Below are 144,179 nucleotides of genomic sequence, written 5' to 3'. Positions count from 1 at the left end.
TCCTGACTTTCATTGATGTCTCTTTCATTGATGTTGACAGACACCAATAGCAGACTCAAATGCAAAGGCTAAAATCAATACTAGACATTGAGAGCTCTCTTATGACTGCACAAATGATGTGACGGAACACATCTAACAAACCAGAAACACCTGTCAAGCCAAGTGTCCCATCACTGTTGGGTACCCTGAAATATGCATAAAAAGTGTTGTAATGTTTGAGTGGTGAAACCAATATGTACACAAATACCATGAAATAAAAGCTGATAATTTTAACCTAATAGTAATTGTTTGATTTCAAATCCAAAATTTGGAGTGTCGAGCCAAAAGAAGAAACAATGCTTCATTGTCCCATTACTTACGTAGGGCACTGTACATTCCTCTGAAAATCTACTTGAATATTCTAGACCTAGTCCAAAATGAAGTGTTCTATGTGCCTTCATTTAGAAAAATATATAAGAATAATTAAGCTGTCTATTTAGCTAGCTAGCCATCATCTCATGTAAACCTACAGCATCATCATTTTGGTATATGAGTATGAAGGGTACAGTTGTGCCACTTGCATGCAAATATTGGCCTTGTACCAAATGCCTGAAATGCTGTGCACCCCACTTTATCCACTATGTGAGAAACAGTAATGTGTGGTCAAAATGGCTTCTGTCAGGTTAACATAACATTGTTATGTGTCGCCCCCCCTTGCAGAGCTATCTCTCTGTACTATGAGCTCAAAGACAATGACTTGGCCTTCATCAAACAGTGCAAGGATGGAAATGGTTTCCTCATAAACCTGATTGACTCTCCTGGTCACGTCGATTTCTCCTCCGAGGTGACTGCTGCTCTGCGGGTCACTGACGGAGCTCTTGTAGTAGTAGACTGTGTCTCAGGTACGAGAGCACCAGGCCTCAAAGGTCCAAAGCTCACTGTGTGCAGCAGTTACTGTCCTGCTTTCAATGCTTGGCTTACACATACACAAGTACTACAATAATATACATTGTAGGAGAAATACTGTACAACACTGTACAATACAAGCACCACCAATTTGTTCTGTGTATGCATCAGTACTAAAAATACTGTGCATCTACAGTTTTATACACTGCTTAAGTACTACACTGTGCAAGAACAATAAATAATTTCTGCTTTATATACTAAGGCAGTATTTGAGTAAAAGCTATAATATTTAATTAAATTTTCAGCCAAATGGCAGCCTTGCCACTCAGCTACAAAGCTGAGGGAAGAGACTGCTCTCAAATTCATAGATGGAGCTATGGATGCAAAGACTGACAATTCTATTCGTGTGTCAGCTAGCCTTACAGCCTCACAGCTGCCTAAACGTGATTGCCTTCTCCTCAGCACCTTTGGTTTAGAGCACACTTATGTTGAACTTTGAACTCAGTTGCAGTGTACTCCAGAAATCACTTCACTTCCACTAGGGGTCATGCAAATGAAAACTTCCTTAAACCATTTAAGGAGTAGGTTTAAGGAGAGAGAGAGCTATTTTATTTAGCATTATAAACCACTTTGAGTACACATGTATTGGTGTGATTTTAATAGCGAAATGCTAGAAATGCTAGAAATGTAACAATAATGTAGCTCACAGATATCCGAGATTACAAAATAATGCAATCCATGTTTTTTTATCTAATGCGCCATCTGTATTTGTTTATCTAATGCGCCCTGTATTTGTTTATCTAATCTGCTATCTGTATTTCGACCTGCTGGCGGCAGCTGACATGTTGTCATGCACATGGAGGCAATCACAACAGTTATGAAGAAGAGCGCGGTTACTATTGGTTAAGAAAAAACTTTGAATCACCTAAATGCATGATTGATTTGACATAGCAATTTACTCACTCAAAATGTTACTTTTTTTTCTTTTCTTTTAATCTTTTATTTTTTATTGTTTATTTTATTATAATACATGCGTAAAGTTTACAATTTTTTTAAAATAAATTGTTTTATTGTTCATGTTCATGAAAAATAATTACAAAACAGATATAATACACAATACACAAAACAAACAGCAACCTAGATGTTTTAATATATATATAATTATCTTATTACTGACTTATTATTGACTTCAATGAGAGATTAACACAAATCATCATGTAATTACATTGTAACAACTTGTAAGTATATTTTGTAACACACATATACAGTGCCTATAGAGAGTCTACACCACCTTTCAAAATGTTCACCTTTTGTTGCCCCAGAATACAAATTAAATTAAATTCAGATTTTTTCCCCCACTGATCTACACAGTAGGTATCAATTACACACTCTGTTGATCAGGTTGTCACTACAAACTGAGCAAATAGAGAGGAACAAAACTACTCAGGGATGCGACCCTGAGGCCGTATCATCCCAGTCATAAATGATTGACATTTTTTTTAGAATGTTTCTTTCACAGTTTCTTTAACTTGTCCTGTAGGCTCAAAGTCAGAGTCAAAGTCAAAGTGGCTTTAATGTCAATTCTTCACACGTCAAGACATACAAAGGAATCGAGAGGACGTTTCTCACTCTCCCACGGTGAGACAGATAAAGTGCCACAGGCACAACAGATAAGACGGCTTGCGTCGGCTGTGAAGATCGGTGGGAAAAAGTCCTAATTTATTGTATTTTGATTTCAAATAGATGAGATGAACATTTTGAAAGGGGTGTAGACTTTCCATAGGGACTGTACATATGACTAATACAATTCTAAAAGGTGACTTCTTAACTGAGTACGTCATAACTGCATGAACATACTAACCTACATTTGTACACAGTAGGCCTTATATACAAATTAATACCACAATAGATTTAGCAGGATTTAGCTGTATTGTTTCACACATAATGACACATAGACTTATCCAGTTCAATAGAAATGGAAACAAAATCTCTCGACAAGAGATTATCTTCGGAATTAAGTCATAAACTATCAATGATAATATAGTGGTGAACACCATGATAACATGCCACACCCATATTAAAGGGATCTCTCCGTCTTCACCAGGTGTGTGTGTCCAGACGGAGACGGTCCTGAGGCAGGCCATCGCAGAGCGGATCAAACCAGTTCTGATGATGAATAAGATGGACCGGGCTCTTCTGGAGCTGCAGCTAAAGCCCGATGAGCTGTTCCAGACGTTCCAGCGCATTGTGGAGAATGTCAATGTTATCATCTCCACCTATGGAGAGGGGGAACACGGACCGATGGGCAACATCATGGTCAGTGGAACCTTTGTTTGGAATGATTTTTTGGGGTTTTCTCAATAACAATGCAACAACAAGGGTATCGGGCAAAAAATTGGACCCCATCCACTTCCATTATATAGGAAAATGTGTCTGCTGCAATAATCTGGATATGGATTTAAAAAGTGTATTGGTATATTAACTAGAGTGAAGGTATGTGGTTCATCACAGAAATGTCATTTTAGGATGAGCTATACCTTGAAAGCATGTCTCTTGCCTCTTGCTCTTTTCTGTGGGGTGCAGCTGGACCCAGTGGTGGGGACGGTTGGGTTTGGCTCAGGTCTCCACGGCTGGGCCTTCACTCTGAAGCAGTTCTCTGAGATGTACGTGGCCAAATTTGCAGCCAAGGGGGACAAGAAGTCAGACCTGTCCCCTGTACAACACACCAAGAAGGTGGAGGACATGATGAAGAAACTGTGGGGAGACAAGTTAGTATTTAAAAAGAAAGCTAATCATTTTGTATGTGTTGGGGTATGTGTAACATGTAATACTAATAATAATAATTTATTACATTTATAAAGTGCTTTTCATTATACAAGAATAATCTCAAAGTGCAGAAAATAAAATATAAAATAGACAAATTATTTATATTAAACAAAAAATACATAAGCAAAATAAATGTATATAACCATATCATAAAAGCAACAATCAATGTCTAGGAGGAAGGGTAGGCCCGATGATAAAGATGCCATGTACAGTATGATCCATCTGCCTTGGATTGGATTTACATACATATGGAAATCAAGTGGTCCATGGGTCTCATGTCATTGTTGGTTTTGTGTGTGGAAATAAGGATCTCAATCAAGCCAGTGAGGCTATACATATGACTTCCTTTTTGTTGCTCCTGGTATATGAGCTCCCAACCAAGTAGGTCATAAGAAACTTCAGTGTGTAAAAATACCACATAAAGCACTTGGCACTCTAGGTGGTGAGTGTTCCAGAACTCTGTGGCAGTTAGTGAGTTAGCCAGTCAGTGCTCAACCCCAACACCATATTTTGAAATGTGATTTTAGACACCTAAACTACATTGTTCAATTTCTCCCACTTATTCTCCTTCTCTTCTTGCTACCAATTTACTATGGGCATTTAGAGCTTTTTAAAGCTAAAATCTTATCCAAAAATCCAAGCTATAAACTTGTTAGCAATAAATTAATGAACTGATGTTGTGTGTGTTACTCAGGTACTTTGATCCTGCTGCTGGAAAATTCAGCAAGTCAGCGACCAATGCAGAGGGCACCAAGCTCCCACGAACATTCTGCCAACTTGTTTTGGATCCTATTTTCAAGGTTTGTTTAAGGAAATCAATGGATTAATCATATTAAAATTAGTGGAAATAAAGAAAAAAATGTGTTGCTGCCAGCGAACTAGACACATCTGGGGTAAGTGGACTTTCAAATTAGTTTTTTTTGCCAAAGGTTTTTGATGCCATCATGAACTTCAAGACAGAGGAGACCCAGAAGTTGATCCAGAAACTGGATGTGAAGCTTGATGCTGATGACAAAGAAAAGGAAGGGAAACAACTCCTGAAGGTAGTCCATATAGATGTTGAGGTTACAGGTGTGGGAGTTCCTAAAATGAAAATTATTTGCCATATGATGTTTTCTTTGCCATGTGTCCCAAACTTCACCCCTTGATTCAGTTCAATATGACTTTATTAATCCACAAGCGGTAATTAGAATGGCATAGTCAAAGCAGGCAACAATAATCCACACACGTCCAATAATCCACATGCATCCAACAATACTACAGTCGGACGTCTTGACCGTGTAGCTACATGAATTTCATGAACAATGTTGCCACTGTTGTTGTTGTCCCCTAGGCAGTGATGCGCCGCTGGCTGCCAGCAGGGGATGCTCTTCTCCAGATGATCACGATCAACCTGCCTTCACCCGTGACAGCCCAAAAGTACCGCTGTGAGCTGCTTTATGAGGGGCCTGGGGACGACGAGGTTGCTCTTGGTGAGTCAGGAAGAAACACCTTGAAAAAAGGCCAAATGTCACAAAGTTCTGTGTTCTCACCTTTCTTATTCAAGCATGTCCTCAGCCATCTTGCTCTTAATCCTATACAGGCATCAAAAACTGCGACCCCAAAGCTCCACTGATGATGTACATCTCCAAAATGGTACCCACCACTGACAAGGGTCGATTCTATGCTTTTGGCCGTGTCTTCTCTGGCATCGTGGCCACAGGGGGGAAAGTGCGCATCATGGGCCCAAACTACACACCTGGGAAGAAGGAGGACCTGTACATCAAACCCATCCAGAGGTTTGTGGAGTGCAGATACTAAACATGTGATGCATATGTAATATTTGGCACAATTTATCTGCTGTCTTATCTTAAAAAATATCTGAAACAAGTCAAAAGACAGTTCAAATGATGGGAAATGTTATGTAAATAATGTCTGAATGTCTCCATGGTAAGGTTACAAAATAGGAATGTATTTTTTCACCAGTGTCTAATCCAAAACGCTTTTTAATCATTATTTGTTGCCGTAGAACCATCCTGATGATGGGGCGTTACGTGGAGCCCATCGAGGATGTGCCCTGTGGGAACATAGTGGGTTTGGTCGGTGTTGACCAGTACCTGGTGAAGACCGGGACCATCACCACATTTGAGCACGCTCACAACCTGAGGGTGATGAAGTTCAGCGTCAGTCCCGTGGTGAGAGTGGCCGTGGAGGCTAAAAACCCAGCTGACCTACCTAAGCTGGTGGAGGGCCTCAAACGCCTGGCCAAGTCTGACCCCATGGTTCAGGTATGAGTCTGTCCTCATGGTTCAGGTGTGTCTGACCCCATAGTTCAGGTATGAGGGTGACCCCATGGTTCAGGTATGAGTGTGACCCATGGTTCAGGTATGAGTCTGACCCCATGGTTCAGGTATGAGGGTGACGCCATGGTTCAGGTATGAGACTGACCCATGGTTCAGGTGTGAGGGCAGTAGACACAAAAGGGAACTGTCAGGGGTTTGAGATTTACTGGCTAACTTCAAATAAGGATAAACAATTCAGAATTGGTCAAACTGAATATGCTAATGGTAGGTGTCAATGCATTTATGAGGACAAATACCCTGTGTAAGTAATGGGACAGTGAAGCATGTTTTCTTCTTTTGGCTCTACACTCCAAAGGTTTGGATTTGAAATAGATTCTTAGCTTTTATTTGATGGTATTTGTGTACATAAAATCACATCTTTTTTATGCATAGTCCCCCTATTTCATGGTACCCAAAAGTGATGTGAAAATTGCCTTGACAGGTGTTCTGACACATCATTTGTGCAGGCATAAGAGAGCTCTCAATGTCTAGTATTGATTCTAGCCTTTACGTTTGCTTTTGGAGTTTGCGTTTGCTTTTTCAGAAAATGTATCAGAAACATAGCCAAAACTTAAAACCTACCAAAATCAACAGTTTGGAACGTCATTAAAAGGAAAGAAAGTGCTGGTAAGCTCAGAAATTGCAAATGGCCTGGTAGGCCAAGGAAGACTTCTACAGTAGATGACCGAAGAATGCTCACATGATTCCGAAAACTCCCAAAACAACTGTCCCACAGATCAGGAACACTAATCCATAGAAGACTTCATCAGCAGAACTACAGAGGCTACACTGCAAGGTGCAAACCTCTACTTAGCCACAAAACCAGGATGGCCAGGTTACGGTTAGCTAAAAAGTATCTAAAAGAGCCTTCAAAGTTTTGGAATAAGGTCTTGTGATGAGACAAATATTAACATTACCACAGTGATGGCAAGTGTGGAGAAAATATCCCAATATCCACAGGATACCATCTCATCTGTGAAATATGGTGGAGGAGGTGTTATGGCTTGGGCATGTATGGCTGTAACTAGCTCACTTGTCTTCATTGATGATGTAACTGCTGACGGCAGCAGCAGAATGAATTCTGAAGTGTACAGAAACATGTTGTCAGCCCAAATACAAGAAAATGCCTCCAAACTCATTGGACGGTGCTTCATCATACAGCAGGAAAATGACCCAAAACATACTGCCATAGCAACTCAGGAGTTTTTCAGGGCCAAAAAGTGGAAAGTTGTTGACTGGCCATGTCAATATCCAGATTTAAATCCTATTGAACATCTGTTTCATTTGTTGAAGAGGAGACAACTGAAGATGCAGTATAGGCCTGGCAGAGCATCACTAGAGATACCCAGCGTCTGGTGGGGTCAATGGCTCGCAGAAGTCAGGCAGTTATTGCATGCAAAGTATTGTTGACCAAACATGAGTGGTTAATTTGGACATTTGACAAATCTTTCCCATCCCATTTGTGTACCCTGAAATAGGGGGACTATACATAAAAAGTATAGTAATTTCTGAATGGTGAAACCAATATGTATCAATATATACCATCAAATAAAAGCTCAGAATCTCTACTTTAACCTCATATTAATTGTTTGATGTCTCCCAGTGAATATACCCTGTACAGGGTACCGGTCCAGCCCTCCTTCTAACAGGTTAAATCCTCTGCCTAAAGGGTCTTACCCTACTAGGTTTCTAAAAGATAATCTTAGGCTGGTGTCGAATAGATTCACCCTGCTGTTAACCGTCTACTTCTCACAGTTTCCCCTGCTACTGCTTAATACTAAGCACTGTAAGTGACCTACAAATCAGAACTCAGCATATGAAAGCCCCAATGGTTAACGACGGCTCAATTCTTATATGAGTGCCAGTTGGTGTGGTTGCAGGAATTGAATTTATAGATGAGGACAATTCATCTAAAGGGGATATTTCAATAAAGTGGTAGAATAACCATTCAGATCCTATGATGTAATATACACAGTGTAATCTAACTTTTTATGTTTAGCAAGGAGGATAACACATCATCTCAAGTGGCAAGTAATATGCTATGTATAAATCTAATAAAACTTTTTTTATTCAAGCATTAAGCATTACAGCATGACAATACAATATATCAATAAAATGTTTTAAGGAAAAAATAATAAAAATACAAAAGAAGATGAAAAGTAGTTACAGCAAATCTATATACCGAGTAGTTCTCCCTTTCCCCCAATATGTTGGCTCACTCCGGTCTATCACCGAACCCTCAGCCGAGGGACTCCGATGACTCCCAATCTCCAAGTAAAAAGAAGGACAAGATATCAAAAAAGTGAAATCAAAAAAACCTCAGCCGAGGGAATACAATGGCCCACCTCCCACTGCCAGTGAAGTGGTCACTCAACCTCTAGCAATCCTTTCCACTGAATATAGGCAGCTAAAAAGAGAGAGCCTACTCCTGATACTAACAGAAATTCAGACTGGGGGCTTTCCGAATCTAAACTCTCTCCGGAGAGGATTTTGGTCGTGGATACCCTGATTGGGTTAGACCTGGTCTCTTTAGGGATCCGAACTGCCATCTGGACTCAACCCAACTTCTCTCAACTTTGACTTAATTCCCCTTTCTTTCTTTCTTTCTTTCTTTCTTTCTTTCTTTCTTTCTTTCTTTCTTTCCCTTTCCAATTTATTACATTTCAACTTTATTCTTTACACATAGTTAGACAGATCAGTTTCATCATTTAAATCATTAAAGAGGTAAAACCTCCTTTCAACATAAGTCAAACCCAAGTTATCTGATCAGTTTTATTTGAATAGTATTTCTTGCCATTAGACATTCAGTACATTAGCAGTACATATCACTAGTAGTATATAATATGTTTTGCTGGTTATACTTTTAGCATATTAGTAGTACATAACTACTAATACACAGTAGTAAATAGTGTGTTTCTTTGCTGGTTATATTAGTAGTACATACTCTCAGCATTAAAATCCAGCTGCAGGTAATTCATGTCACAAAGGAGCCCGACGACATATTCCTCCGTAGCCTCCGTAGCCACAGCCTCTGTAGGTGCCCCCCCATCCGCCACCCCCGACCACACCCGCCCCTCCACAGGGAGCGGAGCAGGAGCGGGAACCATCACAGGGAGATCCCTAGGAGAAACATTGACAACAGGGAGATCCCCAGGAAAAACATTGACAACACCATCTTCCTCTCCCCCTCTGGCTCGACAACCTCTTTTTTAAGCCCATCCTGCATCATCCCCCGAGCTGAGCTCTCTACTTCACTGGACACTTCTATCTCAAGGACACTAGATGGAGCCAGCCCCCCAAACTTGGGCACTCCACCCGGAATCCACCGGTACCCACGTGACACCGCCATCCCCTCTCGTCCATAAGGGATCCTGCCATGATTTAAGCGTCGCACCCCTCTTCTGAATTTCTGAGTGGCATACTCAGGTGGGAATGCAGGTTGGGGGAGGTTTAGACTTTCGACATTGATGTCAAATCCAAACTTTTGGAGTATAGAGCCAAAAGATTGCTTTACTGTCCCATTACTTACGCAGGGCACTGTAGGTGCTATTTTCAGGTTTCAGTGGAGTGTTTATTGTTTTATTACTAAAAATAAACAAGCTACACTTTAAAGATCCAGTATGTAACATATTTCTAAAAGCTTCCTAATAGTTGTTATGACTATGTTTAATTTCTAGTGATCAGGGAATGAGATCCCTTGAAAGAAATACTTCATTTATGAATGCTGTCCTACCCGACAGTCACATGTTTTCAGTATACACATGTTGTTACTGCCAGGGGTGTTATATTACTTGTATTAGTTATATTACTAATTATGGAAGATGTTGTTTGGAACTTCTAACTGAATTTCGCTGTGGTGGCATACGCCTTGCTCCTATAAAAAAGAAGCAGTATGTATTGTAGGAGTAAAAAAGATCTGTGAATAATCTAAGATCTACATTTTCTCTTTGTGGAAGACAAACATGGTTGTTTTATGTCGCTGTGGTTGGTTGATGTAGCTGTGTAGCTCTCTCTGACATGGCCTTCCTTGTGTCTGGCAGTGCATTATTGAGGAGTCAGGAGAGCACATTGTTGCTGGCGCAGGAGAGCTGCATCTGGAGATCTGCCTGAAGGATCTAGAGGAGGATCATGCCTGTATTCCCTTAAAGGTGAGACCATAATAATTAATTGACCATACAGTGCCGTCGGAAAGTATTCAGACCCCTTCACTTTTTGAACATTTTGTTGTGTTATAGACTCAATTTAAAATGGATTAAATTAAAATAATTTGCAATCCACACTGTAGCAATGTCCGTTTGTACACAGAGGCAGACGCAGTATGGAGGTAAGGGATTTTCTCCCGTTTATTTTAACAGAGGGGTTTGCTGGCTCGGCTCGGCTTTCCAGCCTCGTTCAATGTCTTTTGGCCCTTTGGTCCTGTGCTCGGCTCGGCTCGGCTCTCCTCCGCTCTCGCCGTCAGCTTCTCCAGCCTCGCTCCCTTACTGAAATGGCAGAAGCACACCCATCTTAAACATTCGCCGGCGAGACTTAATTCGCAGCAGGTGTGCAACAAAAGTCTCGCCGACACAACCCCGGCCACGGTCCTGTAGCTCCCTCTACAGGCCGAACGCTGCATGTCCCCCCACACACACACAATACCCCAGAATGACAAAGCGAAAACACGTTTATAGAAATTTCAGTAAATTTATTAAAATTTAAATACAGAAATACCTCATGTACATAATTATTCAAACCCTTTGCTATGACACTCTTAAAATGAGCTAAAATGCAAAAATGTCATCAACAAATCACTCTGTAACAACGTCCTTGGACACAGAGGCGGACTTGATATGGATGGTGAGGGAAAACCCTGTTTATTTTATCAGTGTACGTTCGGACCTGGTTGACTTTCCAGTCACCTGCTTTCCAGCCATCCTCCCTTCCAAAGCAGAGGCACACACATCTTAAACCATTTCGTTAACGAGGCTTCATTCGCAACAGGTGCGCAACGAAGCCTCGCTTCTGTAAACCCCGGCCATGGTCCTGTAGCTCCCTCTACAGGCCGAACGCTGCATGTCCCCCCACACACTCAATAAGTTCAATTGAGTCCATCTTAATGCAAGGATAATAATTTGTATAATTTTGGAATTAATATCCTTTTTGGAATTAATATCTTTTTTTTTAATCTGTTTTTATAGGGTCTTTGATTTGCATAGGAATCAATTACACACTGTGTGGATCAGGTTGTCATTACAAACTGAGCAAATGGAGAGGAATAAAACTGCTCAGGAATGCGACCCTGAGGCCTGGGAAGACTTACAAAAATCTACAAAGTTGAATGGTGGAGAGGAAAAAGCACAGTCGATGGGACAACAGTCTCTACCCACACTGTATCCTCTCGTCGCAACCTGCATACCCTCTCAATCACCGCTCTCTTATCCGCCCAACCCTCTGTTGAATCTTTCTTCCTTCTATCCACTGATGCAGCCTCCTCCACCCTCCTGTCCACTCTTTCCTCATCCTTCATCCTGCAAGCTTGTAGAATAGGGCTCCAGACAGCTGAGAGGAAATGGAGAAAAACTGGCCTCCCTGATGACCTAGAACCTTATCTCTCTCTCCTCCTCAACTACACCTCATCCGCATCAGCTGCTAAAGCGTCTTACTACCATTCCCAAATTCAAACCTCTGCCTCTGACCCAAGGAAACTGTTCTCCACATTTTCCTCACTCCTCAACCCACCACCTCCCCCTCCTCCCTATCTGCGGATGACTTTGTCACCTACTTTGAAAAGAAGGTTGATGACAGCTCTTTCACTCTCACCAACACTGCTACCTCTCCTCCCAAACCCGTTAAACTGCGCTACACTTGGTCTCTGGTTTATCAGATTTTTCCCCCCTCTCAAGACAGCCAGAATCAAGCCTCTTCTCAAGAAACCAACTCTTGACCTGTCTGCTGTCCATAACTACAGACCGGTATCCCTTCTCTCCTTCTTATCTAAACCCCTTGAACGTGCTGTCTCTAACCAACTGTCTCACTACCTCCTTCAGAACAACCTCCCTGATCCTCATCAATCCGGCTTTAAGGCTGGGCACTCTACTGAGACTGCTCTCCTTGCTGTCACGGAGGCCCTCTACTCTGCTTGAGTTTCCTCCCTCTCCTCTGTTCTCATTCGTCTGGACCTGTCCGCTGCATTCGACACAGTAAATCACCCGATCCTTCTCTCCACCCTCTCAGAATTGGGCATCTCTGGCTCTGCACTCTCCTGGTTTGCTTCCTACCTGGCCGATCGCTCTTACCAGGTGACGTGGAGAAGATCCTCTCCACGAGCCCTCACCATTGGGGTCCCCCAGGGCTCTGTCCTAGGGCCCTTACTGTTCTCCCTCTATACCAAATCTCTTGGCTCGGTAATTTCCTCACATGGTTTCTCCTACCACAGCTACGCAGATGACACGCTACTCTTTCTCTCTTTCCCCCCTTCTGACTCACAGGTGGCAACACGTGTCTCTGCGTGTCTTGCAGACATTTCTGCTTGGATGTCAGCCCACCACCTCAAGCTCATCCTTAACAAGACTGAGCTGTTCTTCCTCCCAGGGAAAGCCTGCCCTCTCCAAGACTGGCACCGCCGCCTCTACGTCGATGCAGTGGATTACATGGATTACTGTCCTGGCGCCCCGCTGTTGGAACGAGCTTCCCACTGCTATCATGACTGCAGAGTCACTACCAATCTTCCGCCGTAGATTGAAGACCCATCTCTTCAGGCTACATCTTAACGGTCCCTCCTCAAGACCTCTTCACCCCCACTACAAGTTTCTCTCCTGTTAAAAAAAAAAAAAAAAGTCATTTTTCCTTCTTCTAGCATTGTGACTGCCTATGGCCCCTGGTCCGAGCATTGATTACTCTATCTTATGATGACTGATGGATAGATGATTCACTTACTTACAAATGTATTTGTTGTAAGTCACTTTGGATAAAGGCGTCATAATGTCATGCTAAATGTCATAAATGTAAATGTAGATGTAACTGGTGCAAATCCAGCACATCCAATGCAGTTTCCGCACCATCTCTCGTGTGAAGAATAGTGGTAGCTGCATCAAGTTATGGGTATGTTTGTCACTGGCAGGGACTGGGTAGTTTGTCAGGATCAAGAGAAAATTATGACATTTGCTGAGTTGTAGTGACATCCTAATCTACACAGTGTGTAATTGATTCCTATGCAAATCAGAGAAGATATTCATTCCAAAATTACATGAAGTATTATCCTTGCATTAAGATGAACTCAATTCAACTTATTGAGTGATTTGTTGATGACATTTTTGCATTTTAGCAAATTTTAAGACTATCATAGCAAAGGGTCTGAATACTTATGTACATGAGGTATTTCTGTATTTAAATTTTATAAATTTAATTTCTAAAAACCTGTTTTCGCTTTGTCATTCTGGGGTATTGTGTGTGGATTGATGGCAAATTATTTTAATTTAATCCATTTTAAATTGAGTCTATAACACAACAAAATGTGGAAAAAGTGAAGGGGTCTGAATACTTTCCGAAGGCACTGTAAGTAAGTTGCATAGAATGGGCAAACTCAGATGAAAGATAGACCCCCACACTGTCTAATGGAAAAGAGAATGCCCAGAAAAGTATTCAGTTACAAAAATGCACACATTTCTGTTGCCTGCCATTTTCCCGTCCACAAAACACCCATCTCCTGTCACTGTGTCCCCACACAGAAATCAGACCCAGTGGTGTCGTACCGTGAGACAGTGAGCGAGGACTCGGACCAGGTCTGCCTGTCCAAGTCCCCCAACAAGCACAACCGGCTGTTCATGAAGGCACGTCCGTTCCCAGATGGACTGGCCGAGGACATCGACAAAGGAGATGTGAGTTCCAGACAGGAGCTCAAGCAGAGGGCCCGCTACCTGGCAGAGAAGTATGAGTGGGAAGTTACAGAGGCCCGTAAAATCTGGTGCTTCGGGCCCGACGGGACCGGACCCAACATCCTGGTGGACATCACCAAAGGGGTTCAGTACCTGAACGAGATCAAGGACAGCATGGTGGCAGGGTTTCAGTGGGCTACCAAGGAGGTGAGTCAAAAGCTGCTTTTTTCATCATTGGCGCTATTTCCGGGTGAGCCAGCCAATGCATGCTAGATAGAGCCAAATACATATGAATCCAAGATACTCAACAAGCGATTCATTACCAAAGCCCACAAAGCAGACTATGCAGACCAATGTCAATGGGAGAGTGGTAAATTATTCCATACTGTTTATTTACAAGCCTGTTCATTGGTGCTATCACACACTGGCTCACCAGGAGATTGCACCATAGAGATATAAAACAAATATTGTATCTTATATTGCTTCTGTACTATGCTAGGGGGACAAAAAGATTTCTGAAACTGTCAATAATAGCCTATAGCCTATTAAAGCAAGCAATTACACACACACACACCATCAAGTTGTCTTTTGTGTTGTAGTCGTAGATCATGGGCTACTCCACGCATGTTAACCTCTCCACATGGGGGATATTCTTATTAAACATGAATACATCTTCATGTAGACATGTAGAGGCGTCATGCCTATAGGGGGCACAAAGGAGTGCCCCCTCAGATTTTTCTTGTTTTAATATTTTTCTAATGTTAAATTCATTACTGAACTTAATATTTAAGCCCACATTTTATCATAATTATTTATAAAAAGATCTGTCTGTGGTATTTTGGGGAGGGGGCACACTCTGTAATTCTAGCCACCTAGCAATGTTATAAAGTTGGCGCGAGCTAGCTATTTTTGCCATAAATCTAGGAAAAAGCAGTTTCAGGAGAAAAATGCACTCACTTTGTTAATTATAATCAATATGTATATTCAATTATTTAACACCAAGAGGGTGAGTGTATAAATGTAACTCAATGGGATTACAATTTCACAGAACACCTATCCACCATTCAAAAGTTTTAAAACGTAAAAATGTGTTTGTGTTTTTGTTGTCTTCATTTGCTAGGGTTCCCTGTCCGAGGAGAACATGAGGGGGGTGCGTTTCGACATCCATGATGTGACGCTGCACGCTGACGCCATCCACAGAGGGGGTGGTCAGATCATCCCCACAGCCCGCCGTGTGCTTAATGCCTGCATGCTCACCGCCCAGCCCAGACTCATGGAGCCCGTCTACCTGGTGGAGATCCAGGTGGGTTAGAACCACTAGAGGGCCCACTCCCCTACATATTAACTGTGATTATATGGGGAGCGCCATCTAGTCTACTTTCTTCATCTTCTGTGATTTGAGTGGATGTAAATCAAATGTTGGTGATTCACTGCCACCTGCTGTGCTGGAGTGTTGAATCAACTCAGCTCCAGTGTCTCAGGTTGGCGACACATGCCGGTGTGTCTTGCAGACATTTCTGCTTCAATGTCAGCCCACTACCTCAAGCTCAACCTTGACACAACTGAGCTGCTCTTCCTCCCTGGGAAAACCTGCCCTCTCCAAGACTTCTCCATCACAGTCAAGAACTCCACTGTGACCTCCTCCCAGACAGGCAAGAATCTTGGGGTAATCCTTGACAACCACTTGTCCTGTGCAGTGAACATCACAGCAGCGCACTCCTGTAGATTCTTCCTGTACAACATCTGAAGGATACGTCTATTCCTCACGAGAGAAGTAGCACAACTCTTGGTCAAGGCACTTGTCATCTCCTGCCTTGACTACTGCAACGCACTCCTTTCTTTACCTCTGTTAGCCACCTGGTATTCCTTGTGTGCAGTTGCTTTGGTTGAGCCAAGGTTTTTTGTTTTTTTCTTCTGTCGACTATTTCTTCACATGTATCCTTCCAGATAGACTTGATGTTCATCCAGCTCTCATCTATGAATGGTCATGGATTTCCTGCATTAAGCTCCTGCAGTGCCTAGAACCTGTTTTGTAGTGTCATGTTGTATAGTTCAGCTGTCCCTATGTCTTGAAGCTGCTGTATGTTGAACTTCACTCTGCCTCCTCTTGGATTAGCGATTCAGTTTGAGTTGTACTTCAGCAGTAGATGGTGGTCTGATCCAGCACTACAGCTTTAAAGGCCTGAAAATTCAAGCCTGACCCAACCCGGTAACTTTAGTTACAATCAACAACTGAAATGTATTACTGCAACTGCCTTTTTTGAAGACCTTATATACAGTGCCCACCATAAGTATTGGAAAGAGGAAGCATTTTGTCTTCTTTTAGCTCTATACTCAAACAGTTTGGATTTGAAATCAAATTACTCAAAGTAGAGATTCTCAGCTTTATTTCAATGTTGTTTTTTTCAGATTGGGTTCACCATTTAGAAAGTACAAACATTTTTAAACATACTACCACTATTTCAAAAGTATTGGAAAAAATAATATAATGTCTAAATAAAGTACTCATACTTTTTGCCTTATGTTTCCTCTTCAGCAAATGAAATGCATGGATTTAAATCTGGAGATTGACTTGGCCACTCAAGAACTTTCCACTTTTTGGCCCTGAAAAACCCCCTAGTTGCTATGGCAGTATTTTTTGGCTCAGAAAGAAAAAATGCTTCACTGTCCCATTACATTCACAGGGCTCTGTATCTTGTATCTCCTCATCTCTTCTGCAACAGTTGCGGTCTTGCCTCCAGCATACATGCTCCTGACCATGTACCTACTGTATGCTGATGGAACTCCCGGGGCTGAGAAATTTGAAATGCGAAAATCTCCTCACAGGTTTCCTTGTGTCTCGTCTTTCTCCAAATCTTGTCTTCTGTTCCCAGGCTTAGGGATTGTTTTTGATTCATCAATGTTACTGGTGATGGGTCTGTGTAGTTTTACCAGGGCCCTGCTTCCACCTCATGCTGGGTACAAGTTACAAGTGTTGGCGGACAGATACACTCACCGACCACTTTATTAGGTACACCTGTTCAACTGCTCGTTAACACAAATATCTAATCAGCCAATCACATGGCAGCAACTCAATGCATTTAGGCAGGTAGACATGTTCAAGACAACCTGCTGTTCAAGGTTCAAACCGAGCAACAGAATGGGGGAAGAAAGGTGATTTAAGTGAATTTAAGTTAACTTTGAATGTGGCATGGGTGCGAGACGGGCTGGTCTGAGTATTTCAGAAACTACTGATCTACTGGGATTTTCACGCACAACCATCTCTAGGGTTTACAGAGAATGGTCCGAAAAAGTGAAAATATCCAGTGAGCGGCAGTTCTCTGGGCAAAAACGCCTTGTTGATGCCAGAGGTCAGAGGAGAATGGCCAGACTGGTTTGAGATGATAGAAAGGCAACAGTAACTCAAATAACCACTCGTTACAACCAAGGTATGCACGTCGAACCTTGAAGCAGATGGGCTACAGCAGCAGAAGACCACACCGGGTGCCACTCCTGTCAGCTAAGAACAGGAAACTGAGGCTACAATTCGCACGGGCTCACCAAACATGGACAATAGAGATTGGAAAAACGTTGCCTGGTCTGATGAGTCTCGATTTCTGCTGTGATATTCAGATGGTAGAGTCAGAATTTGGTGTAAACAACATGAAAGCATGGATCCATCCTGCCTTGTATCAACGGTTCAGGCTGGTGGTGGTGTAATGGTGTGGGGAATATTTTCTTGGCACACTTTGGGCCCCTTAGTACCAATTGAGCATTGTTTAAACGCCACAGCCTACCTGAGTATTGTTGCTGACCATGTCCATCCCTTTATGACAACAGTGTACCCATCTTCTGATGGCTACTTCCAGCAGGATAACGCACCATGTCACAAAGCTCACATCATCTCATACTGGTTTCTTGAACATGACAATGAGTTCACTGTACTCCAATGGCCTCCACAGTCACCAGATCTCAATCCAATAGAGCACCTTTGGGATGTGGTGAATCGGGAGATTCGCATCATGGATGTGCAGCTGACAAATCTGCAGCAACTGCTTGATGCCATCATGTCAATATGGACCAAAATCTCTGAGGAATGTTTCCAGCACCTAGTTGAATCTATGCCACAAAGAATTAAGGCAGTTCTGAAGGCAAAAGGGGGTCCAACCCGGTACTAGCAAGGTGTACCTAATGAAGTTAGACTTCAATCTAACCTTCAATTCAAGGTTTAAGAGCATGCCGACACTATAGTCTACAAGGGTGCTATGTTGTTTTGCCCAGGAAATCAAAAGCACACATGCTTTATTTATAGACTACAATATACTATTATATGCCAATATTGGGCAACAGGCTTTTGTTATTAAGGCTATGTGATATTTTCATTCGTAATGGCTATACAATGTGTAACAGCATTGTTTTGCACGCAATAAATCTAGGTTCATTAGGACTTTGAAATCATAATTCTTGTAATGCACTCATCAACTTGAAAATATGCAGTGATTTTAAATATTATTAGAAGTTTCTGATAGTTAACCACAAACTCTTTTAAAAACCGTCCTCTTGAGAAAGGCCTTCAATTTTAGCTGTGTTCCTTGTTGTCCTTGTCCTTTGCATCAGCTGTGTTGTTGTTTTTAATTATTTTTAATCCACTCACTGCAGTACTTTGAGATTGTTTTTTTTAATGAAAATCACATAATAAATGAATCTAGGAAAACACAGAACATCTGTTATTAACGGAGGTGTGTGACAGTGCACAACCAAGTTTTATTTCCCAAACTTACTCCTATACTCCTTCAAAGATTAATTGTTTTATAGATTTAGAAACTTTTATTAAAGGTCCAGCATGTATTGTTTTGCATGTTGCTGTCGTCCAATGCACCAATGCCACTTTTTCTTCTTAAACGGCCTGGTTACACCGGGGGCTAACTTGGCATAACACGACAAAATCCACAGCTGTCCCATTTTAATGAATAGATTGATAATCATTCCTGTCCTTGGTAGAACTAACTGTGTTATGCCAAGTTAAAACATCCAAAATGCCAAATAGCCCAGGCTAATTTTGTAGGCTACACCTTTATTATGTACACTACAGCGATGAAGCTTGTGTTAGTTCAGACAGGGCATTTTAAGTCGAACGGCGCAGCTGTCCTTTAGGTAGCAGCTTACGCAAAAACATCCATCACATGTTCAAGGGATAAGGCTTAAAAGCAGCCGAGTTGTAACACTCCACCATAGTTAAACAGTGTAACATGATCACCGGCTATGAAAGTAATATTTGTTGGTCGTGCCACCCACCACCCCTAGCATCCACCCGCTCGGTCGTTCTTTAGCCTACTTACAGGGGGTTTGATAAGTCTTGGGCTCTCTGCCATATTGGTATTTGTATGTTATGGTCAAATAAACTCCAGGCAGGGACCTATACATAGCGGTGCCATCCAATTACGCCAAGTTTAAATGTATTCTCATTTATTCTCATCAAATACATGGTTAAACCTACGTCAGTGTCCTGACTGAACTTCATTCAAATACAATGTCCAACTTGCATCAAAGTGAGCATTTCTTGATACTGTATACGGCTTGGCATTAAACATTAAGTTTTGATCCTTTCGCAAGCAAACTAGATCTATTTGGACAGCTGTCTAGACATGGTATTGAAAACTCGGGTTAACCGTTAACTCATCTCAAGCCCTTATATTCATTGCCAGTGGCATAAATTGTTACCAGACAAGTTAATACTCTATTAACGAAACTTGTAGCCCGAGGAAGTTACAGCAACTTAGCTGCCAACATGCTAGTGACGTTGCAAAAAGCTGTGATTTGCCAACAGGTCTTGTACCCTTAACCTAACTGACTATTGTAATTCTTGATTTCTTTGGCTTGGAGTCATGTTTAGAAGCATTTACAGTGTATGCATTATTAAGTTTTCTCAGCTGTGGGTTTCTGTATACTCGTTTCATGTCATGGGACATTACTGGCTCATCTGGCTGGCTAACTACTGAACAATCTATGCTAGTTTTCGTGTACATTTCCAAAATGAATAAATGCCTCACATTAAACCACACAACTTTCAAAGTCATGTTACTAAGAAATTTGCTGCTAGAAAAAAAATCGGACAATTACTGACATTTATTGTTTCAGTTGCGAGTAGTCATGCTGGTTTGAAGGTGAAATTCGCAGCAAAACGTGTTTCTGACCACGTCGATAGTTTGCTCCTCCCTGCTCTCCCGAATGCCTCAGAATCACCCCGGGTAGTGAAAACACAACGCACCCAAAAACCCACCAGTGCCTGGCACAAAAATAGTCTGGAGCTGGACCCAGTCTCTAATGGAAAAGCTACCCCTACTGTAGTTGACGACATGGCATCCCTCATGCTGTCAGATGCCATGAATGGGAAAGACAGGATGTGCCTACTCTGTGCATGTCTATGGTCTATTTGTATCATATGGGCCTAGTTCCATTTCAGACTCTAAGCTTGGGTTGAAATGGAACAGATGGGTCACAAAAACAGCAGACTGCAAACTTTACCATTTGAACAAATGTTGGTAGGTTAATAGAGGTACAGTAGGTGTTTATGTGTTGAATGTGGAGGGAATGGTTGTGCAACATGACACAGCCTCTTGCGTGCACATGGTAAAGGCCTATATTTTCTTTTTATAAATGTAGTGTCCAGAGCAAGTCGTTGGAGGAATCTATGGAGTACTGAACAGGAAGAGAGGCCACGTATTTGAGGAGTCCCAAATTGCTGGAACACCTATCTTTGTAGTGAAGGCATACCTCCCTGTCAATGAATCATTTGGTAAGTTCACACACATCATCCACAGCTGTATAATTTAGTAAAATGCTCTTGGTTAGTATGCATTTTTTCCACCACAAAATCAAATTCCATAAATGCTGTCTGCTGAATAAATACAAAAAACACTCATTTTGGGTGAATAATTGTACCCAGAGGAAGCAAAATATCATGCACAGCATAGACAATGAAAATAAGAGTGAACCAACATATTAAAAACTGTTGAAATCATCACAAAACTATAGATTACCACATATAAATATTTTAATTGTTTTGCCTATCAGGTTTCACAGCGGACCTGCGGTCCAACACTGGCGGCCAGGCCTTCCCTCAGTGTATATTTGACCACTGGCAGATCCTGCCAGGAGACCCTTTTGATGAAAACAGTCGACCGTACCAGGTGGTCGCGGAGACCCGCAAACGTAAAGGCCTCAAGGAGGGCATCCCAGCCCTTGACAACTTCCTGGACAAACTGTGATTGTTTTTGGGACTGTCTCTGAGTGCAATTGGTCATTGTAGCACCTATTGTTGAAATGTAAAAAAAAAAAAAAACACAAACAGAAAATACAACAATGCACAGTTTAAAATGAAAACGTACATGGGGATAAGTTTACAATTACAATAAAAGGGATAGCGCTTTACTGAGGTCCTCAAAGACTACTAAATCCTGACAGCAAATAAAAATGAGCACCTTATTGTGTGTGTATTTGTTTGTATACATGATGGCAAAAAGAGAATGTAAAACATTTTCCCCACAAAATGCCATAAAGGTAAATTGGGTTACATTTACAAAACATCACCCCAGATATCTAGTCCCATAATCCAAGTTCGCAAAGCATTTTGGTTGCATTTTAAAACACTGGTTCAAAGGACAGGGGACTTAGAATTTTTTCAAGTGTGGGTTTCCCTCTTTCCCTCCCCAAAACATTCATTGTCATTACACGCCATCAGCTATCAGTATATAAAATGTTCCAAGAGAATATACAGCTTCTATGCCCCTTGGTTTGCAACCACTCTCCCACAAGCACTGAGTTTCATTCCAGTTTTCAGCTCCCCCACACCAGTGAACTGGCTTGCTATGCTAGGCCGATTGGCTGGAAAACTGGCCTGATTGGCTAGATGAGCTGTTTGAGAGAATGATTGCAGAGCAGTCATAGAAGCTGGATCTTCTCTCAGAGGTTATTTAAGGTTATTTTTTGGAGTGTGGTGGACTCTTATTGGATAGAGATAGTGGAGAAAGTAGTGGAGGAGGGCATGGGCCGGGCATGGGCCAACATGGGCATGTGTGCACTGGACCACCCCCCCAGGCCACTTCTCTCAGAACATTTGACAGTGTGTAATGACAATTTCACCAAACTATAATGAAAAATGATTTGTGGAAAGTTGCCTACTACTCAGATTTTAGTCTGTAATATTATATTTCAGGCCCTATTACCACCAGACAAAGCTGCTTAACACCTGAGATGCACTAAACAAGAAGGTTTTTGAAAAGTTGAATGTTGAATGATCCGCTTCCAAAGCTGTACCCATCTCTGCACAATATTAGGTTGTGAAATGGTTTGTTAAAATGCCCTGCTCATTTGTGAGCCATCAAACAAATAGGCTGTACAACTGCTACTGTTAAGAGGAATATGACATTTTAGATTTACACTTTCTTATTTGCAGAAAAGGCTGGAATATTGGTTTTATACATCCCAATGCTGACATGAGCCCATGTTAATAGTTGGAACTTTTGCACCCTCTGGTGGGTGAACTGTCTGGATTCAGTGACAAAACCCCATAAAACGCCTCACAATGAAAAGAGGGATGCTCTATGGTGGCGAAAAGAATTACAGATGTTAGGCCTACATACACCCAAGGTAAAACTAAATAGAAAACTAAAACAATTAATTTGAGGAACATGGTATTTGGGCAAAAGTAGGTCCCCTAATTTTTGATAACTTGTACAACTAAAAATATTATGTTTGAGTGCAAGTCTAATTGTTTGCAATGGACCAAAGAGCTTGAGGACCACTGGTTAGGTTTGAAACTTCAAACCGTGTTCAACATATGGTAGGTATTCAAATCTCTGTATTATTGCTGACTCCATTAGAAAAAAGGGAACACAATTATACAAATGTAATTATAGAACAATAGTGAGCTGCCTCCCCCTTGAAATGGCTGCTTGCTAGTACCAATCAACAGTCTATTGTCCCGCCTCCTGCTCAATGCCTCTATATTTCAGTTCATCCAATAAGAAAGGCAATGTGAACATTGGTAAGAGTCATTGTCATTACATTAAAAAAAAAAGACAATCCCTTCACAAGTCCTCATAAGGTGTATGTGGTCAACATGGAGTCTGTGGGTCCGTCCCAGTAAGGTAAACTAGCGTCCTCTTCTAAAGCAACATGTCCAGACCCAAGCCTCTTCTCTTCCTTTTCACCCGCTCCAACTCTCCGCCCTACACGTCCAGAAAAGGGAAAGGAGGCCGCTTTGGACAACTGAGACTTGGTTGTCGTATATCGCTGGCCTCTTATGGAGGGAGACTCCTGGGGGACTAGAAACTCAGTCCAATGAGATGATGTCTGATATGCTACTTGTTCCTCCTCCTCCCCCACCGGTGATGACACCGGTCTCGTGGGCAGATGTGGCTGCGTGGGTGCTGGGCTCGTACTGACTGGAGGAGGAGACCAGGGCAGTGCTGGTGGTGGCACTCTGGAGGCTGCTGGAGAGGTTGTCCAGGAACATGGGCGTTCGGTAATGCTGATGGGACAAAAGGAGGGAACATTCTGGTATACAAGTGTTGATGCACAGCTTCCAACTGCCTTTTCAGCTCATGAAATGACACATTCCTCCCAAATCACTTTTTATGAGTGTTTAGTTACCTCTTTAACAAGCAGTCCAAAAGAAACCACTCTCTAATTGTGTGATTTTAATTTCTTCTTCTAAGAATTGTAATGTTGATGTTTATCCTCTGCTGTGTGCATCAATTAATTTGACATTCAAAAAATATTTACCTGGGGGTCTCCTTGAATTAAGGAAAACAAATCGAGACCTAAAGAGAGAAATGATATCCAGCATTTAGACTTCCTCGACGTACATCACACTATTACCAATACCAACATCAGAAACATACAATTGATTGAGGTGAAAAATAGAGAAGTGAAACCAGAGCTAGGTGACTAACTTTGCATATCTGTGGGGATAGTGGACAGGGTGGAGTGGTGGAAGGGCACTGTGTAGTCGGCCAGTGAGGAGGTCAGGTAGGGGGCGTCCAAGGCCTGGACGTTTGGCACTCGCACTGTCGACGGCTGATAGGTCAAAACTCTGAGAGGAGGAGAAAGAACAAACCCAAGACGTGAGCATCATTTGTCTAGCAAAATTATACAATGGGCCTTACCTTGACCAGAAAAGAACTGGGTTAGTACGGCTTAGTAGACTCCCCTATCCTTTCCGATCAATGGTCAACTCAAAAATGTAAACAATGTGACATACCTAATCAGTCCCAAAATTGACCCCTACCATTGGGTGTTTTTACCCCATTGAATTTCTGAAAAGACTGGGCAGTAATAATAAGTAGTAATATATAATGATAGTATTAAAAGAATGGTAATGGTGCCATATTAGGCAGAGGTGAGGCATATTAGGTGAGGTTTGTGCCATTTTTCTTTCAGGATATGACATGACGGCTGTGATTGGTGGAAGACTTAGTTGAAGTTGTATAACACTTTACTCACCCCTTCCCGTGCATGTCCTCACTCTTAGACATGTAGAGGCAGCGCTTCTTGAGCGGCGGGTCCACCTCCTCGTCCTCCTCCTCGTCCTCTGAGGAGCTCTCCAGGGTCAGGTCGATCACATCTGCTTTTTTAGTGACGTTGGGCTCACTGTGGGGGACCACTGCACACTGACGCACTTTGCAACACAAATCAGTTAGACTGTGACAATATTCAAAATACGACATTGGCGGTATATATAATTGACTTGTCCTTTTAAATGAGGACGAGAACAACTATAAGTATCCAGTAAGCTTTACTTCAATTGACTTACTCTCTATTTTTGGGATACACTGTGAGGACACTTTGACGGCTTCCTTCTTTGGTCTCATTGGACACCAGGTCCCATCCTCTTGGAACTTGATCTCATCCACGTCGGAGCAGTCATTCAAGATCTCCATAAACAAGCTAATAGGTGGGGATAAAGTACATCTCTTAAACTATATTCAACCAAATACCACAATGTGAAACAGGGGATATGCACATGGGCTTGTTGCATTGGCATGGTGTTAAAGGGATAGTTCACCAAAATATTAGCATGTTTAATAAAAAAAGTAAAAAACAATGAAAGTCAATACAGCCTAAATAAGCATCAGCATAAATACAAAATTCAAAAAAGGGTTGATGATATTATTTAAAAACAACTGTGATCCCATTGTTCAAACTATCAAAATAGACCTGTTAGGTAGGTGGATCCTCTAGAAGATGCTGCTATTTGTCTTGTTTATCTATATCTATCTAATTTGGTGAAAGCACATCTGCACATCTGGTAAGAGCACAGGCAGAAGAGGGTCATCATGAGCCACTCAGGTGGAGCTACAGCAAAAGGTTTAAGGGGGTGGAGATTAGCTGCCATCTTCCATCCACACTTTTCAGAAAGAACATCGGGTGAAAGGGATACAACTTGCAAAGTGACTACTTATGTTCTTGTCATCTTTTCATTCCTGAATAACACAATGACATTATTTAAAAGGGGTATCCTCTCACCCGTCAATGATTAGACTCTCGTAGGCAGCCTTCTTATCGCAGACGGGGCAAATCCATGTGGGTTTCTTTTCATTCATCTGCAAGTAGAGTGCTGCATCGAAGCACTGCAGGTGGGAGCAGGTGACCGCCCGGCATGGCACAGTCAGACGCATTTTACCCAGCTAGAGAAAGGGAGTAGGAGAGGGTGAGAAAAAGAGGGGCAGTGAGAGGCATGGAGAAAGAGAGAGAGAGGCACAGACAGAGAGAAAGAAAGCATCAGCGTATCAGTCTGGATAAAGAATGGTTACCCGACATGTGCAATTCATATATTTTTTAAAACTTAAAAATCTGAACGGAAGCTGGTAGATCAACTACACTTCACAATACATATGTTATATACATCTCACCAACCAGTAAAAGTATTATAAGTGGATCCAATGGTTTTGGAGCACTTACCGGGCACATCAGTGAGACTCGCAGACTGGTTGTGGCAATTTCACTGTCTGGGTCTGCTGTGAGCTTCTCTTTTACTGCAAGGGGGCAGAGGAAGGTACATACATAACAGCCCATTGCAGCAAGAAAAGTCGCCCAAAATAACACAAATATTTTAAACGGACAGGAATGCACTTATCAAAAATGAGTTTGCATTTTCACGCTGAATATAATGTCATCATAAACAGTAATCATGGGAGAAATTTTAGGAGACAAATCCTGCAAAAGGATATTGTGAGTACAAAAGTTGTTTTTTCCACAGATCTTGCAAATCGAAAATGTTACAAAAAAGTGCCTGATAAAAACAACTTGGCACAGTAATGATTTAACACACATTTCATCAGGAAAAGGAAAAAACAAAAACAGAAATGTTTAGCTGCTTGACACATTCAATGCGTTCAATAATCACTGCAAACTAATAAATACTATATATATATATATATATATATATATATATATATATATATATATATATATATAAGAAAGAAAGTATATTATATATATAAAAATTGTGATGACAGTTAATGCATCTTCTTACTCAGGGCTCTGGAGTGGTCAGGGTTCCGTATGCCTTTCATCCTGAGCCTCTGCAGCAGCAGTGGAGACGTCAGCTGTCTGACCAGGTACACAGACATGGAGTACGTCTGCAAGAACACAACCACACACACTTCAGACATTCATCGCATCCAAGAAAGGAATTGACAATCCCTCATTGTTATGGATTCCATTAAGAGGGCTAACTGTTGGATTTGAACATACAAATCACAACTGACATGAAAAAGCCCCATATTTTCTCTCCCATATTGACACAATACAGGCTCCATATCGATGGAATCAAATTATGTGTGTATACAGGCACCTACACTTTGGACAGTTCTCCTGAATTTGGAAAGGTAGCTCTATACTCCAGCAAATTGGATTTGAGATAAAATGATGATTGTGGCGAAAGTTGAGAGTGTTACCTTTTTGAGGGGTATTTTAACACATACAGATTTTACTATTTAAAAATGTTTTAATAAAAAAATAAAAGCACTGTATGCATGTTATCCCCATTTTCTTACGACAGATACAGAAGGTCAGAGTTAGGTACCACCACAGCAGTAGGGAGTCAACTTGACTTTTTCACATTAATTTGAGGTACTTCACCTTGGCAAAACAACCACCATAGTTGAGCATTCTAATGGATGAGCAATGTATTGTTAAACAGTAGCATAATCTGCATCTCCACTTGCCCCATTTGTGAGTTAATACTAAATCACAATCACAAAGTGGGAGAGCAGCAGTATTTTACAGTAGGCTAATACAGCTTTTCATTTTTTGTTGTTTTCTTTGAAAGCAGTCCAAGTATTTGAGAGTTAGTTTGGGATTAACAGGACAGTCAGAGTGGGCCAATCAGACGTGCATGCTACTATGCCCATGGGCGTGCCACTTACCCACAAGGGTTACCAAATAGTTGGATCTGATACGTTGGACTTAATGCTATTCTGCCTTTAGGCCTAGCCATTATTACAATGACATTGTTGTGTTTATTTGATTCATTACCAGCCCAAGGACAGTATTAGAGATTTGTAGATGCCTGTCGAGTCGTGCTCGCCTTGAGGCTAAGTTATAGCTAAGCTCTTTCGGATCTGACTAGCATTTTCATTTATTCATTTAGTTTCCTTCATTCGCTCATTCGTTGGTGAAGATACTAATCAAGATAGGCCTATTAAATGGGTTAAATTAAATAAAAATGTTCTCCTGTCCAGTCCATCCTGTGTCGCCTAGGCTACTGCATGTAGGCTTACAAAATTGCTTATATTACAATATTATAACCTATTATTTGAAAGTAGCCCTAGGACAGTATTATATGAAAGCAATTCCCATATCCCAATATTCCAAGCCCTATTCGGACAGGATGAGTTTCACACGGGGAGGCAGGGTAACAATCATTACCAGACCACCTTTGTAATTTTACGGTCCTGTGCGAACCGACAATGTCAGTAATTTTTATGGACTGTGTGCGACTGCTGTTCTAATAATTCCAGCCACTTTCTCCCTGTTTTTGGCCTGTAGAAATATGACCATAACTTAATTTGAAATAGGCTACATGGTGTGAGATCTCTCCGCTCCACTGATCAGAGACGGGGGAGAGGGTAGGCTAACAACAGTATCATGGCCTTGGTGTGTGGCCTGCAATTATGATGATGCTGGGTGACAATCACTGGTAGTTGTGTGGCTGGTATAGGCCTACTGTGATGAGTGAAAATAAGTGGTCATATTGACATGTTATTCATATTATTTTGTAGGCTATAATATTTGTATAAAACTCACAAATGCTAATCTGTAAACAAATTATATTAGCACTGTTTTAGGCTATGTATCCAATAAGTCATTTGTAGTTGTCTGTCAGTATTTTTACTGTTCTCTTTTGTCCCTGTCTGGCATATCATGCATCATAGTTGGCTGCAAATGAATAACTTTCATATAGGTGTCATATCATTGCTGTAATTTTGGACAGTTCTTTGTGTGTGACATTCATAATCTGTAGGCTACACATTTTGCTACAGCTGTAGCGTAACACAACAACATACATAACAAAGCCTAGTGAGGCTATATTAAGTTCACGGCCTAATAGACCCCCCCCCCCAGCTTCATTAGACAAGATACAATGATGAAGATCTATGCTGCAACGAGTGATGAAATCCGGATGAAGAGAAATGGCCTCAGTACGATTAGGAATGTTAGCGCCAAAGATTATGCCACAGGTTTCGCTGACACACTGCCACTGAGTGTATCGGGGCATGCTCTTACAGAACAAGTCACTGTACAAATGAAATAATATAATATTTCAAAGGTTTTAAGAACTTAACTGAAGACACTCTCCGTGATGGAACAAATCAAAACATTTAGCAGGCTCAATGCTGGAGGGTTAGGGGGGGGACAGGTCAGTAATTTATACAAAGAGACCTCTTTCTCATTTCTGAGGGAGTGTTTCATGGGTCTTTAATGGGCAGCGAATTACAATATAGGGCCTGAATGAGGGAAGGTAAGCAAATTTGTAATCTGTGGGCCGATGGCATCTTCTGCTGTCCTATATATAGGCTACTTTTCTATCCAGTCTCAATGACACTAAAACCCAACATCCTCCTGTCCATGAAAATTCCTACATGTTTTTGTCCTGTAATCCATAGGTTGTATTATCAAAGTCAACTTGTTCTTATTCATGTCAAATTATGCTAAAACATCAACAGCAAAGGCACTGAGGTAACCCACCATTGCAATGGTAGTATGAACCTTTTTAACATTGGCTTACTGTAGCGCTTCCGTTCCACATTGATCTGTCTGATGACTCGCAAACAATTACGGGATGGATAAAAAGCAGTCAGGCTTTACACTGTCAAAATGTTACCATGGTTACAATGGGACAAACAAACTGTTCAGCCTAGTCATAACTATTAAACAAAACAATAAATCCATAAATTGGCAGACAGAGAAATCTTTAAAAATCTAAATTGGTTTCATGACTTCAAAGACAAGTACAAAGTGGGGTCATGCTAGAATAACTATATACCTGACGTAAGACAATGTGCTGTACCCCCATTTATATAAGTCTTATATAAATATTTGTATATATAAGTATTTGAATATATAAGTATTTGGACAAATTAAATGTAAGTATACTTAAGTAGTCTAAAGTTTAGTATATGGTCCCATATGCATTGCATGCAATAACTCCATCAGTGCCTACCTTCCCAATTTCAGGTGCCCATGTGACCGAGATCTGATTGGGTACCGCAGAGGATAGTCGGACCAATGAGGTGATGTTTAGGGGTCTTCCTGGTCTCTTCTGTTCAACTCCGTTTTTAGGTGGTGGTGCATAACCCTGACAAAATTCAACATGTTACAGTGTGCCTTGACTCATGTACAGTCTTGCCTTGTTAGGAGTCGTGTCCACCAAAGTTGTGTTTCTTGGGCCAAAGTGACATTAATGCGAAGCGCTCCTTAACAAAATTCAATATGAGGGCCGCTTGGAGCTCTCTGGCAAGAACAGCACAAACGCTTCCTTCCCATTGAAATCAACTGAGAAAAGGCACTGGCTGATTGAAAAACGCATCTGGTGGACATCGCCCCTGAGTCATATACACATTTATAATAATCTGAAGCTGACTTGAGCTATAGCAAGACAGAAATAAACCAATGCATACTGGCAGAGGGAACAGCTTCCCATTGACTTTAATGCAGAGACTGTTTGGGTAGTTGTCTTCTTGCGGGCAACTCGTCTCTGACAGGCAAAACCTAAAAGGACAGAAAAACATCTATGAAATAGCAAATCAAAATATTTCATCAAACCTTTTATGACTTAGTCAGTTTTTATATAGACTATATTAGGCATTGGGCAAAACTGGTAAAGGAAAACAGTATCTTTTAAGTTGAAGAGGGTTTCCAAAACCGTTGGTTGGGATTCAAACAAACATGGATTGGGGGTGTGCTGCAGTAATTGCCCAGTTGCTTTTTTTCATATGATCAAATAAAATACAGAATGGATTTAGGTACCTTTCTGTACTACCTCTAAACAATGTAAACATTGCCACAGTGGATTCCGTTTGAAGTCCATACATTCTCACCTCAGTTGAATTTGAACCATGTAGTCTCTTCTGCCACCTGGTAAGAAGTCCCTTTAAAAAACAAGGCAACTTCCAGTTTACAACCCAAAGAACTATGGAATGTGACAACAGTAACTGGTGGCCTGAGGTAGTGGCCCATACCTGGAGATACAGACTTCTCTGACTTGTTGGGGTGTCAAGGCAAAGATGAAGTACTTCTCTTGGTGGTATCTCTGAACTGTACTCGCCCCTAAAAGGAAAAAAACAAAAACATTCAATGAACAATGGGCATTTCTCTCTGTGGTGGACAAAAAAAAAAAGCATTTCTTGAGGCCTAAATTCAGTTTTTGATAGGCTGAAAGAGAATACCTAATCAAAGAAATAGGACTGAACTACTTAAAAGTATTGATCCCACTTGAAACTACTTACTACTTTTGCAGCTTTGTTAATCATTCTTTTTTTGTGTGTTAATCATTATTTACAAAGCCTACATAGATGCCACATTTGGGAAAGCATAGACATGTTTTGACACCCTTTATAAAGTATAATTTGCTTACAAATGATTCATGACCTATGTGGTCCAATATGAGACTTTACAATTAAACAATAAGGCAGGAGAGGTTGGGATGTATTTTGAGAAGAACAGGGAAATAAGAGAGAGAGAGAGACTCCAACCTAGGCTGGAGGGCTTGATCAGGACGTCCAGCACATCGTAGAAAGGCAGTGACTTCATCTGCACGTCCGGATGGACGGGGGGAATTAGTGGGGTGGGCTGCTGCAAGTTCATCCTGTACCGAACCGTATCACGAATCAACAGCTGTTGCTGCACCAAGTCCAATAGTTAAGTTAAGCCCCCTTCTGCAGAAAATAAGGCAGACTTGATGGCAGCCAAGTTGGGATGGCTGTCAATTGTCCTGTGTATTGTCAAGTTGGGATGGCTGTCTATAGTTCCTTGATTCTGATTTGCACTGCTGAACTACAGCCACTTTTGAGCAAATGCAAAGCTCTCAGAAGGAGTTCATGCTTGTGACCACTTTTGTTTCCTCCAGCAAAGTCCAATAACACTTGTAGCTCGGACACTCTGAAACTTGATACCATGCTCTGGAAAACAAGTGAAGAGATAAGTGCACAAAGACATGAGGGTATCATGTAAATATAATGAGGCAGTTGGCAAGTTAAAAGCATTTTTTATGCAAGGGGTGAATAAAATGTTTGCCAAATAGGAAAGCTCTAGCTGTCATCCAAAGTCTTCTTTACATCAAAGCTTTATCAATTCACAATTAGACCTACTTTCTAAATGGTAGAATGTCCCAACAACTTAGGTTAACTAAAACAACAAGAGCAGTGCACTTCAATATAGAGACATTTTTACAGTGCCTATAGAAAGTCATCATACCCCTTTGAAATAGTTACTATATTTGTCGTACAGCCTGAAATCAAAACCCATTAAAAAAATAACTTTTTCCAGCTTTATGTACAAATTTAGCCATACAACATCAAACTAATGAAAAAAAAGGCAACAGTTCTTTTGCTGCAATTACAGCCATCAATCTGTTTGGATATGTCTCTACAAGCTTTGCACACCTAGATTGGAGAATATTTGCCCATTCTTCCTTGCAGAATTGTTCGAGTTCAGTCAAATTCCGTGGTGAGCGGCGATGGACTACTCTCTTCAAGTCCATCCACAGATTTTCTATCGGATTTAAGTCAGGGCTCTGACTTGGCCACTCAAGGACATTCACCTTTCTATCCTTAAGCCACTGCATTGTTCTTTTGGCGGTATGTTTAGGATCGTTGTTGTGTTGGAAGGTGAATGACCTGCCCTTCTTCAGCTGTCTAGCAGAGGGACGCAGGCTGTCCTCAAGAATTTGGGTGTACTTGGCAGCATCCATTTTCCCTTCAATCCTGACCAATTGCCCAGTCCCCGCTGAAGAGAAACATCCCCACAACATAATGTTGCCATCACCATGCTTCACAGTAGGTATGGTGTGTTTTGGGTGGTGTGCTGTGTTTGGTTTTCGCCAAACATAGCGCTTGGAGTTCAGTCCAAAAAGTTCAATCTTAGTCTCGTCTGACCATAAAACCTTTTTCCACATGGCAACAGAATCTTTCAGGTGTGTTTTTGCATTGCACAAACGAGACTGAGTGTGGCACTTTTTCAGAAAAAGCTTCTTTCTTGCTACCCTGCCATACAGGCCAGCTTTGTGTAAAGCTTGTGAGATTGTTGTCACATGCACAGACAGACCAGTCCTGGCCATAAAGACTTGTAAGTCCTTCAAAGTTGCCTTTGGCCTCTTGGTAGCTTCTCTGATCAATGTCCTGTTGGCTCGGTTATCCAGTTTGGACGGACGACCTGATCTAGGCAAGGTTTGGTGGTGCCATACGCCTTCCACTTCTTAATGATGCTCTGAACGGTACTCAGAGGGATAGCTAAAGCCTTCGAATTCTTTTTGTAGCCTTCACCTAACTTGTGCCTTCCTACAACTTTATCCCGGAGGCCTTTTGAAAGTACTTTTCCAACCATGGTGAATTCTTTGCAGAACCATGCACTTCTAGTAGTGGAATCCTCAAGAAACAGCTGGTTTTATTCTGAAGTAATCAAAACCACTAGAATTGATGTCAGGTGGGGGGCAATTAGCCTGGTGTTTGATCTGGAAGTTGGTTGGTTGCACCTGAGCAATTTTATAATGGTATACTCTAAGGGGCTGATCACTTAACCAAACCAGGTATTTCACTAATTAATTTTTAATAATTGTCCAGAATTTTTTACATTTTTATTTTCACTTTGATGATGAGGGTTGTAATGTGTACATACAGCTCAAAAAAGTTAGATTTGATTTGATGTTAATTTCCAGGGTGTAATGTGACAAAAGGTAAAGATTTCACAGGGTATGATTACTTCCTATAGGCACTGTAGATACATTTAAGCAATCAGGTAAAAACATTTAAGCAATCAGGTAAACCCCCCCCCCCAAAACAACCCCTCAGAAAACTAAGAAAACTCCAACTGACCCTCCATTATCTGGTCCATGCTTCATTGTTCTTAAGTGTTTATCCTTTTTTCTTACAGATCCTTAACACATGGGACCGTAACGCATCTAAAATGTTGAAAACAATTCCAAAACCCATTAGATAAAGCATGGAGAGCATAGCAAGGCAGACAAATGATGAATGGTGAGCAGTGAGACTGAGCTTGAAGAAAAAAAATAAAGAAAAAAAAACATTATGGTTGGTTAGACAAAGGAAACTTCTGGAAACAGCAGAATTATGCTCATGGTACGAATTTGTTATATAAAAACGTACTTTACTACACATTAGTGCGTGCCACTCACTTCCCATCAACAACATGCTTTGCCCGAGCGGACCTCACAACTATACGTATGTGGGTCCGAGGCTCCCCTATTGTGGCTGCCGAGGGAATTGACTACAGGCGGTCTTAAAGTTATTTGGTTCACGATTGAAATACCTCATTGTGAACATGTAAAACGCACGTTTTGCCTCCCACAATGACCCATAACATAATGCCATAGCAGCTAGGGAGTTTCAAGGCCAAAAAGTGGACCATTCTTGACTGGCCAAGTCAATCTTTAGATTTAAGTACAATTGAACATGCATTTAATTTCCTGATAAGATTGTAGGCAAAACACCTCAAAACAAACAACTGAAGATGGCTGCAGTACAGGCCTGGCAGAGCATCACCAGAGGAGATACTCAGCATCAAGTGGGGTGAATGGGTCGCAAACATCAGGCAGTTATTGCATGCAAAGGTCAACCAAATATTAAACATGAGTTCTTACTTCGGACATTATATGAATCTGTCCCATTACTTTTGGTGCCCTGAAATAGGGGGACTGTGTATAAAAAGTGTTTCAATTTCTGAATGGTGAAATCAAATACCCTGATATAGAGCCAAAAGAAGAAAAAATGCTTCACTGTCCCATGACTTAGGTAGGGCAATGTGCCTGTCGGGCTCTTCTCATTAGACACGATGTGTGCTGCTGTCAGTGAATCATTGTGGGGACGGCGGTGTATCAGCAAACATGGTCGGGTACGTTTTCGTCTAAAATTAAAGTTGTATAAATTGCAACCGGAAGATTCTTTAACAGTAGAGGACTTCAGCTTCACAGTGAGGTATTGCAATCGGGAATCAAAAGGACGACTTTGTGCCGCAGGATTCAATCCCCTCATCAGCCACACTAGCTCCGATATAGAGAACATTGCATATGTGCTAGGGCCGAAGCCATGCAACCATCTATCAATTCAGCCGCCAAGAAATCGCTGAAACTAATATTCTGCCATGACTCAACATTTTTTTGGTGAGATACGGCCTCAACCCCGTATCGTGATAGATATTATTATCCAAAACTGAACGTCAAACTTTTACGAACACGTTTTGTAGAAAATGGCATTGTTTTGATTTGCCTTATTGACGAAACTTTCACCCAACGTGTGTGTAATAGAAGAGGACACAAAGTATCGCGCATCAACAACATTGCCATTTCCGGGTGGTTGACACAATGTGCTCTAAAAGTTAGTAAAAGTGGTAAATTCAGGACTATAACTTAGCTCACGGTACGGAGTTGAGGATGCTAGTAGCCCAATAATGTCTCTAGTCTGGTGAGTCATGGCAGAATATTAGCTAGATAGACCGTTGCATGGCCTATAGTACATCATTTGCGACTCGGGCAAATCAGGTTGACGCTACAAGCCGACTTAGCTATAAGAACTGAACGAACAAGAATATCAATTTAACAATTTTATCAATTTGAGCTTTGACAACAGGAGTGAACTAACTAGCTGGAGTGAGTGTAAATGCTGGAATAAAAAAAAGAACGTTGTTACCTAGCTAGCTATGAAATACAAGTACAACAATAGCTAGCTTGCAAGCGACCACAACAAATTACCTAACTGGCTAAAGGGGTGCCATGTAACTTCATAAATGCCATTATGATAAGAGACCCACCACTATAATTCGTGAGTGTGACCATTTTCTTTCTTTTTTTGCATATACCATTCCATGCGACCAGAGAGGCTTTGGAACTACATGTTCCATTACATTGCAGCAAATACACTGACCCACTTTGATGCTAACAACTAGCTAGCTGACTAGCACAGATGAGGGGACAGAGTATGTCTGTCTTTGGTTACCTGAAACAAGCCATCGGGTATCAAGTATGTCAGCTAATGCGTTGACTTATGTTCGTTACATTCCTTATAATAAAATGTGACGCGACTAAACACTGATGTTGTTCGCGCGTTGCTAAAGTTAGCTAGCTAGTGTCTACAAGCCGCTTGATGCTGTAGCAGCAGTGCAGACAACAACAGGCTGTTTGTTGACAATACTCTTGAGAGCTTGCAGCTGTAAGCTAGCTAGAACAAACCACATAACGTCGATCATTGCACAGTAATGTATTTCCTCTATCGTGCATAAACAATCATCTGTCACTATTAAATTATCCAAATAGAGGAATGCTGGCGGTTGTTGTTTTATAGCCTACCCGTAGGTCCTGAAAATCCGCCATTTGCGTGTTGCGGTCATCCTTCACATAGTATCTCGTGGTCACACTTCTAAATCTCGTTCTCCTTCTTACGTCAGTAGGGGGTAACTGCAGACCGCAATTCGGGGCGTTTCTTGATATGGTTGTTCCTTGATACCATGAAACGCCCATTGCTGCTCGCCATTGGTCAGGGGCTATTTCTTCCCACATTCAAGTGTTTGACAGTTAGATAGTCAACTTTATCCAGTCATGAACTACTATAGATCCACCTTTCACAGCTGAGACAAACAAACTAAATGACGTATTTAAACATGTGAAATATTTACATTGCTACTTGGCTACTTTGGCAGGGATTAAGTGTAATATTTATCTGATACTACTGCTGCTGATAGTGTGTGTAGTGTTCATGTGTGCACATACACACACAGAGACAGCAAGAGAGAGCTTCATGCCCTTTTATTAAAAAATGGCGATTGACTGTGACTTGGATTCAATTATCACGGTAGAATTCTATCATTCACATCCAAAATGAAAAACGTACAGACTTCAGACTTTAATTCAAAACAATATGATTTTTATGCAGCAATGGATTAATTGCACAGTACCATAAACACTTTATGGTGATGTTTACTAGAAAATTGTGTAACATTCAGTAGCTACTATTTGAAACACAGACATTACTACACTGTATCAATCCCAAACACAGGTAACAAAGAATTCACAAATGGCAAAAGCCGTGTTGAAAATTGAATAAAATCTTTGCAGCACTGTCTTCCGGAATAAATGCATCTTAAATTAGTTGCTATGGTGGATTAACTCGTATGAATATCAACAAAACAAAAATAAAATGTTAAATACAATACAAGTATAAGTAAAAATGATAATACATTTTTAATACAAAGCATAATTATACAATTATATACATATAAAACAAAATCCTTTAACTATCTATGTGCTCCACCTCCACTATAGCTCCCTCTCTCTCCACCTAGCTCCATCTCTCTCTCTCCACCTCGCTCCCTCCTCTTCCCCACACCCCCCCCCCCCTCCTTCCCCACACCTTTCCATCTCTCTCTCTCTCTCTCTCTCTCTCTCTCTCTCTCTCCTTCACCATACCTCCCTCCTCCTCCTCCTCCTCAGAACTGGCAGTCATCACAACGCCCTGGAAATGCAACATCATCATACACCCTCTCAGGACACCTCTCTTTCCTGTAGCCAACTGAGCTGAGTCCTTGAATAGGCTGTTGCACCAGCTACAGGGGATGATGGCGAAGGGAACCCTGCACTCCTGCCATCTGGAGTCTGCCATGGTCTTCCTGTTAGCAACACCTATTACACATTGGGACAGAAGTGACAAAACATTACACTTTTTCTAATGCTGGGTGAACAGAAGTTATCAAATATGCACAGCTGTAACTTTTTACTTATTTTAGATATTTACTAACTGCATACTGTCTAGCCGTGCAAAATGGGCACTTTTTCTTAAGTGATTTCTGCTCACAACATTCGTTCTGCTCTACCTGCTCTGCAGGTGAGGGACAGGGTCAGGTAGGAGCCATCACCTTCCCCTAGGACCACCTCCACACAGAGGTCATCCAGCACATTAAGGGGGCAACTGTATCAAATAGGATCGTGAGGTTGATTGAAAGGGTTATTCTAACCAGTATAACCAGCGAATACTGCATGAAAACATGTACATAGATTCAACATAAGATAATACTTTTAAATAACATACTTGTAAAAGGTGGAGTGTGTCTTTTGTCTTTGGGGAAGATAATGACAAAATAAATGGTCAACCCCAACACCCAAATGCATTTCAAACCTATAGCAATTGCATGTACAAAAAACAAACATGCATTGATAACTGTTACATTTCAATAATCATATACAGTGCATTCGGAAAGTATTCAGACCCCTTCACTTTTTCCACATTTTGTTATGTTACAGCCTTATTCTAAAATGGATTAAATAATTTTTTTCCCTCATTAATCTACATACAATACCCCATAATGACAAAACCAAAACAGGTTTATAGAAATGTTTGCTAATTTCTTAAAAAAAAAAAAACTGATATCACAATACATTTAAGTATTCAGACTTTTTACTCAGTACTTTGTTGTAGCACCTTTGGCAGTAATTACAGCCTCAAGACTTGGGTATGGTGCTACAAGCTTGGCACACCTGTATTTGGGGAGTTTCTCTCATTCTTCTCTGCAGATCCTCTCAAACTCTGTTTGGATGGGGAGTGTCGGTGCACAGCTATTTTCAGGTTTCTGCAGAGATGTTCGATCGGGTTCAAGTCCGGGCTCTGGTTGGGCCACTCAAGGACATTCAGAGACTTATCCTGAAGCCACTCCTGCATTGTCTTGGCTGTGTGCTTAGGGTCGTTGTCCTGTTGGAAGGTGAACCTTCGCCCCTGTGCGCTCTGGAGCAGGTTTTCATCAAGGATCTCTCTGTACTTTGCTCCGTTCATCTTTCCCTCGATCCTGACTAGTCTCCCAGTCCCTGCCACTGAAAAACATCCCCACAGCATGATGCTGCCACCACCATGCTTCACCGTAGGGATGGTATTGGCCAGGTGATGAGCGGTGCCTGGTTTCCTCCAGACGTGACGCTTGGCATTCAGGCCAAAGAATTAATCTTGGTTTCATCAGACCAGAGAATCTTGTTTCTCATGGTCTGAGACCCCTTTAGGTGCCTTTTGGTAAACTCCAAGAGGGCTGTCATGTGTTTTTTACTGAGGAGTGGCTTCCGTCTGGCCACTTTACCATAAAGGCCTGATTGGTGGAATGCTGCAGAGATGGTTGTCCTTCTGGAAGGTTCTCTCATCTCCACAGAGGAACTCTGGAGCTCTGTCAGAGTGACTATTGGGTTCTTGGTCACCTCCCTGACGATGGTCCTTCTCCTCCTATTGCTCAGTTTGGCAGGCAGCCAGCTCTAAGAAGAGTCTTGGTGGTTCCAAACTTCTTCCATTTAAGAATAATGGAGGCTACTGTGTTCTTGGGGACCTTCAATACTGCAGAATTGTTTTTGTACCCTTCCCCAGATCTGTGCCTCGACACAATTCTGTCTCGGAGGTTCCTTCAACCTCATGGCCTGGTTTTTGCTCTGACATGCACTGTCAACTGTGGGACCTTATAGAGACAGGTGTGTGCCGTTCCAAATCATGTCCAATCATTTGAATTTACCACAGGTGGACTCCAATCAAGTCGTAGAAACATCTCAAGGATGATAAATGGAAACAGGATGCACCTGAGCTCAATTTCGAGTATCATAGCAAAGGGTCTGAATACTTATGTAAATAAAAAAAAACTATTTTGGCTTTGTCATTATGGGATATTATGTGTTGATTGATGAGGGAAAAAAATAATTTAATCCATTTTAGAATAAGGCTGTAACATAACAAAATGTGGAAAAAGTTAAGGGGTCTGAATAGTTTCCGAATGCACTGTACATAATCATGGCAGCTGGACAAATAACTTGGTCATAGTGAAATTCTACTGCAACTTCAAGATGTTCTTTCAGGTCTCTTATTATTCTATACTTCAGACAATACTACATACAGAGGAACTAGGTATCCTACAGGTAAGAATGTAGTGGGATGTTGATTAAATGTTTAAATAAAACTTGCTGCTCGCCAACTGAGCTTGACTGGCTAATCAGTCAAGTGCAGTTTCAGGAGCAGAATACGAAGTGTCTGCCAGGGTAAAATATTTATGTGTGTATGTGTTAAGTGTTAGTTTTGGGGGGCGAGCATAGTCCATGACAATATTAAACAACAGAGGTGTTCTCTCTTAAGGTATACCGTCCAAGAGGGATGTTTTCTTGTAGAATTAGGCACCACCATCTTTTAATGTATTGGGAGGTCATGCTGAGTAACACAAACACAGTTCAGTGCTATCTGAAGTAACACACCTCCTGTGCTTCCTCAACAAAAGGAACTACACTTCTGTGTCATGCACCTCAATTTCTGTGTTCCAACAGCTTACAGCTGTGACGTTAAAGCTCTTCGGTGGCCATATTCAGGGCAGACTGTAATGCAAACACAATGCAGTCAGCTTGCATGTCACTCCAAGCTGTGTGAATGCCTTATTTCCCACTATTTTCCATCCCATCATTTGCCATCAACAAAAACACCCAACAGTCCACCCCATCAACTTGCTGTGGCAGGTTATGGAAATGTCAATGCAAACTTTTTAGTTATATTGGCATCTAAAATGGCATTGAAAGACATAACTCAAGTATTTTTTCAGTTTATCTTGTTTCTCACAATGGTCCAGTTTCCGGAGGAAATGTCTACTTGCTGGGGGGCGGGGAAAACAAGATGTATTATGCTACATTTAACTGATATGTTCACTGTCCCTGTCAACTTAACATCTAAACAAAGAAATAAACAGCAAATAACAACACTACATGCAACTGCTGCACTCCCATCTTTCCTTCTCCTATGAGTAGTCGACCAACATGGCTGCATCATGACAGACTACACATGACATCATAAAAGACGACCGAACATTATCCAGATACCTGAGTGATAGGTTATCATAATCTGGACAAGCGAGTGGACATAGGCTCAGAAAATAGCTAACAACTATTATGGTGGAAGATTAATAACTTCTGTAGGTTTTAACGGTCAGTGAGTATAGGCCTTTGTAGTTTATCCTTGCAGTAGCCTAAGTGACACAACAATGCCAAATTTATTTGAGAAATTGAAATGTAGTGTCGTCAATTACGCATACTGAAATAGGTTTATTGAACATCAGTATTTTGGATATTGGACTGTAAAGACATATTTTACTGCGCACATCTAGGCCTCTTGATTGTTATACAGCCACTGCTTTTTGAGTCCAATGAAATTGTCAATTGTCATTCAGAGGGGATGGAGGAGAGGCAGAGCGAGGTGCAGGAGTTGGAGTTGGCCTGCAAGAGGATGCGGGAAGAGATGGTGGGGAGGATTGCCAAGGCCTAGGACGCAATGGCCATGGTTCTCCATGACCATCTCCACTGGCCAGGGACAAACTCCTAATTGCTGAAGTACTTTGTAAATTTAGTCAAATCTATAAATTATGTTATTAAGTTATTATGAATTGAGCGGATATATAATACATATATGTAAAAGTGTGTTGGTGTGTTTTTAATAAGGGATAAGCATGAAATGTGAATGATGTAAAAAATAAATATATATATATATATATATATATATATATATATATATATATATATATATATATATATATATATACTATTACTACAGTATGTTTCAAATGGGTAAAGACAGGACAGACAGATATAATAGACTCAAGACTGGTGTGACTAAGTCGAATTTGTTTTTGTCTGGAGACAGGATGAGCCTCGTGACAGGCTCTCTGAGACTAGCCAGTCTCCTACATCCCCAGGGCCATACGACACAGCTGATGATGATGCCCAAACCACCATTTACCACTGTCGACGATGATGATGATTTTAGATCTTTCTATGTAGCCAGCCGTATGGCCCTGCCTCCTAACGTAGAGTACTTCCCCTGTTGCCACAGCCCCCTCCTGGTGCCCATCATGAACCTGAGCGAGAGCGGCAGGAAGCTCCTCACGGAAGAGGCCGTCGTAGGCGTCGCCCCGGCCCCACAGGTGAGTGAAATTATGGTAGATGCTAAGTGCGATCCTTGGGACGACCCTACCCTAAACCTTAAACCTAACCTTAACCCTTACTCTAAACTTAACGGTTTTAAATCTCAACTTCAATGGGGTGACAGAGTCGGACTGTGAAAAGCATTCAACTTAGCATTTACAATAAAATTATGGGAAAGGATAAGCAAGTTATAGTCTGCCCAGACCTCAGGGTAGCATTCCTGAGCAGTTTTGTTCCTCTGCATTTGCTCAGTTTGTAATGACAACCTGATCCACACAGTGTGTAATTGATTCCTATGCAAATCAGAGACCCTATAAAAACAATAATAAAAAAATATTAATTCCAAAATTACATTAACTATTATCCTTGCATTAAGATGGACTCAATTCAACTTATTGAGTGATTTGTGGATGACATTTTTGCATTTTAGCTAATTTTAAGAGTGTCATAGCAAAGGGTCTGAATACTTATGTACATTAGGTATTTCTATATTTCAATTTTAATAAATGTACTGAAATTTGAAAAAACGTGTTTTTGCTTTGTCATTCTGGGGTATTGTGTGCAAATTATTTTTAATTTAATCAGTTTTAAATTGAGTCTATAACACAACAAAATTTGGAAAAGTAAAGGGGTCTGAATACTTTCCGAATTCTCTCCCCTCTACTGAAAGAAGCATTAGCGACTTTAAATCCTTCTCCATGGAGGTCAAAACGTAGATCAAGGTGCATCAATCCTGCAATGACTATTTCTTAATGCACTCAAGTCTTAATGTGTTTTATGTATTATGATGTGTCCTGTATTTATTGTATTATTTGTTGTATCGTCACTGTGTCAGAGACGCTAGGATTCCTAAATGTAAACCCAGGTTTATCTCTAAGAGGAATTTTAGAATTCAATGACCAATATGTAATATGTACAGTGCCTATAGAAAGTCATCATACCCTGTGGAATCTTTACCTTTTGTCACATTACACCCTGGAAATTAAAATAAATCAAATCTAACTTTTTTGAGCTGTATGTACACATTACAACCCTCATCATCAAAGTGAAAATAAAAATGTTAAAAATTCTGGACAATTATTAAAAATTAATTAGTAAAATACCTGGTTTGGTTAAGTGATCAGCAGCCCCTTAGAGTATACCATTATAAACTTGCTCAGGTGCAACCAATCAACTTCCAGATCAAACACCAGGCTAATTGCCCCCCACCTGACATAAATTCTAGTGGTTTTGATTACTTCAGAATAAAACCAGCTGTTTCTTGAGGATTCCACTACTAGAAGTGCATGGTTCTGCAAAGAATTCACCATGGTTGGAAAAGTACTTTCAAAAGGCCTCCGGGATAAAGTTGTAGGAAGGCACAAGTTAGGTGAAGGCTACAAAAAGATTTCGAAGGCTTTAGCTATCCCTCTGAGTACTGTTCAGAGCATCATTAAGAAGTGGAAGGTGTATGGCACCACCAACAGCTTGCCTAGATCAGGCCATCCGTCCAAACTGGATGACCGAGCCAGGAGGACATTGATCAGAGAAGCTACCAAGAGGCCAAAGGCAACTTTGAAGGACTTACAAGTCTTTATGGCCGGGACTGGTCTGTCTGTGCATGTGACAACAATCTCACAAGCTTTACACAAAGCTGGCCTGTATGGCAGGGTAGCAAGAAAGTGCTGAAAAAGTGCTATGCAAAAACACACCTGGAAGATTCTGTTGCCATGTGGAAAAAGGTTTTATGGTCAGACAAGACTAAGATTTAACTTTTTGGACTGAACTCCAATTCGCTATGTTTGGTGAAAACCAAACACAGCACACCACCCAAAACACACCATACCTACTGTGAAGCATGGTGATGGCAACATTATGTTGTGGAGATGTTTCTCTTCAGCGGGGACTGGGCAATTGGTCAGGATTGAAGGGAAAATGGATGCTGCCAAGTACACCCAAATTCTTGAGGACAACCTGCGTCCCTCTGCTAGACAGCTGAAGAAGGGCAGGTCATTCACCTTCCAACACGACAACGGTCCTAAACATACCGCCAAAAGAACAACGCAGTGGCTTAAGGATAGAAAGGTGAATGTCCTTGAGTGGCCAAGTCTGACTTAAATCTGAAAAAAATCTGCGGATGGACTTCCATCGCCGCTCACCACGGAATTTGACTGAACTCGAACAATTCTGCAAGGAAGAATGGGCAAATATTCTCCAATCTAGGTGTGCAAAGCTAGTAGAGACATATCCAAACAGATTGATGGCTGTAATTGCAGCAAAAGGTGGCTCTCTTGTTTTTCATTTTTTATAAATGTTCAGAACTGTCGCCTTTTTTTTCATTAGTTTGATGTTGTATGGCTAAATTTGTACACAAAGGTGGAAAAAGTTTTTTTTAATGGGTTTTGATTTCAGGCTGTACGACAAATATAGTAATTACTTCAAAGGGGTATGATGACTTTCTATAGGCACTGTATCTGTGTGATGTAGGAAACGTGTCCCACATACCTGACCTGAATTAGCTCTTGCCTATTGCCTATATTGTCTATTGCCTATTTCCCCTGCAGACAAACATGTTCCAGTTAAAAAACGAACAATAAAGGATAGACATAATTCATGGTTTACTAATGAACTGTCTCCATGGTTTACTAATGAACAGAGGCTATACAAGGAATACTGCCTGGGCCAAAGCTAGACATACAGACTCTGCCACGGGCTGGCAGTCATTCAGACAATTGAGGTATAGATGCATTGTTATGACCAGTAAAGCAAAATCATTTCTCTGTATAGTAGTGGTGGAAACCCAGCTAAATTCTTGAAAATGGTTAAATCCCCGAAACATAGCTCCCCTCATTCTAGGTTAGGTTTATCGGGTGCCCCTAAAATTGTGTTATCTCAGTTTTGATGCTCTATTAAATGTAAAGAAGTCAACGGGGGCTGACCTATTAGATCCTGGTCTGCTGAAGTTTGTGGTCCATAGCTTGGCTCCTAGCTCATATTTCACTTAGCGCTGGGACTATCCCCAAGATATGGAAAGCAGCCTATGTGTTACGAAATAATTATCATCCAATTTCCAAACCTTCATGTGTAGCTAAAATACTAGAATCCTTGGACATCTCTCAGCTTTGTTCATTTTTGTCCCTGAATGGTATCTTGAACACATTTCAATCACGCTTTAGGCCGGGTCACACTACTATTTCAGCTACATCCCTTGAAATCAATGACATTCTTTGTGCCTTAGATAAAAAGCAGCATTGTTCTGCCCTGTTTATTGATCTATGAAAAGCTTTTGATACAGTGGATCATTCATTGTTAGTGAGTAGACTGTCCTCAATTGGTTTTGGTCAGAATGCTTGTCAGTGGTTCCTTAACTACTTCATGAATATAACTCAGTGTATAGTTGCTGACAATGTTCAGTCACAATCTCTAGAGATCACAAAGGGAGTGCCTCAGGGTTAAATTTTCGGTCTGTTACTGTTTACACTGTATATAAATGATATTGGCTCCTTAATTAAGGACTGTAAACTGCACTTTTATGCGGATTATACAGCACTTTATTCTGTAGCCTCCTCTGTGGATGGAACTTTGTCTAACCTACTGACCACTTTTGATGCCATTCAATGCTCCCTTGTGGACCTCAAGTTCGTACTAAATGCAGAACAAAACTAAGTATATGCTTTTCTTTAGAGCTCGCAAGTCTGAGGCCATGGATTCAAAGATCTGTACCTCAGATGGTTCCCACATTGAGAGAGTCCCCTCATACAAGTATCTTGGTATCTGGATTGATGATAAGTTGTTGTTTATAACACATATAGATGAATTAACAAAAACGCTAAGAGTTAAACTTCTTCTTCAGGAGCAAATTGTAAAATCAACGTTCCTATCAGTCCTTGACTATGGGGACATAATTTATATACATAAACTTCTCCACAAACAGTTGGGTTCAGTCTATCATTCATCACTGTCTTTTATATCAGGCAGTGGGGTGGCTGTCCCTAACCGTTAGAAGGACCCAATACTGGCTCTTGTATGTAAATAAAGAAATTCTCCATGAACTCCCATATTATCTTACATCCCTTATCACCTGGAGACCTACAGTAGCACTTATCAGATACGGTCTCGAGATTGGTTAGTCCTCAAGGTCCCACGTATCTCCTCTGAGCTGGGTAGAACTGTCAAAAAAAGAGAAAAGATTGTGATCCTCGAGCATGGAGTGACCTACAGGATACACTTAAGACTTGCTACTTTAGTATCATTCGGCCAATTTAGGAACTTGTTTAAGGATTCCTCAGTAGAGGAGTGTTCTTGATATAATTGATTGTTGTCAGTAAAAACAAATGTATTGCCTGTGTAAATTGTGTCCTTTTAAAATCTTGATGTAAATAATAGTGATGTGTATATATTTTGTAATGAGGGCACCCTTAAAAAAGAGACATTGGTCTCAAAGGGACTCCCCAGAATAAATAAAGGATACATAAAAAATAAAATTAAAATGTTGTTGTTAAAGATGCAATATGTAACATTCAAGCTTTCTAATGGGTGTAAAGATTATGTTTCATTGTAGCGATCAGGGAATCAGATCCCTTGAAATAAATATTTAATTTACAAACGCTGTTTTTGTCTTGAAAAGTATCTAGGCACATCACAGGTTTGTTTACAATTGGCCAGGGGAGTGGACTTTTCCATTACAGCACGATAAATAAAATAAAAAATACACATTATCTGCATTGTGCATCCATTGTGTTCTTTCACTAAGATTTTATCTCATGTCCCTTGCCTTTTCTACCAGATCTTCAAGAAGGAAAATATGTTTCTAAGGAGTGTGAGGGATTTGTCAAATAAAATGTATGGACCACATAACCAGAAAATAGGGAACAGCCCTCTGCAAACAGTTCATGCACAGCTTTGGATACTAAGCTGTGTGTTTCAATTATATTATGCTGAATGCACAGTTTCGTATTTAGTGTTTAACAGAAAGGACATATTTACATTCAACTTCATTCAACTTACATTTCAGGAGTTTATGCTATGACAAGCAGAATTTCAATTGGCACGTATTCGTTACCATAGTGATACCCTGTGCTTTCCTTTCACCACAAGAGGGAGCCACAACCTTTTTGATACAGAGGCAAAAGTCACAGTATCAACAGACTATACTATACACCCTATACACTTGTATGTCGGCTGGCACTCGTAATCTAATAATATAGATGCACACTGTTATAACATGATATACATGTTATGCATATATTTGATGAACCGATGAGTGTTTACCTCCCAAAGGTGTTGTTCAATGTAGTCCTACATTCAAAACCTTAAGACGAATGTCAACATTTTGTTGTGTGCATATGGCCACCTGGTTTTCACACAAGAATATGAATGCTTACAAGTATTCAAACACACCTTTGTCTGTATTCCAGTTCCAGCTTTTTTGTTATATTCATAACAACTTATTTGAATGCATCACAACACACCAAGATGCCAGACATAACTGTGATAGGTCCATACAGGCTAACGGGCTAATTTAGTAGGGTATGGGGATAACTCCAGGAGTTCTATAAACTTAGGTGGTCTCTCACTGTTAGAAAGGGGGCTCATTTCCAGAATGCTCGACAGGTCACACGCTCATCTGTCAACTGGCAGATCTGAAGTGGATCAACATCTGCTTTCTGCAGCAACACTGAAGCCTTGACACTGACCCAGAATGGTAACTTGTTGAAGACATATTTGCATTTGAGCTAAGTTTAGGAGAGTAACAGCAAGGGGGGTGTAAACTGTTGCCAACAAGTTTTCTTTGTTTTTAATTTTTAATAAATTATTGAACATTGAAAATTGCATGCAGGATATAACTACATACACTTAACTACAACTGCCGAATGGATTTCCGATGAGAGTCAGATTGTCGCAGTAAAGCCAGAAAATGTCGTTTATGAGCGCCGCCATAGCGTTCAGCGACACATCTGATTGCTGGCACCAACGCAGACGCAGTGAGATGCTAAAGTACAGGCACTCTTCAGTGTTTTTCTCACCAGCATCGAGTTTACTTTTCCACAGACAACACGTGCATTGGACATTGCCTTCAATGCCTTTGGGACTTGCCTTCAATTCGGTGAAGAAAAAAGAAAAAAACGAATATGCTTCTTACGTGGCTTGTGAAAAACAAATCAGGCCATAGATAATATTAGGAACCTAAACCGCAGTCCAAAACAGTCTTCTTTTGGCGGATGGAGTACAAAGTTTAACATGGGGCTTTAAAGGGGAAACGTTCTGTCCCTAGTTGCAGTTCTCCCCATGGCCACATGGTATAGCCGGCTTCAAAATCTTTGGGTAGGATTGTTCGATATGTCGATACATATATTCCACCAAATGGTGCCTATTGTGCATATTTTGATTGATTCCCAGAGTCAAACACGCAAAAGTTATTTAAGCAATAAGACACGAGAGGCCGTGCTTTATCGTGAATAAAGTCACAGCTGAGGGGCGTTGTTAGGCCCAACACATCAGTTGTGACTTTATTCATGATTAAGCACGGTCTTTGGTGCCTTATTGCTTTTATACAACGGTTACAAAACCAAACCAATAATTGTGAGAAGAAAACAAAGTATTTATGTTGTGATAGATTGTTGTAGCTTCTGCCTGTGCTCAGACATGTTCAAACAAGCAAGGTAACGTGATAAAAAAAAAATCTCGTAATTCAAGTTGGGGGATATTACTGCAATGTATAGTAAGCAGGTAAAACGCGTCATAGCTGTTACTTCATCACGCAATAAAGCACGGCTTCGATGGCCTCTCAGCCAATCATAATGTTCTGATCAAACCGTTGTATAATATTGTGTAATATCATTTTAAGATGTTATTTCTCAGTAAATGTCTGGTCATTATTATATTGTTGAATAAAGTGTTTTTTTTATGCTGCTGTGTTCTAGGGGGGTAACATCAGTAAGAAAGAACAGTCAACAAGCTGGTGAAGAAACATTACCCTCCTGAGGTTAAAGTTGAGAGGAGAAGGCTAGAGAACATTCAGACTAGTTAGTGAGGACGTTACATTATGAAGCAGCAGCAGAGCACCTTTAGTGGAGGTGTTCCACAGAGAGATTCAAGAGGTTTTTTATCCAGCAACAGTATACGATGATTCACTGTAGTCTGTTGCTAGAGGATGATTTATTCAGTCCCCCTAGGATTGTCATAATTTGATGTCATAATTCAATGCAATATCAACCATTACTCACAATTTTAACCTATCACCACAGTTTTACTGCATAAAAGGGTGAAATCATAAAAGGGCTTGCAATTTTGACCAATTACCGCACTGTTACCACATTATCCGGTCCAGTCAAACCACACATCAACAAAACTTCAAAATCCTGGAGGGACTGTATCAAACTTTATACTTATCACGATCACTGTTTCTTTGTTGTGAACATTTGTGGTTTTATTAAATACAGTAGCACTGCACCCTTTGTGGTTTTGCACTTTGTGGCTTATGGGCGTGTATTGTTGTGTGCTGTTGTTTGTGTACTGTCTTTTATATATACTGTCTGATTTTATTTGTGGTCCATTGTATATCGGCTGGTGAAAATGATTTTCCCCTTGGTGATTAATAAAGTACTACTCTACTCTCAGACACTGACTATTCTTAATGAGATAAATGCGAACACATTTTCATACACAAAGAGGGCCGTAACATGCCCAAGTCATTGTATGACAAGGGATGCCTGAATAAGAGGGAAGGTTATGTTTACGAGTTTCCTTTAGATCGACAGAATAGCTGTCTACTGAATAGCTGTGTAACGACACAGGAGTTTACTATTAGAAATCCTGAACAAGGATGAGGTCAGTGGGTTGATAGCTCATGTTTCAGAACAAAGAAAGATATTCAACTCATATACATACTGTGGCTTCAAGTGAAGGAAAGTTTAACACCATAAAAATGTCCACCTCATCAAGACCGGAGACTGATGCAACAGTTAGCAGAGTGGTCAAGGGGTATCAGGCGCTATTTGTCATCGTACACTGGACTTGTTAGGGTAGGCGACAACCCCAGAAACCTTCAGAACTCTAGATACATATGTTTGTGAAAATTGGGAAAAAGTCAACTTGAGCTATTTGATTCAGCTATCAAAGGTAGATTGAGTTACACTCACTTTTCATGGACAGCTTACATGGCAGTTCTGCTTTAGGCATTTGAATTTCAAGGTCAGTTTTACCCCTTAGGAATACTTTGCTTTGGTCCACCATCTGCAAAAACAAAAGTTGTGGTAATTGCATTTACAATGAATCAACCAAAGATTCCACACAACCATCTGACTTAAAGACAGTGGCTCTCACTATGACTTTTCTTCATGTTGGAAGAAAGGATTTGAAAAATGAAAGTTGTTTAGTTGACCTATGTAACTACTACAGTGGCTAACAACAATCCAACCTTTTATCTAAGATACATGTTTGTGTTTATGTTCAATGAATAACAGTCATGTTGACTTGGAAAATGGTTAATAGATGTATAATAGATAATAGATAAGGTTTGTTCATGTGAAGTGATCGTTACTTACTCAGTGTTTTTATTGGTTGGAGGGGTTTACTTCCTGTAGATTATTTACATATTGCACCTGAGAGCTGGAGGTTGTGTCATGAAACATTATTAATGCAAATACCTGAGAAGGTAATTCAACATTAACCAATTCTGTCAAACTGACAGCCTTGTTTCCAGGACAGTTAAGTATAATCGTTATTTTTTCAAAGAATGATATGAAATCAAAAATAATAAACTATGCAATAATCCAAATATATACATACTTTCTACTGGAAGAATGGAAGAATGCTTTACCTTACCAGAATCCCCGGATACCAGTTTTGATTGAATATGGGCCCTTAACCTCTTCAGTGTTTACTGACCATTTCTCCTGCTTTTATAGCCGCCAGTGCACTGGGTACATAATAGTGATTGATGAAAGTGCCATGTGTGCCAGTGTTTCGACCTGGGTGACCAGGGCAACTGCCCTCGGCTCTTCATTAGCTGGCCTTTCCCATCTGAAGCCAGACTTGCAGCACACACACACACACACACACACACACACACACACACACACACACACACACACACACACACACACACACACACACACACACACACACTGCAAACACACCTGAGAGCTCTGCCTTTATTAACCTTAGCTAGGCTCTTATTGGCAGCAGGGGCTGGACAGAGGCAGGACCCCAATTATTGCTGAAATGAACCCCCAGCTACTTTTCTCATAAAGCGGCGATGTGAGCAGCACAGCGGAGTGGGCAGTAAGGCTTGTTAGGCTGCTTAGCAGCTCCTCCTCTGGGAGTCTCTCCTTTCAAATATCTGTCAGGTCGAACCGTTCCACTCATCCTCACTGAGAAGCCAATCGAAGGCCGGGGATGTGGCTGCAGTCTTCCCTGTAGAAGGCATCATAAAGACAACTTTTGCTGATCTCCCAGTTCAGATAACTTCTGAATGTTTCCTATTAAACACAGGAGTGTGAATATTGTTTTGCTTGGGTCCTTGCTCATTAAACAAAGTACACAGTTGACTCATCCGACAAAATGATTAACACAAGAAGAACACTGTTATAACATGAATGCTTTATGTGTATATTCCTATTTACACACTTTTAAAGTTCAGTTGTTTGACTTTGTTACTTGTATTAGTGATTCATTTTAACAATAGATCAATCCAGGTAATGGACAACATTAAAAAGGATACAGCACATCCATATACTATAAATTAATTACCGTAAAACTTCCAATAAGCACAGAGTCTCCAATAATAGCAGGGCCACTTATGACACTGAAGCAAGTAGATTAGATTAGATTAGATTAGATTAGATTAGATTAGATTAGATTAGATTAGATTAGATTAGATTAGATTAGATTCAAGTAAGCACATGTCCCTAATAAACAAAAGACATAGTTTAACAGTATGTGTTCTCTGTTGATATTAGCAGATGATTAAAGCACATTTGATTCTGAGTGACTAACATCACCAGTATTTATTATAACATTATAAGTCTGATAGATCGTTTACACCAGTCTTGTATGGAAACAATAACACATTATCATATCTATCAAAGATGAATCTGGTTTTGACTTATTTATTGTAGGCTAATAATGTTGATATAATGTTGGTGGATATTTGTTCTCAGTATGAGAAATATTCACCTCTGTCATATTTGAGCAGCAGTTTGGCAACAGCAGCAGAAGGTACTAGAATAACCCTCAGTTCAGTCAAGACACGTCAGTTTAACAAGTTTAATGAAAATGGTAATACATTAGGTTTGGTGTAATTGGATGGCTGCGCTCTGATATAGCTCCCCGCCTGAAGTTAAACAACATAAAATACAATATTATAAGGCAGGGAGCCCATAATTCTCAAACCCCCTGTAGGTAGGTAAAAACAGAGGGAACCTGTAGGTCGAAGCTGCGTGGGATGACCAACAAATGAAACTCGCATAGCCAGTGGCGAAAACACTGTGGACCATGGTGGAGTGTTCCATAACTCGGCTCTTTTTTCTTGTACCATTAACATGTGATGTGTTTTGCTTTCTTTCATACGTGGAATTAGCTGTCTGTCACCTGCCCTGTTCTCCTTAAAGTGTCCTGCCTGAACCTACGTGAACTTCATTTATGTCAGGAGCACTCCGTGGTTAAAGCAAATAAACGCCAACTAAAATAAGTTTTAATGCAATGACGAGATTTTATATTTGATTCCATAAATGTGTGTCAGATAGCTAACTGTTAATATTAACACAGAATTAGCACTTTAATGGCAGACCAGTTACTTAGGATGTGTGCGCCTGCACTTGATAGTAGTTACCGGCTATGCGTGCGTCCATGCCATATCAGGCAATAGCAACCGGCAGACGGCAGACTGGCTTAGTAGGTAGTAGGTTGGGGTTGGCAGAGGGCAGACTGGCTTGGTAGGTGGTAGGCTGGGGTTGGCAGAGGGCAGACTGGCTTGGTAGGTGGTAGGTTGGGGTTGGCAGAGGGCAGACTGGCTTGGTAGGTGGTAGGTTGGGGTTGGCAGAGGGCAGACTGGCTTGGTAGGTGGTAGGTTGGGGTTGGAGGGGGCAGACTGGCTTGGTAGGTGGTAGGTTGGGGTTGGCAGAGGGCAGACTGGCTTGGTAGGTGGTAGGTTGGGGTTGGCAGAGGGCAGACTGGCTTGGTAGGTGGTAGGTTGGGGTTGGAGGGGGCAGACTGGCTTGGTAGGTGGTAGATTGGGGTTGGAGGGGGCAGACTGGCTTGGTAGGTGGTAGGTTGGGGTTGGCAGAGGGCAGACTGGCTTGGTAGGTGGTAGATTGGGCTTGGCAGAGGGCATACTGGCTTGGTAGGTGGTAGATTGGGGTTGGCAGAGGGAAGACTGGCTTGGTAGGTGGTAGGTTGGGGTTGGGGTTGGCGAGCAGGCGAGCGTATAACATATAAGATATGCAACCTGAACATTTCGGGTTCAAGTCAGCTTTGGGGACATTTTGAGATAAAAGTGTTGTTGCTAATGTTTGTAAACACCTTCCCTGGCCCTAGCCTAACCTTTACCCTAACCACTCAAAGTTAATACCTAACTCTAACCCTAACCCCTAACCCTAACCTTAGCCTAACCCTTAGTTTAACCACTCAAAGTGAATGCCTTATACTGCCTAACCACCACGTCTCAACACATACTGTAGTTGCATTGCCAACATAGTGTTTTTAGTTTTTTTTAGTAGTGCTTTGTGGAAACTTGCAGATTTCATGCTACAGTCACATGCAGATGAGCAGGTTATAGTGGCCTTGTACTATCATTACTTCATGCACGTTTTTTTGCTTTGAGACAGTGTTGCTAATGGATAAGAAATTCATGACAGTGCCAGACAGATGCTCAAAGGTTATTAATCTTGCTTTAAGTCTTAATGCATTTTCAAATGACAGCTAAGTAGGTCATGTTTGTCAATGTGAGGGTCACGTTGCATTTCCAGGGTCATACACACTGCTCTATTGGATGTCTTGCTCTCAGCAGGACCACACCTGTAATGGTATTAGTATGATAAAGTTGAGCATGTTTGCATCCAGATCTAATGTGCCTTCCTGGATAGGAAGGCACGCCTGGCCCTCAGGCTTAATTCAACAAATACGTAGGTGAAAGGTCATTGTATTGTTTGTCACTAATACAGGTAATACAAGTCTATTAATTAGACTATTAAGGGCAGGAGCTCCGAGATTTCTTACAGGATAAATGCTTTGAAGGAAGTTTTGAGACTTTTTGATAGAATGAATAAATATTTCTAGCTTACCATTTTAACAATGTTTAAGGTTAAGGTCATGTTAAGAAGTGTTATTTAGAGATACTGGCAGTGGGAAAATAGCATGTTTATTGATACCTGAATTTCACACAGTACTTTATCTGGTGTCTCTTTCAGGGTTTTTTTTTGTTCGTTTTTTTCAATGACCCAGCAGACAATTGACTTTTCCCCCCAACTCTTATGAGTGTCACCTGATGTCAAAAACAACACGCTTCTGAACAATCTGAAATTTCATTGAACATTTTCAATGAACTAGAGCCTTCCCCCTCTATACCAACATTGCTTGGGAACATTATTCAATGGCCCCATAGTGTAATGTTAGTGTCAGAGACTACAATAGTGTAATGTTAGTGTCATAGACTACAATAGTATAATGTCAGTGTCAGAGATTACAATAGCCAGTAACATAATATCAAGGGGAAAAGTGATTAGAAAAAACTATTCATCCATTCTCACCATATCCCTTTGTGCTCTGGAACAGCAGTGACCATGAACAGGTCCTCCTCCCTCCATTTGTAATGCAAAACAGACACATAGGCAGAGGGGCATTTGCCACAGCTGTGTTTGTTGGGTTGTCAGCATGTTAGTAGCAAAGCATTCATCAATAGCTGCCCCTGGCTTCTTTGTGTATTTTAGTACATTTGCATATTAAATGCTTCATATCCTCTGTCCCTCTGGACACAATGGCAGGTGCTCTCAGAATTTAACTTTTCTGTTCAGCTGCCAATAAAAAACAGTCAGTTGTAATGTGGTGAATTGTAGGTTCTATGCTGGTGAGTGTTGATGAGAGAGTACTGTCGATCCCATGATTACTGATAGTACTATACCCAACTGTGTGTTGGCCATTGTTGAGCCCAGCAGTCGTGCTTGTTCTCCACGTCCTCTGGTTTCAAAGGATTTTTTTGTCATTGATGAGACTAGAAAATCAAAAGTCAAAGTCACAGAAACCTAAATAGATTGGTAATGTTTGTATCTGATAACACACAATACATTAGTTGTTTAAATCCCTAATGTAATGGTTGTTATTTTTGGAAATTACAGAGAAAATCTGTAGCCAACCCACTGCATTTTCAGGTTGCGTTGTGGATGCACAAAATGTGTGTCTAAAATGTGTATCAACATAATATAGTTTTTGAAAGTATTTTACAGTTAGGAATGCTATAAAAATGGCTATATCCAAATTATTAACAGTCCATTGAGTCACAGTATGACAACTGCACCCTTCAATGTGATGTGGTCAAAGTTACCACATGCGTAGGCCTACAGCTTAAACAGCTAGGAATAAAGCTATGTGGCTTGTGTACATGAAATCAATCCCATTGACAACTAAGTAATCGTAACTCTGCCAATGACTTATTTGTAGAAATTGATTGCACATGAGTTGCTATGGCACGTGAGACCATAGCAACCTTAAGATACTAGACACATCCCATAGTATTGGCGGGTGCTATGGAAACCGTGACAATAAACTCAGTTTCTTTCTTTTGTCTGATGAACGGTTATAAAAAAAAAAAAAAGTTTCTTATTTGGTAAAAATCTAATCTGCTTTTTCATACTTAATGGGTGTTTATTATTGCACTCTTCATATAAAGGATCCACTGTCATTTGAAAAATGATTTGGTACAGAATTGGAGTAGACCTAGAATGGAACTGATTAACCACCTAATAGAATGAGCTGACTCCGTCTGCACTGATGATTAGCGTCACGCAGGAATGACACCACCTGTCGGAAGATAATGGGTGTCACTCTTCACAATCTGATATCACCATAGCCAAACACATCAAAGATGTATTTAGTCAAATATTGCATTATTTCTGTTTATTTTCACATGATGAGAAAGGAACTGAAACGCAGACACATTATCTGTAGAACCTTCCCCTGTATTCAGGTATCTCTGACACTCTGACACATTTAGTGCATCATTCATTAAGGTGGATGAAGACAGGCCATGGCCTGTGACCTAGATAACAGCCTAGAAACATCATCTAATCACAATGTATAAACCCCTTGTTTTAATAGGAATATTGTCTGCTTTCCCTCTACCCATAAAATGTAATTATTATTCTTAGCCTCTACAGTACCTCCCAGAATCCCTCATGCTTAACCACGACATCACCAGGTCAAGTCAGTGGGCCATATTTAATCAATGCATGTTTGTGCTGGTGTTAGACAAAACACTCAGTCATTGTCCAACCAAGATATGATGTGTTGAGTATTTCACATTTCTAATGTTTACAGTGATAAAGATTGAAATTGACCATGTACAGTATAGTTCTAAACACAATTCAAACATATTATTACTGATAACGACTTGATGAAGCCTTCATTTACCCTTACCCTAAAGGCCTACATAATGTACAGTAGATTCTTTACAAAACCATTTTTAAGTAATACATTAATTAAAAAAAAAACGTTGTACAGTAAAGGGTGTTATAGTCTCGTGTAGCCATACCTCCAAATCATGTTGTTCTCACGCCTCTTTTGGAGGTCTGGAGAACTTTGGATCAGCTGTTATGGCTTGGATTGAACTCAATGGAGCAATGGGAGAATATGCTTACAATTTCATTGGATGTTACATTCCAAGAGCCCTCCCCCCAAAATACCCCTGTTGGATGGTTGTTTGTTGTTTTATGCGTCGTCTTTTCCGACCACGTAGAACTATTTTGTTGAGTTGTTGCCTATGCTAGTTTGCAACATTGAAGAAAATGGAAAAAACCTGAAGGAAAAACTGAATTCTGTTTTTTTTGGTGCTCCGCCCAAGTAAGGTATTCGATTGATTTAACATGTCACGAGGTGTCACTAATGTCAAACAGGTTTCCATCTCTGTGTAGCTACTTTCTGCAAAGGATTTCCCCAGGCTTTCTGAACTAGGAAAGCCTGGTCTCAACAAGGTTATAACAGCCCATGCTTTTCCAAATGTGGCATAATCCTTTTGCCACCCTTTACAGAGCATGACATTTGCTTATTAATAATTTCTATAAGTGTTTATGTAGACCCTATAAAGACCTGTTAAAGACATAACAGTATTTTAATATCAATTTAATATATTATAATACTTTCATTGTAATGCAGATCATTTTCTCATATCATGCAGATATTACTTTCCTAATCACATTAGATGTTTGAGTCAGAGTGTATTAACTGTTGATATGTTGTTCCTGACTCACTGTCAAAATGAGACACGGACTCAATGCTGATCAAAGCGAACATCAGTTATGCATTGTATCAATGGTGTTTTTTTCCTTCTCAAAAATGAAAAGGTTGAGGTAGACATTTTGGTCTGCTCCCAGACAGAACCATTCCCAAATTGTGAATGGATAAAGGTGAGGAATTCTGTGTATGGAACATGATGGATGAGCCTATCAGGTTGCCTTTGAAGTGCCCCCCCCCACCCCACCCCCTTTGGGCTTTTGGGTCAGCCCAATAAATTTCATCACAGTCTTACGCTCGACACCACACCCAGAGGCAGGCCTCACAACAGATAAAAGAAACTTGATCTGCAGAGACTAGGAGAGCTACTACCAAAAACACAGCTTCAGAATTGTGTCAAAAAACTATTCTGACAATGGAATTTCAAGGGTATTCAAGGTCAGGACAAATGCAGTTGTGGACCAAGAATACAACAGCAACCTCTGTAAATTCAAGTTACGTCATACTTGCTTGTGTGTTCCGAAATGTAATGTGAGTTCTCATGCACTATTTTGACCCAATTATCAATTGTCCTCAAATGAAAACCAGGCATTTGTATTTCTTTGCAATAAATTGTCTAAATTGACAAAAACTCTGTAAATTGACATAATACCAACGACTGCCATCAAACAAAGACTCAATTGCGTTTGTTGCCTCCTTAACTGCCTTCATCAAAACTCATGTAAAGATACATGACTTTCTCTGACTACTTCAGAGACTTTTGGTGCTGGAGAGTTAAAGCTAAAGCTACTCCTGTACATGCTGTACTGAATTTGAAACCTACATACCTTATTTCAAAGCTTTGTTGAAACCTTTTGGACAGAATACAGTTTGCACAATGCACAAATAACACTCTCTCAGAGCACAATAACTGGAAGAAATTCCCCACAATATTTTCAATTACACATATGATATTGGTAAAATGTTCCATTGAAATGGTCACAATTGGCATTCTAACAACATAGTACCGGGTTGCCATGGCCTTCAAACTCTATTGAATCAATGACATTCCTTTTGCTTTCACGGCTGTCCATCTTCATGGCTGTTCAATATGGACTCCACACAAGCCCAGATGTCTTTTTCATTATGCTCCTACCTCTTACGTATGTCCAAAAATCCTTGAACTGTCCTTGAACTGGCTGAAAAAAAAAAAAAAGAAGAAGAAGAAAGCACGTCTGCAATAAGGTTGCACAATCAACATTTTCTCAAAGCTGATGTGGTAAACAAGTTACCTGCACAATAGATTCATCTGTTGGCCGTGAGGCAAAACAACAACTGAAACACAGACACAACATTTTTTTGAATCTCCCTCTCTTCAAAGTTCAGTTTTTTCTTGTAAAACAATTAGTAAGCTATAAGTATGGGGGACAGACATTGAAGATTTGATGAGTGAATTGACAGTTGACAAGAGGTAGAAATATGATGCAAATTAATTAATGAAAATGCCAGGCTTCCAGGTTTGCAGGTATGTGCTGAAGTTGCTAATTGGTATTGACAGAATAGGAGCCAGTCTTTCAGATCAGTGGTGCAAATCCCCCTTGACAGCTAGGAGGTGATTTTGGTGTGGAATTCCACTGGCGAGGTCAGAGGTCACCATCCAAATCAATGGCCACTGAACAAGCAGATGGAGAGATAGCATCTTTGTGTGTTTCCGTTATTGATGGTTCATCAATCAGAAATAAGAAGGTTGAAAGCAGAAAAAAAATGTGTAGAGGCCAATTGGAACCTGGAATAAACTGGTTTGATTACTATAAAGTTTGATGAGGAAAGAGTTAAAGAGTTTTACTATCTATGGGAGCTTTCAATATTGTTGTCCTTCCTTATTGGATATCAATCAAGGAACAGAGACATGAGCGTGATTACAGAGACACTAACGGTAATTGGGTTATAGATGACACAAGTGCAATGTGCAGATAATCTTATAAGCATCAATAAGACAATATGGTAACATTTTACTTGGAGCATACAGTTACAATGTGTTGGTACAATATAAGCATGTATGACTGCATTATAATGTTATATATCATCTAATAATAATCCTGAGCTCTTATCAACCATTTTCTGTCAGTTGAGAAAACTATTATAGAAAGACATAACATATTATGATATACATTATGAAGACATTATAAGGCATCACACTGTATATGCCTTGAATTATAATGCATTATGTCAGTGTGCATCATAGAAAGTATTACCAACAAGATTTCAAAGAAGACGTTGTTTTAAAAGCCTTAACTTTAAACTAACAATTTAAATAAAATATTTATACTATATATATATCACACTATATATATATAATCTGCAATCTCAACAATATATATTGTATACATCTTTATTACTATTATTATTTTACAAATTCTTCTAATTAACTGATTTGAGCATTTTGTATGAAAGTATTTCACACTGGTATTTGGTAAAAGGTCAGACCTTTGATGATGATGTAATTTCAGTGGATTTTAATCCATCATTGACACTAACCTGCTCCCAGAAACCTATTGATACATGAACTGTTAGTTTCTAAAGAAATCACACTATCATTATTGTGAGATACAAAACTCTGTCAAACACAGGCTAGTTATAAATAAATAAAATATCAGATGATATTTCAAATTTCTACGCTTTGGGAAGAACAATCAAATTTTGTTTCTTTACTTGTAAATATTTAATTGGATTTGTGGTTTTCAGATGACCCCCAAGCAATGGTAATCTGATCAATTGCTCACATGACCATGTGATTACTTAGCAGTGATGAGTGGCTCTGTGGGATATTGGTGGAGAGGCTGAAGTGTCTCCGCTGTGTCCCCAGGCCTCATCATCTGCTACTGCCCTCAAAGTCATCTTCTCCTGACCCAGTAGCACCACGTACGTCTGCCACTACTGCTGATTAACATCGCTATGCACCTCCTGCAGTGTCAGTCATTTCAATGGTAGAACGAATAGGACCAATAGTAGAAGGAATAGGACCACAATATCAGCATTAGGGCAGCATGAATAGACATCATCAGTGGGCTATGTGCAACCTGGACAAGTAAAATAATGTATGGGGTCCGAACAATTAAAAAATGCACTAACAAGTTTCCTCTCCCTCTCCCTTGCACCACCTTCAAACCAGATTGATGGTTTGCCTTATTTTATAGTAGCGTTATTGATTACGACCGTGGTTGTCAGTGGTGCATAAAATTAACACTGTGTTATAGGGGCATGGATTTCTGTCAACCCCTGACAAGATAACCCATTATTGGACGACCACTCCTAATTTGTTTTTGTTTATTCAGAAGTGTAAAGTAACACTCGACGAGCCCCAATAATAACTCTATTACCTGCAAATCCCGCCAAGCCCATCGATGGCCACTAATCTTGGCTGCTCCTAATTACATCAGGGTTCTCAGCCTTAATTAACCAATCTTTACTCCATTTTAACTGCTTAATGCTGCACACACTGAGGCATCATTAGTTTAATTGCCTGCATTTGCCGAAAAGGGCTTTGACCTCTGTCCTGCAGAGTCGTCAACTTTCTTCGTTGTTGTGGAAACTAATTGGTGGTTTCCTTTAATTGTGTGCACCTGTGTCTGAACATTTTGACCATCTGCTCTTTTCAATGTTATTATATTTTAATATGAGTATTGTCCAGTAAAGCGATTGAAAGTAGCCAGTGTCATATGCCATCTGATGGAGACTTGCTACACAGCCTGTCCCTTAAAATGACAGCTTATGACATTATCTCTCACTAAGTAGACATGAGGTGGACAAAATGGAATTGATTACTTTCTGATGTGTATCAAGTTGATTAACGTATACTTATAAGGCATTAAAATGGTTGATTTGTCCGAAACGTTTATATATAAATTATTTCATTTTATACCTTTAATTTAACCCTTACCTGACAATGAAAATTGGTCTATTTTCCTTGTGAAGAGCTTGCTTAAAGCTCCCTGTTCTAAAGCCTTCAAAATGAGTTACAACAAATGTGCCTTTTTTGTAAGATTTGAGAAAAACCATGAACTGTTCAGATAAGCCAAATCCATATTAATAACATAATAATAATAATAATAATAATAATAATAATAATAATAATAATAATAATAATAATAATAATAATAATAATAATAATAGCTAAATGACAATTCAATTTAGAGAATTATTAGCAATGGCCCATCAATCAAGTCTATGAAAAGTCTTAGAGGCTATTCACATGATAAGCCACATGCGCTGCGCTCAATAAAAGGTACGGCACCCAAAATTGAAATCATTTGACTTCTGGGCCTCTCTCAAACCTCTGTGCCACGCGACGCCACCTAGGAACCAGCTGATTAGGAAGTGCAACCGCGTCCTCCGTAGAAAACAATGGCTCTGCACTTGTCATGTGACTTCCACTTTATGCTGTCTTTGTTTATCAAATCACTCATCTGAACCTTGTGTGAGGTATTCCATCAAATTATGCCTCCCTTCTCAATTGTATGTAATCAGTCAGTATGTTATATAGAACATACATAATAAGTAATTTTGTAATCAAACAATTCCCGAAAAGAAAACTGCTTTCATATGAACCTTGACATTGGATACCTTCGGCCTGTATTGCATAATCCCCCCTCCATGTTTTTTTAAATTTAGGATTACTGTACATGTTGCATATACAAAATGACAAAGAAAAGACATTTGAATGAAGTTAAAAGCAGTATTTTATTTCTAAATATGCTACAAGTCAAATGGCAAAACAAAAAATCTCTTTCACCTGTTTTTTTTGTGTTTTTAACCCCTGAGCACCACAATCCAGCATTCCCATAACACACTGGACTCATCCAAAATGAACAAAAGGGAAATAAAAGAAATATTTAAAGCTTCATAAACAGCGAATAAAGCCATTATAGGATCTAAAATCTACCAGCATAGCATAGCTAAAATACAAAGTAAACAACATGTTATTTAAGTAAGTACATAAGTGAGAATCTTTTTCTTTCTTAAGCCAATGCTGTTGTTTCGTCTTTGTTAACTTGTTCTCTGTGAATGGTTTCTTTATTTTTTAATAAACTGATTGCTGTTTTTTCTAAAATCTTTGGTTACAAGAATTACAGTGATTGCATGTTCTTGTTTCACAGTCAGCAAAGCTGTCCAATGATTGGCATATGTCTTATATGACCGCCTCCAGAGTTCAGCAGTGTAGGAAGGGATGAGGAAGAGACAGTCATGAGGAATAGACCGTGCCAGTGCTGTGAACAAAAATAATACATCTCTGATATGTCTACCAAAAGCAAAATGAAACGTTATCATAGGAGTAAAAAAAAATGTGCGCATTCTTTGTGCCCTATTCACTCTCCCCCATAAATATAAGTATCTCTCCTTCAGTAAAATTTGTCTTCACAAACGGAAATGGGGTAGTCAGATGTTGAGATGTAAATCGTTGTGTGGTTCTGCTACATTTACAACTGATAAACAAATATTACATTCTTGTGAGAAATAACTCATGGGTATAGGCCTGGATTCGATACAACACCATATACATGAGGACCGAGTCCTGACTTGAGATACACGAGTGAACACACATTTTGGTGCATTCCATTGCTATGAATGCATGATTAACATACAAAGTTTGAGTTATACACAGGTGTGTCAAGTCAGGATTTGGACCTTATTCCATAGTTTGTCCACACTGTTTTTGCAGCAAGGTGCTTTCCTCTGATGTAGCATCTTACCACTAAATGACATAAAAAGCTACCCTCACAAAACTGTGGGACATTTAGGACAAAAATATAGGTTGTCAAGATTGTGTTTTGTGGTGGAGTGCATCTGCGCACTGGATATGTGCATTGATGTCTCCACAGTAAGTTACATATTTCTACGAATGACTCTCTGAAAAACGTACTGTATGAGCCCACATAATGACCTGATTCCTGAAGAACACATTTCAAGTAAACACTGGAATTAACAGAATACAACCACCTTCAATACCAGAACTGATACCAGAAAATTCAATTCATTTCAGTGGCTAAAGCTTGTCCTCTGTCGCAGGATTTTGTGTGATTTAAACGTTAAAACATTACCATTATTTTACATTAAGATACAAGATATATTACTAACCTTTAAATCTTATCAACATAAAACAGCCTGGAGCTGTATATTGTATACATGAAATTGGAATCCTGGCATTTTCCACACAACAAAAACAAGCAATGTGAACAGGTTGCTTCACGCCTTAACGCCACCTTCTTTGTCTCAATACATTTTGTGTCCAAGCAAATGCATGTGTATGGACCAAAAAGGCTACACTTAAAAACTGGCAATTAAGATTGTGGTCATGTTTGTTGGCACAGTCTATAACAAATGAGGTAGATGTGTGTTCATAAAATATTCCCTTCTTTGGTATAACTATACAAAATATGAAAAAATCCAGTGATCTGTTGAAAAAAAAAAAACCATTGATTTTCAATACAAATTATAGAAATGAAATATATGAGGTATATTTTGTATTCATACTCTATTATGTATATATACAGGTACATTTGTGAGGTATCTGTCTGCGTTAGAAAGGACTCTAAAAAAAGGGTTTCAAATAAAGTGGTGTAGTGGTGCTGAATGCAAGGTTGCAGCCCCAGATTGAACATAAAACAAAATAAATAAAATGTGAAATTATATGTTTAACAGACTTAATAAAAAAAGCTATATCTTCAAATTGTTTCCCATTTCCCTTCACAATAGAGAAAGTGTCTTATATCTTAATGAAGAAAAGCAGAAAGAGAGAGAAAGAAAGAGAGAAAAAGAGAGTAGGGAGTAGCCTCTACAACTCTCCGATGTTAGACACAAGTGCATTACTAAAAAAAAGAAAACTGGATTCTATTCACAATATAAAGCCACTGTGTGATTGATGATTTGATTAGTACTCCAACACCTATACATGGTATATCTTGCTGTTTTTGTCCCTCTGATTTGACCCCAGATATTCCCACCTCTTTTCTGGGCTATGTGTTGAAGTGCTCTACCCAATCCTGAGGTCATCAGATTGGCATTCCATAGCAAATGTCACAGGACATCTTGAACTAGATCTTAGGCTCTCAAAACCACAATTTACCAGTGATACCAGCTCCGTTTTGTGCTTCTATCTGATTGCAAACGCCTTTACAAACTTCACTGGTAATAATTGATTGATACTGGTACGGGTTTGAGTCAATGGAAAATGTGTTGTAAAAGATTTCATACAAAGAGCCATGCAATCTCTGGAGACCTGCATTTATCCTCTCAGTAGGTTTTGTAAGGTTTGACCACAACCAGTAGTGGAGCAATGTTGTAGGTTGCTATTTGCTTTACCTCATGAATGAGGAAGGTATTGGAGTAAAATAACTGCTCGTCTTAGATATCATTGCAACTCTCCCTATTATCCAACTATAATAAACTACATGTTGACAGCTGCCTTGATTGATTAAAGCAAAACCATCTGAAATGGACAATATTTCTGTGACATTTCCTCTCAAAGAAAAGGTCAATATAACGTTTCCCTGATTCTGTGGGATGTGCTTTGTTATTCTTGTATTATTCCTTAGTTTGATCATTGGTTCAATACCTTTTCTAAATTGACTATTGTATCTGTGCTGTGCATATTCCAGGTTGTATGCTCATACTGTATTTTACTAATTTACTCTTGTGTATCTTTGGTATCAGCTGAAAGCAGCAGCAATCTCTGGTGTGAGAAAAACAAATGAAAGATTCTGAGGTTCATGATATCGAGTGACAAGATGGACTCCCATGCCTGACAGAGGTAACAAACCTGACAGAAGAACAACCTCTTTTACTTGAAGTTTGAGGTCAAGCGGCCTCTTCTTTTGTTAGTCAACACGTCCCCGCGTACTCCATGTCAGTGTCCCACTTCACTGTTCCATGATGTGTCACCACACGTTTAAGCTGATTCAAACTGAACAGCTGGTCTCAGGAAATAAAAAGACAGCTGACTTCATATGTATACACACAAGGGTCAAAGGCCCTCTAAATAAGTAGAGATCGGAGGAGGGGAAAAGAGCAAGAGCATTTTCTTTTTCTACAGAAGTATTTTCTCTGTAAATAAAACATTTTTGGATTCTTTCAACTGGAATAAGGGAGCTTGAGAAAAGGGAGAGGAAAAGCCACCTTCAAAAAACAATAGAAGTCAAGATATCTCAGACTGCTTGTTGTCTTTGGGAGAGAGAGGGGGCAGGTTTGTGTGGGCGGGTGGATCTGGGGGCTGGGGTATCTCATGGGGAGGAGTTTCCGGAGATGTGTCCATGGACCGAGGAGGATGAGGAGGTGGAGGAGGAAGAGGAGCAGGATGGCTGGATGTGTGTGGACAACCCTGGACTGGTCTTTCCCTGAGAGCTGGTGTGGAGCCCCCGGTGAGCTCCTGGCATCACTGGAATAACTGGCTTCCGAGCAAACAGGACACCTGGATACAGAAACCATAGAAACAAACAGGACCATCATTATGTCTTACATACAATAGTACACATGATACATTTAGGGGAATAAATGTAATCTACATGTACATGATTCCTGGAGAAATAACAGCAAGACTAACGTATAAAGTATAATAAAGAATAATATTAAATCAGCTACATGTTACTGTATATAATGCAGTTTGACAGTCACTTCAGCTATGTTTAAAAGAATGATGCTGCACACTCAGGCTCAGAAGAAAATGATTTCAGTTCATCAACCTTGGCATATCAGTGCCGAAACGTTGGTGACTTTAAAAAAACCCATTTGCATCCGAGCAAGAGTGTGCAGCGGTTTTCTAAAGATTTCAGCAACCTTTAACAAGAGAACTTGAGGTCTGATTGGAGTTAAAGTTTACCAGTGGCAGGATCAAACTAGATCAACTCAGGTCTTTACCTCACTGAGCATTGGATCTCAGGAAAAGCTCTCAACTAGATATGATGCCACTTGAAATCCAATAGAAGTTTCCACCAGGCTTATGCCAGGACATGAATTGCCTATCTTAAGGTAATTACCGGCCCCTCCGCTCGAAGGCACAGGCAGCAGTTCTCTGGGCTAAACTGGGAGTCCTCTCTCCCAGGCACGTAAGACAATAAGCCCCATCGACCTCAAATCCACAGGCCCAATTTTGAGATATTTAACTTTTTTAACTCTATTGGACTGCCACTTCATTACAATGGATTTTATAGCAAAGACATCAAATTGCGTGGAGGACTAAGCGCCGGGGTGCTGCTATAACTTATTGAATTTCCTGCCTGCAATTACATCAGCAAACGGCTCTCTATTTACCTGTGTAGACAACTCCATTTATTTCTATTGACATGTTGATGCTGCTAATGCCGTTGGTAGACAGGTTCAATGCAGTCTCTTGTCTATCATCTGTCAAGAGAGGAGCCAGAGAGCGAGAGAGAGAAAAACTCAATATGAGCATTTAGAAAAGGAACACAAGAAGCAAGAGGAGCGCTCGGCAGAGTATTGGCGATAACTCAAAGAGTGACAGGATAAGGAGCAGTTTATTACAGAGTTGTGAGGGAGAAAGAACTGTCAAAAGATGTTGCAGCCATTTGTACATGTTGCTTATCGATGCAGACAGTGGCACACGGATGAATCATATCATAACACAGGCAAGTACTTGGAAAACTTTGATAGTGCACTCATATAAATTGGGCTTGACACATACCTATGCAATATAGAATTAAGCAGACACTTTTTAGCCAAATGTCATACAGTTCAATGAGTGCATACAGTACATTTTTCTATATACTGTATGGTCCCAGCGCACACAAGCAAAAATCACATGCATATACACATTAGGTATCATTCTTTTGATCAGTTAAATGCAGATAAATATCTATGGCTTCCAGAGATAAATCCTGTAATACGTTAAAGCTTCATTGTGCTCTCTTGCTAAACAGAGCCACTATTAGAGAATATTTTCAGACATTCTCAGACCTGTGCTGACACAAATAATAGTGTTTTGATGTAATCTTTAAATTACAGTGTTTATATCTGAGGGCTACAGCCAGACGGGCAATGTGAGAATTAACCTCTGAACGATTCAAACTCATTTTCCCATCAAGTATTAAGTGCAAAGTCCACTATCATGACTAATATGAGAGAGGCAGTCATGCGGAAAGAAATGATATCACACATGAGCAGATAGGCCACTTATTCTTCCTTTAGCCTCTATTTTTAAGTAATGTATGACTTATGGCTTGTCGTAAGCCAGCCACACCGAAACCATCAACATCATGGTGGACAGCAGCATTTTTACTCATGACATCTAGTATTTTGCCCCTGGTCATGGAATCGTATTTCTTCATAATCTGTGAAGTTGACATCAAATTGCAGATGTTATGATGAATTATGTGTGAATTAGCAGCATGGGTATTTCACAGCGATATCACTCATCACTCATCATCTTGTGAGAAACCATTACTTGATGTGGAAATACCACCCATTGAGCTAACCAAATTTGGTGGGAAAAATAAACAAACTCAGGTATTAACTGTAGTTGACATACTAAACATTACATAAAATCCTTGTGCCAAATGGAGTTTCAGTATTATTCTATATTTTAGAATAATAAAAGTGGAGAATGGAACTTTGTTCTGTATGTTATACTCTCAATAAAACAAATCAATTGCAATGAACAGTAAAGTATCAATCAGAAATATGAAGATAAAGTATAATTGTTCTGCTAAAGATCATCCTCTACTGTAACATATTATTGTAACATATTATTATTAGTATTCTGTTGTTCATCCTTTATAGAAAGCATCTTCACAGTCACTGTTTTAATGGCTTTTACTGTAATAACTAGGATTACTTTGGCTTGATTGACAGATGAATGTAAGTGAGTAAAGCAGATATATTTTAAGTTTGTTATGCGTTGGAATAAGAAATCACTACACAATGTTCATTACCACCAAACCATTACACCAGGACCATGCAGAGAGTTTGTGATGGGCAGGGGCTGAATTTAGAGAAGGGGCACCTTAACTGCAGATTTTTTTAAATAAATAAATAATATTTGACATGGAATGACTCGATTTTCCTTGTCATGCTGCTACTAAATAACTAACACAGAGTCAACATAAAATGTAATGATGATGGACAAGACTTGTACCAATGACTGTCACCATCAATGCGTGTGTGCGTGGCTGGCTGTCTACATTATGTTTTTTTTCTCTCACTTCGCTAGCATTCAACAGCACGGCCAAGGTCGGCAATTACACTCTATTTAACTGGACTTTAGTTTGTGGAGGAATGGAGATTGCTATTCGCTACTGTTGACTTGTATTGAATGACACATAATGCATACCTCAAAGAAGGTGAAAACAGGACAACATCGCCAACGTTCCAGGAGTCAACTGCATTCACACCGCAATCACTTGAACTGTATGAGTCGTGAAAGACGTTATTTTCTCTTGAGATTGATTGAGGTGAAAATCTGTGCAATATTTAGGGGAGGGGGGGGTACCTTTTTTAAGTGAGCTGTTTTTTCCTCATTTTTCTTATTGATGATGAATGACCATAAAAAAATGCTAAAAGCTCTAATGATAAAAAATTAAAATACACCATCCAGGGCACTTTGTGACTGGCAGGGCAAAGGGGTCAGGGCTCAAGCCACCCTGCAGCCCTACCTGTGCACATGCCTGCATTCATTATTACATCCGCATAACTGCATGATACCTGCATGACAACAACAACAACAACAACAACAACAACAACAACAACAACAACATTAAATCTACTAACCTCTGTTGTTAAGCTTGATGTTCATGGGCAGCTGGGTTGCCATGGCGAGGAGGTTCTGTTGCAGCGCGTGCTGCATGAGCCTCTGCTGCTCCTCAGCCATCATCATCATCTTCTTCTCCGGCGGCTCGCCACTCTCCAGCTTCTCCCTTAGCTGCTCCAGGGCCGCCGCCTGCACCACTGCAGCCGCCTGCGCAGCCGCAGCCTGGGCAGCCGCAGCCTGGGCAGCCACAGCCTGGACTGCCGCCCCGTGGTGGCTGCCCAGAGACAGGGGCAAGGCCATGTGGTTGGTCAGGCAGCTGGGCATCATGGGCTCCTCTGCAGAGAGAGATTTGTGGCCAGGATTGAGGATGTGAGCCTCAGAGGAAATATGGATGGCTCTACATGTGTTTTTACTGCAGGGATATACAATTTGCCAGAGTCCACTCGACCTGTCACAATTCTCTCTCTCTCCCTCTCCCTGGCAATAGATAACAGTAAAACTCCAACCAACTTTAAAAAGGTCAGAGCATTGGATGAAGGGATTGGATTTTAAAGTTACTGTATGTTTCATCACATTTAGGTTCTTGACGTTCACTGGACTGGGAATGTGACTAAAATTCATAATTCTGGGAATTCTATTATTTAAGATCTTCAATCTTCATCAATGTGCGTATCAGAGAGACCACATAGGCACCTTTCTCCACTTTTCCAATTGCTGTACAGAGATTGAAACAAACACTATCCCTGCCTGTTGTACTCTCAGTATAACAAACAGGTCTATGTTTGTTTTGTGTGCCCGACTTTCAGGCCCATTATTGAACACCTCCCATCATGCTCTTTGTGTTGCATTCGCCTTTCTGATGTGGCACGGAAATTGGCAGTGTTGGTATGAGGAAGTCCTGCAAGATGTTTCCTCTTTTGGACGATGACCATACTGCCCACACGTTATGTGTGCATGAATGGATGGCAGAGGGGATGTTGTGAAATAATTTCAAACGGGAGAAGACTCTTGACTTCTCTTTCTGTGGGTTTGTAATCATGCAATGTCGTCTCCTCACCAGATAGATATAGCAATCTAAATTGTCAAATTTATGGGAAAGAACTAAATGTCATCACTCATTTTGAACAAAAATAAAGGAAATAAATAAGAATAAGTGATTTTGAGTGGGATTCATTCCAAATTTGGCTTAACATGAAAATTGTTCAAACATGAAACATGAAAATTGTTCAAACACAATTTGAACAAACAGAATCTGGACTCAAACTGAATCTGGACTCACTATCAGGTCTCACTTGCACTCAGTTGTGGCAGGTTTGGTCACATAACAGGAAACAAGAAGAGGAGCTTCCTCTCACCTTTCTTAACGGCATGGCCCTGGGAGATGTGGCTGCCGTTGGGGGTGGACATGGCTAGGTGGGGCATCTGCATCTTGGGGGAGGAGAGGATGGAGGGAGTGCCCACGGGAGAGTAGTTGATGAAGGTGGAGCCGTAGCTCTGCCGGCGGCCCTCCCGGCGGTTGCTGTCGATAGCTGCCTGAAGCTCTCCCGGGGAGCTCAGTCCCCGCTTTTCACATTCATAGGGGTAGAGGTACTTCATATACCTGTGGTCATGTCAGAGGTATAGTATGAGGAGATTTCAAATCAAATCAAATTTTAATGGTAATTTACACAATATACAGGATACAATGTAATGAAATGCTTTAGGTAAGCATCTCCTCAACAATGCAGCAACTCCTCAACAACGCAACAATCAAACAATAACAATTTGCAGTGCAATGTCATAATAATCCAAAAGGAAGAAAACTATAAGAATAGCAAGACAATGGCAATGGCATAAAATGTCACAGGATAGCAGCAACAACACTCAACAATGAGTAAGTGTGTGAGGGCAATGTGCAATGTCTTTGTAGAATGGCCATTTCACATGGAGAGGCAGTCATTATGTCTAAGTCATGACAAAAATGACAATGTCATCTGTATTATAGGTTAATTATTGTGTATGTAATATGACTACAGGAGTAATACTCGAAGACTGAAATCATAAACGTCTCTCGAGTCACGGACTGCTCTCTCCCCTTTCATCTAGCAGACGGTGCTGCAGCATAAACAGTCTGAATCACATGACCAGCGTCTTCTATACGGTGTACTGTACAATCCTCACTTCACACCACACACTGCTGCTGCTACTGTACCACTGTACAGACAGTTTTATTTCTACCTGCTGCTCCTGTGTCTTATATCATATAGTCTTAGACATGTACTGAAAAATGTATGCACTCACTGCAATGTAAATCGCTTTGGATAAAAGCGACCGCTAAATGGCATATATTATATATATTATTATTACATGTCTTATAGAGACACTGCTGCTATTGTTTTATTGTGTATTATTGTGTTATTATATTATTTTGTTACTAGTGTATTGTGTGCTACTGTGCTTCTTTGTTACTATTGTGCTTTATTGTGTATGTATTGTATTGTGAGAACTTGCAAGTCCTAATATCATTGTACGGATTTATATCCAAGTACAGTACATGACAAACTTTGGACTTGAGTTGGTGTGGTAATCAACATCTTAGTTGACATTTTACTATACCTTAAATTATGAATAGATTAAATCATAACTACTATGGCAGTTATCTTGTCACTTTTATGACTGTTATCAAAGAATAAGATAAAGAACTACTTAATATTTCTCCACATACTTATTCACACTCTGACACACACTTTGGGAGTTTTGTAGCTTAGAAACCTGGTAAACACGATGCCTCTCTACTATCTACATGCCATCACATTTGCTAATGGTTTACTGGGGCCAGGGAAGAATTTGGCTTCTTTCAGGATGATGTAATTGTATTCAATGACAGTCTTAAGGATTGACACGTACAAACAAGCTGTGCTCTCCATCAAGGTCAAGACTATGCAAATCCCTCCAACTCTATCACTATAATTATCATGCATCATACAGGTGAGATTGGCAGTAATGGTAGTGATGCAGACACCATCCTGGCAGTAAATAAATGTTATTGTGCCTGGGAAAACATCATTATGCCAACGCTGATTTATAGGGCTTTAAGAATAAGGTTTGAAATGAGAGGATGTCTGTTGAGACAAGCGCATCACGAGAAAAAAATAAACAAGAAGCTTTTTGCTCATAACCTGTAGTATTTCTTTTCTCAAAATGTGTATCGTAAAGTGACAACATGCAAGAGTTAACTTGTTATCTTTTTTCTCAGCATCTTTAATACTAACATCTCTAACACTTGTGGCTCAAGCACAGCTGAAAGCTGTTTTAGTAATTGCCCGGCCACAGGTTATCATATCAGTCATCTGAGGTTATCGCCACCCTTCTTACTTACTGTGTTCGTAGAGTGAAAGCTGCACTGGTGATCGAGGTAGGGAGGTTGAGGCCTTTGGTGATCTCGCGCCATATCTTCTTATTGATCACCTCCACTAAGCCGCCTTTTTCTGTGACAAGCTTGTAGAGCGTGTAGAGATCCAACACCTGCTTGGCCATGATAGGAATCCGATTCACTGGAGTCCCTGCAGAAAACAAACACAATATCCACAATCAATGCCATTAACTTTCGTCCTATCGATAGACTTCGCCGCTGCTTATAAGGCCAATTTATTTGGACCCAGTCAAATGTCTGACAGGTTGGTTAGCAGGAAATATTACTTTTGAGAAACTCTGTTGACTCGAATTGCATTTTATCAATACATCAGTACATTTTAATAGTGCAAGAACTGCTGAATTTTTAAACATACAAATTGCGTGGCAACGGGCCAAACTTCAATTCTGCTGTTTGAGGGAAGAATTATATAACTTCACATAAACATAACATTGTGGATATGGTATAAATCATTGATTTGCTGTATAGTAATTTGAGCATATAATCAGAAGTTCCACTTTATTTCCATCTAAAAATAGGTATGAATGCCAACAAACTGTAAGACCAAATACTGTATCAATACTTCATATCAAACTAAACGTATGTATATTTGGCTACTTAGAAATCACAGATGTTCAGAAATGAGAATAGACACAGAAAAGATCCTTATTACTACAAGCACAACAATAGCATTATCACTGTACACACATGTACTGTAGTATTTAAATACAGCTTATCTATTAGAAGAATATACTGCTTTAAACCACTTTCAACCTTTCTGTTCTTTTCTTTAAGTCAGTCACTTGCCAATGAAGAGGTAATCTTCTTTTGTTTTGTTCCTTCCAACCTGATTCTTAATTATTGAAATAAAAGAAGCCAGATAATAATTTGTACTTGTAATTTAATGTAGAGCGATAAAGAGCAAAGAGCTAGCCCTTTGTGGGGATTCAAGAGAGGCTGACCCCGAGATAATTAACCTGCATTTTGCTGATAGAGTTCCATTGTGCCCATCGGATTTACCATAATAGCAATCAATAGCCACAGAAATATAGTGCAAACAACAGCAATGAGGGCTATACAGTGAGAGGAGGGGGGCGGGGGCTGAAGTATCGTCTAAGGTGTTAAAAACACATCAATTAAGCCTGGTAATTACGGCTTCATTTTGCTGCTCTGGCATGTGAACGCAGAGACACTATTAAAACAAAAGATTTATCTGCCCTCTTCTTGAGGACAATGATGGCATTATATCTAAAGTAGCACCACAGAAAAGCAATCCATTGCTTTTTTCAAACTTCACACTAAACTGTCTATATATCATGGCGCATTGTGGGGAAAGTAGTCTCAGGAGTGGGGTGATTTGAGAAAAAAGACTAGTTAAAGTTAGTTAATGAACATACTGTACTTCTAATGTGCTCACAGTCAAGATTAAGATTCTTGATTGACTGCACTAACTGACTTGACTCAGCTTGGTAAGGACTGTTATGGAACACATAGGCCTACAGTGAGTGAAACAAAAAGAGATGAACATTAAAGAACCCTTAGCCTGCCTGCATAATGCAGAACCTTGCAGTTGATCCATAAAACAATTATTTCTGGGAATGCACAAAGGCTAACCAAACGAGCATTGAGGCAATAAATAAAAGACTTGCCCACCAAAAGCCTTTGTCTGGCAAAATCTGAACCAAGACAAGCCTCTTAAAACAAGATTTATGTGCTTTCAATACCAGGGGTGATGTATTTGTCTCTCCGATTCCCTGAAAGAGATATACAGAATAAAAGAGAGGACAGCCTTTTGTCAGCAGAAACAACCTGATCAGGTCATGTATCATTATGACAATGAGCAATGGAGGATTACAGAAAAACACCTTGTCCAAAGTCTAACGCCAGGCTCCTCGTAAATCGCTCACTCGCAAAAAACAAAACTGGGTGTAATTGGAGCCATGAAAGGGGAATCAGGCCCTAGTAGAGTAATCATCTTTGTGCTTGGCTTCATCGCTGATGCGCTCACTTCGCACATTCAACCGATAATGGGATAGGAATTTCTCCTCCTCATTGACTTTGCTCTTTTAACCCATGAAGTGAACGATTAATGCAGCGACATGGGGAAAAAACAACTGTTTATCTACATCTGTACACACCCACTAATTGAAGAGGGTGAGTGAGCGCTGAGCTTGAAGGAACTTCTATTTTGTGATTTTTACATTTACATTTATGGCATTTAGCAGACGCCTTTATCCAAAATGACGTACAACAAATACATTTGTTTAAGTAAGTGAATCATCTATCCAAGAGTCATCATAAGACAAAGTAATCAATGCTCACACCAGGGGCCATTGGCAGTCGTAATGCCAGTAGGCTAAATTAAATGTATTTTATTAGCAGAAGAGAACTTGTACAGGGGGGTAGCAGGGGAGAAGAGGTCTCGGGGTTAGGGTTAGTATAGGGGGGGTAGTGAGGGTGAAGCGGTTTTTTGGAGGGACTGTTAAGATGTATCTTGAAGAGATGGGTTACATTGATGGGACTACTGTATGCTTAAGGAACCTGAACCCACTGAAAGATGTTCAGTGGTGGTATTGGTCTGAAATAGACCACATGGGAAAAATGACTGGAGAAAATGGTCTTGTTTTTATATTTTCCTGAAACCAAGACGGAACAAGAGACTGTAATTACAGCATTAGAGAGGCTTCCTTTCCTAATATGTGTCATACCTCATCAAGTATATCCCTAACCCTAAACCTAACCCTAACCCTGCATTGAAGTTTGCTAGGAGAAAAACAGCCTCTACAACTAGCGCATCATCATAATTCCCACCATTCTGAGTCAACAGCAGGCTTTGAAATGTTGTTGCCTTGCCTTAAAAAGGAAGGTCTAGAGGAAGGAAGGAAACTAAGTGGGTGGGGGTTGGGGTGGGCACAGAAATACTACCAAGAATTTCCTGGATATTTAGTGGCCAAAAGATCGAAGTCTTGGTCATTCTTTAGGGCAACTCAGAAGAATCCTTTTCTTCTCCACTGTTAGAACTCCAGGTAATTACACCAGGGGACAAAAGTTGACATATTCTTGAGAAAGTGCTGATGGTAATTCTGGAGCAGTCATCAATTAATAGCCACACAGCCTTGAGGAAACAGTCAATCAAACTGGATATTTATCAGTACACAAAAGACACTAACTCTCATTGTTCACTCTGCTTTTGATGAGAACACTCAAAGGAGGTCTATCACTCCTTGGGCACGACCAAAGTAGTGATACAAGGCTGTTTACTGTCTGCCTGCTCAGTCAAGAATGTGTCTCCTAAAAAACACTTCAAAATGGACATGATTCATGAGTTTACTTTTGTTCTGAGTAAAAAAATAAACCTATTCCTTTTCAGCTGTGTTGTGCAATAACAAGTCTGATCTATGCCTAGTCAGTCTTCATCAGCTCTAATGATGAATGTTGTCTTAGGGAGCAGGCTTGATCATGTACTTCACAAATGACGTTTAAGCTTTAAATGAGACACATCTTCACTTGTGAACACAAGGCCCCTCTGCAATACCATACAGATGTACATGTCAGCTGTGTCAGCTCTTTTCAAATACATACACATGTACAAATGTTATTACATGACAACACAAACTACTCAGAATTACATTCTCCATGGGGGTTAAAATTCTCGTAGTGTTATGATGAGCCTCTTACTTGAACATGATCTGTGTTATGATTTAATTCAATTCATCCTTACAGGACACTGGATTTAATCAGTTTGTAATAATTGACTGTATGAAGACGAACTGTTAGTTAGATGTCACTCCCCCACCCCCTATCCCCTCCCCAACCCTAACCCACAAACAAAAATATCAGTTAGAGAGATATTCTGTCAGCCAGTAGTCTGGTGGAGGTAGAAATCGGAGGACAGATTCATTGTAATGCATGGAATGGAATGATACCATTCCTCATTCCATGTCATTCATTACATGCACTCCAATGTCTACCTCCACCAGCCACCCCTGCTGTCAACAGTGCAACTGTTACTGTAATGCTACTCCAGCCCTTTCTCACTTTTGAATAATGAATGGTATTTGAACACATTTCAAATACCCATTTTAGTTCCAACACTTACAATAGCACTGCCAATAATACACTGATGACAGCAATGTCAATACACAGTTTGGTCTGGTTTAGCAGTATAGGTGGTCACAGCCTCATTTCTATGAAAGGAGATCCCACCATCTCAATGTTCTCAGAGGACCCTCTGCTCATGATTAACGATGGCAGGGTCAGGGGACAATGCCAGGTCGCGGCCCCTGGACGAGGGAACTGGAAAGTTGGGGGCCCAAATTCACTTTCAAGCTGGGCTCAGCGGGAAGCCTACTATGGGTCGACACAAAGACGAATTGAAGGACATTTTAATCAAACATTTAATATTTTAGTGGGTTAATAGTAGAAAACCCCACTGAGATTGAGACAGGAAGTCTTCCCAGAGAAGAAGAGGAAGTTTGAGGTCTTGGTAGGGGATATTGTAAGATTGAAATGTCAGCTTTAGGTTGACAGCTTCATGTTCACCTTGACTGTGAAGTAAAAACTTCAGTTGTGCTCATTTCAACTTGCAGTTAAAGGGATAGTTTACTATAAAGTCACATTTATGTGAATAACCACACACCTTCACTCCAGATACTGTACAAGAAGATACTATTTAAAGTCATTCTCCCATTTATTTAGCAACTTGCACTTCCAATTTGTCAAATATAGTGGAAGGATGGGGTCCACTTTGTGGCCAGAAGTCTAATATTGTGGAAATGTAAGTTGCTTAATAACTGTGATAATGACTTAAAAAGTGGTATTAAATAAAAAGAAAGAAGAAAAACTGGTAACGTATAGGTAAACAATGGTAAGGTTGCTACCAAAACTTGCCAAACTGTATGTTACAATAGAGCAGTTGACTCTTAGTTCTAACAAGGCAGTTAACTAACTGTGCAGTAACAACTTCTCCCCAAGGTGCAAGAAAAATGTATACTTTACCAATTCAAATGTGAAACCGACAACTACAGTGTAATAATGGTGACTGTGATTACAGAGTAAATGCTACTGTCAAAAGGCAGTTATTCACGCACAGCCATTTGGACAACCCAAATGATTATGATTTAGTTCATTATAGGCTTCCCTGCATGTCGGAAAATGACCTGTGCTGCAGTGAATCAATGACTACATACAATGGGGTGGATCTATACAGAGGCATGCTGTACGTACGTTTATGTCACAATCACTTTATAGCCTATTCACAATATAGGGGGAGAAGGTGTGTGTGTAAGTGTGTGTGTGTGAGAAAGAGAGATTTGAGATACTCTGATGAAACTCCTTCCCAGTAACTCTATCCCGATACTTATCCCGAAGTTCCCACATAAATAGCTCATGTACGCAAATACACCTACCCACCCCCGCATCAAAAGTACATAGAAAGGGTATATTTTCATTGCCATATTCTAATAAGTCAACACACTTAAAAACTTAAAGGTTGACCAGGGAGGTGCCTGTGTATAAATGACATACTCCAGGCTATAAACAAACACTTCCTGGAACTTTGCCTCTGGTAACATGCCATCATGTTATCTCCAATTTAGGTAGTAGCCTTTGGAGTTTTATGATTGTTCTTATACTAAGGAAGCTATTAAAGCCAGAGTATGTTGATAAGCAGCTTCTGATATCTTTTATTTATTTATTTTTTACTAAAGAGACAGAGCAATATCCAATGGTTGAAAGCTACTTACTGTAGTTATAGTAGCTATGAAGTAAACACATTATTTATGCAATATGCCGATTTTCAGTTAACCCCAACCATGCAAGTGACACATAAAAAGTACTGTAAATGGTTTCAAACTGTAGCACTTGTATGTACTGATCTGAGTGGCTAAGATGACATTTTGTAAAGTTAACAAAATTCATACTATTTGAATTCATCTAACTCTCCTAAAGCATCCTGCCACGCCATCCTGCCATCCTGGAAACTCTTTGTTTGTGAAGATTTTATTATGCAAATAAGAAAGGTCCCCCCTAGGCTCATCAGTCAAACAATATTAGACTTAAAGGTGTTGTTCCAACCCCCTAAGAACTTAGACTTGTGTCCTGGGGGAACTAACAAAGATTAATCTGACGTGTGTGTGTGTGAGTGTGTGTGTGACTGTGTGTGTGTCTTCCACAGAGTGGGCTTTCGAAGGCGTCTCCTGGCCACCCCTGTCCTTATCCCCTCTGTCTGGATGATCTGGCTAATGACTCTGTGGGCAAAGTTGACTGGCGTCATTAACCGCCAGTTTGACCCGGATGCAAGGAGAATTTAGTCTCTTCCCCCCCGTGTCTGTTTAGTCCTCATTAGGTGTCAGCTTGAGGAATTGGCGGCAAGGAGGCACTAAGTAGCCACGGACACTCTGTTAGGTCTCTTGTCTCTTAGGTCATGTACGTTTTTTTACCATATCAGATGGCCTGATTGGCCATTTTGCCAAGATTTGAAATATTTTCCTCAAAGTTTGAAATATCTATGACACATGACGTATTTGAGGTGAGTGGAGCATTTCTTTCAAGTTTCAAGAAAAAAAAATCTTCTTCCCAATTGATACTTGGGAAGACATTGTCCTTCAAACTTCATGGACATAACATTGAAGAATTTCAATTTGCATCACGCCTCATCTAGTCAGTATTTGCCCTTTTCCCCTTTCAACCATACAATACGACCTCTGAAAATGACATGCAATAAGAAATGTTAAGTGAGTGTAAGGAACACACGTTTGACACTGCCCTGTTCAGGGCATGCTTGAATTTATCTTGTAATCAAGAATGCTTTAACCTATGCCTACAACTTTCTGCAAGGTGTATTGAATGGTGTGCTCATTAATCAAGATACCAGACAAGACATTTAATTAATGTTCTCTAAATCTTTGTGGAATGTTGTCATTGTTTACATTGTTTTTTTTGTTTTTTTGTTTTAAAGGGAGAGCATGCACTGTCTGGTTTATACACAAAAGAAAGAATGAGGTTAATTTTTTTGTCATATTTAGCACAATGCATTCTTCACTTTAGTTTGTAAACTTACATTATAACTGTTCAAAGCAGTCAAAGAGCTCACAAATAGTGTGAGCTACTGGACAAATGAAAAACATTCTGTAACATTTTGATGGTACTGTAGGCTTTCAAACACCACTGAAATAAGAACATAGTTTCATTAGCAAACATTATTTTAATTCCATGTATTCAGGGTCACAAAGGATAAAACACACACCTTGACTTGGCAGTGACAAAACACATTGCGCAACTAGATGTCTTAAGATTGAAAATAAACCAAGTTAACATGGGGACTATTAGACAATGTGTCAGAGGTGAATGTGGGTCAGTGAAGAAAAGAAACATGTCTGAACTGATGCAAAATGCAAATGTTTTACCATGTTTGTCAGAAAGTTACGATTGATTTACAGGCTACATCGATTACATCGATTGGGATTCCAGCTGTTACTGGACCAGGACACCAAGGCTAAAGCTATTGTAACTTAATGAACTAACAAACATTATTTGTCATTAATAACTATGGCATTAGGTTACAAGCCAACACTGGTATTACTTATTTGTTTCTAAACGTGTTGTATCCCCTGAGGACTAAGGACTTTTCGTACTAACAAACTGCTCACAGAATGGAAATGTTTAAGTAAAAAGGCATATATGGTGGAAAAAACTTGTAAAACTGCTTTAAAATTCTTTTGGTCACAATTGAATTCCATTAATTATTGACCATTAATCATGCAATGTCAATGTCAATGTTTTTTATGTATACAGTGCCCTGCGTAACTAGTGCAACATCTTTCTTCTTACGGCTCAATACTCCAAAAGCTTGTTTTTTTTGTTTTTTTGTTTTAAAGGGAGAGCATGCACTGTCTGGTTTATACACAAAAGAAAGAATGAGGTTAATTTTTTAGTCATATTTAGCACAATGCATTCTTCACTTTAGTTTGTAAACTTACATTATAACTGTTCAAAGCAGTCAAAGAGCTCACAAATAGCGTGAGCTACTGAACAAATGAAAAACATTCTGTAACATTTTGATGGTACTGTAGGCTTTCAAACACCACTGAAATAAGAACATAGTTTCATTAGCAAACATTATTTTAATTCCATGTATTCAGGGTCACAAAGGATAAAACAGGATAAAACATTGCACCTAGTTAAGGACAGCAAACTGTTTGGAAAAACTCTTCAATCATCAACTTACATCATCAGTGCAGAGCCACTACACTCACTCACCAACTCTATTTTAGACGTCAGTGCAATTGAAAATATATTAATATGGAGCACTGTAAATACATGGTATTCAGCCAGCCTCCCACCATTCACTGCATGAAAGGTACAACGACAACACAGCAGGAATGATATACAGTATCTACATATGCTAGTATCTCCCACAGATGATCTATTCATTTCACCTCTAAATGTTTGCTTGGGGTTGAGGTTCAGATTCCAGTGTAACCCACACTGGGTTATGAGTTATAAATAAAATGGTGCCCAGTATTTTTGATCAATTACCTTTCATCTGCTAGCTTACTGCTGCATTTAGACTAACTAAACGTGACCCATGCTAAGATGTTACTTATGGGGGTCGCACTCCCCAGTGCAGTCCCTCTGGCCGTCCACTGTGCCGCCTCAATCACAGACTTATCACCTCCACCTGTGTGTAATTGTCACTGATGCTTTATGTACCCTCACTTCCCTTCACTCTCCGCTTAGTATTCACCATGTGTTCACCGTTTGTTGGTCGCTTCGAGAACGTAAGCTAATTGAATATACTGTTTTTGGAGACCGTGTTCTCCCCCTTTGTTTTCAAACTTAAGTCCGTGTTTGTATCCTGTTTTGTCTTTACTTCATTATGTAAAGATCCTTTTGTTTGGTTCCGCTACCTACTCGTCTGCCTCCCTTTATCTGCACCGCACCTGGGTCAATGCTGTCTTGCTCTAGCAGTGCAAGACGCTGTTCTCACTCGTCACAAGCAGAACCTGCAGACGACTGCCGATACCCTGCGCCAGCTGACCGCCGCCATACAACACCTGTCAGTCACACAGCAACCCCTAGCCCAGGGGGGTGGCGGGGCAGAGGCTCTCACTGCGGCTCCTTCGTCTCCTTTGGTGGTTCCCCGTGAACCTCAACTTCCGCCTCCCGAGTGCTACGACGGGCGACCTGAGGGGTGCCGGGAGTTTCTCATCCAGTGCTCCCTGGTCTTCAGTCTCCAGCCATCCCCCTTCCCCACCGAGCAAGCCGGGGTCGCCTATATCATCATCCTGCTGACGGGTTGAGCCCCGACCTGGGCCACCCCGGAGTGGGAGAGACAGACCCCGGTCTACACCTATGTTCTCCTGTTCATGCAGGAGCTCCGAAAGGTTTTCGACACAGTGGTTTCGGGGCACGAGGCAGAGAGACGTCTCACGGCACCTGTCCTGGTGCACCCAGACCCCTCTCTGCCCTTCATTGTGGAGGTTGACGCCTCGGACATTGCAGTGGGGGCAGTGTTGTCCCCAGTGTTGTCCCAGCGGGGAACCGCGAGCTGCTGGCGGTGAAACTCGCATTGGAGGACTGAAGACACTGGTTGGGAGGCGCCACGCACCCATTCATAGTGTGGACGGACCACAAGAACCTGGCGTACATCCAGGGGGCCAAGCGGCTCAACTCAAGCCAGGCCCTGTGGGCGCTCTTCTTCACTTGCTTCAAGTTCACCATCTCCTACCACTTGGGGTCGAAAAACATCAAGCCTGATGCTGTTTCCCGGCAGTTCACCCCGTCAGCGTGGAGAAACAGCCTGAGCCCATCCTTGCCAGCACCGTCATCGCGACCCCGGTCTCCTGGGCAATCGACACTGTGGTGAGAGGCGCCCTGCGCCTCGAACCCGACCCCGGCGGGGGACCGCCAGATAGGCAATACGTGCCCAAGTCCGTACGGCCACAGCTGCTCCAGTGGGCACATGCATCGGCCCTCACCAGCCACCCCCCCCTTCCCCGCTACGCCTCGTCAGAGGTCAACCCACCTACATGGTCTGCTGGATCCTGGCCTGCCGCCAGATCAGTTGGGGGCTCCAGTTTCTTGTGGATTGACTGGGTTATGGTCCGGAAGAGAAGACCTGGGTGCCTCGGTGCAAGATCCTGGACCTGGGTCTCATAGCTGCCTTCCGTTGCCTCCACCCTGAGGCAACAAGGTGAAATGGCAGGAGCCGTTTGTCGGGGGGGCACTGTTACAGATGGGGGTCGCACTCCCCAGTGCGGTCTCTAGGTGTCTCCCTCTGGCCATCCACTGTGTCGCCTCAATCACAGACTTATCACCTGCACCTGTGTGTAATTGTCACTGATGTTTTATGTACCCTCACTTCCCTTCACTCCCCACTTAGTCTTCACCGTGTGTTCACTGTTTGTTGGTCCCTTCGAGAAAGTAAGCTAATTGAATATACAAGTACGGTTTTTGGAGACTATGTCCTCTCCCTTTGTTTTCGAGCTTAAGTCCGTGTTTGTATCCTGTTTTGTCTGCACTTCATTATGTAAAGATCCTTTTGTTTGGTTACCTACTCGTCTGCCTCCCTTTATCTGCACCGCACCTGGGTTTGCTTACGATACCAAAACGTTACACTAAGAAGGTCAGGCAATTTTAGACAAGTGGCATAACGACAGCTGGAAGCTTCACAGCCTTTCCTCATACTACAGTATCCATCCGCCCCATATCTGAGGGAAAAGGGGAAAAAATGTTTTGTCAGAACTGACTGGCCCAGTGTTTGAGCATGGGGAAGGGAAGTACATATAGTAGGGTTGATAGTGTACCTGGTAAATTGCGAAACATATTTACTTTGAGTCAAGAAACTGTGTGCTCACTGATTAAGTGCCTCAGGGCGTTATAGTATGTCTATATATATATATATATATATATATATATATATATATATATATATATATATATATATATATATATATATATATATATATATATATATATAGGCTAATCTTAACAAATTTGTTTCACTTCATTCTCTCAAAGAACGCATTGTAGACTACCCTACTATACAGTATCATTAGAGATGGAAGCTACAGCTAAGATGCACATTATTTTTTAAATATTTGTCTTTCTGTGTGCCATTCCAGCCCAAATTGTTGTGGCTGACGATGAATCTTATTGACATTAAATGCCATGGCAGTGAGACGGACTGTGACACGATCAAGTGAGTCAACCCTTCAAACTCCCCCCAGATGCCTTAGTGAGGTTCACGTGTGCTTAGAATGTCGGGAGTCACATGTTAAGAATGTGACAAAGACAACATTCACACAGGGGAGCAGCTGCTGTCTTTCAGCCGAAAAGGCTTCATTTGGGCCAACAGGAAGGGTTAGTAATGATCCAGAGTGGAGAATGTATCCACACTATCAATCAAATCAAACACTCAAGCCTATTTCACTTGCACTCATAACATCCTGTGTCTTTCTCAGACTGGAATCTCAGACTGGTGGATTGGAGGGAATTGGAAAAAATAGAAATTGATAAACAGTTTCATACAATAACTTATGCTGATAAAAGTATGATTCCTTTTTAAGGAATACAACTAGATATTCAACACCATTCCTGAAGAGAGGAAAACATTGTAATAAACTGAGTATAAACAACAGTCCTAATCAAACTAAAGACTGTGCGCAAGAAAATCCAGCAAATAATTTGATAATATTGGTATAAATGGTTACCTAACAAACTCAAGGTCAGAGTGTACTGTACAGGTAGATAACATGTTCTGGCTATTGACAAGGAAGTCCTGGGAATCGTTTGGGGCTTGACAGGCAGCAAACCAAAGCCAGAAAGACAACAGCCAGTAGAAAATATACTGGATTACATTGGTATTGTGATTCATTCTACACATATAGTTTGTGTGACCATATGTCAACATGTAAACATGTATATTCTTATAGATTTGTAAAAAAAAAAAAAAAAAAAAAAAAAAAAAATGGGATAAGTTATTGAGGGCATAGGGCTCCTTCAATAATTGTTGATAATAAGGACCATATGAAGCCAGCAATGAAATACTGCCACTGCAATGAAACAGTCAGAACACTTTACAAATATGTTTATAACCCTTCACAGAAGTGGGCCACTATGCCTGAAATTAAGGGGAGATAAAGAAAGGCTGTGTGTTTCATGTTGGTGCGAGTACGGCCTAAAGGAATTCAAATGATGTGTGCTTTGAAGTTCTCCGCTGAAAAAATGTGTACCATTATCGTCATTATTGGGCAGAATCTCCGCCCCCAAACTCATTCTTTTAAGGAAACATTCAATTAAATAAAAAGATCCCAAGATAAACAAAATAATAAAACATTTGAAGGCCAAATATATGTTTGCACAGTTTTATGGATCATTCAGAAAAACTTTGGGAATAAGTTATGTCGGCAGCACGTAATTCAAGATAGCCTGGAGAGATTTTGTTTTATTTTTTGTGATTCTATTATTGGTGAAGGAGTTTGACTTAATTTTTTTTTTAATCTGACAGGTTCTTTGTTTGGTGAGACTACGTTGACAAATGAATGTTGTTATATTAGAGATAGAGTTGGACTGGGCGGGACCCTCTGGCTGTTTCTGTCGGCTTAGCCAATGGGAAAACAACAACAATGTGGAGGAAGATAAAGCAGGCTTGCATTCTTGCTGTCAATTATTTTACAAGATGTGACAGACTTGCCAGGCATCCAAAAGAGATACAGGCCAAAGGCTCTGTGCTCTATGCTGGCCCGCTTTTAGCTGCCAATAAATCAGAAATCTTAAAGGCCCCAGCGCCACACTGGAGACTTTAACACCAGGATAGCGTTTCGTTAGGAAGGCAATGTAGAATTTCACTGTCTCTTTATTGGCCCGCGAGATGACAGGGATGTTTTCAAGAGAAATTGATTAGGATGATTCTGGAGTCTTCTCTGATTAAGTTTGTCGAAAAAAGACAGGGCGCAGATACTGGTGCCGGTCAACCACTACGCTCTGACAATCTCTCCCTATGATAAATCCAAAATCAATCAGTAATTGAACACTCAAACAACAATCCATACGGTTTTCAAACCCAGTGACTGCCTGCAAAAATATACCATCGCCTCATAAGCAGACATAACTACACATCCAAAATGACTTTGTAAAACCTACAAACCCCCCCCCCCCCCCCCCCACACACACACAAAGTCTGGTGTTCATCAACTGGGAAATGGAAAATGCCACAAAGAAGTGATCCTTGCCTAGAGGCAAAAACTAGTCACACCTTAAACTGTCCAAGACCTCCATTAATGGATTAAGAGGTAGCCCCCCCCCCCACACACACACACACCCCAATCCTGTGGCTGAGAGAGAGAGGTGACTAATTCCCCTTCACTATTGAGCAATGTGTCAGAGGTGAATGTGGGTCAGTGAAGAAAAGAAACATGTCTGAACTGATGCAAAATGCAAATGTTTTACCATGTTTGTCAGAAAGTTACGATTGATTTACAGGCTACATCGATTACATCGATTGGGATTCCAGCTGTTACTGGACCAGGACACCAAGGCTAAAGCTATTGTAACTTAATGAACTAACAAACATTATTTGTCATTAATAACTATGGCATTAGGTTACAAGCCAACACTGGTATTACTTATTTGTTTCTAAACGTGTTGTATCCCCTGAGGACTAAGGACTTTTCGTACTAACAAACTGCTCACAGAATGGAAATGTTTAAGTAAAAAGGCATATATGGTGGAAAAAACTTGTAAAACTGCTTTAAAATTCTTTTGGTCACAATTGAATTCCATTATTATTGACCATTAATCATGCAATGTCAATGTCAATGTTTTTTATGTATACAGTGCCCTGCGTAACTAGTGCAACATCTTTCTTCTTTCGGCTCAATACTCCAAAAGTTTGGATTTGAAATCAAACAATTACTATATGGTTAAAGTAGAGATTTGTCAGCTTTTATTTGATGGTATTTGTGTACATATTGGTTTCACCATTCAAAAATTATAACACTGTTTAGACATAGTCCCCCTGTTTCAGGCCACCAAAAGTAAATGTCCAAATTAAGCACTCATGTTTAGTATTTGGTCAACAATCCTTTCCATGTAATAACTTCCAAAAGCCTGCAATCTATTGACCCCACCTGGCACTTGGTGTCTTATCTGGTGATGTTCTGCCAGGCCTGTACTTCAGCCATCTTCAGTTGTTTATCTTCAGCAAATTGATGATGGTGCATGTTCAAATGGATTTCAATCAGGAGAATCACTTGGCCTGTTAACAACATTTGAATTTTTTGGCCCTGAAAAGCTCCTTAGTTGCTATGGCAGTATGTTTTGGGTCATCGTCCGTGCCGTATTTTGAAGTGCCATCAAATGAGTTTGGAGGCATTTGCTTGTACTTGCTGCTGCCGTCAGCAATGATGTCTTTTATTGAATCTGTTCTTACCTTCTCCATGATTTCTTGGTACTGTAACCTCAATATCAGGAATAAAAACCACCTGAGCTCTATTGTCAAGTTGACTGGCAAAGTTATAGGTGTCCAACAGACACCCCTCACTGTCATCTTTGACCAGCACGTTCTCAGTAAGGCCAGTGTGTTGAACAGTGAAGACCACCCCCTTCACTCTGAATTTGAAACACTCCCCACAGGTCGTACATTAAGAGTAACCCGGGTCAAATGCAATAGGAGTAAAAACTCTCAATGAACTTGCTTAATTTGCACATGTAAACTTACACTTTACATCATTGATGTCCTCCATGATTGTTCTGTTCTGCGTAATAGTATATTGTATTTGTATATTTGTATATCGTATGTTTGCAGTTGTGACTCCTGACTGCAAGCCAGGCTTCCCATCTGGGACAATAAAGTGAACTGAACTGAACTGAATAGCAGACTCCAAAGGCAATTGCAAAACCTAGAATCAATACTAAACATTGAGAGCTCTCTTGTGACGGAACACATCTGATGAACCAGAAACCCCTGTTACACCAATTGTCCTATCACTTTTGGGTACCTGGAAATCGGGGGACTATGCATAAAAAGTGTTCCAAAAGAAGAAAACATGCTTTGATGTCCCATTACTTATGCAGGGCACTGTATCTGCAGCATGGGCAAGATATAAGGCCACAGCAATGCACCCAAAAATGATTGGATTGAAACAAATTTAGCTAAATGTCTTTGAAACATAAAGAAAGCAAACCCAAAATAACAAAAACATGCCATGCAAGTCCTGTGCTCTCAAAATAGCTCTGTCATTGTGTCCAATCATTGTGCTTTTATTCTCTCGTGGGTGGTTAACTTCCTCATATTATGCAAGGCCCTCAATACTAATCCATTTCCCCAATAAAGTGCTGGAACCCAACACCAACATAATTCGCACAGTGGGAAAACACACAGATGAGTCTGCTGCCTGGCAGCCCCATAAAAGTGTGTTATTCATTGCGCCATGGCAGGTCAAGTGAATACCAGGATGTTACCCTCCCCACAGTGGCAAGGTCTTCCCTTTTGAAGCCTAGTTTTCACATAATCTGTGGGTAATTATAAAACAAACAGCCAACCTGTTGTGGAGGCTTTTGTGCCACTCTGGTATCAAACAACTCCCCCTTCCCGTGTGGAAAACAAGAGCTCTGGGTTTTACGGGAAACGCATCCAGGCCTATCACAAATACCATCCATGGTCTAGGCTCTTTCAAAACAAAACGCCACATTCTCCTATTGTTAGAGGTATCAAACGTTTGCGACATCTGTGTTTTCATAAGACAGACAGCCTCTGACACAAAGGACTGGTAGAGAATGAGCTGCTAGAGCAACGAAAATGTTGAACAAATAAATGCATGCAACTGAAATACTTAATTATTAAGATTTTGCACATTGCTATTCTGCACTTCTAACATTCAGATACTATCTCAAACACTGTCTTGAAAGGATGAATATGTGAATGAGCAGTTTCTCAACTTCACATCTGATACTGTTGGCCTATGATAATCTAGTTGATTAGGAATAAGAACGTATTTCTCAGATATAGTGTCTGTAGCTTCATAGAATGCATGCCCAAAATATCAATGTTTTCAAATAGAATGGGATGTATTGAAAAGGCCTTACATAATGCCCTGTCTTTTATACTCAAATACACCCAGTATTTAGATATACAGTACAAGAAAGGCCACTATGCTATAAACTCATTGTATATGTTTGCCAAAATACTGAGGGTGGAATTAAATCAAACGTTATATGATATATGATATGATATATTATATTATATATTATCAAATATTAACAGAATTTGGAAAAACAACATTGTTCATCCCATACTCTAATTAATGATCCATACTCTAATTAATGTGAAACAATTTATATTGGTGTCAAAAAATCAACATTGGCTAATTACTTACGTTACAAAAAAATAATGGTTGCAGAATTTCATCATTTATTGCTCTCCAATAGGAGTGTCCATAAAATATTGAGCACTTACCAATCTTTATGTTCTAAAAAATGTTAGGCAAGTATAAGTGTTATGGTAATTTTTGTGACAGGGAAAAAACACCTTTGGCTTAAAGCTTTTGAGTCATTAAGGCTACGGAACAAGACCTTACCTCTCTTCTGCATAAAACTGAAGAGGTCATCAAGAAACTCTTTCCGCTTCTCGTCATCATCCAACTCGTACAACTACAAAAAAAGGGGGGAAAAAAATCAATGTATGATTAATTTAGTCCTAGATCAATCAATCAATCAGAAATAAAACAGACACATTTTTGAATATAGTATTTTAAAGAACGCTACAAACATTTAATATCAGGTAGACAGGGAGCCTACAATCCTGCTCACTTAAACTGTGTGAAAGGCCAATAATGACAATTGTGTCCCTTTCAAGAAATCCAAGTGACCTTGGTCTTTGTAAATACATCAAATTGAATGACTATTGATCAGGAAACAAAAGCGCCTGGGTACATCTCTTTCAACAAAGACAAGCAATGCCACCCTTGTGAGGGAACAATATCAGGAAAATGCATTTTATCCACAGCACACTTAGAGCTTTCTCACAGAAACAGCCATAGAAAATGCTATACTGTAGGGTTAAAAAAAGGAGACAGTCACACCTCTAACTCATCATCTGAGTTTGGTCTTCCTGAGGAGATACATCCTTACGAAGGGTTAGGGTTAGGGTTAGAGGGTTACGAGATTATCTTGAGTTAAAAATAGTGCATTTGAAAGAAAATAGTGCATTGCAACTCTTTAGGGTAAAAAAAATAGTGCATTTCGACAGCTAAATTCATAAAACGGGTATACCAAATTAAGTGTTCAATGTACTGCATAACAGTTATTTGCAAAAATATCTATCGACCAAAATAAAAACAATTATGTATCAAACAGTAACAGCTAGGAATTTCAGTTAGATATTTATACATGTACTGTATACAGACTGCAGAGTATTTTAGGAGCCCTATTTTCCTTATTGGCATTTCCATTATGTTCCCCATCCTGTTCTATTCACTGGGCAGCTATGGAGTCAAAGAGGCTTTTAAAAGCTGCTACCGCCAGATAGCTGATGGAAATATGTTACTCCAACATTCACTTTCAATAAGGGCCAGGCCACCTTAACAGGCCACCCGATCAATACAGGAAGACAGAGGGATGACCTTTCGAATCAGCAGGGCATCCTGAACGAGGCCCCAGAGATAATAACTGATCATTTAGGAGTGTATTAGCTGTCACCAATATTAAAGAACCAATGCAGGTCAGTGTTCAGAGAGCACCAGGGGGGGTAGGGGGTGGACCGCTGTGAGTGCTGCACTACAGTCATTCTCCACGGAGGATATTGAAAGGTACAGTTCAGTGGGAGCAAATGTAAAATGTAAAAAAAAGTTAAGTGCACAAACGCAAGTAAAAGGACAATAAGGTGAGATTGATTATGGTGCACATTCAGCACAAAGGTGTGTATAGACATATTCAACACCCACACACCCACACCTACACAAGCACACAGTGGCAATACCGGAAGGATAGAAAATAATACACATTTACACTGTACAAGTCTGTACAATAGACACACCATAGTTCACTGTTTCAAAGTTAGTAGTGAGGATACAATATCCAATATACTAATAATGTATTTAGGTCTATACATATATTACATTTTCATTAAAAATGAATTGGTTTCTTATATGCCCAAGCATGTAATGTAAAGTTTTTGCAATGCAAATACATGTAGATTGATGGATAGGCTGGACCTCTGCTGATTGACACATTGTGTTTTAAACTTGATATGCCTGTTCTACCTGACTTAGATGCTAGAGTTGGGTAAAGCCTATTTGATGTCACCTTTTTGATATTAACATTTTCATCATTCCTTTGTAGATGTAATCATATACACAAATGAATCCAGAGCCCACAGTACATTTACTTTGACTTCTTCAGTCAAAACCAGCAAGTATTGTAAGAGCTTCCTGGGTTTTCTTTTCCTTGAGATTTATAAAGCTGTATTACAACGCAAGGACACTGATAAATGAATTAATCAACATGATTGAACATGTGGTTGTTTTGTCTTCCCCTGGACACACAGTTACTGCTTCTAATTCAACCAGGCCATGTACATGTATTTCACTGTCAACCCCGCAAACCGATGTTGTAATGCCGACGTTAGTGGTAAAAACACAATACAACAGAGATTCCATCGAAAGGTACTCGGAAATACAAACAGAAGAGAATATCGTGGTAATCCAAGATGATCTATTGCTCAGTTTGGCTGGGCGGCCAGCTCTAGGAAGAGTCTTCGTGGTTCCAAATTTCTTCCATTTAAGAATGTTGGAGTGTATTTCTACGAGTGTTTTTCAATATGTAGATCAGTTCAACATTTTGGTGAGGTGCGTGGAGAAACTCCTGTGAATTATCGATGGGGTCAGAAGAGGAAGTGACACACTTAGTAAACACGGTCGACGTTGTGCCTGGGAAGCTAATAGAAGACTAATTATGGACCTAGCTCTCTGGTCATACATCACCATACCTTACACCGTGATGTCCACAGCATCTCATCAAACATTAACTAGTGGAAAACACATTAGGGTGTCCCCTCCTCATTCATTAAGGTTGCAACACTGAAATCACCCTCTCATCACTCACTTCTAACCAATGTGCAATTATTATTTTTGTAATCTTTTATACTACAATAAATTACCTAATTTGGTATTTCTTATCATACAGTACAATAATTATTCTTAAATTATTATTTTCATGAATTCTATTATTTTCATGAATTCTGACCAAAGTACTTATCACGTTTCATAAAAAACCCTCATCAACTATTTCTGAACAGTACACATGCCTCTCTATACTCGTAACAAGGATCCACATTGGACTAATGAACAAATGATTCTGTGATTCGCTAAAATCACTCCCATTGACATACACTCACTGTACACCTTCTCATGGTGGAGGTGGTGTGATGGTGTGGGGAATATTTTCTTGGCACACTTAGGGCCACTTTGGGTTAATACCAATCAATCATTGCTTGAATGCCACAGCCTATTTGAGTATTGTTGCTGACCATGTGCATCCCTTCATGGCCACAATTTACCCATCTTCTAATGGCTACTTCCAGCATGATAATGCATCATGTCACAAAGCAAAAGTCGTCTCAAACTGGTTTCATGCACATGCCAATGAGTTCAATGTTCTTCAGTGGCCTTCCCAGTCACCGGATCTGAATCCAAAAGAACACCTTTGAGATGTGGTAGAATGGGAGATTCACAGCTTGAAAGTGCACCTGAAAAATCAATCATGCAATCATGTCATCATGAACCAGAATCTCAAAGGAATGTTTCCAACATCTTGTGGAATCAATGCCACAAAGAATTTAGGCTGTTTTGAGAGCAAAGGGAGGCCCTACTCAGTATTTGTATAGTGTTCCTAATAAAGTGTTGGGTGAGTGTAGATGCATGATGTACAGTGCATTCGGAAAGTATTCAGACCCCTTCACTTTTTCCACATTCTAAAATGGATTCAATTCATATTTTTCCTCAATCTACACATAATATTTTTTAGAAACTGAATGCCAAGTGTCACATCAGGAGGAAACCAGGCACCACTCATCACCTGGCCAAAACTGCTCATGCTGTGGGGATGTTTTTCAGCGGCAGAGACTGGGAGACTAGTCAGGATTGAGGGTAAGATTAACAGAGCAAAGTACAGAGAGATCCTTGATGAAAACCTGCTCCAGAGCGCTCAGGACCTCAGACTGGGACGAAGGTTCACCTTCCAACAGGACAACGACCCTTAGCACACAGCCAAGACAACACAGGAGTGGCTTTGGGACAAGTCTCTGAATGTCCTTGAGTGGCTCAGCCAGAGCCCGGACTTGAACCCGATCGACCTGAAAATAGCTGTGCACCGACGCTCCCTATCCAACCTGACAGAGCTTGAGAGGATCTGCAGAGAAGAATGGCAGAAACTCCCCAAATACAGGTGTGCCAAGCTTGTAGCATCATACCCAAGAAGACTTGAGGCTGTAATTGCTGCCAAAGGTGCTTCAACAAAGTACTGAGTAAAGGGTCTGAATAATTATGCAAATGTAATATTTCAGTTTTTTATTTTGAATACATTAGTAAACATTTCTAAAAACCAGTTTTGGCTTGGGTCTGAATACTTTCTGAATGCACTGTATGTGAAAATGTGAGTTGTATGCATAAATTAGGTTCCCCATATATACTATTCACATATCTTCCCTGTAGCTGTGGCATATAAATTGTCTAACCAATCTGTCTGAAAACACATTGAGTGAGCAGGCCCACAATATAAATCCCAAGTTACCTTTGAAATATAGCATGCACATACTGTGAATTAGTCATAGTCAATAACACAATACACAACTTTGTAGTCCCTTATTTATTGATTGTGCTGATTTTGAAGGGAGAGTATAATGCTTATGCTATTGAAGCAACTAGGCAGCTGGGTCTTGTTTTCCAAACAGACACTAAGAAACATTTTGAGAAAAAGCCTTAGACCAGCAGGTCTTGATGTCTTTCAGTGTGATACGAATGCTCCTCCTTTTTACAGTCTCCATACAAGTATGTGTGTGTGTGTGTGTGTGTGTGTGTGTGTGTGTGTGTGTGTGTGTCTTACATGACATAGGCTGCTTACTGTGATAGACTCTCTGCTTACCGGACTGCTTACCACTGTCATGCCTGACACGACCTTAGCTGGCTGGAGTGTGCACATGCAGACACAGGACTGACACAATCATGCATGCATGCACGCACACACACTTGACTTTGACCTTAAAGTCACAATCTGTAATTTGTGAAGCCGGTTTGTTGTTTTTTCAAATTCCGGATTGTGTTTTAAAAGGTGGCAAATATGGTCTGTGTATTTAACAGACTTCACTTGGATGATTCTAGCTACAGCAATCAGCACTTCATGCTGAGTGCCTTTTATTGAGCCGCTAGCTTGTTCAACTATCAAGCAAGGATTTCAGTAGAGGGAGCTCTTTACAATATTTAGAAGTACAGTATCTTCATATTGTTTCATCCTGTGTCACTGCTCCCAGAGAATGTTTTTGCATGTTTTTTTATTTACTTTCAACCCATTCATATTGTAAATGTTTTGAACATCGCTCTAGAATGTTTTATCATTTTATATTTCTATGTTGCTCCATTTTAAGCTTTGTCCGCATGGTTCCCCTCTGAGAGAGCGACCCTGAATTTTTGGATTCTCAGGACATGACGTGACAGTTGCGGGTGTCTTGGACAGCCTACAGCACTAAATCTCTTTCGGTACCCATTGAACTACTCATAAATATGGCCTGGCTTCAATGTTCCATTTTAAAATGATACCTCAGTACAGTATATGGGAATCAGGTCATGTTGTTTGCAAGTCCTTATACCTGACATACAGTCTAGATATCAGGTCTGTTTGCAGTGTGCCTCCATTATTATAGGATGGAGCTGCGGGGGTGAGAAAGTGACCGGGTGGCATTCTTCTTTTTCAAAAGTAATTGAGAGAAAGGTGAGCTGAGCCCTGTGAGGACTTTGAGTTCAGCTCAACCTGGGGGCTTTGAGTTCGACCTGCTTCACATCATATTAGGAACTGGCAGCTCACCTGAGGGAAGGGGGCTCTTGGCATTGAACTTGAAAAGCTGTCTCCACCATCAATCTCCGCCTCTATGACCTTACAAGGTTGAGAAGGTGAAGATTCCTCCAGACACAACTGATGTCCTTATTAAAGCTTACATGTATAGCTGTTCCACTTGGGAGAAACTGTATTTTCACTCAACGTCAAATTTGTACACAATAAATTTATGTTTCCTGTAAATACTACAAATTAAACATGTAATTCTCTCAAAATGATGGTGGTAACGTGTGGAAATAGGCATTGTGAATAAAGTACAGTCTGTGTGCATTCCTTGGGTTGTTGAAAAATGCTTGATCAATGTGGAAATCTTGATAACTTCTCATACATCTTTCCTGTCCTGGCTGATGTTCTGGGGGCTCATCAGCTGCTCTGGAAATGGTTCTTAAGTCACTGTTTTAGGGAACCTTGAGAACGTTCTGTAAATCCTCTCTGGAGGTTGCATTATCATAAACATCTCATACTGTGGAGCTAGAACCATTAGATAATATATGCTGGTATATCAAGACTTTATTTTAACGGTGTAAAAAACTGTTTTAGCACAAACATGGGCACTGGTGAGGGGTGGTGGTGAGGGGCGGTGGTGGTGACGCTATGGCAGGGGTGGCCAACCAGTCAGAGACTATGAGCCAAAAAAATTGCCATGGCTACTGCAAAGAGCCACATAGTGCGTACGCACGCGCACGCGCGCACACACACACACACACACACACACACACACACACACACCTTGCAATTAAATAACTTTTTCATAATTATAATGTTCCCCCCCCCCCTATAAATGTAATAAAAATGGCTCAACACTACAATAACAATGAGAAAATAATTTATTCTCTGAGCAACAATATTTTTTTCTTGCCATGTATCAGTTTTTGATTCAGTGGGACTTTTGGCAAATCTTGACTTCAACAATCCTCCTCAAATCTGGCTTGTAGTCGGTTGTGGCCACTCGAAGTAGTTCCTTCACGTGTGTGTCAGTTAGAACAGATCGATGCTTCGACTTCACTAGATTCAGGGTAGAAAAAACCGACTCACACACGTAAATTGAGCCAAACATTGACAGTAGTCTGAGCGCAGCCCTTTTGACATTGGGGTATTTCTCCATCGGCACATTTTTCCAGAACTCAATGGCTCCTTCCCTCAGAACAGACTTCAGTCTGTCATCCTCAGACAGTTCGATCATCTCCAGCTGAGAAGTTGCTTCGTCTGTGACTAACGGGGCTTTCAAACAGTCCGCCTCCGCAGTGAAAGGGTCAATCAGGAATGCAATCTGTGGCCTTCTCAGCTGTAGATCTTGGAATCTGGCTACGAAACCATCTTCAAGGTTTTCGAGCAATGTTGCATACCGTGCTGTGCTCCTTTTCAGGACGTCAGCTGCGTGCCCACTTGCGTTTAACACAGAAGGGAAATGCATTAGTTCCCCCCGTTGAAGCTGAGTCTTGAACAGCTTGAGTTTGTTGACAAACGCAAATACACTTTGCACCAGGTCAGGCAGTATCTTTAACTTCCCCTGTAGATCCAGGTTCAGTCTGTCCAGATGACGCAGCATGTCCACCAGAAACGCCAGATCTAAAATCCACTGGGGGTCTGACAGCTCGGTGTATTCCTTGTGCTTCTCTTCCATGAACAATTTCACAGCGTCCAAAAGTTCAAAAAAACGAGAAAGAACTTTACCTTTCGAAAGCCACCTCACAGTACAGTGGAGGGGCAGATCTCCGGGAAGACCTTGGTTGAGCTCATCAATGAGATTCTTGAATTGTCTGTGGTTAAGAGCATGTGTACGAATGTAATTGACGATTTCCAGCACGGGTATGTGATTGGTTCGCTAGTTCAGTGGATTGGTTCCGCTGCTACAGCAATAAGTTAACGTTACTCAACTAATTCACACATTCGGCAGTAGGATGCAGATTTAAACGTATAACTCCCAAATTAAAATGAGTAAAAATATGACAAATACAAGTCAATGTAAGATGTAATGTGTATTCCATTTTTTATTTTTATTTTATTATTATTTATGTTTTTAAATAGAAAATCATTTTTAAAAAGAAGAGCCGCACATTAATGAGCAAAGAGCCGCATGCGGCTCGCGAGCCGCGTGTTGGCCACCCCTGCGCTAGGGGGTGTGTCTGAAATACTGTGCCCTGCGTAAGTAATGGGACAGTGAAGCATTTTTTCTTCTTTTGGCTCTACACTCCAAAAGTTTGGATTTGAAATCAAACAATTCCTGTGAGGTTAAAGTAGAGATTACCAGTTTTTATTTTATGGTATTTGCATACATATTGGTTTCACCATTCAGAAATTACAACACTTTTTATGCATAGTCCCCCTATTTCAGGGTACCCATTGTCATGAACACGCCTCCATTACTACTACTCCACCCATCTGAGCGCAGGCGAGACATTGCTTCAGCGCTGTAGTAATTAGTTAAAATTAAGTAAACAAATTGCCAATACATATTGTATAGTATTATACAACTTCTCCAAAAAGGGCAGACTTTTAATTGAATGGATACAGATTAATTTCTTACACAAGAAAAGCATGACATAATGACTCATATGGACGTCGCATACCATCACTTGTCATGTGGGGCTGCCAGCTGTGTGTGTGTGTGTGTGTGTGTGTGTGTGTGTGTGTGTGTGTGTGTGTGTGCGTGTGTGTGGTGCGAGCTCCACAGAGGCGCGAGGGGACTGAGAGTTAATTAGAGAACAGCGCTCCTGCTTGCCTGGTCATGCTGGCACCCTTCCAGTTGGCCCTGTGCCAGCGCTAACAACGAGGGCTCCGCTCTGCTCTCCCCCCTCCCCCCTCCACACACACACACACACACACTGAGAGCGCCTGGGCCTGTGCTGCGCTGACATAATGAGATGTGTAAGCTAATATGAAGAGCCAATCTTTGTCTTCCTCCTGATTGTGCTCCTCCTAATGGGATTTGCTGGCTACTTGAGCTGATGGGCTGGATTAAGTGGCAACGAGTTGACCGCGTATTGGTGGGGCTAAGTGTTATTTTACTGGAGCAGTAGTAGTAGTGGTGGTGGTACGGGACAGGAGCAGTTGCTCTGCCAAACAGATAAGACAGCTGGGTTGTAATGGACTCCCTAGAGCAGCAATTCCTTTATGTTCTCTGTCTGCTCCTTTCAGGGGAAGGGTAAATGTGAGGCGTTGCCATTGACATCACTGGGGTTTGTGTATGATAGTTCATAATAGACAATGACATCCACCATACAGAGAGAATGTTGTTCACAAGCATTGGTAAATGTAAGTATATGTCAGTACTTACATTACAGTAACTGTCATAACTGACATCCAAATGAGGCTCATATACTGTGGGAACGATACAAACTCTAACCATACAATATTTAGGACCAATATTCAACACCAAAATGATCACATGTTAATACGATGTGGGTAAATTATGGGAGGAAGCAGACCATGTTTCAATCTTTAACCACTTCCTGTACATAATCCCATTAAATTGCTGATCCGAGTCATGTAAATGGCAGCGGGAGAAAACAGCCTGTAGATTTAGTGCTCCGGGATTTATTGGACAAAATGTCTGATTCCCTATGAGGGCCATTCCGATGATCTCCCCTTATTCCCCCACATGAATCACCCTGGGAAAGACTTCACAAAAGCCTAATTCCCTGGCCTACCCTCCATCTTGTAAACCCCCCTTGATATAAAAGGCTTTTCACCCCTGAACACCAAACTCCTTCAGAAAGAGGTTTATAGGACAATAGGAAGTATATTCCTCCCTCTGCGCCTTGTAGAGCAAATAACTCTGTGTCTCATTGTTATTGAAATGACTTTGCTCCGTTCAAAATGTCAAACAAACACCTCAATCATAGCCTGTGGGTGGCACACACGTTTGTTTTCAAAGGGAAGGCGCAGGTCTGGTTCCAAAATCTGCCAAGGCCCAATTTCTAAAATGAGAGGTGCAACAAAATACATTTCATTGCGTATGGTACTCTTACAAACTGACGTCACTGAAAACCAATTGCCAGCTAAGGACAATATCTGAGGTGAATGGACTGATCACAAAGTGGAGTGTTGGCTTAACCAGGTAAGAGGTTGACCTCCATCAAGCCTGTTTCAGACAGGTTGTTCTATCTGTGAGAGGCATCCTGAATAATGTTACTGGCTCATAGTGAAATATAAACACACATGAACATTGTGCTGGTTTAATATTGAAATGTGTTTTATGTCAATATAAAGCAAACAATTCATGGACAATGGTCACTATTCAACCAAACTGGTAGCTGGTAGTTTCTGTGGTTATTTTACTGATTTGCTGAATGGTAAACTCAAGAATACAACAAGAATGTTGTTTTGTGGGGACTAGTTATCCAGGGGACAAACTAGTTTTGATTGAGTAGAGCCCAAGACATAGAAACAAGGAGCTTTGAATGATAGTTGGTAACATTGAACATAAAAGCTTTGAGTCTCCAGAGGAGTCTGTTCACACTTTGCTTTAAACATGTTGAAGAACTAACATCTTGGATATACAGATAAATGAGGGCCATAGACCACGAAATACATAGCAACTGAACAAAATGCTGTTTCTTGTCCCTGAATAGACAGTATCTTCTCAAATTACATTTCCAACCCACTTGTATATATTAATTCCCACTGGGTCTTAGTGCCAAAGTGTGCATGTGTGGCCTGACAAGCTGACCCATGCTACTAAAAACCCAATAGCATGCTACGCTAATCCCATTGGGGTAAGTAAAAACGAATACCTGTGGATAGAGGCCGTCGTCAATGGAAGACATAAACAACACATTTACGTCGCGTCCCCCTCTCTCATTAGCTTATTTAGACTTGTCATTTACAAAGCCTCAGACGTCACAGGCAATACAACCATAATGTATGCTCGCTAAAGGGCCAAATGAATGAGTCGCTTTTTCAATTGATCTACTCTTTCCCTCGTCGGACATCTGGTTCTGCTAAACTTCTATTACTCTTATTTTTAGAAACATTGAAGATTGTTGTGAATCAAATTGCCATCAGAAAGGGTTCCACTTTGACCTGGTTTATTATGCTAAAAAGCCAAACACATGACAAAATGGAGGCCCTTTAATGACATGTCCCCATGAATGAATTTAAGGATTTTCCCAAAAATTACACCCCACTTGCATTCTCCTTTTTAATTATGGCCAGGGTTAAAACTCAGCAAATCTTGCGGAACCGCTCGGGGAAAACCCCATGAATTATAGATAGTGATGAGGGGCCGTTTCTTTATGTCTGTTTTCCATCAATAATTCAGCATTATAGCTTGTATCCATATTTCATCGGTGTGTCCAATAACCATCCTGGTTTCCTAGGGCTATGATAAAGCAAAAATACATTTCAACAACTTGGACAAGCTGCTGCTACCTACAAAAAGTACTGTGAGATCCAAATATATTATATTTTCAAAAGAGGATGATGCAATACAGCCTATACAGTACCTCCCTTTCTGAGATTGATGTTTGAATCGGACTTCATTGTAAACAAAGCAGCAATTCTCACGTATCTTGAATGCTATGTGATATCAAACATCCTTTAAAAAGCCGTATCTAAAATTCTGCCCTCCAACTCCAAACATAACCAACTGAACCCAGGCTCTCCAGGCTCTCCTGTTTCAGATGGGTGGAGGTCGTTTCAACTGGCTAGCCTCATTCTCTCCAGACACACTTTATTATGGGTGTGGGAGATCTCTTATAACCCCTCTTATCAGATGTGACCTTCCAAAGGCCAATGAGAAACTAGACTGCCCAATGCAGGTAGAGGTGGTCAACTGAACACATTTATTTAGTTGCTTGCGAACTGAAAGAGGTAGAAATCAAGTTCCCGGACAAAGATGAAGCCAAGTCCTGTGCTAAATCACACGTTTAATAGAGAATCTCCATTGAAGATGCTTTACAGTCTATATGTGTATGTGATGATTATATGGTTCTCACAGAATATTCACCCACATTTGTTATTATTTGCATTATGCCAGTGAATAAAATGCTTATTGTACTGTTGTCATGCCAATAGCTCCAGGGTTATGGTACAGCGGAGGGATGAAGGAACCTGAGCTGGGAAAGTGTCACAGCCGAGTATAATGTAGATTGGCAGATACGGTCTTAGATAATCCTGAGGCTACATTTATATATTATGTTATAGTAGTGTGCAAACGACATTTGGTTGACATTCTAAGTCTCAATTCTCAAGAGGTTTCCTCCTCTTACCACACACGCAGTAGATGACTGGAGGAGCTTCTTATTAAAGAATGTTCAATGTTTGCCCCTTATACAGTGTGAAGAAGAAAGCAAAGATTGTAATGTGAGTCAGTGGTAAATTAGTTATCTGATAGTGTGTGTGTGTGTGTGTGTGGGTGTGTGTGTGTGTGTGTGTGTGTGTGTGTGTGTGTGTGTGTGTGTGTGTGTGTGTGTATGCGTGTGTATGCGTGTGTATGCGTGCGTGTGTATGCATGCGTGCATGCGTGTGCATGCCTATGTGAGTATGAGTGGTGCCTATAGAGGTCAAGACATAAAAAACACTCCACTTCCTTCTCTCTTTCTCAGTGTGTAGTAACACAACGACCTAGCCGATTATTACAAGCCTTCAAATATCTCAATGCAGAGACTGGTCCCTTCATCTCAGCCACTTCAAAGCTGCCGTGCCCTCCAGACACACAGACAGATACAACGCACAATAAATCATTTCAGCCACAAAATCGCCTTATTGTCCCCTCACTGCCTTTTATCATGAAAGCGATCCTGTCTGATGTGTTCTGCACCAATTACAAAATGAGATGAGACTATGGGTTCACATGACAGTTCCCAACACGCCCTGGAATTAATTTTGAACTTACACAAAATGTATTGCACGGTCTTGTGAAACCAGGTTTTACAACATGTAATTCCACCTGTCTAGTATTATCTATAATAAGGATATCTAATCTTGATAGATAAGCAAGCCCTAGACATTTAATCCACACTGGGTGAGGAGAACAATAGCGCTTGGCCTTAATTTGATTCAGGAGGCCCTTCTATTGAGTCAGGATGTGAGTTTCAAAAGAGCCAGGTAGATCTGGTCAGCCCACAAATTGCTTCCCTCAAACAATTAATGTGACATCTGCGTTGGGCGTGTGTTGATGGATTCTAAGTACTCAATAGGGCTTGCTTACGCAAAAGGCCCTGATCGTATTTGTGCTTAGTGATTAAATGGTCCATACATTAGTACAAGATGAGGACGGCTGAAACAAACAAGCATAAAAAGCGAGCTGGAGTAGGAAGAAACAAAGAGGTAAATAAAGATGATGACAGGTAATTGACAACAGCTCAAAGCAGCGACACAATGAAAAATATAATCCTTTTGAAATGATGACGGATTTCACAGATGGAATGTGTTAAGACGCAAACTTGCATTTTGTTCACATGTGTTTTTTGCTGATGTCATTGCATGATACACATGCAGTGGTCAGGGATGTGATGATAAAAAGTCTTTGTTTAAGGAAATCATAGGCAAATCTGTCACATCTTTAAATGTTCCCGTCATTATATTTGAATGTGTTGACCCGTCCCTCAGGCATAGTGACAAACAAACTAACAAAACAACGCCTAAATAACCTACTTTTTCAAGACAGTGCAGGAGCAGTTTATGTAATTTAGGTCAAAGTAGAATTCAAACATTCTCACAAATCTATAGCTGCTTAATTGCTGTTTGGAAATGAAAAGGTTTATGGCTGGGGGGGGGCAACAGTGAGGGTATCCCCAGACACTTTACTCTCTGTTTAATTCACAATGCAGTATGTGTGCGTGTGGTGGGAGGTCTTATGTGTGTGTGCTTTGTAGTGTTAATGCTGTGGCCCACTGGAGCTCAGGGTTGCCCTATAGGCACACGCAGTAGCCTTCTGGGAAATTGGGGTTGGGGGAGGAGGGCTAATTTCTAATGCAGACGCACAGAAGAGGAAGCAGGTCCCCTGGCCTTCACCTATGTACCCCATCATGGGAAAAGCTTACTGATTTATACTCAACACACAATAATGTTACAGGCCGCCAGCTCTGTTTTCATATGAGTTTGCTGCTTAAACACACTGTTCACATGAATGCTACATCAAATTTGCAGTGGAAAAATGTAAGTACTTAAGTACTAAAAATAGATTTTCTTGGATAACCTGGAAAAAGTGTGGCAACAGGTGTATCTGTATAGATACTAAAAGAGAGGGTTTACATCAATAGCAATTATAATTATATACTGTAAGCTTGTAGTGCTGAATTAATGAACGCAAACATGGCACTGTAGCAGCGACTTCTTCCCTTACACCAGTTTTTGTTCAGATTTAAATGAGTTGTATTTGATCAAGAACACAACAAATCATTCAATTGACCTTTTAAGACCCATCCCATCCCATGAGCATTCTCTGGCAGTGTGAACATTATTCTGAGCCAATTATATGTGAGTGTCACGTTTCACAGTAAATGCTCCAGAAAGAGACACGCTAAAAGTGTTGCCTTTTATTCCTAAAGGTGACATTCACTGGGACAATGATCCTTATGTAAGTGCCATGCGATAAAAATAGAGATTGTTCAAGGCCCAAATGCAGGTACCCCCCTTGTAAAAGCTTGGAGAACCCAATTTCAATATATTTTAAATTCCCAATTATTTTTCCAACCTTTTTCATTTCCTTTCCATAATTGGTCCATTGAGTTTTCTTCTTTTGAAGATTCACAACGTAAAGAAAATAGTTAGAAAATTCATTGCGATGGTTAAAAATGTTTTTTCTTACGGATCACTGGATTAAAGAACACATGTATTTGGAACGGTGTCAAATATCTCTCTTAAGCTGTATTTGGACAACCAAACTGGTTTTCCATGTAGCATCAGTCAATAGGAATTAAACCTGAGCGTACGTATAAACAGCTCCTACCAAACCCTAATGCCCCTCCACAGACACTAGACAACATTGTACACCACAATGAAATGGCAAGAATTTCAACATCATTCAAGCTCTCCAAAAGTTGTTTTGAACTGACACATGCAACTTTTTTCTTAGGAGAGGGAGGGGGCTTGGGGGGGGGTCACAGTACAATCAGATGGAGAATCATCATGGTAACAGCTAAACTATCCTAAATAGACTGTGAGTGTACTTGAGTGGAACAATACCGTCTGTAATGCAAATGCTACAGTGTACTGTGACACACACGTGCGTTCAATTTCGTATGACAGTGATTTACTGTAACTTTTAATTCAAATCATTTAGTATAGTAGTTTGCTCCTGTAAGAGGCTTACTCAAGTCAACAATGACAAAAGCCTGCAAACCTTTTTACAAGAGACTATGGATGATGCAATTTGTCATTTGAGCCTCCCTGGATGTTACAAAAGGCTAAACCATAAGTGAGTGCTGCCAACGTCTGGTTTGGAAGTCGAGGGAACCCACCCCAACAGTGTTGTCAGTGGATGGAGCTCAGAGAGCTAACTATAACTGTTCCATCCAGCTTCCCACCACTATCCCATCATTAGCTTTTTTCTTTTTTTGTGTCCGGCTGTTCTGGGCACCTCCCCATGTCCTGCTGTAATTGTGTGATGTTTATCCTTGGAGCCCCAAGGCTACGGTTCTAATTATCCCCACATGAGAATGGGAATGTCCTGCACTGTCATTAAAATAGAGCTAACACTCAGGGCCCACAAAGCTAGAAACAGGTGTGTTGTGTTCATTAGTGTGCCCAACACTTGCCTGCCTTTACAACTGCCTTTAAATCCCTCTCAATTACGATGTAATCCCACCCTGATAAAATGCTAATCGCAATATTTCCACACTAATACCAAGACCACCATGCTCGTGGTGGTCTGTTATCATACAGGAAATGAGGAAACATGAACTTAAAGTTTAATGACCAGGCCTTCGAGGTGAAACAAAAAAAAGAAAGGTTGAACAATGAGCATGGGGTAAAGTGAACAAAAGCGGCCAAATGTTTAATGCAAAAACATGATACGCTACACTCCCAAACTGCTGTGAGGGGCGTCAACAGGGGACAGAGCAAATGCCGGCTCAGCGCGAAAGCTCAATGAGCGAGGAGTCAACACAACAATGGCGCGTGGGGCGGGCGGGAGGGCGGCTGCATGGAAGCTGCTCCATATTTCGGGTTTCGCTGACACACAGGGGTCACGCTCAATTCATTGGAACTCTGACCTCCTGTCGCTGGACACCCCCTCATTTACTGAGCAACATGACGGGCTGGGTCTCAATAGCCTCTGACAGCTTCCCTTCCTCCTTGTCTCCTTCCCTTCATGTGCACCGACTGCGGAAACAAGGGCAGTGCAGGATGGAATCCTAGCTCTCTCAGCTGTCAGTGGTCATTAGGGAAAGAAGGTGAGGAGAGGAGGGGTATCTGAGACCCAGCTGTGAGCTCCTTCGCCTTGGTCCTCGACAGGGTCTGGCCCTGCCTTGGCTGATGTTTGTGTCTGTCTGCTGTACAGCAGAAGCTCTCTGTGTCTCCTCTCTGACACCTCATCACTATGCCTCGCCGGGGGCAGGGGGGGAAGGAATGCAGGGGCCACAGAAAATAGGGAAAATGTGGTTGGAGAGGAGCAGAAATAACAACAGGCAACAAAAAGGATGCTCCACCCTGAGGTGTCTGGGATTCTTTCGTGAGAAGCGAAAGGGTTAAAATTTAGAAACAGGATGAAATCCTGCTTCTGTAAATATAATGTATCAAAGTCTTTATAGAAATAAACCTTCATTATTATTATTACATAAGATAATAATTATTTTACCTGTTCAGTTTTTGTCCTGAAAAGGTTTGAATTTGGGTTTGCATACTATTCCAAGTTGAGACTTGTATTGTATTGTATTGTATATTCAATTCAAATAAAAAATTTAAAAAAGTATGGTAAAGTGAATGCTAAGAGTTTACACAAACTGCTAAAGAGAAGGTACTTAGGTACATTATGGACACACTACAGACCACTATACAGAGGCCTCCTAAGTGACCTTCTACAACAAGTCTTGTTCCACACTGAAAACCACTGTTTTCTTAAAAACCCCAGGGTTGTGATTTCCTGTGACGTCAAGTGGGATGAGAGGACATTGACTACACGTTGACATGCACTCGTATGCAAACCATAGGAACCCAAAAACCAAAACAGATGGGCACTCACAACCATTCCCCATTAGCCTCATGCTTTCAAACCATTTCATAGGCTATAATAGGCCTGACTCTCCCCCCTGCCCCTCCCCCATTCCTTTAGTCCAAATCCTTAACTCAGTATGGAGCTCAGAACACTCTGGCCTGATAGAAGGTGTTAATTAGTGTCAGAAAATTAGCTATTAAACATTTGATATTAAAATGCTTCTTCACGCTACTTTGCTGTGGAGAATACAAGGCTGTGCTTAATGCTTGGGTAATCAGCTTGTTTTTCCTTACCCTGCGGCTTCCTGGTGACGATTACTTTATTCCCCACAAAATGTCTGGAGTCTTAAAAAAGTTAAAGCTAAACAAGAAGCATGTGACAACCGGTCATAACCCACGCTGATGTTAATTTAAACTTAATAGGATTCAAAAGGCATGGCCAAAGTCTAAGCCATGCCACACCACATAATTTAATCATTTGACTATTTCGTTTTTGGTCTCCTCAACTTCCGTAGAGAGATTATTGAAAGTTAATAAATGCCCTCAAATTATAAAATGTACTATCATCAAAGCAACAGATTTCCATTTTTAAGAATCAAAATGTGTAATACTAATTATTACAGATGTATGGATGAGCAGCTAAATCAATACATCCTACAGTCTGAGTGGTTGTCCAAAATGGCACTTATTGGACTTAGTGACTTAATAGTAGCTATGTGCTAAACATGGCGCTCTGCTCTGTGTTGTCAATAGTATGAAGGAGACAATTTGTTCTGCTCTTAAAGAGTGAGGGAACATGAGAGCAAATATAAATGTGCTTACCTGTGAGGTGGAATGAGTAACAGAGGGAATGGCACACCAACATAGAAAAGAAACAGAGAAAAAAACATTTTAGACCACAAAACACAACAAAAACATTCAGTGAATACAGAACATACAGAACATACAGTATTGAGGTGTGTTTGATTGAGGTGTGCCCCTGCCATGAAAAACATGTTACTGTAGCTTATGCTTTGCGGTTTCGACTTTTGTAAACAGCCGTACAGGCAATTTAATTACTCCAAAATCAATCAGCTTTTAAGATGTGTTACAATGTACTCAAAAAGGTATTGGGATGAACTGACAAATTCAGCATCCATAAAACATGTGCTACATGATGTAGTGATGATCTATGACATTATAGGAGTGCATTTGTCTGAGGGAACTTGCTTGTATTCAGCCATAAGAGCAGAAGTTTGCACTTTATCACTTAACACTTCTTGTCTTGGCCAGCACTTTTGATTACTCAGTATCTCCTGACACCATGTGAGATGACATACTGTGAAACCACTGTCAGATATATTTCAGCAAATTGGCAAAATCTTTATAGCCTTTATCGTGAACAACAGTTACAAAATGAAGAAGTAAAATTTGTAAAATGCCAGGGTAGTGTATTAAAAAGCCACATTTTAGTACCATTAATAAGGTGGTGCTGCAACTGTTATACGTTGACATTTTCTGCGGGTGTTACCAACAATGGTTCCAAGACATTCTCACACTTTGTTCTGAAATTTTTCAAGGGCCAAAATTGAGTACCAAACACACTCTTGATTTACTAAACTTTCACTCACATGACCACATTTAGATTATTCATTCCTCTACAGTCTTTTCTGTAGCTATGCTCTCTGCAAAGACAATATTTTGGGATCAACAGATCAGACAAACACAATTTGTGTACCAGACAGACTGGTTGAGTAAGATTTTCAAAGCTTACAATGAGGCCCTCTTATATGAACCTAACCAAATAGTGAGCAACAATTTCAATCATTTGCGCAATTTCCTGAAGTAAAGTGTGCAAAGCATTAACCAGTTCTGGAAATTGTGCAAAGCATTAGCTAGTTGTGGAAATTGTGCAAAGCATTAGCCAGTTCTTGAAATTCTGCAAAGCAAATTAAAAATTTTCCTAACATTCTAGAGATTATTAGTTACTTTTTTAACGTTTTGAATCAACACAAGTCACACATTGAAATAACAAGATATCTAGTTCCCAGTCCACAAATGAACACGACTACACACTAAATGATTTACCAATAACTGAATGTTGAACAACATCTCAATCATATCTCTTGCTTAAACATTACAGTCCATAAAGAGCACCAACACAAATGGCATGTTGACCATTAAGTCAAATCTCTGATCATGTTACAGTCAAACATAATGGTTCAGTATACAGCTTTTAGAATACTGCTTACCCCATAGTGAGATAGGGTTAGGGTTAGGGTTAGGAGGAAAAGGGAGGAAAATCATGTCATTTGTGACACATTTCAGGACCAGCTAAGTATTAATCAAGTCTTATATCAACCCCATTAAGCCTTCTGACTGGAACACCATATAGAGTCCATTGAGATGTAATGATCAGTGAACAAACTCCCTCGCCCTAGCAATACAATGTAATTGAGCCCATCTTTGACTTTTGCTCTCCTGTGGTTTGGTTATTAATCATTATCAATGCTATTTCACCACTCAAAACTCCTGAAACTCACTAGAACGTTGCTCAACTAGTTTTGTAATAGGTCACAAATGTGTGACTGCTTCTACTAAATCACCTGTAAACACAAAAACAGATCCATCATGCTATGAGTAATTACCAAAGACATCTTTATATACCTAAGCTAAATCTGAGATGCATTCCTCAGAAGTGTGTGTGACGATCTCAGTCATTGTCTAGGATGTACTAGGATGATGTGATTTTGGAATGCGAAAGGACATTCTGTCCTTTTAATGCACCTGCAATTAAAAGACTGAACCTGAATATCTTCAATGTCAAAGGCTCTCTCACTGCTCACCTCCCTCTAACAAAGCACAGTTGTTGTCAGATAAAACAGATATATGTATGTCTATTGAACTTTAAGTGGCCTGAGTTTCCTACCACAGGAACAGAATACCACCTGTTATATCGCTTCATTAGCCCTTATAATACCAACCTTTAACTCAACACTAACACCCACTACGTACCTAAGGCTTGCCAATCCATCCAACCTTTATCATGTGAGATGCAGAAGGCAGGGGCCTCTAAATGCTTTTGGTTGTTGTTGATTAAAGTATTACCTAGAAGCCAAGAGGCCCTGGTAGTTATTCATTGTAGCATAAACCCAGTGACATGCAGTCTGATTGGCCGACATCAAAGGCTTTCTCTAGCTGCTGTACATATTTGTTTGGGGGATCAGCAGCCCCCCATCGGAACAAAACCCAAACCACAGACGAGAGTCTACACCCACTGGTACTAACATGTTTACTTTTGCTAATCTACACCAAATCTGTTCTCTTGTATTCAGCTATAAGCATTAATGGTTGGAATGCGAAACATACGGCCATTCCAACTCACTGTCGATCGGACACAAAGCACCAACAGTTCGCTTTTTTTCGTTCTTTTTTAATGACAGACAATAGTTAGGCTATCTCCCCTGGTACAAAGTTTTCCATTATGTTTGCAGAAAATGCTAATCTTTTTTTCTTTTGTTTGGCTCGAAAAAGTATACAAGCTCATTGTCCTGTGAGTGGGTTACTTTGCATGCTCACACACCCTAACCATAACTCGTGTAATGTTTAACTGTTCCATTTGAGAGGGTGGTTTTAATGTCCAATAATAAAGCATTAATTTTAATCAACGTAGGCCAATGAAACCCTGATACGCCCCCTGACTAGCTATCTGTCTGAGCACACAGTGGCCTCTTTGATTAACTCAATGTCACCCTGACTTCAATTCAAACATTAACTTGAGTTTTAATGATAGAGAGACTTGGCTTGATTAAAACAGTGCAGGTCCAGTGGCTTGGATTAGTTTTAGGGTAGCAGCGGTTGGGTTTGGTTTAGATAGGTCAACAGGGTAGCCATCTGGACCGCAGCCACCAGGCCTGAATTAAATCATCCTCCATGGTAACTGAGGCCCTTTGAATAGCAAATGTATGGCACCACTATGAGTTGGTTAAATGAAACTGTTTGGGTTAGGATTAGGGTTTGGGTTAGGGTTAGAGATTGGGTTTGATTTGTGGTCAAATTCTGTCAGGCTTTTTCCTCTCACTATGTGCCATATTCTGTTCCAGTAATTGATTTAATATATTTCATTATTTGCTATCGGAAAGCCTTACAGAACTTGTCTAGACAACACATAGTTTCCCCATATTATTATATCACATACAGTAGCGAGCTGGCCTAGGTCCACAGGCCTCCCCCCACTATCTCACCATTGCCATCCCACTCTGTCCTCTAATCAAATTGATCACCAAACATCTTTCAACCACATAATGACAGATTGGAGGAAGCAAACCAGGTGGTCAGGCTGCTGGGAGGGGGTGGAGGGTGGTGGGGGAAGGGCTTCAGGCTACCAATTAGTGCCAAGAACACCAGTCCTCTTTAGCACATTTGCTGTATTGTAGCAAATACAATATGCTAACTGTAGAGCTTTACTGTATTACTCTAACACTAACAAATGCCATTTCAATGCTTTAACGGAGTGTGTGTGTGTGTGTGTGCGTGTGGTGTGGTGTGGTGTGTGTGTGTGTGTGTGTGTGTGTGTGTTTGTGTGTGTGTGTGTGTGTGTGTGTGTGTGTGTGTGTGTGTACAGTATGTGTGTGCTTACAACACGCCATGTTATTGTAAAACTACCCCTCCCTGCTCCGATTTGTACATATAACATACAGGGTGTTCTTTTACGAGTGCTTATATCACCATTTGATAAGAGAGGAGAGGGACAGTTTCCTGGCACAACATTAGAATCAAAATTCACAGGCCTACAGTATATGAGAAGGTTATCATGTAACAATGTTTTTTAGGTAATGGCAATGTGTTTTAATGCAATTAAATAAACATGATTTCAAGTGAATGGAAAAGAGAGAGGGGGGGGATGAACAACCTCCCAGACTTGGCAAGCCTTTATCTGTGTGTGTGTGTGTGTGTCTGTCTGTCTGTCTGTGTGTGTGTGTGTGTGTGTGTGTGTGTGTGTGTGTGTGTGTGTGTGTGTGTGTGTGTGTGTGTGTGTGTGTGCGCGCATGCATGCTTGTGTGTGTGTGTGTGTGTGTGTGTGTGTGTGTGTGTGTGTGTGTGTGTGTGTGGTTCCTTTAGAACTGCAAGGCCCAGTTGGCAGTTTCCCAGGCCCCCACGTTAGGAAACATCATTGACTCAGCACATGGCCAAACACAGCCTTTCACTGACTCTTTATGGCCATGTGTGTGATAAAACTCAGTCCTTCTGGCTACTTTGCCCTTATCTTCCACTAGAGCAATAAGGGAACCGTGTCTGACAGAAGATCAGAAATCATAACTATATTTCAACTTAGAGGCAACAATGTGTGTGTGAGGCTTGTGAAAACTAAATAAATGATAAAGGTGCAACCTCAGTATAACCACCAGATTTAATCGTAGCATTGTTGTTACCTTGGGTGTAAAATCATGTTGATAACATACTGTACAGTTTGTATGTTTCACCTGTACATCTGCCTCATTACTGTAGACAATGGGAGGGAGAGAAGCACAATGACATTTACTGTGCTGTGCTGCCTGAAGACATAAGTATTATGGACACAATCGTTCCCATGGGAGAAATAGACTACATGAATAACACTTCACTTCCCTGTTCATTCGATACCATAGAAGGTATCCATCTTAAGTGTTAAGAGTTGACAGACCACATGCATGTGACCAGCTGTGTATAAAAAAACCCTCTATCCAGGTACTCATAAGCTACTAATGACATGACAACATTTGGCAACACAATCGTTCTATAACACCTCAATCAAAATGGCAAGAGGAACATAACAAGACCACACTGGAGCAGAAAGCGGCAGCCATACATTAGAACTTCAGGGTCAATGTATAGCACACATTGCTCCTAAACTGTTTACCACTTGTGTTTATACAGGAATAGCAGGACACACAAATCCCTTATCAGAGCACAGATAATGTCTTCTGCTGCTGTGTAGGGAGATGGAAACCAGTCGATAGGCCTCTGTCAGCGCCGGAATGCGAATCCCAGTAATTTACTCCTGGTCTGGGACCCGGCCACGCTGCCCTCAATTTGAAAGGCCTGCTACTGGGAATTCCTTTGGACATCTGCAGAACCTCCCCCAAAACCTATTCCCATCCCCTTCCCCCCCTACCATTTATTTTGTGTTACTGTAAAGACCTCCTTCAAAGTGTAAATGGTCACAGTGTCATTTAGTAATGTAGTCTGTATATAGTTGTTTCTTGCCTATTGCTATTTATGATGTATTGTTGCCAACATGACTAACCTATCGATTAGTCATACAGTATGGAAACCATAATAAGATTGTGAGCTAATATTTAGATCAATAATTCAATAACTCAATTATGACGTAATGATTCTGCGGTACACCCCAGGTGTTGCCCAATGTGTTTATATGTTTTTATATATGTGTGTACAACCACACTGTGACCATTTACACTTTAACGAAGGTCCCTTGACCGAAACATCAGTCATTATTAAATGCAGTGATTTCTTTACAGTGTTACAGTACTGCATGAAGTTTTCTTTACAGTTTCATATGTTTTCTCTACTCTGTTTGCACCTGCAGTGACAATATCAGGTGTGCAGATATTTTCTTTATTTGTGTTCGTGGCTACTACCCTGACTTTTTCACAGAGCTTCCAGTCAAAAATGTACACAGATGCACATACATGCACGGAGGTTATACCATAACACTCCTATCATGTGGGACAAAGGAGTCTGACAAGAAGTCAGTTATAAATAAAGCCTGCTTACTGTAGACTAGTAACATCTTCAATCTGTAAATATTAACTGTTCTCTCAGCTAATCTCCTAACTAATCATAGTATTCATTATCTTCTGTTTGTACTGTACTGAACCCTTCTGAACCCACCTACACACAGGTATGCCATTTGAAGCTTATTTAATGTTTAACATAATATACAGTGCACGCTCTGCAGAATAGGAAAATAAGCTGACACTGTCCTTATAGTTTCTGTCATGTTAACTTTGTAACACAAACAAATAATGTCCTTTCATATGAGACATACTGAACTAAATTGAATCAAATTGAACTAAATAGGCAAAAACTAATCTGTAGGGCTCCACCATTTAAATTTGGAATCCATCATGGCTGCTTGCCTGAGTTAAAAGATGGTTTCTGGCCACACAACATGACAGTGGAGGAGTTAAATGGAGAGCGGTTGGGATGGATTTCATCGTAGAAGAAAGCAATGAACAGCCTTGAGAGATTCCACCTATGATAAACACTGGGAACATCAAGACAGATCTGTTTCAGGCCCATCCCCCTCTCTCTGCAAGGCTTCACATCGCCAGAGCCAACGTCACCTGTAAGAACATGAAACCTCAACTAAGAAACATGTATATTTCTGTGGAAATTGGGAGGAAGAAGAGGCATTTGAAGGGCTTAGATGTGGATGTCAAATGAATGGGGTGGCTACAAGAGGTTCTCAGTGAGGAGTTTCCTTGCAAGGGTAGCCTTAATCAACCAAATGGAGCGCCAAATGGGGGCCCGCAGAATGGGATGTTGGGTAATTGCGCGGCCATAAAACTTGGGTGCTAATCTTCAGTACGGCACTATCTCAAACACTGTCACATACCCCTCCCCCCCCCCCAAGGCCCCTCAATGACGACTCACTTCAGAGAAGAATGATAATAGAGGTGTCTAGTCAACAGGCTTTCAGTCAGCCCAACGTTTTATACAGCCCTACCGCCACTCCCTTCCATTTTGGCTCTAGTGGCAGATCTAGAGGAGGCAACAGGCATCAAAGCCTGTGATGGCGGCCATTTTGGGTGCAGAGATGTTTTAAGAGTGTACAGAGCAAGCTGGCTTCATCACAAGTCACATCACAATGTAAAATGTCAAAGCACTTGGGGCCGCAACTCCTGCATCAAATATTATGTCATAGATTCAGGTGCTATCAAGCCAGATTTAGAAAATCTGTTGACCGTCTCTTTAGATATGCTACCATACCCTTATATACTGATGGCCTATATAATGAGTGAGAGTTAAACCAACGATTTAAGTGCACATGATTAAACTATTCAATACAATGTAACAAATGCATGACATGGCCAATGCTATACAAAACGTTATCCAAAACAAAACTGTTATTGGAAAAACAGGTAACGGGGAAGGCGACATCTATTATTTAATTATTTCAACAACCCATTTAAGTGTGTGAACACAACCACAGATCTCTCCCAGCGATTGCATTTCCCTGGTCCTCACACTTCTCTGCTGGCGCTCTGCTTTCATGACTAACATGTTCCAGCATGTTCTCTCTGCATGCTATTAAAGCACAATAAAGCACTTCAATGGAATGGGAAGGAGCCCCTCACAGAAAAAAAGCACTCACATCCCTTCACAAGATGGAGGCCAGATAATGGGATTCCTGTCTTTGATGCTCCACCATTGAGCACAACCTGAGAGGAACGACACAATTGTAAATAACGGGGGGCGGGGACAGTCTGTGCACTACTACTGATTCTATTAGGGACCTGACACCAAGCCTCTGTCATCCTGAGGTTACAGGGGTCCATATCCAACCTATTTTAAACCTCCAAGGACGACGTGTCATCTGCCCTCCACTTCTGGCCCTGTCACCCACTCTGCAGTGGCTACAGACAAGCTATCAACTTCCCACGTAACCTACACTGTCCCTATCAACTACAGGGCAAGGTTAGCCTTGAGGTTAGGTAGGCTAGCCAGTAACCCCAATGACTGTTGTGTTAGGGGGGACTAGCAAAGTAAGATTTTCATTGTGTGGTGTAACTGTCTGTTTACTGTGCATATGACTAATAAATATCTTGAATCTTGAATGTCGCTGGTTCGATCCCCGGATGTGAGCCAGTGATTGGAGTGTTCTGAAATCACATCTAACTGGCCAGCTACTACATGACTTATAACATGAAAATAAGAAAACACTGAATAAAAACCTTATACATGGCTAGTAATACCCCAACATTGTCCAATTAGTTAATTTATTTATTAAACAAATTTGTGCCTTATAAGTGTTCCCCATACTAAAGTGTTCCCCATATTTTTATAAGATTGGAGCTCTAATGGTGTCAATATTTGGTAAACACTGTTTAACCGCTAGAAGTTTAACACATACTTTTAACCACTTACATACATACACTTGATATACATTTTCAATTTTGTATTCATTCATTTAACAATTTTGTATCTTAAAAATCAACAGCACAATCCTTAGTAACCCAGAGTCTTTATTTGCTAATATTGATCAGTCAACTAACTATCACCAGATACTGTATGGATCTTGAAGTACTTTTTTATACTTGGGTCCATTAGGAAAACAAGACTTTGAATAAGATCTCAATCTTAGAGAGTGGCTGCTAAATCAATCAGTGGAAATGTTGAGCACTGAATCCTTGTCCTTGAGAATGGTGGTGACTGCATGTACAGCTTAGGGAACTGGCCCTTGCACAAACATTACGAGGAATGGGAGGGAGGGGCCCCTCTGAGCAAAGGAAATCCTTTTGTTTGAAAATGTAAATGCAATTAGTGGCTTAAAATAAATGTCACAACTGTGGAGGCCATGAGAAATCCCAAAATTGCCAACGCAGGTGAGGTATAGTACTGTATACATATAGTACCATATACAAACAGACCTGGATCCAAATGTTGTTTGAAATAACTGTCCCCCACCAATGAAATATGGATCGGTCTATGTACGTTCATGTCACAAAATTCTGTCCGTTTGTATGTCACACGCTTTATCTCTGACACCACAGGGACAATTTTGACGAAACTTGGGTGTATGATGCGTCTTGTCATAGAGATTGTGAGGCTAAAGTGTTATCATTAACAACATCATAATAGGACACAAAGAGGAGAGTGCACCTCAGACTCCATATTGTTTTCAAATAATTCTGTCCTTGGAAATTAATAAACTACAAGCTTTCAAATAAATGCAAAGCTGTAAGAAACAAGACTGGTAACGAATCAAATTAGCACTACACAGTCCAGTAACGTTTGAATAATTGTCACCAATTCACACAAGAAGGGGCGTTACATCATTCATGGTGGACAACATGTTTACTGTACACTTGTTTGAAATGCTTTGCTGTGCTTGATTGAGTTTGCCTGGCACAATGGAAACAAAAGAATACTCCCAAAAGTGCAAACCCCACCCACCTGGCACTGCAGCCAGGCTCAAATACTATTATATTTCAAATACTTCTAAACCCAGGTTTGCCTAAAAAGAATACTACTGGAAATATTATGAATTCATAGAATAGAATAAAATATGACTCAGAAATATGAATTCAGTAGTGAAGCATAAAATATTTTCCAATTCATACTGAAAATCCAGAGCAGGAGCACCAATACACAATCAGAAATGTAGACGTACATGTATGTATGTATGCCTCACCAATGTGTTCACAAAAATCTTTTTAATGCCAACATAGAAACCCTACACAATGTGATGCAAACATGGAAAGGGGACAAATGTTTTCTTTTTTTCCGAATTCACACTTCCCTCCAAAAAGCTGTAGGCTACCAAAAGGAAGTCAAAAGAAAATAACATAAACCTACATGTTGTTATTAACCTGTCTCCAGAGTGTCTTCAGTCCCTGCCATGTTAGGGCCTCTTAAACCATGTGTGGAGGTCCAATAAATGTCCACTTTATAATTAAGAAAATGTGCTCACTCCACTCTTCTCCCTGTCTCCCCCCTACACAAACACTCTTTTGGGAATCAACACATGAGAATGTGGAGGGCATGAAAAGGGATACCCACATACACATTATGTAGATCATCTAAATAGTGTCCATTGTGTGTCTGTGAGGGGAAGATCCTGTCACACTGTCATGTGATCCATTGGTATTCTTCTCCAAATAACAACAACACAGGACAGCATTTATGAGTCTACACTGTAAAAAAAATAAAAAAAATAAAAACTCCTCTCTTTTCAACTCTTGCGGGATAACCCTTAAACCAAAAAAACAGGCATGCAAATCATGTAAAACCAGTGGGTCTATTCCTCACAACGAGTTGACTAAATGACCACCAGACAACTCCATGTTGCCTCTTCGTCTTCTGGACGTCTCACAACAACCTTAGGGACAATAGGGGGCGGTGACCCTGTGGGAGGTCCATCGTGGACAGCGTCTGTCCCTGAGTTCAAGTCTTCCACCGCGACGGCCACTCTCTGGCCCCTGACACTGCACCTCCCCAATAACAACATTAATGGAAGGTGGAAAAGACAGAAAGTCAATGGGGAGATTTGTTCAATTTAACCCTTCTGACCTGGGCTACCCCTCAATCTGTCAGTCAGTACCCTCCCCTTGCACTAAACGGTACAGCGGGACAGAACAGGGGAGAGATGAAGAGAGAGTCAAGGAAAATGAGAGAAGAGAAGGATAACAGTACTGCATGTGTGAGGAAAAGAGAGGGTACAGAAGGGAGTAAAGAGTGATAGAGGGAGACCTTTCTTTGTCTTTAACACAGACTGGGAAGTGGGGCGACATACAAAGAGACAGTAGAGAAGAAAGTGCATTAGCCTTAATGTAGAGAGTGAGAGTAAGAGGGAAATAGGAAGAGAGACTTTGAATTCCCTAACATTCTTAAATTGCCAGATTCAGGGGAGTGGAGCTCTTTCAGACTCTTTTTTTCCAGACATACAATAAAATCCACATCAACCCCCAATGTCTTACAGACGTTCAGCCCGCCTGCTTCAGAAGGAATCACTTCCTCGTAACTCAGCCCAAGGGAGAAAAAAGGAGGCACAATGCCAATGTCTGCACATAATCAGCTGTGCGCTTGGCTCACACAGACACACACACACACACACACACACACACACACACAGTAGCTTGCATGCGAGAATACACACACACACACACACACACACACACACACATACTCACACAAATATACAAACACACACTATCACAACGGTATTCCTATTGGTGGAAAGTGCAAATCTCTCTCTGTAGTGGATGGACTCCGTTGTTGAAGCCAGCTGGACTTGGGCCAAGGCAAGCTCTGACAGATAAGTCAGCAGGCAGCAAGTGTGAGCTAACGCTGTGTAGGGTCAAACACAGTGTTACGTGACGCAGTTGCTGGCAGACATACAGCGCTTCAGGGATTGAAAGGCAGATCTGCAGTACATCGCAAGGATCTCCTGACTACTCTGTTCTTTCCCCCCTGTGACATTTTTGAACTATTTCATACCTTTCGAAACAAGCTGCAGCTACTATGGGAAAAGCTGTGTAAACACAGAGCACATATTGCAAAAGGTCCGTGCTAGATAAGAACTAACCTCTGTTTGAATTAAAGCATGCACACACACACACACACACACACACACACACACACACACACACACACACACACACACACACACCGCGATCCATGACCTTTGAGTTTTAACACCCTGCTGTACACAAAACCAGTAGGAAACAGGTTGGTGTTAAGAAAAGAATCCAAGAACTCACATTTTCACCAAAACTTTCCTATGTTTGACGGCTCCTCTGACAACTACTGATGTTTTCATTTGCTGAGATACCATGCAGCGAACATTAAGTTCAATGGTAGTTTATTAGAAGTACACCGTACACCGTACATATTGGCAAAGTCTGTAAAGCTCTCTAACTTGTCACTGGCATATCACCAATGGACGATGGAAAAAACAACTACTGTGTCCTGTTTATCTGGGAGTCTCATTGCAGAGGTGCTGAGAGAAGAGTGTGGCGGCAATAAGTGGAAAACAGTCAGCGCCACCAATCGCATGGTGATGAGACATTCACATGCCAACATTGCTTGGCCCATATTGGTAAGGAGGTGGGGAGGGATGGGTGGGGTTGAGTGTTGGGGTGGTTGACAAGGCCAAGGCCACCACCACTGTATAGTATATAATAATGACATTTCTTGTGACTTGAGTGACTAGTCAGTGACTATATGGTACTACAGTATGTAGAAATATGTAAAAATGATAGCTGAGACTATAAAGCATCTAAGGTGCCCAAAAAGGAGAAAATGGTCACAGAACTTTCCCCTGAGTACAGTTGAAATTAGGATTGGGCACAGGACAGTACCTTCTACCGATAGCAGTCCATCTGTGAAACCTAAATCATGTACAGTATATCCTGATATTCGGCTGCATGTGTGTAAATAACTTTATTTAAAGTTTATAGGAGTGACCTATGGAAGTAATTTGGCTAGGATACATGTTAAGCAAATAGATAATGCAAAGTAACACAAGTTGACTCAAGGTATCGCACGCTAACTCACTAACTGGTGCAGCTCTGATGTTATGTACAGTATCTCATCCCTCTGGGAAACTGTATGTTCACTGTCTATCACCCTGCTTATACTCTCTAACTACATCTTATGTCAGACATTGCCGTATTACTAGTTGAACAGGTCTTCGAGCAGCTGAGAGGAAATGTAGGAAAGCTGACCATCCTGACTAGCCTCTTATCACTCTCTCCTTCTGAAGTTCTCCTCCTCTGTGTCTGCTGCCAAAGCTTTGTTCTACCATTCTAAAATTCAGTCGACTGCCTTGGACAAAAATAAACTGTTTGCCACATTCTCTTCACTCCTCAACCCACCTTCCCCTCACCCTCCCTCCTCCCTCTGCGGATGACTTTGTCACCTACTTAGTAAAGAAGGTTGATGACATTAGCAGCTCTTTCACTCAACCTCTTGCTATCACTACTACCATTAGTAGATTTGGCTGTGGTTTACAGTATCATCTCTTTCCCCTCTCTCCTCTGAAGGTGTCCTAAAATTTGTCTCATCCAATCAGGCAACCACCTGCCCTCTCGATCCCATCAACTCACCCCTTTGCCCATCTATCCCGAACAACATCCTTCCTTTCCTTACCACCCTCATCAATTCCTCACTGACCTCTGGCTTTGTCCTGGCTGCTTTTAAGACAGGCAGTCAAATCTCTTCTCAGGAACGCATCACTTGACCCATCTGTTGTCCAAAACAACAGACCGGTATCCCTTCTTTCATTCTTATCTAAAACTCTTGAACATGCTGTTTGTAACCAACTCTCGCATTATCTCTTTCAGAACAATCTCCTTGACCCACATTAATCTGGCTTCAAGGCTGCTCACTCTACTGAGACTGCTCTCCTTGCTGCCGCAGAGGCTCTCCACACTGCCAGAGCGTCATCCCTCTCTTCTATTCTCATTCTTCTGGACAATTCCACCAGATCCTTCTCTCCACCCTCTCAGAGCTGGGCATCTCAGACTGCACTCTTGGTTTGTATCCTACCTGGTCGATCGCTCACACCAGGTTACGTGGAGAGGGTCGCATGCCACAGGGTCACCAATCGTGTCCCCCAGAGCTCTGTCCTAAGACCCTAATTGTATCTCTGTATACCGGATCTCTTGGCTCTGTAATTTTCTCGCATGGTTTCTCTTACCACTGCTATGGTCATGACAACTTTTTATCTCTTTCCCCCCTCTGACACACAGGTGGCGACATGTGTCTCTACATGTCTCGCAGGCAAGGATAGGCCCATTCCTCACAAGCGAAGCAGCACAAGTCCTGGTCCCGCCTCGTCTACTGCAACTTATTTCTGGCTGAGCTCCCTGTCTCCGCCATTAGACCTCTGCAGCTCATCCAACAGACTGCAACCCGTCTGATGTTCAATCTCAACCCGTCTGGTGTTCAGCTCTTCTCTGTCTGTATTGGTGCCCCAGTGGCAGAATGAGCTTCAAACCACTATCAGGACAGCAGAGTCACCACCTATCTTCCGCCATAAAGACCCATCTCTTTAGGGTACACCTGGGCTCCTCCTCCTCAGACCTCTCCACCTCCTAACCCCTACATTACCAGAACTTGGAACTTTCCCTAGCACTGTTACTGACGATGGCATTTGTTCTTATTGAAGGTTTTACTTATGATGACTGGTGTATAGTTGATTCACTTACTTAGACAAATGTACTTACTGTAAGTTGCTTTGGATAAAACGTCTTCGAAATTACTTAAATGTAAAAGTAATATTAACAAACACAGCAGATGTACAGTAAGATGAAGACAGTCCCTGTTAACAAACAGAGTGAAAGAGAGAGAGAAAGAGAGAGAGAGAAAGAGAGAGAGAGAGAGAGAGAGAGAGAGAGAGAGAAAGAGAAATCTCTCCATCCAGCAGGGCTGTTGTTTTCCCCCCAGACAGAAGGATGTGGACTCAGGCAGTGGAGGAGACATGAGAGGGGCCTCATTAACTTCTCCAGCTGAGCTGGGGGCTTTGCCATATCAACAATCCGGCCCTCTGTGTGCTGGCCTTTTATGGGGCCTGACAGGCAGGCTCCAAATGGCTGCCATTCCCATGATACCTTTGTTTTTATAGGGCAGCCAACAAATATCAGCCCCATCACAGCCCCAGCAGCCTCTGCTGCTATGGCTCCATGGGCGTTAGAGACTTATGAATTGGCGTTAGAGACATATGAATTAGCGTTTATGGAGCTAGCTTGGATTTTTATTAATCTTATACAGCATATGGTACTACAGTATGTCTCTGTACATAACTATTTTGTTTGCTGAATGTTTGAGATTTTTGGTTTGCCACCAGCAGTGCTCTTTAAAGCACATGGTTATAATTGTTTGCTTTACAGGACAGTAAATAAGCATGGACGTGGTTCTCATAGTGGATGCAGTACATAGCCCTGGGCCAAATTGTGTTTGACTATACGGATATTGAGGGTGTGTTTCGCTTAAGGTTATGTATTCAGTTATACTGTATGTGCAATGACTAATCAAAAATAGTCGTCATTGACACTGATCAAAACATCTATTTGTCTAAGTTTAATGTTCAGACTTTCATGGCTAAGTACATATCTTACAGTACATCTCTTACTGTATGTTTTTTAATTGACCACTTGAATCAGAGAGTAAAGTAAATCTATGAGGTTTCATACTGCAAACAACAAATGTCTTCATTGAATTGGAAAACTTACTGCTGAGAGAATATTCATATGAATATGTGATGACTCTAAGTAACTTAATCAGAAACATTGAAGAATACAGTGTGTCTAATATTTCAGTCCCCCAGTTTGCCAATATAAGCACTAACACTTCTCCAACCTGGTTACTCCGCTGGCGTAGATTTTAATTGGATAACCATAACCTAATTTATCTAATAGATGGATGCAAATCAGGCCATAAATCAACTGACATATGGAACAAAGACTAAATGGCAGGAAATCACTGAGCTGTGCTATTAGGTTTGAGCTGCTTTCTCTGTATTGCAACGCAATTAAACAATATCTAAGTAGGGGAAGGTGGAGTTCACACCATGTATGGATGCATAAATAAGCGTATGTCTATGTATCTTTAACAGCCATTTTGTTTTCTTAAAAAATGTGTTCTAGGGACAAACAAGGAATGGTAGCGAAATAATTGGAAAGGGGGGGGGGGGGCTGTTAAATTTATGACTCAAACTGCCACATCATCAGAGAGGGATGGTATTTCCTGCCTAAGCTTAAGGCAGACAAGTCAAGCCACCATTGTGTAAGCAGATGGGGAAGATATCACCACAAATTATATTTTTACTAAACATTCACCAATTCAGGTGGTCGTAGAAGAAGCCCAGAACAAAACCCACTCTTGAACCTACAGAGATGTCTGCATACTGTAATACAAAAATGTTTTTTGAAAACAATCATAAAATGATGTTTTAATAAGGGAAAGCACTTAAATACAGCGATAGTGACGAGTAACAAGGTAATATACACTAACGTATTTAATAAGGATAATACACCTAGGTCTTTATAGGTGGACAATATCATGAAAAACATAAAAGTATCTAATAAATCATGAAACAACAATTCTCTGCAAGAAACTACAATCCCTCTTGTAACCCATTGTGCCATTTCAGATAAGAGCAGAGGACATTAACGCTAACCCTAACCACTAACCAGAAGTAACCAAAATAATTGTGATGAAAAGCTGCATATTTTTCAGCATTTATATTTCAATGTGCTATCTTAAGTGAGATATCATTCTAATGTGTAGTTTGCACATTGGGCAGGAGTTAGGAGTAACGCTATTTTAAGTGCTGATTATATAAATAAGACACAGCTTACACAGTCACTTCCTATGTGATAAAATGTCTCTGGGTGTGGACGGTTCAGAGGTGGGAAACTGAGTTGCTCTAGTGCCAGTAGCAGTACCAATGAACATGGAAGGGGTGGTTCTCAAAAAAGGAAACTTATGTCACACTTTAAAGGGGCAATCTGTAATTGGTACATTCATTTTTGGACTTTTGAATGAATGACATATAGCTGTTGATTCTTGAAGAATATAACTTATACATGCCTCATGAGCTTGGTTCAACTACTTTACCCCATCAGAACTCAAAATACAAGCCTGTTTTACTCCATTGTTTATAAACAATGCAATTGTAAACAGACAGTGTATAGCTTCAAAACATGGTTAAAATTACACTTGTGATCTCATGGATGGTCAGTCCTTGCATCCATACTGTAGTTCTGTCTATGAATTTGAGAGTGAAAAAAGCATTAATAACACCTGTAAATGGCCCAGATGCTTCCTTTTTAAGCTAATGTCATATTACAGTATATGTCCTTAGGTCTAGTGCTGATGTGGCATAACCCTTAGTATACTGACAATTGCTTATATATTATTTGTTTAGCATCTATGTAGACCTTATGAAGTGTTTATAAAAGCTTCATTAAGCCGTTATAAGATATACACTGTTTAAAGCGTGACTAAATATTGTTGGATGCATGGTGGCTTTTCATTGAGTGAAACACTTTTTAATGCCTCCGGACAACATTCCCTCCCTTGGCAAACATCAGACATGTCAAATATAGACATGACTGCTCAAGTATTTTTGGCTATGGCTCAATGCTCCTGTATTAAGTAATAGATCAGCCATATGCAAGTCAAACATCTGTTACCGTTAAGGTTTTTCCTCCATACTCAGAAAAGCTTTTGGCTTGTTTCTACCTGTTTCCTGGATCAACGTGTTAGCCATCGTCACCATCAATACCAGGCATTCAACCTCTCGTCACCATCAATACCAGGCATTCAACCTCTTTGAAGGCTAAATGTTAGCATTTCAGCAAATCACAAAGCCTTTGTAATGTTTGAACTGTAGCTTCTGTGACTGAAATAGACTACAATGTTTTCAAGCAAAGTAAACCTCTTCATCTGGCAACAGTCTCTAGGCATAACAAAATAGGTGAAACAAAAGAGCGTTTTATTTGCTCATCGACGGCCACGTTTTTGAATTATTTTAGAGGATAGAACCTTTGTTTCACTGCACTACTGCACGTGAGGCTGGCCTAGCGGTGTGGCTAACAGTGTCATAGTAGACAACACTGCAGTGGGATGTAGGATTACTACACAGAGGGCTGTTGGTGAGCTAAAAAGCTTTCATGAGGTCATACCCATATGGATAAACCCACAACACCATACCCCCCATCACACCCCTTATTTACCGAAGGATTGGAATATGAGGGTCACTCAACTTCACTACAGAGTCACTATGTCATGACTGTTTGTCAGTGTGAGGAATATTCCAGATTGGAGACGGAACCACAAACGGATTGCCACGCCCGTTGCGGCCCTAATGTGCTTGATCGCTAATCTGTTATTTTAACTCTTTGATCCCCTTAGTGATCACTGACCAAGTAAGGAATCCAGGAGCGTTAAGCGCTGTTCTATTGGGCAGGGGCTGCAAGTAGGTCAGAGGTCGTAGGATTCTGCTTATACCAAACAGAAACAAAGTGTCAGCAGGCCCATGTTAGATTTCACAAAAGTGGACACCGATTAAAGAGGATCACGTTACATGGGCCACATTCTTAAAGCTACAGTACTCCGATGTAATGTGTGGTTCCTATATAATGCCTAAATGTTTGAAACAATGAATGTGACATTTGCAGAGTCATAAGGTCGAAAGCATAATTTAAAAGATGGCCATATGCTAAATATTAACACTGTGCTTCATTCAGAACTAAACGCTAATGGAGAAATATGTGTCATTCATTACTGATCTTCATCTGTTACTGTATAATGTTGTCAGTGGATTTAGATGGCCATTATATTTTCTCTCCTCAAGATTCTGAAACCACCCCTGGCTTATTTTCAATCAAAGCTACAATAAATAGGCTACTTGAAAATGTTATACTTTATATCATTAGAACTCATATACAGTATAGTGGCATTCAGAAACATGAATGTAATTTTAGCCCATGTTTTTCAGATTTAGATTGGAGCACACTATGGTGCCATGTTGACACAATAGATTTAAGATAACATGTCAGAGTTTTCACAATGAGTGATCAACACTAGCAAATGGTTAAGAGCTGCATTGTCAAAAATATAACTTGTTATATTTATACAACTTGGGCAGACCTCTGAATAACAGAACAAGTGTAGACTGCACACCTGAAATCAATTTTTCTTTCACACTACAGATGTAGGTGTGAGGGGAAATGTGAAGAGGCTCTTGGCACTTAATTGTGTAGTTGGCCCATGCGGGGTCTCGTTTCCTCTTTGTTATCTGTTATAAATGTTTATTAGTTGGAGATCACCCCCCAAAGAGAACTCAGCTCCAGCCTTTAGGCTCCCCCTAACAGAGCAAATGGGTCTGCTTGATGCCCAAAAAAAATACCACTTTTTTTTAGTGCTGACTCTGTCCCAAATTATATAGGCCTCCATTGGCTTCTTTTCGAAGCGGGTCAATATTGATTTTTCATCCCCATGTGAGCAAGTCTGAATAATCCTTTCCCAGTGCAGTTCTTACTACACAAATACATTTGTCACGAGCGCTGATGGGCTGAGGATGAAATTGGTAAAGAAAATAAATCCATTACCTTGTCAAAATTCTATTTAACATCATTAGGCCTTATTCAGGGAAATGGGATAAAAGCCTCAGCTGATGGAATTGGCTGCATTTTGTAGCATAGTAAATAATGATTAGCTAGGGCTTATTCAGCCATATCATTTATTTTGAAGACCCAGAGATTCTAACTTCAGGCAAGATGAAGGGGCATCACATGCATTTATGTTAACCAGAGCAAATTCTGAAGTGTTTTCATTTCAGAAAAGTGCTGTCTTATTCTTGATTTCTCTCTTGGTGGTGGGTCAAATCAAAATGGCTGACTTATTTCCCCATGGTCCTCACCAAGCCTCACATAAATTAAGCCCCTTGCAGTTCTAACCCTGCTTTGTTTGTGCAATGTATTTCTTTGTGCAATCTGACCAGGAAAAACAAAGAGAGGAAGTCCAACTGTTTCCCTTTTAGAACTAGGGGATCCATACAACACATTAGGAACTATATGTAGTTTGTATTGATTTAAACTAGACTTCAATCTGAATTTACTGATTGCTTCCTTGACCCCGTGGATGTGGGCCGAGCTAGGGGGAGGATTTCGCTTTATTACCGTTAAAATGACCACGGATATAGGTTTAAATGGAATTAATCAACAAGCGTCCTCTCTATTGCATTTTTTTCTCTTCCAGTTCACACTCTCTAAATGTCCAACGCTTGCATTGAGATGTTAACAGCAAGCCTGGACAAAGAATCTGCCTGCCCAAGACAAGCAATTTCCGTCTGCCAATAAGCCCTGGAATTCCAGTGGGATCTTTTCATAAACAACAGGACACATTGATGCATAATCTCGTCTTCAGAAGTATGTATGTGATGTGAAGTGATGTATGTGGAGGATGGATTGCTATCCAATGGAATCAAAGAAAATGACACAGGATATCACTTGACCTCCAATGAAGAAAGCCAGTGGAGGGGGCTGGACATTCGATGAAGAATGTTTGAGGAAAGGAGACCTCCCTATCAAAGCATTTCTGAAGAAATGAAAACATGTTGTTTCTTGCCTTTTAAATTCCATTGTTTATAAGATGCAACGGTGACCTCGAAATGGAATACAGTATAAAGGGAACTGCTACTGCTACTGCTTGGAAAGCAGATACGGTACAAAGATTCGATAAATACAGTCAGACAATCCTACTTTTTCAACCACACAATATTATGGTGGAATTTTTTTTCCACCGCCTACGTGAACAAAAACTGGAAAAGCTTTTCACCTCATTGTTCTCCAAATGTCAGGGTCCACATTCCATTAGGCGTTGTGACAGTTAGCAATATAATGGCACAAGAGACTTGTTAGCTTCTCGTCAATATATTTCTTTCAGAGGACTGTGAAATCAGTATTTGAGCCTTAACAGGACACGGTGATTTCTTGTACATCCAGGTGATCTTTACTTACCTTCACATTATTGAACATTGGATGTACTGCACATCAAACTTTAGAAATGAGCTTCAATGCCCCTATAGCATGGTGAATGTTGAAGCTGGAAGTGTTGTGCTTTTGACACTTTGTGCTTGTGTGTCAGCTCAAATACTGTATTGAACAAACTATAAGTAGCTCTGGATAAGAGCATCAGTCCTGATGACCAAAAGTAACACACATTATAAGAACACATGCGGGTGATGTGCTGTATGTTGCCGGGAGGTTTAGGGCTGTGCTCACCCTGGGAAAAAAGCATATTGAAACAAACCCAAAGCAGAAACAGGTTCTGACCATTTCATTAAGCCGATGACTATTGTTGGAGGCTTCCCTGGAGGTTAAGCAGCTGAGAGCTGAGACCTTACCTATTAGCTCCACAACAAGCACAAGGTGTGTGTATGCATTGTGTGTACTATATGTGTGTGTGTGTGTGTGTGTGTGTGTGTGTGTGTGTGTGTGTGTGTGTGTGTGTGTGTGTGTGTGTGTGTGTGTGTGTGTGTGTGTGTGCATGTGTGTGTGTGTGTGTGCGTCCGTGCGCTTACTGTATGTTCAACAGTGATCAATAGCATTGTGTCTGGGTGATGAAGGATGTTCTACCTTGGCCCGCCTGCCTGTCTGTCCCTTGCGTAACAGTACTTGATATTTTCTCGTTTCTCTCAATGTCTCCATCCTGACACTGATTGCTCAACATGGAGACATGATGAATCATGTCTAATCCTCATCCATGGTTGACATACTGCTTGGCCTGTTGTTTTCATGGTTTGTTGATAGAACTGATAGAGTTGTCAAAGCCACCTAACAGAGAGATAGCTATTGACATGCTCTTTTGTTCTTAACAACATTGCATAGATTTCTTTGACGCAGAAGACATTGTGGTTGTATAACCTTGTTTTGCCATAATTCATTTTGTTTACAACACATGCAGAGTGCTTTTTAAAGCACTAGTACAGAGGTAGTCCTTGGATTCTTCTAAATGATTCATACTGTACATTTGACTAAGGACATATTTTCTGTAACTACTGTGATATTAACATGACTAATATCCTTAATCTATGAACCATGACTCTGTCTCTCTTTCCTTCTCTTAAAAATCTTTCCATTTCTAATGAAAAAAGAATCATGACTTCCCTACATTACTGTACTCAATATATTATGTCCACCATTGCATACTACTGAGACCAAAGGGTCAGAACCGTTCTTTTCACTCATGCGTTGAGAAAACACAACTTGACATGTTTTCATTTCAAATACTTCATATTTCCCATCTGACTTGATACATCACATTTACTGCAGACAGAGAGCTACTATAGTGTGGTACAGAGGAAGTCTCCTAAATAAACAACTCAAGGATCTTGCTCTGGAACCAACACAGACTGTTTTCTCTATTAATTGCCGCCTGTGTCTCTGGTGCCATGTTAACACAAATAGAGGCCCACATTTTTTTTCTTTCCCCCTACTAACTACATTTTACTGACCAGCAAATCTTTTAGCTCCCTGGTGTTACTTTGGCCTTATTTCAGGCTTAACAGCATGCCAATTAGTGAGATCGCTTGAAAATGACTATTTTCCTTGTAAACAGAGTGTAGTGTAGTAAGGGGGGCCTCCCCCATGGAGGGGAGGGTGGGGTTCCTGGTGGGGAGGGTGGGGAATGCTGTTTTACATTGCTGTGGAATACTGGGAGTGGTTGGGTTTCTGGGATAGGTTGGTTAGCCATTAAAGAGCCAACACTATCTGGGAACAAAGCTTCAGAGGAGAGAGAAATGACATCTTCAGTCTGTTCACTTCTCATTCATGTTTCAGTGGTGTAACCAAACATTGGCAAACTTGGAACAGGAATAAAAATAAAAGGTAATACTTACAAGGGACTAATTTGTGGTTTATGTGTTTAATAAGTATCTAATTGGGCAATTTTGGGATATTACTAACCATTTATTAGGTTTTTTCTTCTCATGTTATAAGTCATGTCGTAGCTGGCCAGTAAGATGTAATTTCAGAACACTCCAATCACTGGCTCACATCCAGGGATTGAACCAGCGACATTGGGGTTACTGGCAAGCCTACCTAACCTCAAAGCCAACCTTGCCTCCAATAACATTGTTTTCTTTTTCACACAATCAAATAAAATCGTATCATGGTTTTGGATACTGTAAAACATTTTTTTTAAAAAAGACAAAAGATTGATGCTCCTTACATCAAGATGCCTCCTGTTTTCAGAATAAAGACATGTTGACACGAGCAAAGTTCATAAACAAAGACAGTGTGTGAACATCGCTACTGCAGATTCTGTTTGAATTCCACATTCTCTTTAGACAATGGCACCACTTATTTGCTTATTTCAGGATGGAGGCCACAAGCTCATTATGCTGATACTCTGTATGTATGTATTTTCTAAACATGGAAAAACAAGGAAACGTTTGTTCATGACAGAACATGATGCAATAGTACAATGTTCCATTTCCTATGTTAAATCTTCGTTCATTAGAAAGACACATTCCTAAGGTAGCTCCAGTTTCTCTGCATCTATACGTAACATGACACCACCGGCAAACTCCATTTTATGGATCCCGCTTGATTATTGGATGGGATTGACTTGGCAGCTCTCTCGGCAGAGTGTCATCTCACACTTGTCTATCTGGCAGAAAGGGTATTGTCTTTCATAGTGGACATAGTGGAAACATGACCAGTCAGCTATTGTTTGTCCACTGGTCCCTGTCACTTACAGCATGGTGGGTGGAGCCACGGGAGGCTTCTGAAAACCCATAGGAGGGGAGTTAAGGGGAGGGGTCGCAAGCGAGGTAGGGGCGGGTTTACTAACCTCCTGAATGAGAGATGACGAACCGCCACGGATACCGATACTTGAATTTCCCAGCTTCCTCTCTGGCCCGCTGACTTTTCCTGACTGAACACATTGCAAGGGGCATAGATGACAATCTTTTCAATGGCAAGACAAGCAACTCTCTGTGAGACAACTGACAATTCTACCGTGGACTAAGTAATCGTACTTCAGACACAATGCCACCTTGAATATGAAATAAGGAAACAATGAATGTAATGTAAACATGTCAAATGTCATGTACAGTCAGTGTGCTCATACAGTATGCTAAATGGACAGAGTCTTTGCAGATCATGATAATAAACAGCCAAATGCAAGCTAATGTAGACAAATTTGATCATTGGCCACAAACAAAACACAATATAATTAGACTATCATGACATTGTCTCAGAAATGCATTCTCAACCAAGTGTATCATTCTATTGACATTTAAATATCAAATATGAAATATACACCACAAATATCCCCCACAGAGGGATTAAAATACAAAATAAATGCAAAGCACCTATGGGCTACTTCATGCAAAAACCATGCAAAGATGGTCATGTTAGTTGTTGTAACATCAGGAAGGGTTATAACAGGCAAGAGGAGTGAGTATCCTGCGCTCATTCAACAAGAAATCATTTGCATCGAGGTGCAGGAAAATTTGCCTTCTGTCCAAGTCTCTCGGCCTGGCCAGAGACAGTCTTTCTCTCACGTTCCCTTCTCCCCAATCTGTCTGTCTGTCTGTCTGTCTGTCTGTCTGTCTGTCTGCCTGCCTGCCTGCCTGTCTGTCTGTCTGTCTATCTAATTATACTATTAATAGTATCTTCCTTCCCACCTTGGTAATCTAAGCCAGAGCAGCAGGCTTAGTGATTATGAAAATCAACACCCTGGTCTCAGGGATTAGCAGTAGTTAATTTACTTATGTTACACCTGATCTTTTTACCCCGGCGCCCAGACCCATGGACCGGCCAGATCAGATACGACAGGCCCAGATTACCCTCAATCTCAAATCAAGAGAGGGGACACAGCAGGGCAAAGGGACATGGGGGAATGTACTGTATAACATGTAAAAAAACACACAAAAAAAACACACATACGCAAGCACAAACGCACCGCACAGAGGCACACTGTATGAGACACTGTATATAATCACACATGCATAGAAACATATTTCAATCTACAGTACTGTATATACAGTTTCTATACACACATTCACACAAGCGTACACATGCAGACAAAAAGACATTCGTACGAACACACACACAGACACACACACACACACACACACACACAGTGATACCAATCACATGTATTAATCTGATGAATGATCTACAACAGATACAATGGGTGTGTGTCAGCTACAATCAATTTCCATGTGGGGCTATATATTTCTGCATCAGTTTGCATTGAGATGCTTTGCAGGTTTCGGATGAACACCGAATCAACCACTCGCACCGACTTAAATATTCATTCTCCAGCATTTCTCCCGCTCAAATACTCACCCTCACATTATTCTCTCCTCAGGTTGCCGAGAAGCAACAAGTGCTAGCTGGCCCACTGGAGCAGACCGGTCAGAGAGTAGCTTGATTAATAAACACTATAAGTATGGGGGATTGGTACCCTGCTGACTAATCCTGGAAACAGGAATATCTAGTGCTGAGCCTAGGACCCGAGACACTCCACTCTTGATTCCTGCCTATCTTACGTTACCACACTCCTTACCCTAATGAACACTGACATGCGGAGCCATCTGGTATTAGTCCGTTGACATGTGGCTGCGGCTTTGCATCCAGCGCCGTCTCAGTGACACAGGCTGAGGGCACCAACATGCACACAGTACTCACATACTCCTGTTTGTAAAGCACCATTCAAAGTTTTATTTTTGAGAGAGCCTATTTCAATAATGTTTGTATCTCTGCATTTGAATTGCTCCCCCGTTCATAAACATACTGATTTGTTTGATCAAAACTCTTATCCAGAGTGGCGTAAAAGTAAATTGGATTGTGCAGCAGAATATTGACTGGGTGGAATATCTAACTATTGAGAAGAATGCTCTGTGAGGAGTAGTCAGTGACTGATCCAGCAATATGAAAATGACAGTCACACTTCAATACACGAGAGGCCTTGACGCACACAGACTTTTATGGTGGCCATCTAATCTGCGGGCTCGTCAGTGCCTATCAATGATTACTCAATCTCGTTAGAGAAGATAGGGCAAATGTAAATCTCCCATGCATTGACTGTTTTTTGATTACATTGTGAAAAAAAAAAAATGCTGAATCGCTATTATACCAGAGACCACTAAGCAAATAAGACCGAAGGTTGCCCCATATGAAGATTCTGTGAACTTTTCCCCCTCGGTTTGTTATCAGTAGATTTGAAAATGTCCAGAACAGGACATGAAGTGTTCATTTTGTTTTATCAAGCACATAGGTTATATATGTTTACAGTACAGCCTCTGTAGGGAGGAGTTGACTGCGGTAGCAGAATAGCTATGCGGAGAAAAAATTGAGTGCAATGGATACCAGAGACCAGCTCCTCTTAGGCACTCTGGTAATGTGCAGGGTGTTAAAAATTGATACTGACACATGCTCACAACTGTGTCGGTTAATGGGCAATGATCTTTGCATGTGATGTATTTTCAGTGAGCAAAAGGCAGTGTGTTGTAACTTATTCACATTACCAAGGTATGCACACCTACTGTGTAGTACATGGTAGCATGGAGTTTCTTTCCTCTCATATAACTCGTTGCCATCATGTTTCTTTCCAGCCAGCTGACTTGAGACAACAAAGTAGGATAGTGAGTGAGGAAATCTTTGGCCCTCAGCTTTTCATCGTAGCTCGATGGCCATGTGAGACAGACACAGATGCAAATACGTACACACGCACACGCACACGCATATGCACACGTACTCACACACACGCACACACACACACACACACGCACACACACACACATTCACACTCACACACACGCGCACAAACACACACACACACACACACACACACAGGCTCAGCAGTGTGTCTTGTGGGAACTCACACTTGCTTAACACATTCAGACCCCTGCTAGAAACTTGGCAAACTAGGTCAACTGCTGGGTCCACCAAACCAACCAGGACTACTGTAGGTACAGTATGTTGTGACTGTGAGTCCACCAGACCAACCAGGACAAGGTCCAGTATGCTGTGACTGTGAGCCAGGATGTTGACGGGGGTGCCCAGACCCGAAAGAGACCCATAGGGCCTCCGTGGGCCGCCCTAAATACTGACGGGAAGCATTACAGTGCGTAGCACTCCAAAAAGCAATCCATACCACAGCTCTGCTGCAGCAATATGGTGTGATGTTCCTATCTTTGCCTCCACTCATTTGAGTCCTAACAATAATTCTAAACGCCATCGTTGTTGCCGCCTACCAAACCTGGAGCAGAAAAGAAAAAGTCTGAGAGGCAGCGAGGCGTTTTTTGCCAACCAGTCCGATCTCGTAAACAGAGAGGGCTTTTGCAAGCAGCTGCAGAAATTCCAGGCTTGTGTGATTAAAATGTAACACCCACATTGAGGGGAGGGTGTTTAAACAAGTCGGGCCTGCCTGCCTGCCTGTGTTTTAATGAAAAGAGAGAGGGCATTTGCAGAGAAAACACAGACCTTCAATAGTGCATTGTGCCCACTTTTAATGGACACTCTTCTTGCTTGAGTTATAGACACGCAAAAAAACAGAGTTACTGGCATGCTTTCTCCGGCAGCGCTAGGGAGAGGAGCCGAGGCTTCAGCAAACATGCAATTAAAATGTAACACCCTGATAACTAGGACCCACCCCATGACCACCCCCACCCCCTACAAGCCCCCACATCTGACGCTGTGTCTTTTTTACTGCCCACCTCCTCCCTCCATCCCTGTGGCACCCCCTTATAAAAGTAATAGCACAGTGAAAGAATCCAGGAATGCTATTAAAGCATTTCCAATGACAGAGCACATTTAAAAGTGAAGTGCAGCTGTCAGATGCCTATGCGGGGTTCTGGGGGCCCCATGCAGCCACCCATCCCCCCCCCCCCCCCCCCCCCCTCCATTCCTGGCCATGATGCGGGACCCGAGAAATCAAGCTATTGGCCATATGGAGAATTTTACTTCATGCATATGTTTTAACTTCACAGGGATACTGCATGCTGGGAGCTTATATTGGATTTCCAGCACCCCAAAAAAGGCACACCCACGACTGCGTAATCAAGGAGGAGGAGGGGCGGTGCCGTGTTGTAAAAGAAAAAGGCATTCCTTGTGTTGACACAGGAGTTACAGTGCGTGGGCATGTGTCTCTTTCAAAGAGAGGCTCCCAGGTTTTATGCTTGCATTAAGAGTTGGAGGGGAGGGGAGGGGTGGGGTGGGGGGCTGAATTGAAAGGGTGGGCGTTATTTGAGTGTGGCCCCTGGATAGGCGGTTTAAAAATACCGGCCTACTACACAATAAGGACAAGAGGGTTTGATGTTATTGCAACTCTCTGTATCTATGGCGGGTTTTTGCTCAGAAAAGCTTCACTTTAGGACTCTACTTTGGCAATGTCCTAAGAAAACTGTGAAAGAGCTTGTCTCCTGTGTGTGTGTGAGTGTGTGTGAGTGTGTGTGTGTGTGTGTGTGTGTGTGTGTGTGTGTGTGTGTGTGTGTGTGTGTGTGTGTGTGAGTGTGTGTGTGTGTGTGTGTGTGTGTGTGTGTGTGTGTGTGTGTGTTTGAGCTCTGGCAAATGAAAACATTTGTTTAACCACTACTCTGTTTTGCCTTTCTGCAGGTAATCCTCAGTGTTTGTCTTATTTTCTGTGATTTCACAATTGCCTCATTTCCCCCTTTTCACTGCCTTGTTTTTCTTGGTCTCAGCCACGTCTAAATTAGGTCACTTCTGGTAGGTTTGGGTCATGTGGTTTTTAGCTACCTCTCTGGAGAGTGCACATTAACCTCATGCACTCAACTACATGTCTGCATACATTTCAATTCCCTTCTGTTTCAAAGTAGGGATACAGTAACTGGAATTTCGCAAAGAGAACAGTGGGAGGGACAACAGAAAGTGCTTCATTGAGGCTTCAGGAGTGAAATCTTACACCAGTAAAACTGTAGCACACCCCATTCCCAACACCCCCCTCACCCACCCACCCAACCCCCCCCCCCTTCCCTCCTCTTAGCCCCGCTTCAAGAGACTTGTTATGGGGAAAAAGGCATGCTGGAGAGTAAGTTGCCAAAACAAATGATATTTCATCTGAGATGTTTGATATATCATCTACAAACAATGCCTACAACATGATTGAAAACAGACAGTGGTAGGCCAGTCACTGTTAGTCAATGTTGGCTTTAGAAACAGGTGCTGTGAAGGCACCAATTAACTATTCCACATTGTATTATGTGTTGCCCGATCAGTGTTTTAATTAAAAAGAGGCACAGGGGGACAAGACTGCCTGTGACCATAAAAAAGCAACCAAAACAAGAGCCAGTTTGAGCGTATGTACATTGCAGGATATTCGTCTGAAACATGTCTTTCTTTTATACCCTCTTTTATTCTCTATTTTTCTATTGTATATGAGTGTGCCTATGAGAGAGAGGGTGGGGGGAGAGAGAGAGAGAGAGAGAGAAAAAAAGTGATGGGTATGTAAGAGCATGCGATTAGTTTCTGTTTCGTAATTGTTTGGCTGTGAGCCGACACACACACTCTCACACACACACACACACTGCCAGAGAGGGAGATCCCGGCATTTTTGGGTGTGAGCCAGGCTGGAATGCCACCAGGTCTAGTTTCCTGCATTTCCTGAGCTCCTGCCAAAACTCTACGCAACACATTTTTTTCTCTCTCTCTCCTACTTCCCTTAACTCTGTCTTAGTTTCTCAATTCCCTTTTTTTCATTTTTTTTCATTTCTTTTTTTACAATCTTACGCTAATACTTACTCAATAAATGTTCCGATTGTTATACACTTATATATTATTATATTATATGTATATTATGATTATTTCTTTGTTAAGTGTGACTCAAATACATACAGTAAATCCTCAGACATGTGCATTTACGAATGTAACATTATAGTGTACATTAGTAAACAGGGTGATGTTGACATCATGGTGATATAGGTGATACAATAAATATTTACAGGACTGTTACGCTTAAAATCTGATGAAACGTCCTGGTCTTACTAAGGTCTTATATTTAGCCCCAGTAACAGCACATCTTGTTTCTATTTCCAAAGATGCTTTTACGGCCTTTAAATGTGGTTTTGTTTTGCAACTTTGAACATGCTTAGTATGGTGGCTCCACTCTGTCTGCCCAGCAGCCATAAGCATCCTTTTATTGTCCCATGACCGTTACACTCAATGACTACAGTACATACAAATGACCCCGCTATGACTGCACATCCTGAGCAATCTTACAACTGTAAATAGCTTCAGAAATCTTAATTTTTACAGGCAAAGTATTCATAAGAACTATACAAAATGTTAATCTTATAGTCTTAGTCTTAAATAAAAGATAACACTTTTCAGTAGTCTGATGTGCTGGATGGTATTTGTAATGAAATTAATATACAATAACTGTTTTCTATTGCTACAATACACAATGGTCCCTTGAAAATCAAATGCAGAACAGATACAAAATCACTGTTAAACTGTATATGTACAGGCAAACAGTATAAAATGGAAATGATACGCTCATTATTTTCCAAAAGCCCCTGCCCTGTGAGTAACATACGGACTACTGCCCATCTTCCACTTAATTGTCCTCTATCAAAGCTACTTGTTTCCCTTATTTGAATTGCATTTCCATGCCTTGGGTTACTTTAATGCATGCACTAATGCAGTCCCTAATGTACACATCACATTTAGGATGCCTCTCTACAGGATCCATCATACATAAAGGATGACATGTCTATCCATACTTGCTCACAAATATAGATCTGTATTTGCTTTACAGCCTGCCTCCTGTGCATTGGAATGATTTAGACGTACAGTAGGACCTATATCAATCTGTGGATTTGCAGGTGAATACCCTGTCAAGGCAATAAAGGAAAAGATGGGGTGATTTAAGATACTAGTTTCAACATCTGTGGGCCACAAATGTATAAGCGCTTAGAAACTGAAAACCAAAATATTCATTCTCAAATGGTCCTCTATCAAACAAGTCTTCAAGTTGATACAATAATAACTGGTTTAACCATGGCTTTATTGGATCTCAACCACATTTGTAATCGACAGGCCAATAAATAATCAGTCTTGATAGGACAAGACAGCTAGTTAATCATGGCATGAAACTAACATAAACGTCAGACCTCCACATGATAGCAATTGCATAGGGAGATTCATTCACTCATGGTATCAATGCATTTGAATACAATTTAAATGAAAAAAGTGGTCTGCTGTTCTATATTTGGTAAAATAACTAGTCATGACCCATGAAGCAGATACAAAGGAAGTTCTCTTTGAAAGAGACATGGGTCTACATATGGGTGCCGCATGGTAGACTTAGTGAAGCCAAATGGTGTCAACCATATATCAGGAGGCCATGCTGTGGAGAGGGGTCCAACAGTAAAAGGAAAAGGACTGTTGCTGTCAGGGACATCCTGACATGGTAATAGCAAAGCATGTTTTCCTATGAAAATTATTTTATTGTAAGAATGGTAAGACACAAGATAGAATAGCATGTTCTATCATAAGCCTGATTGTGGAAGTCTAAAGCCAGTAGAGATAGAACTGGAGCGCATTATTTCTATCAATCTACCTTTAACTTGTTTCTGAGAAGCATATACAAGTAGTTCAACACCCACAGACATATGGATAGCCAACACGCTGATAGGCTATGTGCAACTCTCATTACAACTTGAGTTTTAATAGTGTTTTGAATGACTTAAGATAAAGGTCCCCACAAAGGTAGTGGATGGACCAAGATGGGTTTGTTATCAAAGTGGGTAAAGTGAAGTCTAGGGTTTAGTAGGTAAGAATCATATGTGTTAATGTATTAAAATTGAACTTTACCTGTTTGAATTGTTCCTCATAAGTCCATTCGTGGTGCTGCGACTGTGCGTGAGGTGGCATCCCACCTGGCGACTCTGATTGTCGGGGCGCAGAGAAGGACGGGGGGACCCTGGACAGCAGATGCACCGCGGTGCTCTTTGGAGAGTGTCCCGCAGCGGGATGCATGGAGCTGCGCGTCTGGTAGTGGTTAAGAGCACCGTCCATGTCCTCCTCATCATCATCATCCATGACTCCCTCGTTGTCCATGTCATCTCCCTCTAGATCCCGGTCGTCATGATCCATACCCCGGTCACCCTCCTGTTCATCGTCCATGTCGGAGTCGTCGGCTCTCTCCGAGTGCCTGCGGGCATCGAGGTGGGGCAGAGCCTGCTGCCGCTCAGCGGTGCTCATCCCCGAGGACGAGTTCGCAACTCCCGCGGCGAAAGCTCCCCGGACCGCTGCTTGATAGTGGCGGAAAGCGAGGGCTTGTTGGTGGATCTGCGACTCGACCATGGAGCGGATATCTTTCTCTTTCTCTGCCTGCCGAAGCTTCTCTTCCAGCGCCAGACGGGCAGCCTGCTGTCGTTGGAGGTTTTCCATGACCGCTTCCAGCTTCATGCCGCCGCTGGCCGACTGGTGGGACTGCGAGGCGGGGAAGTGGCTGTGGGTCGAGGCGGAGGAGACGAGGAGGGGGAGGCTGTTGGCGGAGGAGAAGGCAGCTTGCTGTGGGGGAAGACGGAGCAACATTCACATTCAAACTACTGACACGGACGTTGCTCGGACTACGATGTCATAAAGTGTTTAGATTAAAACAAATGTCTATAACACCGACATTTCCCCCCTAAGCACTCCTGTGGCTGATGTGGCTTCTAAAATAAATCAAATGAGCGCAAAATGTTTGCATATTTGTAAATGAACGTAGACCTATAACAGTGGTATATCATAGAACAGCACATAGTGCTATTTAGTCTAACTTACAAAGTTTAGGCTATGCACTATGGGCTGTAGCCTAAAGTGTTGGTCGACTCAATAATTAGCCTACGCGTAGTAAGTAAGCGATTCCATGTTTTAAAACACAGCACATGTGTTTATCAATCCATTGAATACCTCGAAATGACACAAATAACCTGCAAACTAGAGTGTAGTCTAAACTGATATGACTGCGAATATGTAAAAAGTTGTTGTCGGTGAAACAACTGGATACAGTAAATGCATCTGGGCTAAAGTAGTCTGAAAGAAAACAAATCAAGAGGACAATACTATATCATATGAAAATAGTCTATTAAAAATGACGGCTGATGAAATGAAAATCAACATGGTGAGGATGAAAGATCGGATGCTTACCAAAGCAGATTTCGTTGCTATACTGGTGTTATCAACCATGCTTCTCCCGTCAGATGGACCGAAATATCAAATAGTTCAAAAGTATCTCCTTTCAACGTCAGATGTGGGAGTATTCCTGATTCAACATCGACATCTGCGTCTCGATGGCGAGGAAATAATTCGTTGAAAATGTATTCGCGGCGAGTCTTGAAGCCCTGAAGCTTTTGGCAACAAGTGGCAACTGTAGAGAATGACCTCTTCAGGCGAGAGATCAGCCCTTCTGCTCCCATCTGCTAACAACACGTCAATAGAGTGATAAATATGGAGGGCAGGGTCTACTGACAACCAGGGATATACAGTTGAACAACCACAGAACGGACGGATCCAAGAGGCTCCGTCGTTAATGTTGAGACAATTATATTCTGTGGAATTAATCAATTAAAATAACTTCATATGTATTTGTAGCCTACGTTTTATGTAAATCATTCACAAACCTGACCTAGTAATTTGTTACTCTATAATGGTACAGTACATAATAGGATTATAGGCTACATGCGTAGATGGCGAGGTGTTTATTTGTAGGCCTAGCATATCATTTGTAAAAGTATGCTTTAATTATGGATTATATAATACAATTCAATCACAACTCAAATGTAATCTGCTAAAAGTTACTATAGTTTATTTTGTAAATAAAATGGTAAGGCTATTATTTTACCATTCAGAGCCAAATGATACCTCCAGTATAAGGGCATAATTTATACTAACTGAATCTAAAAAATAGATGTTGGAGCTAGATGAATAGATTGATCTGGAAAATGTGTGGAACAGAATGGTGATCACTTTTTGGTCCTCTATTCTGAACAGTGCTTGTGGTATGACACTAGATGTGATGGAAAAACATTTACTCTATTCAGCTCAGTGGCTTTGCCACATTTATATTCATTAGTCGAATCATGACCTCATCTGACAGAGAAACATGAAACCTTCTGTTACATCCCCAGGTTTCAGAAGTCCATCTTGAACAGAGTACAGTATGATGATACTATTGTAACAGCAGCTTAAATATCTTTTAACATCTCTCATAGGCTATGAAAAGGCACATACAGGAAATGCCTTTACATATATGAAGCATTCTGTGAATATATGAAATATGGAGTGACAATAATAATGGATATGACTGAAGGATAATAGTCTAAACTGTAACTGTTCAATATTTTAATCACAGTCTTACTATCTTCAGTTAATTTATATCACAAAAAGTAAGTTCACTATCAGTATCGCTTCTAAGGTTAAAGGGTTGTATAGTACTAGTAGTATGTATTGTGCTCATCAACACTAAGATCAGCCCACCATGGACTGCCATCTTTTTGTATAAAAAAACATCCCATGTAAAATGCAGATGATGCAAAAGAGTCTATACATCATACAGTGTTTACTCTTATTTCTCTAGTGCATAACATGGACTTTGAGCATCTAGTCTTTTGAGATAGTCTTGTCTGTACACTTTACTTTTATATTGCCTTTATAAAGGACTTATAAGTATTTTATTGACTGTATATTAATATTCAAAATAATAAAAACATTTAACTCATTTGAATAAATCATATGAGTTGTTTGGTTTGGTGCTGGACATAGTGAGCTTGTACATGTTTGACAAATGCTTTACTTGTGAAATTCCTTCATTTAGCACACAAAAAAACAGGATCAGATCAATTGAATTAATGCGTTAAAAGGTGAAAATAACATAAGTAAGTTACACTTTGATTTATTGAAGCTTGAAGCTTGATTTATGCTCAATGCAAGTATGCAATGTAAGTACTGTAATGTAAGTATATGTAATTCAAATTCATTGATGTTTGGACAGAACTTTTGTCAAATTGCAATTTTAATGTTTCAGAGAACAGAATGTAAATAAAAGCAGCGATCAATGATTTCTGCATTTCAACAACAAACAGGGAAAATTGCATTTTAACATTCAATTAGCATTACATTTCTATGGCCTATATGCTGTGCTCATGTGATTACATTCCATAAGAGCAGCATTACTTTTTGAATACATAATGTCATGCTATACATCATTTGTTTACAAAATCTCATGTCAAAAGATGAAAAGAAAAAGAAACCATAATACCATAGTACCATAATAAATCCTTATTGGTTTGGTTATGATGGGGTACAACACTGGTTCTACTTAGGAGTCTTATTAATCATTATATAGGAGTAATTTCATTTTTTGAATTTACTCAATAAATCACTGATAGTTGCTTTAGAGAATAGATGAAACCTTGAACTGGCATATTCTTGTCTATAACTGAACAAAAAAGTCTCCCAAGGAGGGGTATCTCTAACAATTACCATTACCACAACAAACTCCAACAATATGCTGTTTCAAAGTAGAGAAATCATGTTTCTATGCAGGCATGGTAAACTATAGATAGATATATCTAGGAGTCTGTGGGATATATAATTTGCCATAAACCCTGCAATTACTCAACATTTACCATAATGCCTCTGCAATTAAGGTTTGCTCTCATCTTCCATATACGATTTGGGTGGAGCAAATTCATAATCATCAGAGATCTCAAAAATGGTATGTAACCAGTTTGTCTTTGTGCTGAAGTAACTTTTCTAAGTAGTGCTGTAACTGTTTTGACTTTAGAAAGCCTCCATCTATTGCTTTTTATTTGAAAACTAAAGCTTTGTTTACTTTTAGTAAAATCATCTTGTATAGACATCTTCGTTGAGATCCTCTCTGTTTTTAAATATTTCTTGTGGTTTGGACCAGATTGGAATGTGAAGTCAAAATATGTCACATCTTGACCAATGTGTATTTTAGATCTCAGAAAATGACTTCCAGCCATTACCTCCTTCCTCTCCTCATCCTCTCTCCACCCCTTGGCCTCATGTTGTATTTCTGGGGTTGTCCTGCTGACAAGTCTAACCATACATACATGTGTGAGTATGATAAAACAACGTAGAAACAAAAAACATCTCATCTGATCCCCTGCCCCCCAGTAAGCCTTGTATCCTGTGCTTTGAGCAGGGGGTTCCCTTCATGTCATATGTTGGTAGAGCAATGTCATTAATTCAAGCTCAAGCAGGCTCCCTGGTTATGCAGTAGGGCCCATTATATTCTTGCCCACCAAGATGTCTGAAATGAAATAATCTGAAATCATCTGTTACCATCGGAGCCTTCTGACTCTCACTCTAGAAACTATAGGTATGTAATACTTGCACTGTGTGTAGTAAAATAATCGATCTGAGTTTATAATTTAATTGAGTTAAAGGTCCAGCATTTAGTTTTACGTGTTGCTGCCCTCCGCTGGCCATTTCAAAACGTGCATATGCTATGTGCATTGAATGTTCTTCATCATGTGATCTCATTCCTTGATGGCTACTGATTTATCATGGCCATTTAGAATTATTTTAAAGCTAAAATCTACATACTGGACCTTTAAGAAAATAATGTTAATTCCACAGTAAATAGTGATTAACCGTTAAAATCACATTTTTGTGCTTAAAACAGAAATTTCCCCAACCTCTACATGTGCTTGCTTAGTTTCTCTGTTTGCTTTTTTTGCTTGTATTGATCATTTTTTTCATTTTGTTACAAACAGGGAAGAGAGAGACACCAGGTGGTAAAATGACTGGGACACTGCAGGGCACATGAGAATGGAGATGGAGAGTGAGAGAATTATAATGACGATAGAAAAAGACAGTAGCTGTGTGAGCTGAGAATTGGTTTTACATAGCGGTAGAAAGAACCATGTTAGAGACAAACGTTGGACAAGTTAGAGAAATTATATATAAAAAAAAAAAAAAGAATTGTTAATTGTGAGTTGTAATCATATGTAATCATATACACGGCTAATAACTAATAACTTAGCCAAATAATTGATGATAAACAATATGCACATTTATCTACTTTGGGAGAGACTAGCTCCACCCAAATAGAAGAGGAGCTTCCTTGTTATCCAACAAATTAGAAGGAATTCGTATTGATTGACTAACACTATCTATGTGAGAGGGGAGCACCAGCTTTGACTTAAACCTACTTACTATTGGGTTTTTTCTGTACAAGCCATAATTTCAAATATATGTAAACGGATGTCACTCTTTCATACGACAATGACTACAATTCCACTACAACATTCCACCCACTCAAGATAGGTGCCTTGAAGAAACTCAGAGCAACTTAGATTAACTATTTTTCTTGACAAATTTTCAAATTTTCCCCAATTTACCCCAATGCCCCAAAGATTGCCTTTACTCAAGAAGATAAACCTTTTTGTTTCTGTTCTTAGTAAAGTAATCTTAGACCAATATCAAACCTTTTTAAGTAAAATCCTTGGAAAAAGTGGTTCTAAAACAACTTAAGTACCAATCAGGTTTCTGTACAATTCATAGCACTTAAACTACTCTAGCTAAGGACATCAATGACCTCTGACTGAGCGTTGATGCTGGTAGTACATCGTTTTTGAGAGCATTATGGTTGTGATGATGCTGAGGGCTGAAGACCAAGAGTTAACAAATTATGTTTCATTTGAGGACAAATACATGGAATTTAAGATCAAAATAGATTATATGAAGTAGGTGCAATACAAGGATCCAATGCCAATAGAACTTAAGTTAAATGGGCAATGTGAGATTCAAACAACAACAATACAGTCACCCCGCTACACTGGAGAAATGCTCTCCACTCTTAAATTCATAGACGGAGCTATGGATAAAGAGACTGACCATCGAAGCTATACAGTGTTTGTTTACAATTACATTGGTTACAAACAATATAGGGTAGAGGTGATCTACATTCAAGGGTGCAAAGCAGATAGGCTTACATTATAGTGGGATCTACATTGAGTGCACAGCTTCTTTATGTATACTATAAAATAGTGCCACCTAGTGTTCAGCCTCTTACACTCCATCAGAGTGGTCAAATTGGGACCCTGTGTTACAGTAACGTAAAGAAACCATTGGCTCAGTTAGAATAAGCTGTTAACTGTAAGGATTTCAGAAAGCAAAAACTTTGGAAAAACAGTTGAAAATCCTCTGATGTGTTTTTGATCACTGTATAAAGAAAGGCCTTTTACAAGCACATACCACTCCTCAAACATGGAGTTGGAAATGTCTGTATTGTGCTGAATGCAACCAGCAAACCACAGTGGAAAATTCTATGACTATTAATGACAGTATTCATTAATAGTAAACTGCTACCATAGCACTTTGTTGACAGCAGGGTGGAGTGAAATGTGGAGAGCAGTGCTATTTTGTTCACAAAACAGTCAATCAGTGGCCATGGACACAGCATTGTAGATTTAACCTCGAAATAGCTAAGGTCATGTGACAAATAATGTTGTTCATTCTGTTGTATATTCTTGTTACCACAGTTACAGTAATTACATGGCATGATAAAAAAAAAGTGTTGTGTAAAAAAGAAAAGAAGAAAAATGAAAGTCCAAAGGCCTAAATGAGGACTGTGATTTGAG

General features: G+C 40.6%; 3 protein-coding genes across 3 annotated transcripts in view; 1 reads left to right on the top strand and 2 right to left on the bottom strand.

Annotated features, from left to right (window-relative positions):
- eef2l2 (eukaryotic translation elongation factor 2, like 2) overlaps positions 1 to 21,133 on the top strand; it is a 27,385-nt gene extending 6,252 nt beyond the window's left edge. The window contains exons 3-15 of the mRNA XM_083673808.1: positions 700 to 881; positions 2,990 to 3,201; positions 3,469 to 3,653; positions 4,406 to 4,511; positions 4,641 to 4,754; positions 5,045 to 5,183; positions 5,294 to 5,489; positions 5,720 to 5,978; positions 10,073 to 10,180; positions 13,739 to 14,092; positions 15,006 to 15,188; positions 20,528 to 20,660; positions 20,939 to 21,133. Coding sequence (XP_083529934.1) covers positions 700 to 881; positions 2,990 to 3,201; positions 3,469 to 3,653; positions 4,406 to 4,511; positions 4,641 to 4,754; positions 5,045 to 5,183; positions 5,294 to 5,489; positions 5,720 to 5,978; positions 10,073 to 10,180; positions 13,739 to 14,092; positions 15,006 to 15,188; positions 20,528 to 20,660; positions 20,939 to 21,132 — 2,365 coding nt within the window. The 3' untranslated portion in view covers position 21,133. The remainder of the gene's footprint in view (positions 1 to 699; positions 882 to 2,989; positions 3,202 to 3,468; positions 3,654 to 4,405; positions 4,512 to 4,640; positions 4,755 to 5,044; positions 5,184 to 5,293; positions 5,490 to 5,719; positions 5,979 to 10,072; positions 10,181 to 13,738; positions 14,093 to 15,005; positions 15,189 to 20,527; positions 20,661 to 20,938) is intronic.
- A 2,058-nt stretch (positions 21,134 to 23,191) lies between these two features.
- Positions 23,192 to 35,977, bottom strand: pias2 (protein inhibitor of activated STAT, 2). Its single transcript, XM_083673809.1, is given in 18 exon segments — positions 23,192 to 23,396; positions 23,651 to 23,688; positions 23,821 to 23,960; positions 24,371 to 24,545; positions 24,681 to 24,814; positions 25,394 to 25,554; positions 25,829 to 25,902; positions 26,403 to 26,508; positions 29,595 to 29,729; positions 30,052 to 30,142; positions 30,472 to 30,522; positions 30,613 to 30,700; positions 31,126 to 31,262; positions 31,264 to 31,306; positions 31,309 to 31,395; positions 31,398 to 31,551; positions 33,463 to 33,548; positions 35,949 to 35,977. Coding segments are annotated over 16 exon segments (1,809 nt in total). The 5' UTR covers positions 31,549 to 31,551; positions 33,463 to 33,548; positions 35,949 to 35,977; the 3' UTR covers positions 23,192 to 23,198.
- A 29,149-nt stretch (positions 35,978 to 65,126) lies between these two features.
- Positions 65,127 to 138,003, bottom strand: arid3c (AT rich interactive domain 3C (BRIGHT-like)). Its single transcript, XM_083673192.1, has 8 exons — positions 137,392 to 138,003; positions 129,401 to 129,484; positions 88,702 to 88,774; positions 72,089 to 72,272; positions 70,086 to 70,330; positions 68,751 to 69,065; positions 66,279 to 66,368; positions 65,127 to 65,439 (listed from the first exon to the last, which is right to left on the bottom strand). The coding sequence occupies exons 1-8, from the start codon at positions 137,986 to 137,988 to the stop codon at positions 65,252 to 65,254; spliced, it is 1,776 nt and encodes a 591-aa protein (XP_083529318.1). The 5' UTR covers positions 137,989 to 138,003; the 3' UTR covers positions 65,127 to 65,251.
- Positions 138,004 to 144,179: the final 6,176 nt, after the last annotated feature.

The sequence above is a fragment of the Argentina silus genome (genome assembly GCF_951799395.1).
Source record: "Argentina silus genome assembly, chromosome: 7".
Lineage (NCBI taxonomy): Eukaryota > Metazoa > Chordata > Actinopteri > Argentiniformes > Argentinidae > Argentina > Argentina silus.
Note: the sequence above shows the minus strand (reverse complement) of the source record. Positions and strands in the feature narration are given on the sequence as shown.

Excerpts from the sequence above, each read along its gene's own strand:
- arid3c (XM_083673192.1), bottom strand. The coding sequence starts at position 137,988 with ATGAAGCTGGAAGCGGTCATGGAAAACCTCCAACGACAGCAGGCTGCC. Across the intron at positions 69,066-70,085 it reads GGGCCATGCCGTTAAGAAAG|AGGAGCCCATGATGCCCAGC; the intron begins GTGAGAGGAAGC and ends CTCTCTCTGCAG. Across the intron at positions 66,369-68,750 it reads CATCAAGCTTAACAACAGAG|ATGATAGACAAGAGACTGCA; the intron begins GTTAGTAGATTT and ends CTCTCTTGACAG.